This window comes from Dromiciops gliroides, chromosome 5, assembly GCF_019393635.1.
Source record: "Dromiciops gliroides isolate mDroGli1 chromosome 5, mDroGli1.pri, whole genome shotgun sequence".
NCBI lineage: Eukaryota > Metazoa > Chordata > Mammalia > Microbiotheria > Microbiotheriidae > Dromiciops > Dromiciops gliroides.
This window is the reverse complement of record NC_057865.1, coordinates 204073699-204217877: the sequence shown is the minus strand read 5'-3', so window position 1 is coordinate 204217877 and position 144179 is coordinate 204073699. Positions and strand designations below refer to the sequence as shown.

The window sequence follows — 144179 nt, the reverse complement described above, 5'->3', positions numbered from 1 at the left end:
ATGTGAAAAAGGTTCTTGACTACTTAAATTATCCCATTAATTGTTATTTGAATGAACTATTTTTGTTGTATTTCTAGGGTTTTCTAATTAAACCATCATATAACCTATGCACAGTGATTTTTTTATATCCTCTTGAATAATGCTTAATCCATTAATTTCCTTTATTTGTATAGTTATTGGTAACATTTCTAGTACAACCAGTAAGAGACTTCTTTCTAAATGTACCGTAAGGAAACAGAGGTGAAAATAGAAGTCAATTGGAGGGCTGGGGCAGAACCTGGAAACACTCTGGTTCCAGATAAATCTATGTATTTTTTGATGGAATTATATTACACAAAGAAAGAATTTAGAATGAACTGTTTACATTTTAATGGAGGAAGAGAATGGAAAAAGGGTTGTTTGTTTTTAAAGACTCAATATTAAAAGGGCTCAAAGAAGTAGTCAAATGAGACAAAAGCACTATAATTAGTTTTCTTATGTCTTGAATACCCTGTAAGAACAAAGAAAAGAGAAGGTGGGGAAAGGATACACTAGGGGAAATATGAGATGAAGAACTGGGGAACTTATTTCATATAATCAGGGTGTAAAAGTAGAAGAATATTCAAACATGGAAAAACTGGAGGAGACTAAGAATCACTTAAATTTCACTTCTTAAAAATATTCTTCTAAACTGATCAAAAGAAGGCAGAACATAATACACACAAAGTTTGGTGTAGGAATACATTTAACTCAGTAGTGGTACAGAAAGGAACAGGAAGAAGGTGAAAAGGAGTATAAGACAGAAAGCAGATTCAGAGAGGGATTAGTCATAAGCAAAACAAATCTTAAGCTTGGAAAGGGGATAGTGAAGAAGTTAAAAGAAAAATGGTGTATGAAATGTGTAATAAGGGAGTAAGAAGAAAAATTATAAGAGAATAGGAAAAACAGAAATATAATATCATATATCATAATTGTGAATGTGCATGTCCATAAAATGGAAGTAGATGGTTAAATTAGAAAGCAAAATCCAACATTATGTTATTTACAAGAACTACATTTGAATCAAAGACTCAGAGTTAAAATAAGATGTTGGAACAAAATCTATTGTGCCTGGGGAAGCTAGGTGGCACAGTGGATAAAGTACTGGCACTGGATTCAGGAGGACCTGAGTTCAAATCTGGCCCCAGACACTTGACACTTACTAGCTGTGTGACCCTGGGCAGGTCACTTAACCCTCATTGCCCCACAAGAAAAAAATAAAATAAAATAAAAATCTATTATGCCTTAGCTGAAGATAGCAGTGGTAGCAATTAAAATTTCAGTCAAGGTAATTAGCAAAGTTAGACTTAATTAAGTTCAGTACATAACATATCAGAACCAAATGGCATTGAACCTAATATATAAAGGAAAATCTAAATGAATTACAATGTTCAATAGACAGTAAAACTATAAGTGGGGAACCTAAAGGTACACTTTTCAGCCCTAGATAAATCTAGCCTCCTCCCAAAAATAAGAAAAAAAATTAAGGACCTGAATAAAATTTTTTTAAAGTTAGATATGAGAGATATGTGGTGATTATTGAATGAGAATAAAATGGAGTACACGTTTCTCAGTTACCCATCCTTAAAAACTAGTTCATAGAATGTTAAGATATAGGACAGAGACTAACCTCATTCTCAGCTGTGTGTGAAACCTTTACAAAAATTAATCATGTATTAGGAGATAAAAACTTCATAAACAAATGCAGAAATAATCATAACCAATAATAGCTAACATTTTGTTAAGGCTAAAATTCTAGCTAAACTGTCTAAAATATCTAATGAGTGGTCGCCAATAAATTATAAGCTTTAGCAAGAGTTAGACTTTTAGGCATTTATTAAGGAGAATAAGAATTTGGTAAAGAGAGAAAAAGGCCTAGATTCCTATCTATTAAAGGGAGAGCGCATTTCTAGCTCCGATCTCCACCAGCGTCCAAAGGCAAGAGCATAAGACCGAGCGCCAGTCTCTTCCTTCCTCCTCCCACTCGCCCAAGTCATTTCCTGACGCCAAAGAAAAGACTCCTGGTCTTGCCCTCAAAAACCTTCGCTTCATGGGTGGAACTCTTCTACAGTAAGTCTCCAGCAGGTGGCGTCATTCCAATCGTTACAATTTATATAGCACTATGTGCCAAGCACTGTGCTAAGTACATCGCAATTATTTTCACATTCAATTGTCACAACAACCTCAGAAGGCAAGTGCTATTATCATCTTCTCAGCAGCTAAGTGACACAGTGGATAGAGTGCCAGGCCTGGAGTCAGAAGACTCATCTTCCTGAGTTCAAATCTAGGCTCAGACTTTTACTCACTATGTAACCCTGGTTAAGTCACTTTTACCCTTTTACCTCAGTTCCTTTTGTGTTAAATTTTAGTGGAATGCCAGGACCCCAAGAAACCTGGAGACCCTAACCTCTAAGGAATTCTTAAACTTTGGACATTAAAACTAAAGAGTCTAGAGTGAAAAACAGCTCTGCCTCCACTTCAGGAATGTGGTATGATATAAACACTGATAAGCATACCTAGGTCTTCAAGGAACAAAGATGATATATGGTGGTATTCACTTGTGAATCCATCTGGTCCTGGGGATTTTTTCTTAGGGAGCTCATTGATGACTTGTTCAATTTCTTTTTTTTAAGATAGGTAACATGGGGCTTAGGATAAATCAGAAGTTTCTTCAGTGAGAAGCAAAATCAAAGATGGCCAGATAACAGGACAGAGATATAGAGGAATGGAGAGACCATTAAAGTTTAGATTGACCAACTATATATCAGGACAGACACACCTAAGTAGTAAGGGGAGATAAAATTCTATAGGAGGAAAGCCAATTGGGTGTGGCTACCACCTGACCAGAGCTAGGAGACAGAGATAACCCCAAAGGTCAGGACCATCATTTCAAAAAAATCGCCCTCCACTTTCAGGAATATGACAAGCATCCAAACTTTCCCCACCCCACCCCAAATAGGAACTTTCTATTTTCAGGTGGACACCCCATTTGGCCTCTATAAAAGTTTTTGCCTTCCTTCTATTCTGGGAGGAGGTTTCTAAGCCCTTCTCCCCAGGGAGGGTGTGTGTGTGAAGTCTTTGACTTCCCACTCAGTCACTTTCTCTAACGCCAGATAAAAGACCACTTTAATTCTAATTGGACTGTTTGAGGAATACCTAAGGACCCCTACCTTTCCCCCATGACACCAAGAAAAGATCACAAGCAAGGGAAAAGATAACATTTTTATTACACAAAATTTAAAAAGATTTTGTACCAATATAAAACATAAAATATAATATATAATATAAAATTTTGCATAATATAAAACAGATTAAAAGGGAAAGTTTTATAGCAAGTTTCTCTAATTAAGATCTCATTTCCTATCTATAGAAGGAACTGATTCAAATTTATATGAATATAACATATTCCCCAATTGTTAAATGGTATAAAGATATAAAAAATAAGTTTTGGGGGGGAGAAGCTCTGACAATTTATAGCCATATGAACAAATGCTCCAAATAACTAGAGAATAATATTAATAATTCAAGAAATGTAAATTAGAGAAATTCTGAGTTTCCACCTTACTCTCATCAGATTTGCAAAAATGATTGCCAAAAAAGACAAATGTTGGAGGGGCTAGATACAACTATCCTTGAAAACAATTTGGAATTATAGAGAAAGGTTACTAAATAGTGCATGCCCTTTGACACAGATATTCCACTGATAGGCCTATATCTCAAAGAGATCAAAGAAAGAGGAAAAGATCCTACATGTACAAAAATATTTTTATCCTTTTTGTGGTGATCAAAATCTTGAAACTAAGGAGATACCTATTGTAGAATGGCTGAAATAAGGAAACAGATGATTTTAGAGACATGAAAAAACTTGCATGAACTTATACAGAGTTAGCAGTACCAAAAGAATATTTTGTACTATAACATGCATGGTATGAAAAAAAATTTTTTGAATTCGTGCATAAACTAATGGAAAGAGGAATAAAGAGAACTAGCTGAACAATCTATACAATTACAACTGTGTAAAAGTAAAAAATTTTGAAAGCTGTAAGCACTTTAAATCAATGTATTGACCATCTATCCTATATATTTATGCACCTACCCTATACATCCTATACACCAATGCATCTGTCCTAGGGGACAGATTCTATTCACCTCTGGATAGAAAGGTAATGGATTGGTAGTACAGAATGAGATATATATGTGTATGTGTATGTTTATATGAATATGTGTGTATGTATGTATTTTAATATGATGAGTGAAGGAATTTGTTTATCTGAATAGCATATTTGTTACAAAGAGTTTCTTTTTCTTCAGCCCCTCCAAACAATAGGGTGGAGGTGAGGACAGGAAGAAGAGAAAATAGATTTATGTACATTAAAAAAGTTTTGAAATTTTATAGTAAAATCATTTTTCTAAACCTCCAGTTAGGGAAATTCCAAAATTTAGGAAGCCATTTGGTCCTCAGACCTAATTTATCTTTATATCGATCTCCAGTTAATTCATGACCTCTTTATAGTTTAGGCAAGAATTGGGTTACCAAAAACATCTAGGTAATGAAGCAGTTGATGATACTATAGTGTCTGTAAGCACTGAAAAGAGAAGTTGGAGAAGGAGCAGATCTTTTCTTGGAATCTCCCTCAATTCTTTAATTTGGGGGGGGGGGCAGGGCAATGAGGGTTAAGTGACTTGCCCAGGGTCACACAGCTAGTAAGCGTCAAATGTCTGAGGCTGGATTTGAACTCAGGTCCTCCTGAATCCAGGGTCAGTGCTTTATCCACTGTGCCGCCTAGCTGTCCCCTCCCTCAATTCTTTAGTAGAACATTATAACTGATGGCATCAGCATAAGTATTCTATTCCAAAATGTCTACTGGGCTAATGACTCTCCTCGATACCTCTCTTCCCTGCAACAGTTCAGTTACCCGGAGCTTAAATTCTCTTTCTTCTTTTTGCTGGTGTTCTAGGGTCTGCAGGTACTTTCTGGCCCAGCTCTGTAAGACCCACTCCATGCTTTCCTCCTCCAGACTCTTAGAAATTCTAGCTGGTTCTGAAAGAGCTCCCTTTTTATATGACTCCCTCAGATTTGGTCTTGATTCACCAATTGAGTTCCTCCTTATGGTCAAGCAACATGTGCAGAGATTGATACAGGTAGGTTCTGTGGATAGTGAGGGTGCAGGAAAAATTATGTAGCAGAGATTGTCCCAGGGTTTGGTACGTGATCCTCATGCAGCCAATGTCATCAGCTCTCTGCAGATAAAGAAACCACTAACAACAATGGCCATAGTGGTCAGTGTCCCCGCCTGTCACACAGGAGGCTGGGGTTCGATTCCCGACGGGGAGCACTATACTTGGGGCAACTAGGTGGTGCAGAGCACCCGGCCCTGGAGTCAGGAGTACCTGAGTTCAAATTCAGCCTCAGACACTTAACACTTACTAGCTGTGTGACCCCTGGGCAAGTCACTTAAGCCCAATTGCCTCACAAAAAAAAACAAAACAAACAAACAAAAAAGAACAACAATGACCAGGTGAAGTCAGTACTGCTGATCTTCAAGGGTCAAGATAATCCATAAAGCTTCAGCTTCAGCAGGGTCCAGGCTGCCTCCCAGCAAAGCAAGACAATAGCACCACCAGTGCTGAGTTGCAGGACACAGGATCAAAGATATAATTGGTGAAAAATGGAATATTTCACGTTCTTTTCCCTTGGTAGAGATCAAGGGAATGGAAGGCATGAACACCTGCCATAAAAAACACCTCTTTCTGTATCTGAGTAACACATACACTTTTTGTTATAATTGTGGATGAGAAGGCCATGTTCATGGTGGATGTGCTACCAAAGAGAATGTAGCTTTAATCATGAAGAAACTAAAATCTTCTGATTCAGCTTTGGGAAACCAGAGAAGGGTCAGGGAAGGAGGTCATCCTGCACCCCGCCATAGATGGTCACGCTGATCATCATTCCTTCTAGGTCTATTTCATCTGGACTTATATGATGTTGTGCATAGGTGATAGGAAAAACTGAGAACACAGACTGCAATGCAGTCTTGGACAGTGGATCATCATCCATGTTACCATCATTTTTCCAATCTTTTCATGACAGATATTGAGTAAAATACCTTTCAGCCTATAAAAAGGGCTGAGACTTGGTGACTGGAGAAATAAAGACTAGCCATACCTGGGATATAGCAAGGTGAGCTTGAAATTTCCAAGGAAGTTACTAATGTCAACAGAAAAGCAGGCCTGTCTGGGCCCTCCAACCCTCACTGAAATGTCAGTACTATTTGGAGTGAATTCAAAATGTTTTCATAATTCTAGTGGGATATTTTAAAAGTTGGGACCCATACCTAACTCACATTGGCCACCCTGTGCAGACTGTGGAAGCTAACAAGAGGATGAGGGAAGATAAGAAGCTCCAATGACCATCATAGGAGTCCTACCTGTTGAGCTTCTTAGCAGGAAATCTTCCTTTCCTGGGCGCCAGGACCCAAGCTTCACTACCTACACTTAGAACCAAAAAAGATCAAAAACCCCAAGATCTAAAGAGTAAAAAATCATTTAAGTAGACTTTACTATTTGCTAGGCATGTGCTAGACACTTTATTTATTTATTTATTACAAATGTTATCTCATTTGATCCTCATAGCAACTCTTCAAGGTACATGCTGTTATTATCCCCCATTTCACCATTGAGACAAACAGAAGTTAAATGACTTACCCAGGCCACACAGCTAGTAAGTATCTGAGGCCTGAATTTGAACTCAAGTCTTTCTGAGTGGAGCCCAATGTTCCATCTACTGCACCATCAGCTACTTAGTTGCTTCCCCTTATTCCCAAATCAGTGCATGGTGCCTAAGCTTCAAAGACCTTTGCGCCTACTAAATACCAACAGTGTTTGGGGGGAGAGGAGAGGGATGAATGGATGGGACAGAGGAAGAGAGGATGAGGAGGAGAAGGAGAGGAAGAGAAGGAAGAAGAGGAGGGAGAAGAGGAAGGAGAAGAAAAGAAAAGAAGAGGTGCTGCTGCCCCTGAGGTGGAATGTGTTCTCCAGAGGTACATCTCTAGCACAACGAAGGCCTGTTACACTTTTTAAATGAGGTAGAATAATCATTGGAGCCCCATCTTTACATCTATACTACTGAGTCATCCGCATCTTTGTGCCACATGATCTAAAAAGTCATTTGCTCTCTTGCTTTGGCTCTCTAATGGACTTCTTTTGTCCCTTGCTTCTTGCCTTCCCACTTAAATCACAAGCTCCTCAAAAGTAGGAGTAATGGTCTTCTACTTCTTTTGTATCACCAATAACACCAAGCACAATGCCAGGCCACATGGCAAGCACTCAAAAAATTTGCTGCCATAAAGCCCAAAATTATGACTTATGGTTTCTGAGTTTCTAGGTCTTCTAAGTAACTCTCAAAATTGGAATATTTAAAAATAAAACACCGCCTTACTTTTCCTTTTTGTTTTTCCTTTAATTTTTTTGGAAATATCATGGAATTAAAGTCATCATTATCGTCATTTCATGCAACCTGTATCAGGAAGCTCATTGTCCACTTTGAAGCTTTGTCTACTAAAGGTTCAAATAGACATCTTGGCAAGAAATCACTGTGTAGATAGCTAAGTCACTCTGGTTCCAGAAAGGCTCGCGTTGTTATAATACCAAGAAAGGGAATTGCATTGAGGACTAGACTGGTACTTAGCTGCTAACAAGCATATCACCACTCTGTGTGAACTTGGTACAGTGACTCAAGAGTGAAAATGAGATTTCCTTACACCAATATCAGCCTTTCCTGTCTGGCCCTTCTGTCCTGGGTCAATTATAGCCATCAAAACACAATTGCTAAAGTCAGTCCATGCTTTGACTCAAAGTAGCTATGTGAACTTTGATAAAGCCAACCTCTCTGGAACTCACTTAACTTATTTGTAAAAAGAAGGGAGTTAGACCTAGGTGAACTCTAAAGTCTTTCCTGAATCAATGGTATAGAATTACCAAGGTGATTTCACCACGGGAGTCAACAGTGGGATCACCTGGGAAATCAGGTTCCAGTTTCTTTTTCTTTTCTTTTCTTTTCTCTTCTCTTCTTTTTTTTTTTTAGGTTCTGAGTTTTTAAGAAACAGAGGGAATTAGAAAGTTAAATAATCTTGTACATAAATGTTTTCAAATCTGCCAGTCCCAGACAGATGGTTTTGTTTTTTAATACCAGAAACAGGGTTGGGGAAAGCTTGACAGAACAAATCCAAACAAATGCTCATCTGTCTAGGCCATTAGGCAGAGTTTCTGGGGCAGCAAATTATAGCAGTTTCCTCCCCACATTGATCCTGGAAAAACATAAAAGGTGCAGCTGATCCAAAGATCATTAGGCAGAGGCCCAGTTGGCCCCAGAAGTCATCCAGCTCTGACTCTTAGGCAACACAGCAGTGGTGCCATTGGAAGTGTGTGGAATCTGAAGCCAGAAGATTTAAATCTACTGCTGCCCCTCTAGTACAGACCCTCATCACTTCATGCCTGGATTATTGTGACAGCCTGCAGGTGGGTCCGCCTTCTCAAGTTGTTCCCCACTCAATCTATCCTCATTCAGACACTAAGCGATTTCCTCAAAACACAAGTTTGATCACGTCACCAGCCTACTCAATAAACTCCAATGGCTTCTGTTGCTCTAGGATCAAATACAAATCCTCTGTTTGGCATTCAAAGCCCTTCATAACTTGGGCCTCTCCTACATGTCTAGTCTCCAGACACATACTTTTCAATCCAGTGACGCTTGGCTTCCTGATTGTTCCACAAATAAGTCACTCCATTTCTCGGCTCTGGGCATTTTCTGTGGTTGTTCTCTATGCCCAGAATGCTATTCCTCCTCTTCTTTGACTACTGATATCCCTGACCCTCCTTTAAGTTCCAACTAAAATCTCGCCTTCTATAGGAAGCCTTTCCTAACCTCTCTTAATTCTAGTGCCTTCAAAAAAATAAAAAATAAAAATAATAAAAGGGGGCAGCTAGGTGGCGCAGTGGATAGAGCTTTGGACCTGGAGTCAGGAGCTCCTGAGTTCAAAATCCAGCCTCAGACACTTTACATTTACTAGCTGTGTGACCTTGGGCAAGTCACTTAACCTTCATTGCCCAACCAAAAAAAAAAAAATTCTAGTGCCTTCCTCTTTTAATTATTTACGATTTATCCTCCACGGGCAGACTAGGTGTTATACTGGATAAAATACTGGAAGTCAGGAAGACTCATTTTCCTGAGTTCAAATCTGGCCTCAGACACTTACTAGCTGTGTAATGCTGGGCAAATCACTTAACTCTGCCTCAGCTCCTCATTTGTAAAATGAACTGGAGAAGGAAATGGCAAAGTTCTTCAATCTCTGCCAAGAAACCCCCAAATGAATTATGCCCAAAGGGTTATTTGGACTGTGTGTACCCTTTGACCCAGTAATACCACTACTAGGTCTGTATCCTGAAGAGAGCATAAAAAAGGAAAAAGGATCCACATATACAAAAATATTTATAGCAGCTGTTTTTGTGGTGGCAAAGAAGTGGGAAATCAAGGGAATGCCCATCAAACTGGAGAAATACTGACAACGTTGTGGTATATGAATGTAATGGAATACTATTGTACTATAAGAAATTATGAGCAGGCAGATTTCAGAACAACCTGGGAAAGACTTAGTGGACTGATGCTGAGTAAGTGAGCAGAACCAGGAGAACATTGTACACAGTAACAACAACATTGTGTTATGATCCTCCTACACTCCTCATTCTTATCTTTTTAATGTTGAAGCTGCCAGGTCCTGTGTAATCCTGACTGTGGCTTGTGTAATTTAAGATTCTAAATGTGGATTCTAATGTGTTTCCCCCAGTTTGGGGGAAACTGACCTAAAAACTCACTGCTAAAACGAGTTTAGGTTTTTAAGGGTTTATGGAAAATAGAAAGAAAAAGATTGAGAACGAATTCTAACAGTCTGGCATTCCTATCTTCCTCAATCTCCTGTGAAGTCCTCTGCCGCCACCACCCTCAAGTCCGGAAGCCAAACAGGCCCCGCGTCTCTGCGCAGGCTCCCTTTCCTCCTTCCTGTCTCCTCCAGACCATAGGAGGCTCCTCCAGTTGATTGGCTGGTAGACTTGATAGACAGCACCCATGAGCAAGCGTCTTTTCCTGATGTCCAAGGAAAAGCCACAATGCCTCTGAGGCATTTTCCTCATGGTGGAGCTCTCCACAGCAAGTCTCCAGTAGGTGGCGTCATTCAATCATTACAGTCCTCCCTGTTGTTCCTCAAGAAACAAACATGTTTCCTTGACGGAACAGTAAAAAGAATATAATAACTATTGCTAACTAATAATATGTGAACATAATATAGAAAAGGAAGAGAGAAAGTTTTGTCCAGAGGGGCGATTTTTTTTTTTTTCCTCATGAACCGACGCTTTGACATTAGTCTTGCAAAGGGAGGGCCTCTGCAGAGGGTACATGTTACAGATGATGTATATTATAACAGAAAGGAGATAGTAAAAACTAACAAAGCAAAACAGTTCATATAAGTCTTTGAGTTCTCTTGTCTTCTTGAAGTGGTAAGATGTCATCAGGAGGAAACTGGACTTGGTCTGGAAAGCTGGATTCTCTTCTTTAACTGTTTGAATTGCTGTATTTTTTACTAAACCTTAGCATAGCATTGTCAATGATCAAATTAATAAATTCCATTACATTCCTTCCTTTATATGGTTAGACTTGTATAGAGGGTTGAGGTAGTTATGCAATGTGTAACACTTTTTACCACCATGTGTCTGGATCAAAGCCAAATTTAGTATGTGTCATGACACCTGAAAATGTTATGGAAAGGTTATCATACCATATCTCATGGTTCCGAGACAGCCAGTGATTGTGCTAGGCCACATGTGAGTTTCAACTGAGTGAGATAAAAAGATAATTAAGTTCAGTTAAATTAGGTTAATTAGGAGGGAGAGAGATGAATACTGGACTGTGCTAGTAATTGTGCTCTACATAGTCACCATCCTAAGCAAACCATGGACTTACATATACCTGTCTCTCCTTTTGTTGCACATATATTCTCTACAGGGCCTGCATCAGAGTTCACAGCAAATTAGTCTCTGAAATGATAAGTTTCCATACTTCCAAAATCTCATTAATTTCACCAAAGACAGTATGATGGTAAAATGCGTGCTATGCTGCATACTGAGAATATATTAGTGATATATACAATAATTCCAAACCATACCCAGAGTATGATGACATATAAATAATAAATGAATGTAAATAGCTGATTACATTAGACATTATCACATAATCTTCTTTTAGCTAGTAAACCACATCATCTTATACATGAATTCTCTAGTATAAACAGTAGCAGGATACTTAAAGTGGTGATTAATTTTTCAAAAAGAAATAAGATTTCAAGATTCAATGTTTTCAGTGAGGTATCAAGCAATAGGGTTCAATAACCCTTTCTGGTCTTTTTTAGTTAAACAGAACAACATAAAAGAGAAGAAAAAATAAATAATAAAACAAAACTCTTAGAACTCATGTTCTCTCAAAAAGAAAGAGTAAAAAAAAAAGAATTCTGGTAGCTTCTGAGGCCCGATAGCCTCACCCACAGCATATACTTAAAATGTCTTTGAATAATCACTTAGTTTATAAAATTTAGTTTAAGAAAAGCAAAGAAACAAAAGTCAAGAACAAAGCAAAACCAAAAATAAAAATAAAAAACAAAGATTCGCTAAGCACCCTTTTGTGCTTTTAAGAACTTAAAGAGTGTGTGAATTCCAGGTTTTTTTAGTGCCTTTCAAAAGTCAAAACAAAAGAATTTTTAAAAATAGTTGAGGTGGGCAGAAAACTAGGCCATGTGCTTCAGTGCTTTGGCCTGTAGAAGGAAATGCTTGTTAAAATTATAAGGTATTTAAGCTGCTAGAGTTTGGGGTAATGCCACATTGTTTTAACTGGATCCCAATTCTCTGCAAGCCAAAGTGGCAGGGGTTTCTGAATTGTCATTGATCTTTCTAATGCTGTCATAATGTTCTTTATGGTAGAAAACTGTGGGTTCTCTAGCATCATTTTTGTCTGTGCCACTGATTTTCAATAAAGGCTGATTTAATTGGATGAACCACAACATTCAAGCTGATGCTGCTTAGCAATGCTACAATTGTATCATTTCCTCCCCACTTTCCAAATTTCTTAATTCATCAACATATTCTTCAAAAGGGGAGTCATTTACTATAAAAGGACTCAAACTCTTGTCTATGGTTAATCATATAAGAAGCAGCTTCTTGTCTGTGTCTGAGATGATTTCTACAGTGACCTTCTAGCTGGTCTGCTAAAGCCCTAAAAAGGCAATTTCCGTCTCCTGATACTTTACGAAGACTGAGTCCCAAAGCATTTAACTGATCAGTGGGATTATCAAATGGGAACTGCCTATTTCCTCTGAACTCTCTTTGCTCTTTAACGTTTTCTTTATCAGTTTGTTTATTTAGCTTTTTGGTTTTTAGCTTTTAGCTCTACCTCAGGTCTATCTGAAATCTCTTCACCTATGAATGGTGCAGGCTTTATATGAGAGCAATGAATCCATGAGTCTTTTTCACCAATTTTAATGGCAGTAGGAGTTGTCAATAATACCTGAAAAGGTCCTTCCCAGGCAGGTTGGGTTCCACTGGTTCTCTGAAAATTCTTTACATATATTTTATCTCCTGGGTTGAAGTTATGCAATGAAAAGTCTAATGGGCCTGCCTGGACCACAGCTCCTGCCTCATGGAGTTCACGTAGCCTGGTCTGTAATTCTGTATATAGGAGGCAACAGAAGTATCACCCTACCCCACCAGTGATGTATAAACTGGGGAAAAGTTTTAGCTTGGATAGGAGGGTGACCAAAAAGCATTTCATAAGGAGATATATGAAGTTCTCCCCTTGTCTACTTCGTAGTAGAATAATGCCAATGGTAGAACATCAGGCCTTTCAAATGGGTTTCGTACATAACTTTGCCAATCATGCTCTTAAGCTCTTTATTCATACGTTCAACTTGGCACTGAACATTGTGGATGGATAGGGCGTGTGGAATTTTGGAGTCACTCCCAAGAAAGAGTAGATTTGGGATAAAATCGAATCAGTGAATGTGTGCCTTTGTCAGAATCGATGCGGGCTGGTGGGCCAAAACGAGGTTACTATCTCTTTAGAAGAATTTTGGCAACAAAGGCAGCTGTGGCTCGGGGGCTGGACTGGAAAGGCCTCCACCCACCGAGTGAGCTGATCAACTATAACAAGGCAAAATTTATAATGTCCTGCTTTTGGCATAGTAATATAATCAATTTGTAAGTGCTCAAAGGTGTATATGCTAGAGGACGCCCTCCATAAGCTTTGGCCCTTAAAAGCATACTGATTATAAGACTGACATGTGGACAGCCCGAGCAGATTCGAGATGCTGAATTAGTTACACCTGGTGCTATCCCAGGTTCTCTTAATAGAGTCTACAATGCCTTGTGTACCAAAATGGCCTTTTCTGTGACAGAGAGGCATACCTGGTGGTAGAATTTCCGGGGAAGAAATGGCTTACCTTCCGGAGACACCCAGATGCCATGATCTGTTTCGCCTTAAATTTCTTTTTCCACTTTTCTACTTCAGAATCGTCATAGGTTAGGTTGGAAGGAATATCCTCAGAAGGTGAAGGTTAAATACTGTTCAGGAGCTTTAATGCAGCAAGCTTGGCTGCAGAATCGGCTCGTGCATTTCCCTTTGAAACAGGATCACTATTCCCTGTGTGGGCAGGGCAATGTACAACAGCTAGGGAAAGAAGGCAGTTTCAGGGCATCTAAGAGGTCCTTGATAAGGTCCCCATTGGCAATAGCCTCTGCCCGAGGAATGTTAGAAAGCCTCGTTGACGCCAAAATCATACCAATAAAGTGGCATATGCCAAAGTCATATTTCGAGTCAGTAAAACATAGTGGCACTCTTACCTTTGGGCTATATTACAGGCCTGTGTAAGAGCCACAAGTTCAGCAGCCTGTGCACTAAATGGCAAGGCAGAGAAGCTGCCCAGAGGGTGTCATAATCAGAAACTACAGCAGCTCCAGTAAAAACGGGTTCCCTCTCTCATAAATGAGGAAACCATCTGTAATAGAGGCCAAGATCAGGATTTTCTAAAGGTGTATCAAAAAGATCATCACGGGGTTTTTCAGCCATATCAACTAAAGAAGCACAGTCATGCAACGGTTCCCCCGAGAATGGTAAATTAGGGAGTAGTGTGCTGGATTAAGAACTGTGCAGCGTTTTAAAGTGATATTCTCATTACCTAACAGGGTTATTTCATACTTAGCCAGCCTTTGATCTGAAAAGGCTTGTGTCCTGTGACGTAGTAAGAGAGCCTCCACTTCATGGAGGGCATTGCACAGTTAGAGGGTTACCTAGGACCAAATCAGAGGCCTTTTTCTACCAAAAGGGCTGTGGCCGCCACTGCTCCTAAGGCAAGGTGGCACTCCAGCCGCTACAGGGTCCAGCTGAATTGAATAGTAGGCTATAGGGCGTTGGTAGGCCCCAGTGACTGAGTCAGGACTCCAGAAGCCACCCCCCTTTGTTCATGCACAAAGAGAGTGAAAGGCTTACTATAATCTGGTAGTCCCAGGGCAGGTGCTGATAACAAGGCCCGTTTTAAATTCTTTTATGCTGAGAGATGCTGGGGATCAAATGACCCATATTTGGGCCATTCTTCCTGTAATTCCTCATGCCACATAAAACACAGTCTGATAAGCTCTCCTCTGGTCATGGTTGTATTTAGTCTAAGTTTTCCCTCATTCCAATCCATAAGTAGCTTTCCTAATGGGGAATCCAGGGATCATCTTTATTCTAACATTATCTAGGACATGCAAATTCTCCATACCACACCAAAAGCCCCACAAAACCACAAAGAGTAATAAAAATATATTTCAAGTTCAAGCTGGCCAACATCTTTGATTAGTGAAGGTTAAAGCTAGAAAGAGGTACTTAGGGTGTTTAAAGATCCATTTGAAATTTAAATAGCCTATACTTGGTAGTTCTTTCCAATTTTAGGGACAAGGGAGGGGAAATCTTACCAATCAGAAGATCAGAAGATGAACGTTCGGTTTTCCTCTTCGTGGTCAGCCAAACTGTGTAATTTAAGATTCTAAATGTGGATTCTAATGTGTTCCCCAGTTTGGGGGAAACTGACTAAAAATCACTGATAAAACGAGTTTAGGTTTTTAAGGGTTTATTGGAAAATAGAAGAAAAAGATTGAGAACAGAATTCTAACAGTCTGGCATTCCTATCTTTCCTCAAATCTCCTGTGAAGTCCTCTGCCGCCACCACCATCAAGTCCGGAAGCCAAAAAGGCCCGCGCTCTCTGCGCAGGCTCCCTTTCCTCCTTCCTGTCTCCTCCCAGACCATAGGAGGCTCCTCCAGTTGATTGGCTGGTAGACTTGATAGACAGCACCCATGAGCAAGCGTCATTTCCTGACGCCAAGGAAAAGCCACAATGCCTCTGAGGCATTTTCCTCATGGTGGAGCTCTCCACAGCAAGTCTCCAGTAGGTGGCGTCATTCCAATCATTACAGGCTCCATAATATTTAAATATTTGGGGGTGGGGGGGTTTGGCTTCTTGGAGTATTTTCTCCTTCATCTGATAATTCTGGAATTTGGCTACAATATTCCTTGGAGTTTTCCTTTTGGGGTCTCTTTCAGGAGGTAATTGATGGATTCTTTCAATGATGATTGTATCCTCTGATTCTACAATATCAGGGCAGTTCTCCTTGATAATTTCCTGGAACGTGGTGTCTAGACTCTTTCAGGTGGTCCAATAAATCTTAGATTATCTCTCCTGGATCTATTTTCCAGGTCAGTTGTTTTTCCAATGAGGTATTTCACATTGTCTTCTATTTTTTCAGTCTTTTGATTCTGCTAGACAGATTCTTGGTGTCTCATGGAATCACTAGCTTCCATCTGCCCAGTTTTAATTTTTAAGGTATTATTTTCCTCAGTAAGCTTTTGCATCTCCTTTTCCATTTGGCCAATTTTTTTATCCCATTTGGCCAATTGTATTTTTTAAGGAATTGTTTTCTTCAGTCAATTTTTGTGTTTCTTTTTCCAGTGTAACTCTCATTTCTTTTTCCATTTTTTCTTTTACCTCTCTCATTTGATTTTTGAAAGCCTTTTTGAGCTCTTCAAAGAAGGCTTTTTGTTCTTGAGACAAGATCATCTTCCCACTTGAGTTTGACTAACTCATCTGAGTTTATGTGTTGGTCTTCCCTTTCACCATAGAAGCTATCAATGGTAAGGGTCCTTTTTTGTTTCTTACTCATATTGTAGCCTATTTTTAAACTTATAAAGTTGAAGTCTGCTCTTGGGGGACAGGGGTCACTGTTGCAAGCTTCTTACCGCTCTCAGCTGTGCCACTCTCAGCTCTGCTGAGCTGCAGCTGTGCCAAGCTATGCTGAGCCGCCCTTTCCTTTCACCCAAGTGAGACTTTCCTGAAGTCTTCTAAATTATCTCAAGTAAGAACATTGTGTCTCTCTGTCTTTTTGTAGGTTCTGTAGTTCCAGAATCCATTTAGAGGCTTGATTTAATGTTTTTGAGGGAAACACGGGAGAGCTCAGGCAACTTCCTGGCTTCTCTCCACCATCTTTCCTCACTCTTTCTTGCTGCTCAAATCCAATCTATTACCATTGATTCATTTTCATAACATCTCTCAAAATTCCCCCTTCTCTCTTCTGACATGGCAACCACTCTGGTGCAGGACCTCATCCTCTCATTCCTGGACTATTGCAACTGCCTGTTGGTTGATCTTCCTGCCTTGAGCCTCTGCCAGATCTAGTCTGTCTTCTACTGAGCTGCTAAAGTGATTTTCCTAAATGACAGCCCTGATCATGTCACCTCCCTACTCAATAAACTCTAATGTCTCTCTTTTTGATCCAGGATCAAATATAAAATCCTCTGTTTGAGGTTCAAAGTCTTTCATAATCTCCCCTTGCTTTTCCAGTCTTTACCCCACCTTACACCCCACCAACTCTCCAAGTGTTCAATCAAATGTGACTCTTTGTGGCTCCATTTGGAGTTTTCTTGGTGAAGATACTAGTCTAGTTTGTTGTTTCCTTCTCCAGCTCATTTTACAAACGAGGAAACTGAGGCAAACAGGTAGTCTACTACTGGAAAAAACATGAAGCTGAGAATCTGAACTAGCTAATTCCTAGGCAGCTTGGTGACACTGGAATGTGGGGTCAAGATAACCCGAGTTCCAATCCTGACTCAAACGATTACTAGCTGTGTGATTTTGGGAAAGTCACTTAGTCTCTTCAGCCTTGGTTTCTTTATCTATAACAGTGGCATATAAGAGTAGCACTTAGCTCACTGGGTTGTCATGATACTGTAACGACTGGAATGATGCCACCTGCTGGAGACTTACTGTAGGAAAGCTCCACCATAAGGAGAAGGCCTCTGAGGGCAAGGCCATGCGGCTTTTCTTTGGCATCAGGAAGTGACATTTGCTTGTGGAAGGGGGTGAGGTTGACACTCTCTCTCTTTCCTGTGGACTCTGGCAGAGAGCAGAGCTAGAAACATGCTCTCCCTTTGATAGATAGATAAATCTAGGCCTTTCTCTCTCTCTTTACCAAATTCTTATTCTCCTTAATAAATGCTTAAAAGTCTAACTCTTGCTAAAGCTTATAATTTATTGGTGACCACTCATTAGATATTTTAGACAGACTAGCTAGAAGTTTAGCCCCTTACAATGCGCAAATAAGATAATATAATAAGCAAATCCCTTTGCAAAATTTTCAGTACTATATAAATGCCAGTTGTTATTATTATTGTTATTAATTCCCACTGCCAAAATTTCAAAGTGAAAATAGGCTAGCAGAAATAGAAGACAGGTGAGGACAAATTTGAACTGATCCTTTCCAAAAACTAGCTGTCATGATATAGAAATTCCACTTCTGAATAAAATAACAGAATGATTATGAAATGGGATAGGCTTAAGTTTCAACTAATTTAATATCAAACCTATTTTTATTTTATCTTAAGTAAAAGGCTTGATGATATAAAAATTCAAGTAGATTTAAAGTGTCAGACACACGTGCTTTCCTTTTGCCATACATGTAGAAATGTAGAACTCTAGTTTACATATGGTGTGAGGTTAGGACAGTCTCCCTTTCTGCTGCTTAGTTTCTTCATTTGTAAAGGAATCTAATTTTCAGTCTATACATCCCCCCTGGCAAGACAATTCTGTTTGTGATCATGTCAGACAAGTATTCTGAGGGAAAATGTTTCTGTCTAAATTCAGGGAAGATCTTAATGTCACAGGTTGACTTGCATGAAATTACTAGACCTACAGCTCTCAAATGGCCCCTGAATTCCAATTTCACAAATTGTTAGTGATTATAGTCATAACCAATCCTTCCTGCTCCCACAAATGCTCTGGAAAGCACTTTATTTCACCAATAATGACAAATAATGAGAAATTGCCTCCTCGCCAGAAACTTAGAAAGAGTATTAGATTTAGTCCCAGACTTCACTACTTACTAACCAAGTGACTTACTGTAAGTCCCTTCAGTTTCCCTATCTGTAAAATAGGGGAGTAGATTTTTCATTTCCCTGACTAGGCTGTAAGATTTGTAAAGACAACGGATCTTTTATTCCACCACTGTACATAAACCATCCAGCACTGTCTGCATTACTTAAAATCAGATCATGTTGTTCTTTATCTCTAAAATGAGAGGACTAATCTTCTCAATGTTTAAGCACACTTTTAGGTAGGACATTCAATTGACTCTATAAATGAAATAATTCTGATGGCATTATCTGCATTTTTAGTATAAAGGAAGAAGATGAGGCTGATGTTGTATTATATTATACATCTCTACATATCCTCGGCTGTTTGCTCATCAAATGTCTCTGTGTCCCTGACCCATATGAATTATCTTCTGTTCGGTCAACTTAATGGAGAATTGGATTTAAGTGAGGATGATTTTCTCTGAAATCTAATTCCAGGAGACTTAGCAATCGGGGCTATCAAAAGAAAAACACCTTAATGTTTGTTTTGAATATTTTGCAATTTTCTATAGCAAATGAATGTTTCCAAGTTGATTGTTACATTCAGAGGATAAAAATTACATTTGGGGTATTTTTTTTAAAAAGCTTTTGTATTTCATTTAAAGAAGAAAAATCAATAATCCCCTGAGTAAGAGATAATTCTTTTAAAACCATAGAATACCAAGCTTAGTTCTTCCACTATGTAACTCTGAACAAGTAATTCTTTATTTCTTCATTTTCTCATCTGTAAAATTATGTCTACATTGTACTATAAAGACAGAAATGTGATGCAGTAGAAAGAGTACTGTCTATGAAGTCATAATCTTTAGGTTCAAATCCTGACTATGCTAACTAATAACTGTGTGACTTTGTACAAGTCATTTATCCTCTCTGAGCCTCTGTAAAATGAATGGTTTAGATGATATGACCTCTGAAGTGGGTGGAAGTAGTTTCTTCTTTCTTCTTCTTCCTTTCCCAGGTTCATACAGCTAGTATGAGGTTGGATTTGAACTCAGGTCCTCCTGACTCCAGTGTCAGTGCTCTATATACTGTACCACCTAGCTTTACAACATACCTTCCCCTATTATGATGAAGAGTACCACTGTCATCTTTGAGTCTTCACTTTCTATTACTCCCTATGTCCAATTTCTAGTCAATCCTGTCAATTCTATCTTCACAATATCTCTCTTCTGCAGTGGTGCAGGCCCTCATCAATTCCTATCTGGACTATTCTAATAGCCTATTAGTTGGTCTCCTTGTATCAAGCTTCTCCCCATTCCCTAACAGTCACTATTAGCATGATCTTCCCAAACCATGGCCTCTTACCACCACAGACATACCAACATTTTTCTGTTTGGGTTTTAAAGCCCTTTATAAGCCAGCCCCCCTCCTCCTATTCTAGTCTTTTTCCTCTTTTTTAGGTAACTCAATGATCCAGTGACACTTGGCTCCTTGCTTTTCTTCAAATAGGGTACTCCATCTCCCAACTCTGTATTTCCATTAGTTGTCTAGAATTCTCTCCTTTTTTATCTCTTTTTTATCTCTTGATTTCAGTAGCTTCCTTCAAATCTCCACTAAAATCACAACTTCTATAAAAAACTTTTCCCCAACTGTAGCTACACTTCATTCTCTGGTCATTTTCATAAACAAAATGTATGCTCTTTGCATCCCTGACTGCCTCCCCCAACTATCTAGTTCGGAAACCATAATCAAATCAAGTCAGTCACTGATCCTGAAAAGGGTTTGTATGTCTATTATACTATAATTTTGCTCATCATCCTTGTAACTTTGGGCGGGGCAGGGCAATGAGGGTTAAGTGACTTGCCCAGGGTCACACAGCTAGTAAGTGTTAGGTGTCTGAGGCCAGATTTGAACCAAGGTCCTCCTGAATCCAGGGACAGCGCTTTATCCACTGTGCCACCTAACTGCCCCATTCTTGTAACTTTTAAAACCAAAATACTCCTCCTTGGCTAGCATTCCTTTATTTGTTATTTCTTCCTATTAAAATATAAGCTTCTTGAAATTAGGCACTATCTTTGCATCTATGTTTGACACATAGTAATCATTTAATAGATCCCTATTCATTCATTCAATATCACCAATACAAATGGGGGGGAGTGTTGTTCTAGAAAGAAAAATAGACTTTAAGGTACAGTAATAATATAATTTATTAAATATTTAAGAATAAAAATTTTAACACCTTATGGGAGTTATACAAAGTCAACTATAAGGAAATTTTTACAAAAAATAAAGCTATTTGGGTTGTGTTAGACCAAGTTAATATAGCAATGATGACATGACTTCCAACTTAATCTATAGATTTAACATACTACTAGTCAAAATACTAGCATTCCTCATCAAATTAGGTAAAATAGTAAACAAACTTCATATGGAGGCACAAAAGATAAAAATATAGTGAAAATTAAGGAAAAGATAATATACATGCCCATCTTTAAAAAAAACTAGAGAAAAATTAATTACTAGACTAATTTGACTTTTGTCCAATAAGAAGGAACAGGGGGCGAGCTAGATGGCACAGTAGATAGAGCACCGGCCCTGGAATCAGGAGGACCTGAGTTCAAATCAGCCTCAGACACTTGACACTTACTAGCTTGTGACCCTGGGCAAGTCACTTAACCCCAACTGACTCACCAAAAAAATAAAAATGAGAACCAATAAGAAGAGACAAAACAAAGCTTGGAGAAAAATGTATCAAACACTTTGAAGAAAAACATCATGTACAAAATTTATAAGATACTGTTAAAACGCGTATAAGATAAGAATAAATTTACTAAAATTTTCAAAGGACATAAATAAGAAGTTCCAGAAGGAGGAAACACAAATTATAAATGACCACATAAAAGTGTTCAAAATGTCCAATCAGAAGCATACAGATTAAAACTTTATATTATACCTTGTACCCATTGAAATACAACAAAATTCAATGCTGGTAAGGCCATGGTAACAATAAGATAGGGCTGTTGTGTTGTTGTGTTGTTGTGTTGGAGTTGTGAATTAATCCGAACTTTTTGGAGAGGATTATGCAATTATACAATAAGAATTACAAAAATGTTCACACTCTGCTACTGGGACTACAAGAAGATTTATGAAAGAAAAAAACCCTATCTGTAAAGAAATATTAGTCAGTACTATTTTAAATAGGAAACACTGAAAACAGAATACATTTCCAGTGATTGAGAAATGGCTGAACAAATTGTGATATCTGAGTGTAATGTAATATTATTGTGACATAAGAAATGACATAGGATGAACATAAAGATGGCAAGTTTATCTGAATGATGCAGAGAGAGGAAAATAGAGCTCCCAAAATACTATAATGTAGTATTACAATTACTTAAAATAAACAATAACACTAATTTCTTGGTATAAATAGAATAAGAAAAAAGATGAGATTATTGCAATATGTTAAAGACAATATACATGCTTTTAAGGTTGGAGTTAAGAAATAGGGACTAATAGAAACATATGAAATCATTTACAATTTCCTTAATTGTTTCATAGTCATGTTCTGTATTCTATACTATTCTTATGCTCTTGCATATGGTCATGGAAATCAAGATAAACAGAGTCAAATAAATAACAGAGATAAACTGGAGAAGATTTAGAGAATGGCAAACTGAGATGGTGTATGGTCTCCAGATCATGCCATTTAAAGGCTTGTGGAAGAGGAATTAGGGGGATGCTTAACCTTGAGAAGAGAAGATGTAGAAGGGATTTTGAAAAGCTGTCTTCAAGTATTTGAAGCCTATGGAATGGGGTTCCCCCCACCTTTCTTGTTCCCATATACAAAAACTAGAAAGCAATGGGTAAAAATATCATAAAGGAAGGAGTTGTTTTGGTTTTTTTTACATAGTAAATATTTAGTATTTTGTCTTAATCAGGCCAGACAAAAGTAGAACTGGTGCAGAATTAAAAGAGTTATTCAAGAGGGGGAGTGAGGAGTAGGTTGTCTTATTTAGGTCTTCAAGGTAGAGGAGAGATTCTGGGATTATATGGGGATTGTACTAGATGACCTTGGAGTTAGCTTCTGGCTCCTAAGATTCTATTGTTCTGTGATACCATGTTAGTATGAGAGCTTAATACTTGAGTGCAATATCCTTCTTTCTCACTCAACCCAACCTTGACATTCCTTTGTCAGTTATTCTTTGTACTATGTCCATGCTCAGGATAACTGAATGCTTAAATTTTGCTCTTCTATGATGTGCAACGGCCCTTGAAGCTGAGTTGATAGACCCAGGTGATGTACTAAACAGTTATAAGTATATTAGTATTTGAATGGACATATTAAGAAATAGTTCAATGGACCATGGGATTTATGAAGCTCATCTGTTCTGCCTGAGCTAATGCCAAAGAAGAATATTAAACAATCCATCTTTGCTTGAGCTAACTCAATGAGAATCAGGATGTTTGTAGTAAAGTCTTTCAAAGTTCTGTTCAGAAACAGAGTACAGTTATCCCTTCCACATCACACTAACCCCATTCATGGTTTAAATATATAGCAGTCAACATTAGGGAATTAAATGGGAATATGGGGGGAGTTTTGCAGAAGCCACAGAAGAACATGCAAAGACTAGCAGATGACATAGAAAAAGTTTAGAAATTCAGAAATGCATAAAATAAATGTATAGTGTTGTATAATATCAACATATTTATCTTTTAATAATAATTCAGACTTCTCTGGTATGAAAGAGAAGTCAAAAATTTTAATGTGGACTTTCAAATCTATGACAGGGGGCTATGATGTGGAAGGGATAACTGTACTCTAAAGGAGGCCCAAAGTTGAAGGGTCTTCTCTGATTTGTTTGTGTCCTATCCTATTTCTTTACTTCCATTATTTGAATGACTGAAAAAGGAGAACAGGAGAGTGGGAGAGATTAAAAAAATGCATGTTTGTTCATAGAACTACTAATAAACCAAATAAGTAAGTGAATGAATAAATAAATAAATACATAAATAAATGAACAAATAGACAAACAAATAGATGAGTGATAAACAAGTGAATAAATAAATGAGTGGATGGATGGATGAATAGATAGATAAGTAAATAGGGTGGTCAAATGAATAAATAAATACATAGATGGAAGCATAAATTATTAAATAAATAGTTAAATAAATAAATAGAATGCCTTCCATCATCCTGTTTACTCTACTCAGGATGTTTTGTAATTTGTCATATCCTTCCTACATTACCCAAATGATCCATTTTCTCACGTATACAACAAATTTTAAGTGTTACAATATAAATATGCATTACACTATCATTAATAATGAGAATAGATTACTATAATGATGCTAGGAAAATCCATTCCATTTTATATTTATCTGTTGCCCTTCAGTTTAATCTAGGAATATTCTCAGGATGATGTGGTTTGGTTGGCCCTCTTTACACCCAAGGCTTTTTGTAGGTACCTCACACCCTATACCCTGTTTTTAATTACAGTGAGGTGGGGCAAGTAAATAGTGTATTAGAGTTGAGTCAAGAAAACCCTTACTTCAAATTGACCTCAGACACTTCGGGCAGCCTGATTTCCTCATCTGCAAAAATAGGGATAATAATAACACTCTGGAAAAAAAATTTCTCTGTATCAAGTTTTCTCTGATAAAGGTCTGATTTCAAAGATATATTAGAAAAATGAATCAAATTTATAAGAATAAGCCCTTCCCAGTTGATAGTCAAAGGCTATGAATAGGCCAATTTTCAAAAGAAGAAATCCAACCTATCAATAGTTGTGTAAAATCCTGTAAATCACTAATAATTAGAGAAATACAAATTAAAATATCTCTGAGTGACCAGCTCAAGCCCATCAAATTGGCTAAGATGACAAAAAAAGAGGAAAATGACAAATATGTTGAAGGAGCTATGGGAAAACGGGTACTTTAATGCACTGTTGGTGGGCCTATGAACTAATCCAACCATTCCAGAAAACAATTTAGAACTAAGCCCCCCAAACTACTAAACATACAGCTGCGGAGGCCCCTCCAACCTCTCAAATTCTCCAATTCTCTTCATATAGACTGAGGTAGAACAATCAGAAAGTAATGAAGTGGCAAGATATGAAAAGCAGGGAAGGACCTGTAACAGTTCAAGGCCAATGCAAGGGTGAGTAAAATTAGGGACCAGGCATGTCAAACAAGGAGGCAAGTTTAGACCAAAAGCCTTTTGCAATCTATTATAGTCAGAGTCCACAGATGACTGAATAAAATCATCCTCTTTAAGCCTGGAAGAAAAGAAAAGGGCACATTTAGATAAAGGATCCATACTTAGGAATTTTTTCCTATAGGAGCTAACATGCCACTAAACCAGCCCTCATATTTATCCAGGCACTGATTAGCCAGCGCTCCTCTGTCTGAAATTAATGGGATGATATTTTCAGTACAAACCTTCTTACCACAGGAGACTGTGCAATGATTCTAATTGCTCCAATTTTTAAAGGCACGAAAGCCACCAAGGTCTTGCCCTAGAGCAAGCTACCGGTTTCCTGTGTGCTCTGACCAATCAGCAGCTCATTCACATCAGAGTCAGGGTCTTACTGCCTCTTATCCAGCAAGTCATTAGAGGCATGTGAGTAGGGAATGAGTTTTAGAAATGGTTTCAGGGTCCAGAAAGGACCCTCTTATACCTTTCTTTTATGTACCTTCATCTTTTAGATGCTTGAGCATACAGTTAAGTTTGGTCCTACTACCACCTGTGTCAATGCAGAAAGATGCACCATCTTGGTGTGTCAGAAACATGGATTCTAGTTCCATCTGATGCACCATCTAGATATAAGAAAATAATTTATGCTCTAAGCCTCAATTTTCCCAATTATACAATATGGTTGATAGGTTAGGAAAGTGAGGCTTAGGTAAAATGAATGACCTATTTAACACAGGTATATTAAGTGTGTTGTTTAAAAATCTAAATGTGGGTTCTAATCTGTTCCCCCAGTTTTGGGGAAAACTGGCTAAAATCACTGATAAATTCACCAAGAGGTTTAGGCTTTTAAGGGTTTTAAAGATATAAGATAATAAAGAGAAGAAAGATTGAAAGCAGATTCCTTATAGCATGGAAATCCTAGCCTTCCTAACCACCCACATGAAATTCTGCCACCCACACCAAAAAGAGAGAGATTCTGTCCGCCAGCGTCTGCTTCCGCTTCCTGTCCTCCTCCCAGAAATGGGAGGTTCTTCAAGTTGATTGACTGAGAGTGGTCTCAGGTTGATGCAGCAGTCAGTCAAGTCAGCAGGCACCCATGGGCATCTAACCAATTCCATTATCTTAACATATAGCATCTGAGGAAATATGTGAACACAGGAGGTCGGAATGAGAATATTGGAGCTGTTTGGAACTAACAGAGGTGATCATAATCACTTCACAAAAACTACAGATGAGGAAACTGAGGCCAGAGAGGTAAGTTTATTTCGTCCAAAATCACTTAACTAGAAAGTGACAGAGCCAGAACTCAATTCATACCATCTGACTCTAAGTCCAGCTCCCCCCTCCTCCACACTGTGCCTCTCTTCTCTCTGACCCTGCCTCCGATTACATGTACTAGACTTGGAGTGAGAAAGAGTTGGGTTGTGGAAACCCAGCTTCGCAGGGGGCTTTTTATGAGGAATCAAAGTGAATTATGTGTGCAAAGCATTTCCGCAAACCTCAAAAGTGGCACCTTGCTTTAGATGATACTATTTTATTTCAACCAACAAATATTGGAAAGGAGTCTGTTCCCTTTCCCCTCCTCCCTTTTGTCACACTAGTCCTCTTGCTTTAAGTGCCCTTCTCCCTTCTCACAGTTTTCAATCTTGCCCATCTTTCATCAAGCTTTACACCATCCTTACGCATTTCCTGATTCATAACATTAGCATCACAGATCTAGAACTAGAAGGAACCTTTAAAAGGTAGCTTGTCCAAGATTGGATGGGTAGTAAAAGGCAGAGAAAAGATCTGAACTTGGACCCTCTGACTCCAAATCCAGCATACAGTGTCTTCTGGTTATAATGTTTGAAGGTTGTAGTCTAAAATTGAATTTAAAAGGACAGCCATGGAAATAATCCAGATTACTTAGTGCTTTAGGCTCCCCATTGCTGCTTCTATGGTGCTATGTAACACCAGCCAGGAAGGGGGGGAAAATTGAAGACTATGGGTAACTAAATGGGAAAGTGGATAGAGAATACTGGCCCTGTAATCAGGAGGACCTGAATTCACAACTGGCCCAAGTCACAACTCCAATTACTTGAAAAAAGAAAGAAAAAAGTAAGCTAGAATCTCAGAACTAGAAGGAGCTTTAGTTTAATATTGTTTTCTTTTTACAGATGAAGAAACTTAAGATCCACAGAGGTAAACTAATTTCAGTCAATCAATCAATCAATATTTATTAAGCATCCTATGTGTCAGGCATTTCCCTAAGTGCACAAGTTCACACATAGAGTCTGTGGCAGAGCTAAAACTTGAACCCAGTATCTCCTAAATTCCCCAGTAGCATTATCCTGCTATTTTTTTTTTTTGGTGAGACAATGAGGGTTAAGTGACTTGCCTAGGGTCACACAGCTAGTAAGTGTCAAATGTCTGAAGTCAGATTTGAACTCAGGTCCTCCTGAATCCAGGGCAAGTGTGCTCTATCCACTGCGCCACCAGCTGCCCCCTATCCTGGTAATTTTTTATTTTTTATTTTTTTTAGTGAGGCAATTGGGGTTAAGTGACTTGCCCAGAGTCACACAGCTAGTAAGTGTTAAGTGTCTGATGCCGGATTTGAACTCAGGTACTCCTGACTCCAGGGCCGGTGCTCTATCCACTGCGCCACCTAGCTGCCCCGCCTGGTAATTTTTAATAACAGATATGACTTTTGCAGAGACCCTTCTTCCCAGAGTTAGAAACACTTCCCAGTCCTGATTCCTGAAAGACAAAAACACAAACAAATTTTAAAAACCAGTCCACCCAGATGCTCAAAGAGAAAGGCTATGTGCCTAGAAAATGGAATCAGCAGACAAATTCTAAGTTGTTTAAAAGGAAGGATTGTTATAAAAAGTACATGTGATATTCAGTCATAATGTGATACTTAACCCTCATTGCCCTGCAAAAAAACAAAACAAACAAAAAAGTACATGTGATATTCAGTCAGTAAGATGGGTGCTAACACAGATGGGCAAAATGTCTTAGACATTTGATGATCAAAGTGTATTATAAGCACAAAATTACCATAGATTAGAACAAATCTATTCAGTGACTCAGGTGAATCATCAGAAGGGCCTAAATAAACATGAATAAACGAAGGAACAATTTAAATTAAAATCCTACAAACTAATGAGCAACCAGAGGAACTTAGGTTCCTAGGGCAGTCCCTAAATAGTCGCCATTAAGAATGGAAGCCAGTGGTATAATGCAGAGTTGCTTGGCACTGGAAGTATGTTCTAGGAGGGTTTATTGTAGTAATTAAAGGTTATGAAAGTAATTAAGGGAAAAGGAAGCTAAGAAGGGTCAAACTATATTCTGGCACAATGTAGCATTCAGAGAATATGAGTGAAGCTCAATTAATTTCCTAATATTCCTGATGCCGTATCACTCCTCTGAGCAATAACCTAAGGATTTCTTATGTCTTTTGGAGAAGCATTAGTGTCGAGTGAAAGAGTCCTGGCTGACATGGGGTTTTGCCTCTGTTCTTCAACTAATTAGTTATGTGACCTTATTACCTCTACTCTTTCTACTTGTGTACTGATATTTTGAGGCCATCAGTCTGCTGCCTTTTGAATGAATAAATGAAAAAGCATCCATACTTTGTACTTGACTTTGTGTCAAGTTCTATGCTGAGTGCTAGGTATACAAAGGGATAAAATAACAGGAATATAATACAAAAGTGAAGACAATCTTTGCCCTGAAGGAGCTTATAGTCCATTACTTATAAGGGACCACTAGCCTAGGGAGAAGTATTTTAGTTTAGAAAGTTCAGTGGGAAAATGAGTAAATTGTCACACTTTTTTTTTTCGAGACTGGGTATCCTGAAACTTTCATCTATTCTCTTTTCAAACTCGGACAGGTAGTCCAGTGCTCCACTAAGCTACTCCCTGACCCTTTGCTCCTAAGAGCTCAAAAGCACCATACTGGTGTCTGACTTTGTGTGCAGACCTGATCAACGTTAGCTCTCTTGCTGCCTTACTTTTAGGGCATAACTGCATACCTCAAGAGAGCAGCCTCCCCAGATTACAGGCATGAGCCATCCTGCCCAGAGACTCACTCTTTGCAGTAGCATTGATTTAATGATGGTCTCAGAACTGCAAGGGGACAAGAGGATTGCTAGCAAGAAGATGGCAGAGAATAAAGGAAACCTAGATCTATGGGACATGTGACATACTTACCCACAAACCCAGGCCTAGGAATTCCAAAGCTAAATATTAACCTTCTGTGAATTATTTTACTTTTTTTTTTTTTTTTTTTGGTGAGGCAATTGGAGTTAAGTGACTTGCCCAGGGTCACACAGCTACTAAGTGTCAAGTGTCTGAGGCCAGATTTGAACTCAGGTCCTCCTGATTCCAGGGCCAGTGCTCTATCCACTGTGCCACCTAGCTGCCCCAACCTTCTGTGAATTATTAATCCTTTCTACAAATACTCTTTTCCCTCTCTTCATTCCTGCTATTTTCTGAGACATTAAACATTAGACAGTCAGCTCCTTGAGATCAGGGACCCTTTTTTCAATAATAAACATTTTTATTTAAAGTTTTGAGTTCCAAATTCTATCCCTCCTTCCCTCACTCCCCTCCCCTCTGCCTCAATTGGTAAGCAATCAGATATAGGTTATACATGTGCAATTATGTAAAACATTATCATATTAGTCATTTTGTGCAAGAAAACTTAAATAAAAGAAATGTAAAAGAAAGTAAAAAATAGCATGCTTCAGTCTGTGCTCAATCGATATCAGTTCTTTCTTTGGAGGTGGGTAACTTGCGAAATCATTAGTCCTTTGGATTGTCTTGGATCATTGCATTGCTAAAAATAGTTAAGTTCATTCACAGTTCTTCATCAAACAATATTGCTGTCACTAAGTACAATGTTCTCTTTGTTCCACTCACGTCACTATACATCAGTTTATATGAGTCTTTCCAGACCTTTCTGAAATCATCCTGTTTGTCATTTCTATAGAACAATATAGTATATTCCATTACGATCATATACCACAGCTAGTTTAGCCCTCTCCCCAATCAATGGGCACTCCTTTCATTTCCAATTCTTAGCCAACACAAAAAGAGCTGCTATAAGTATTTGTGTACAAATAGGGTCTTTTCCTCTTTTTTGGGATGTCTTTGGGATATAAACCTAGCAGTGGTATTGCTGGATCAAAGGGTATGCACAGTTTTATAGCCTTTTGGAGATCAGGGACTTTTAAGAACATTGATAAGATGGAGATTGTCCCGATGATGGCTTTGAATTGGTGTCATATTAGTATTAGTTCTTGTTGTTCATTCATTTCAGTCATGTCTGATTCTTTGAGCTTCTATTTGGCTTGTTTGGGTTTTGTTTTTTGCAAAGATACTGGAGTGATTTGCCATTTCCTTTTCCAGTGAGGAACTAAGGCAAACAAGATCAATCGACTTACCCAGGGGTCACATAGCTAGTAAATGTGTGAGGGCCAGCTTTGAACTCACAAAGAGAGTCCTTCCTGACTCTAAGCCCCACAGCCTATCTACCATTGCCACCTAGCTGTCCAATATTGTTTGTAGGAACTGGTGATTTTAGTTTGGAGAAAAAGAGAAAACTCAGGAGGGGAGGGAAAACCTGATAGTATTATAGAATAGCTGAAGCTGCAAAGGGGAAATTTAGGCTTGATGTAAGGGAAAAACATTCCTAATGGTTGGAGCTCTCCAACAGTAGAAATTGCTGCTTCGTTAGATTGTCCAAAGAGAAAGGATCATTTGTTGAGTTTATTGTAGTGTAGAGACTGACATCTTAAGCCTCATCAGAATAGAAAATATTTTTGTATTTCATATTTCATCTCAGTTCTGAACACTGTCCTATTATGTAGCCAAGCTACAGCTCCACTTGACAGGTCTCCCAGGACTTCCGGACTTTGGGGAATGTCTACTCATTCATCTAACATCATAAGAGGACAAATACCAGAGGTGTAGAGGTGGTCATGTGCATGGGAGACAAAGCAATGGTTCAGTTCCCTACCCATTTCTCAGATTCAGCTTGAAAAGTCCCTCATCTCCAAAACCAGATAGGAAGAAAATGAGAGAGAGCAAATTGTTTCAATAAACTGGGATGGAGTTCAGAGAGGATGGATTGATTTATTAGAGATTCGACAATTGTAATAATTTACAAGAAGTATAAAAACCATACCCCTTGATTGCTTTTGTCCCCAATAATAGAGAATGAATAAGATAATGATCAAACAGTAGGCTTGAATATAAAAAGAACATTATAAAAGTTGCTTGGAAGGACCTGAAAAAAGCTAGAGAAATGTAAAGTAATAATTAGCAGATCAGAGAAACAATTCAACTGGTATTTTGTGAATTACCAGATGTGGTTAGTCATTCGAAAATTCCTGTGACACAGTGTCAGTAGGGGGTAATATCTGAAAATTGATCTCCGCCCTCTGAAAAGGAGAAGTTATTTTTTAAATCCTGAAGATTGTATGAGACAAGAGGGTTTCCAGAAGAAAAAACTTAGAGCCATATTTCAATAAAGAAAGCTTCCTACTAATACACACACTAATCCTAGATTAAGGCAAGTCTGAGCTTTGGATATGGAAATAAATAAGAGCCCTTAGCAGAAGTGGAAAATAAGAAGAAAGGAAGGCAACTCAAGATTTGGTCTAGGCCTGAAATCTATAACTGCACAGGCTAACTTGTAAAGATTACTTTTTCTCTTCAGGGATTTCTAGTCTCACTTCCTCCTCTGGTAGAGCGTGGCCAGGAGGTAAGTACTTCAATTGTATTATATCTGACAGGATGATCTCTACTCTCTATCTTTAGATATAAAATGGAAGTCGAATCAATCCCAGCAGAACAGAGAAATTCATTAAGTCACAGATCCCAATGTTCATTTCCATCATTGTCACAGAAGAAGGAAATAGCATTATAGTGAACTTGAAGGAGGATCCATTTGAATGCTTATAGGAGGGTTTTTAATTGGAAGCTGTCATGGTGAAGATGGAATCCCCTCTCTCCAAAAGTCCCTGAAAATGTACTGGCAAGTTGTGAAGACAGATTCAACCCTGCCAATTTGCCTCTGTCCCTTACTTTTAATCCTACTCTTGTCCTTACACCCCTCATTCCTATACCCATTCTTTCTTTCAATGTCCCTGGCTATTGCCTCTCTCAAATCAACATTATCATTGGTTTTGTTTGGTTTTTTGTTTGGTTGGGTTTTTGCAGGGAAATTAGGGTTAAGTGGTCACATAGCTAATGTGTCAAGTGTCTGGGGCCAGATTTGAACTCAGGTCCTCCTGAAATCCAGGGCTGGTGCTTTATCCACTGTGCCACTTAACTGCCCCCATTGTTTTTAATTAGGTATCAATTCCCACTAAAACAACAATAGTATAAGTTGCTCCCCCTCCCAACCATATGAGGAATGCAAAGAAGAGTATGAGTGTAATATGACTGCCAACAATGCTTGGGTTGCATTGAGAGAGTCATTGAGCCTGGAATAAGGGAGGTGATAGTCCTGCTATCCATTGCCCCTGTAGATTCTCGGAAGGTTGATTGTGTTTAAATCGGAGTGTGACATTTTAGAAAGACAAGGTGAAGAATATCTAAATACTAGAGGGTAGAGGCAGGCAATCAATATGAGGAAGAGACTTGACATCATCCCATGTGAGGATTACTTGAAGGAAGTGGGGGTTTTTAGACTAAAGAAGAGCAAATAAGGGGATATAACAGCTAAGTATTTGAAGGGCTGTCAGTTAGCTAGCATTTATTAAGTGCTTACTATGTGACAGGCACTGTATTTAGTGCCAGTTAGAAAGAAAGACAATATAAGTTCCTGCTCTTGAAGAGCTCACAGTCTAATGAATGAGAAAACATGCAAATAACTATGAACAAACAAGCTACAAGATAGGATAAATAGGAAATAATCACAGAGGGAAGGGATGAGAAAGGCTTCCTTTAGAAAGTGAGATTTTATTTGGGACTTGAAGGAAGCCAAGAAAGCCAAAAGGTGGAGATGAGGAAGGAGGCATGGGAGACAGTCAGAGAAAATGCCAAGGAATTGGAAGATGAAGTAAATTATTTAAGGAACAGCCAGAAGGCTAGTGTCATGACCAGGATAAAAGAGCATTCTTATAAAGGTGTAAGAAGACTGGGGGGGGTGGGGCAACGCCACCTAGCTGCCCCTACACAAGTTCTAATCAACAGTTTATTTCTAATTTGTTTATCACTTAATTTGGTTCATAGTTATTATATAAACTATCAATAATGATGTTTACTTTTTCATTGGTTGTTGGTCCTATCTGAGGGTTCACACATTTATCAGTTATTTATGAACACATATATGATGGTTTACAAAATATACTACAAAAGTGTTTGTCTTATTATTGAAAACCAACTTAATCTTATCTAAATAATCTAATAGGAAAATAACTTAGCTACAAAATGGAGGTTGAAAAGAAGAAGAGGAAGAGGGGGCCTAAGTTATGGAGGACTTTGGTTTTTTTTGTTTTTTGTTTTTGTTTTTGCAGGGCAATTGGGGTTAAGTGACTTGTCCAGGGTCACACAGCTAGTAAGTGTTAAGTGTCTGAGGCCAGATTTGAACTCAGGTACTCCTGAATCCAAGGCCAGTGCTCTATTCCACTGTGCCACCTAGCTGCCCCCCCGAGGACTTGAATATCAAACAGAGGATTTGGTCCTGTCATGTGGAAGAGAGATTCAACTATTTTGGGGGGGGGGGGGGGCGGCAATGAGGGTTAAGTGACTTGCCCAGGGTCACACAGCTAGTAAGTGTCAACTGGAGATTCAACTATTCTTGCTTGGGCCTTCAGGACAGAATCTGAGCAAATGGAAGAAGCTGCAAATAGATAGATTTGGCCTGGATGCAAGAGGAGAATCTTTCTAATGATTTGAGCTTTTCATGGGTGGATTGTTATTATTAATGCCCTGGGTCAATGTCCAGATGCTCAGAAGGAGCTTGCTGGTGATCCATCTAGGAAAGTGCTACAGATGAATGGTTAAGAAGCCAGGAGACAGGAAAAAGTCAGTGTCAGAGAAGTATCAGTGCAAATAATTGTGTTGGAACGAGAAGGGAGGCTCAGTAGGATTGCCTGGTAGCAATGAGAGCCTAGTTGAGATTGTATAACATAAATTTGACCTAGTCAGAATGGTTATATGATTTTCTCTATCTTCATTCAGTAGCATGTATTTAGGGTTGAAGGCAGCAAATGGTGAGAGTGATCTGGGAGCAATTGTCGATATGATAAGGGGGCCAGGGATTCAAAGAGAGGAGGACAGTGTAGAGCTGAATTAGTCCTTGTCTCATGGCTCCTAGCTCAGGAGGAATCAGAATTTTCCATCAGGGACCAAAGAGTGGTTTGGGCCCCTCAGTTCCCAGCCCCATCAGGAGAGCTCCCTTCAATTTTGAGCCCACTTCATTTTGCTGTTGGAGAGATTATCCAAGCTGCCTTTGGACATGTCATTTTTCTATGACCCCAGAGTGCTTTGTGAATTTGAGTCCTGAAATGGAGGAGGCCTGCAACGGAGTCCTTAGTATATGATCTCTCCTCAGGCTTAGCTATTGAGGGGACCCCGGCAGAGGCCTAAGCCTGGTCCATCTCATCCATGAGTTCCAGAGAATCTTGAAAAAGTTTCTTCCCTTCTACCCCCACTTCAAGCACCTGCTGCAGCAGCTTCTGAAGCCACAGTTGGCTCAATCTGTCAGAGCTAAGAGTGGAGCTGAGTGTGTCTCAAGGTATGTCCACCAGTACTGAGTGGCTGGCCAAACTTCACCACTGACACACTTCTGCCTCCTTCATACTACCTTCACACCACATAATCCAGAAAAGTTGCTGAGTTTAAATTAGGTATATTCAGATGTTTCCATATCCCATACAAATAAGGCAACATTTGCTTGTTTGTTCAAGTCATTCACAAATTACTTAGTTTTATTCTGCATTTTTTCATATTTATCTTCATAATTTTTTGTGTCCTTTGGGGTCCTCAAAGCACAGGCCAGGACATGGACCACTTGCTTGGGGTCCCTTCCAGCTCTAAGATTCTATGAAGTTTTTGATGCTAAAAAGGGAAGAATCAGACATGGTGACAGGCAGAGCTGTTAATCACCTCTTAGCTTGGTAAAGGGAAGATCTCATTCTTTCCCCCTTTTCATGGAGGCATGTCTTTCTCAACAGCCTACTTCCCACTCCTTCTTGGGGTTTGAAATTTACCTTTCAATCTCAGAATGCTAAATCGTTGTTCTTTCTATACCAGCTTGCTTTACTATCTCTGGGATCTGTACCAGCTTGCATTATTATCTACAGGATCAGTACCAGCTTGCTTTACTATCTCTGGGAGAATATCTTTCTCCTACTGGGTCACATCTCAGGTACTTATGGTCCCCCAAATGGTTCTCTTCTCCCCACCCCCATGCATTTTAATCTCAGTTTAATGCTCAGTCAATTTGCACTTTGAAAATCTAAATGGTGTATCTGAAATCTTAATAATTTAAATCTGCATTCTTTCTGACTTTTCCCTCCCTACTGAATTTCACTGCTTACATTTAAATAAGCAAACTTGGTTCAGACTCAAATAATTATCCAACTTTTTAACAGAATATCAATTGCATACCAAGAAAACTTAAAACATATTATTAAAGAGGTAATAGTTTTTAAATAAAGCCACATAGTTTTCGGCCATGGGGATGGGAAAGGAGAAGAAACAGAATGACTAGCTTCTCTTTCCTCCCTCTTTCCATTGGGGAATGGATAAAGCAAAGAAGAGAAGGACTCCTCCCCTTCTTTTCAGAGAGAAGGTGGGACTGGGGGGGGGGTGGGGATAATACCCTAGTCAATTGCACAAATTTTTAAAAAATGCCCACATATAAAACTGTGTACTGTATATTACTGAACTGTCCCTGTTTCATCTTATCTCAAGCTATAGAATTCCTCCTCTGTGCCTTCATCATGGGGAGCTTTCAACCAACTAGCACTGGCAACTAGCAACTAGCTTGACCTACAGTGGAAATGGTCAGCATAAGGGCCCAGCTGGGATGCTCAAGGTCTCTGCTATCCTCCACCACCCTCAAGGTTAAGCATCTGGTTTTTCTTCTCATGCCCCCAGGTGTAGAATTTTATGTTTCCCAAAGCAAGTGTATACCTGGTATCCAGAGATTAAATTCCTGCATTTATTTGTCTCCCAGCTCTAATATTCTTATGGTATTCAGGAGAGGAACTACATATATAAATATATACTTATTGTCTATTAGATAATAAATTACTTGTATACTCTTATCTGCATATTTTAAATAGTTATCTACATATTTAAAATATGCTATCTATATATTTTAAATGTCTGCATTTTTGGAGTGCCAGATAAATACTGACCTGAATCAAGGGCTTCAGGGGTCTTTGAGCTCAACTTCTTTCTTCTTTCTTTCTTTTTTTTTGTGTGTGAGCAATTGGGGGTTAAGTGACTGACCAGGGTCACACAGCTAGTAATTGTTAAGTGTCTGAGGCCAGATTTGAACTCAGGTCCTTCTGAATCCAGGGCCAATGCTCTATCCACTCTACCACCTAGCTGCCCCTGAGCTCAACTTCTAACAACACTAGTTCGAGCCATCTATTCTGATAATCACATTCTATGGGATCATACTCTTTTTTTTTTACACCGTGACATTGAATCATTAACAGTAGTTTCAAAGTGTCTGGAAGATGGTTAGCACAATGATAGGGATCCCTTCCTATTGCGCATTGTAAGTAAGCATTTAGTAGTTGCCTGATGAAATGTTCTTTGCCTTGACCCCATGGTGGCCATTAATGGGAGACTTACAGGAAGGTACTGAAACTGAGTCAAGCATTCTTGGGATATGTTGTATCTCTCTGTGGTCAACAGAATTCCAACTCAATCGTTACTCTTGATACTTCTCTGATCCTGGTTTTTTCTGTATCCTGGCCTTCTCAACTATTCATCTACAGCACTTTTCCTAAATGGATCACCAGCAAATTCTTTTGATCATCTAGACACTGACCAGGGAATTTATAATAACAATCCCCATTTGAAAAGCATCGTAGAGTGTACAAATTTTGCCAACATGACTAGTTTTCTATAAATACTACATCTTGTGAGAATAACCTGCATATTGCATTGAGGCATATTGAGAAGAGAAGACAAGGGAAAAAAAAGAAGTCAAATGAAAATGATGGTGGAGAAAGGCTTGAAACATCATAGACTAAATCACAAACAACCCTTCCGACAGATAAGTCAGTGGTTTTGTTGGACTAAGGTACAATATTGGGAGGACACATGAAAGGGAGGAGGAGAGGAAGAAGATAAAGGGGAATATACAATGTATACTAATTAAGTTAAAGGCTTACAGTGAAGGGAAAATAAATGCTGTAGTCTCTCAAGAGAAGATATTCTACAGGAGAATAGGAAAGGAGGCAAAAAGAGTTTTAGAATGGGGTATAGGGGCCAAAATTTAATATATGGAGCATTGATTGGGTGACTCTGAAATTTGGGGGTCCCGGAAATAATGAGGGACCTCTAGGTCAAAGTTCCCTCCCCCGCTGAACTTGCCCTTTTAGATATTTCTCCCAGGCCAATAAGAAAAGGAGCCTTACAGTTTCTTTTCTACAAAAGGATCAGATTTTATTACTTGGGAATTAATTAACAACAAAGGTGAAATTAATAAAAAAATAAAATAAGGAAATAGGGAAAAAGAAATACAGATAAATCCTCCTAATTCTAACCTAAGTCGATACCAATCCCCAGATTGCTTCCAATTAAGCGAATTCCAAAGGAATGAAGGGGTTTTTTTGTGTTCCTCACTCACACTGGAAAGTCTGCTAGCTTTCTCGCATCACCAGGGAAACTGAGAAGAGAGAGCGGGTGAGCATGAGTGTTCTTGAAGCAACTACTAGCCTCCCCTCAACGAACATTCAATCTCCCTCCCCCAAAAGGGGAGGGTCCTTCGAAACCTGCCTATGGAGAGTTCTCCTTCTGACTCTGTAGCATATGTAACTTCAGGGTGGCCGAATGCCTGAAAATACAGTGTGAAGGTGAGCCAAATGAGTCAGCTAAATTCAATAATTTTTGCACATTGCCCCCTTTGCACATGTGGTTTGCTCAATGAAACATCAAAAATAACAATATAATACCCTATGCTAGCAAACAATATGTTAATAACAATATAGAAAAGGAGAAAGGGGAAATTTTGTCCAGAGGGGCGGTCCCTCATGAACCAGTGCTTATACACACTTCAGGTGGGCCAGATGTGGCCCCTCCCAAATGAGTCAGCTAAATTCCAATAGTTTTTACCATAGGGGGTGGGATTGATATGGGGGGGGGGAAGGGTTAACAGAAAAACTAATACCCAGCTTTAAATCAGATAATAGCTCTAAAAGGGAGTCAGACCCCTGTTAATGCATAACTTACAAGTCAGGATGCTAGGTTCTCTTACCCACAGAAATCAGTGCCCATAACGAGAACAGAGGGAGAGAGCCCATGAAGACCTGAAACTATAACAATAAAAGAAATGACAGGCTATAGAAACTTAGACTATAAATAAATGATAAATGAAGATATTTTGAGACTAGTCATGGGAATCAGAAAGAGACATGCACAGAAAAGGCAAAATTTGTCCCCAGATTCACTTTATGACATGTAAACCCCCAAAACACACCTCCACAGAAAAAGGTACCTGGCTTGGGGGTTGGCTTAGGACCCCAAGAACTCCAAATTAGGATAGGCCCTCCCCTGAAACACCCCAAGGTGGAGAATATTATAATGAGAAGGACAGACCCTCCCCTGCACCTCCCTAAAGTAGAGATTATTATAATGATACTGATAATCAATTTATCCATACTATAAATATCACTTTCTTTTCTTTCACTATTGGAGAGATGCCTTTCCACTATTCTGGTTCTCTCCCTGTGGTCACTCACAGCACTACAATAAAACTTGGGAAACTGAGTCACTGAGTCTTGTAATTCTTTTGGGACGACTCACTATCAATTTGACCCTTAATTCCATCCCACATCAGGATAAGGAGGAGGAAATCTTGTTTCAATGGTAGGAGTGGTGCCACTGATGAATGTTCATGTCAGGGAAGAGAGATATCCTATAATATGAAATGGGGACCATTTCAGTATCATCTGCAGAGATTCGGTGCTCAGAGAGCACTCACCCTGCTTCAGGAGAAGGGGAATCAGAACATCTGGAGGCAACTGACACCTATCAGAGTGGGAAGGCATAGACCCAGAGAAGAGATTTTGAGGAAAATGACCAAGGGGAAGGAAAAGTTCAATAAAGAACTGCACAACTGGGGACGTAGGAATATTCCTACCATGGAGTAATATCTACTTTTTTAATCACCTGTAGGAACTGGCATTTCTAAGAGTGAGACAGTACAGAAAAAAAAGCAGCCAGGGGGTTAGACCTACAAGGCAATAACAGACACTGTTTAGAATGGGGAACCCCAAATAGGTAGCTCCAAAATTTTAATTCCAGGAGGAATATAGAGAAGAAAGAAGGACTCAATATAGAGAAAAAAAGAAGGACTAAATAAGGAGAAGTGCCATGAATCACACCCTGGCCATGAATACAGACCATGCAGAGGCTCACTAAAAGATAGAGACAAGAGGTTCCCATGAACATCACAGGAGTCCCAACTATTCATCCTCTAAACTGGTTCTTTAGGTATTTTACTTCGGGAACTCCCCAGCACCATAAGAATGGAACTCAGCAAGGGGACAGGTGTGTTTTCTTTTCTTTTTTTAATTAGAAACATTTTTATTTAAAATTTTGAGTTCCAAAATCTATCCCTCTTTCCCTCTTTCCCCTCCCCCACCCCCAAGGCAGTAAGCAATCAGATCTAAATTATACATGTGCAATTACATAAAACATAACTTTATTAGTCATCTTGAATAAGAAGACTCAAATAAAAGGGAAAAAAGGAAAAGGAAAAAATAGCATGCTTCAGGTGTGTCTTCAATGTGTGAATGGAATGTGGGCTATGTTCAATTTCTAACCCACCAAATTCAGTTCACTGATTCCTGACCATTCAAAGAAAGATCTAGGGAGATTCCTCTGTCTATTATGGAAGATCTCAGAAACCATCTCAAAAGAAATGCTAGTGTAATGGCATCTTCACTGAATCTGGCAGTCAATATGTATCACCCTAGCTGTGGTGCCTAAGGGAACTTACTACTGGAACTTTGAGCAGAAAGACTAAAATGGACTGGGCCCATTATGCACAGATTCAAGATACCCCAGGTTGTCTGCTAGGCAGCCAAGTGTTTTCAGTCTTGGACTCAGCAGATGCTACCAGATTCCTATGTGTGAGCAAGACAAAGTAAAGACAGTTTCAGCTCTCCAGGAACTGACTGACTTCCAGTTTGACTGTTTGGAAAGCTAACCCAATAAAAGCAATTAAGAGACTGACCTATCAAGACTAGTTTACCACAGCTACCATTGGCCCATAGGAGAGTTCATTGAACTTTCTATGAGCCAGTGGAGAGAACTGATGAACACTCACCATAGGTAAATGCTGAGGAAACGATTACCATCCACCAGCTGACTGAGATACAAGCTCTGAAAGTGATGAATCCAGTGAAGAAAACTGTGTATTATTAGAGGGCAGGAGAACTGAACCCAGAAGCAACTCCATTCATGCCCAGATCTATTACAAAGTTTCCTAGGGTATAGATTCAACCCACATAGCTTGAGAATACTGATAGCCAACCTGGACTGGTCCTTAGCCCAAGTGTAGAGACACAAGTCTATCATGATGCTCATTGTTAAACCTACTAGATCTAGCATAGGAGTGGAAAGATCAGTCAGTGACCAGAGAACTATGAGATTGGTTACTAAGCTAAGTTATGATGTTACAGGTAAATCTGAGGATATAATTAAACATATCTCCAGGCAGCAATGGTAGAGACCATCCATGTAAAAAGCACCTTGCATGTAACTGCTTATGTTTACTGCTGTACATATACATTAATACATGTTTAAGTGTATGCTTGTTTTATCTTACTGTTAGGGTTATTTGATTCTTTTGTGTTATGTTCATGCTATCGTAATAGCTGTTCATTGTTTTGCATATATGGTATGCTTATAATTAAGTTGTATTTTACATATAGACCTAGTTGATGTGTTATTGTGCTAGCTACCTTTGCTTTGCTAGTTAGCCATGCTTATTGCTTTTGATTGATACAAGAGGGCAGGAGTTGGTGAAAGTGAGAGAGCTCTAACCTTTTTCAGTCTTCTTGGGAATCTTCAAGTTTTAAATTGCTTTAGGCACTTCTGGCTTCCAGCTTTGGAAGGAAAATGGAAAAGGCCAACCCTACATCAGGTTGTTAAAGGAAAGGACTCTGGGAAGACATAAAAGGGACTTGTAGTCTCCATTGTCTCCCTAACCTCGCTTGCCACATCGAGACTTTTAGAGAGTCTCCCCTTGGTGAGATTAAGCATTCTTTCTTAATTGAGCTGAATTATCTCAATCCCAATGAAAGATCACCTTCACACTGTATTTTCAGGCAATATGGTCTCCTATATATACTTCTCTGATTTCTGTTTTGCTACAATTTGGATAAATGGATTACTTTGCTATTTGCTATGTATACTCATTATGGAGCAGGGGCAGCTCGATGGTGCAGTAGACCAGTGAGACTGGCCCTGAAGTCAGAAGGAACTGAGTTCAGATCAGGTCTCAAAGACATGATACTTACTAACTGTGTGACCCCGGGCAAATAACTTAACGCTGATTGCCTCAAACATTTGAGACCATATCCAGTCATCCTGATGTATATCTTGCCACTGGACCCAGGTGGCTCTGGAGGAGAGAGTCAGGCTGGTGACTGCACAGCCCTCCCTCACTCAAATCCAATTCACTGCAAAGTCATGGCATCACCTCTCAAAGTCATGGTCCTCTTTGAAAACAAAGGACAAACAATGACAACATTATGGAACTGGTATTTGGTGGGAATGGGATCAAGTTTTGCCTAGAGCTGGGGGTCCCACTTCCTCCAATTATGACAGAGCAATCAGAAGTTAGATTGAACCTGATCATATCCTCCAGACGAACCATATTTAAGGGAGCAGATGAATATAATCCTAAGTGGGCATCCCTTCTCTCTGAGGAGAGCAAAATGGCCTTCAGCTCCTATCTCCTGCTTTCTCTTCTGCTTGGAATTAGAGTCTCCCTTGTAGAAGGATCAAAGGAGAAGAGGCTAGCCCTTTGAGCCACATAGCAATACTCCATGCAGGGAGCTGCCCTCATCACACATGAGGCTTCCTCTATAGGTAATTTCAGCAAGGGAGTTCATGTGGTTCTTTCCTATGCTTGTGAACTCTACCGGGGAGATGAGAATCTCTATCTTAAAAGACCCCTAGAATTGCCATGCTCTTCTTTAATTACTCATTCTACTGTACAAATTATTCATAACAAATCTTTCAATTCATGGTAGATTTTCTTGGAGAAAAAAATTATTTGAAACTGACCTGCTCCTTGACATGACTGACCTCAGACTTTTTAGTCTAGGGCTAAATGCCATACAGTATCATTATTTAGGATTATAAATTTAAACTTGAAAAGATACCTTAGGGGTCATCTAATGCAACTCTCATTTTGTAAAGGAGGAAACTGCCTTCTGGTCATGACTGAATCAGAGACGGTAAAGAAATATAAGGGCCAATAATGATTTTGTCTTATCATTTGTCTCAATATTCTCTGGTTCCTGAATGGTTTTAACTTGAAATAAAGGATTGGTTCTCTCCTATGAAAACTCCTCTGTTCCACATAGGAAAAATATCTAAGCAAGGGAAAAATCCATCTCTGGCTATCTCGAGAGCTGTCTTCTCTCCCCAAACTCAATCTAAACAAGACACTTTGTACTTTGGATTTGGTGTTCCTGTAATGCTGCAGGCTGCTCAGAATGGAGGAGCAGAGAGCAGAGAAAAAACGAGTGGAAGACTAAACCAAGTTCATGGCACCATAGAATCTCAGAGGTAAAAGGGACCTTGGTGGCTATTTTCTCCAACCTATCCCTGCAAAGGAATGCCCACCTTCATGACCTAAGATGTTGTCCTCTGGTTTCTCCTTTGGAAGCCCATAAGGGCTGCATCAGCGTTGTTAACTTCACGACTGCTCATGGCTCAGTCTCTGAGACTAACAGACAAGTCTACTCCCTTTTCTATGTGGATAGGTCTTTCAGATCCTGTAAGACAGTTATCATGACTCCCTGGAGACTTCTCCTCTTCAAGCTAATTAGTCCCAGTTTTCTTCAACCAGACTTTATGGGACATGGCCTCAAGGAAAGAGCAGTGGAAAGAATATTGGCTTAAAGACAGAGGACCTAGTACTCTAACTATGTCTCTGTTACTTATTACCTGTGTGATCTTAGGCAAGTCATTTAAGTTCAGGGTTGCAGAGATAAATCAATGATTTTTGATTCTATAATCATTCCAATTTTTCTCCTTTGGACACTTCTCATCTGCCTTTCTGGAAATTAGCCTTCCCTTCATGAAGCTAAAGATAAGATCAGATAGACCACTGAAGTGGGAGTAAGAAAGACTAGGTCCTGAATTCTGCTTTGTATACTAACTAGTTATGTCACTTAACCTCTGCTTATCTCAATTTTCTTCTCTGTAAAATGGGAGTGATAATAATAATAATAACACTTACCTTCCAGTACTATTGCAAGGATCAAATTAGATGGCATATACAAAATGCTTTGAAAACCTTAAAAATACTCCATAAAAGGGCAGCTAGGTGGCACAGTGGATAGAGCACCGGCCCTGGATTCAGGAGTACCTGAGTTCAAAACCGGCCTCAGACACTTAACACTTACTAGCTGTGTGACCCTGGGCAAGTCACTTAACCCCAATTGCCTCACTAAAAAAAAACAAACAAAAAAAACCTCCATAAAAACTAGCTATTCTTAATAAGCATTTTTGACAGTTACATCACAATGATGACTCTTTTCAAGTTTACAATACACCAAAACCTTTATACCTTCAACTAATGAAGTTTATTTTTTTTAATTAATGAACATTTTTTATTAGAATTTTGGGTTCCAATTTTTATCCCTCCTTCCCTATCTCCCTTTCTCTCCCTGAGGCAATTAGATATGGGTTATACATGTATGATTATGTAAAACATCACCATATTTGTCATTTTGTTCAAGAAAACTAGATTAAAAGGAAAAAATGAAAGAAAGTGAAAAATAGCATGCTTCAGTTATTCCATCAATATCAGTTTCTTTCTTTGGAGTTGGATAGTATGTTAATGAAGTTGATTTTTTTTAAAAAGAAAAACAAGTTAATACCTTGTACTTATCACTACTGAATTTCACCATATTAGGTTCAATCCAGTGCTGGAGCCTTCCAAGGTCTTTGATACTGGAGTGGATGGAAGAGAGTTTTTGTGACATATACTATTAAAGATTTGATGTTAAATGAATGACAACATGTCCAAAAGAGGGGTAACCAGATGGCAAGATGACTCAAAACTATATTATGTGATTGATCATTTGAAGAATGGGTATTCATATAGCCTGGAGAAAAGAAGACTGTCGGAGGAAATGATAGCTGATCCTCAAATATTGAAGGATTGTCATGGGAACAGATTTAGACATGTTCTTTTTGTCCCCAGAGTGAAGAACTAAAAACAGTGACCAGAAGTTGCCCAGGCAAATTACCCCTAATTTTACAGATAGGTGAAATAATAGCAACAACACCTAGCATTTCTATAGCACATTAAGGTTTGCTACGTGTTTTTCCAAATGTAACTGAACGTACTAAGTAGTAAAGTGACTCACCAAGATCAAAAGAGACAGGAGAGCTGGAGGAGCATCCGTGTTATTTTCATCTGGTTTATTTATTTCTTGTGAGGGAATGACAGCTTTCAAGAGTGTTCTCCTTTTCTTTCTCTTTAGACCTTCTGTGATCGAGGAGTGGCTTCTTCCTTTAGAAAGATACACCTTTTTTGAGCTCTCATCATTTTATAGGTACAGTCTGTGGGACCCCTTCCTCAGCAGGTGAAGGTCACTACTTCCTCATCTACCACGGCATTCTTCTCAACACAATAGAAAGATTAATTATTATTGTGTCTAATTACTCTCAGATGTCTTGCTTAGTTAAAGACAGTTGTGGGTTGGTTGGTGGTTAGCATAAGAGATGAATTTTGTGCAAATTTTTACTTTGACCTACATCCCCCTTGCCCTTTATTATGACAGATCACAGCTGCTCCTTCATTACCACAAAATCTGGGGGCAGAAGCATCCTATGCTCAGATGGTCATTAGCATATTTATTTTAAAGACCCTTTTGAGTGATGAGTTTGGCACATTCAAAGATTCCCTAAGTGATCTCTTCAAAAGAGGTTTTCAAGCACAGGAAATCCTTTGTGACACTTTCTAGCTATTTGTCCATGAAGTCTCAGTTTTCCTCCCTCTTTCGAAAAGGACTAATGTATAGACTTGCCTTTTTTTTTTTGGTTGTTTTAAAGAATCATATAAATAAAGGTAATATATCTTAAAGTACTTTGCAAATCTTAAAGCACTGCATGCTGGTTGTTATTATCATTATTATTTTGTAATGCATGAAGGGAAGAAGAAATGTACGTTATTATTTCTCTTTGGCTTTGTAATATAGTCTAAGATACAGAGTCTCTTGGGAAACGAGATTTTCAAATATACAACATTATCAACAGAGTCAGTGACTGATATAGAAGAAGAACATCTGGCTCTGTTGAGCCATTTAGGTGGGATTAATTGGAAATAGAGTCAGGGACAAGAAAAGGGAACACTCAGGAATTAGGGTTAGGTTACCAGGCTGAGTCCTGAGATAGCAGCTTGGGTCAAGCTAAGGCAGCAGATTTGAAACAAGGGCAGTAGTACAGGACATCATTCACTAGAAAAATGTTATTCAGTACCTAAAGGGGATACCAAGATGATAAAACATTGTGCCTGACCTGAAGTTACTCAAGTTCAGAATCTTGGAGTTATCCGCTACTCCACACTGTCTGTCATTCATATACTCAATCAAAGACCTTCAGGGCAGCTAGGTGGCACAGTGGATAAAGCACTGGCCCTGGATTCAGGAGGACCTGAGTTTAAATCCAGTCCCAGACATTTGACACTTACTAGCTGTGTGACCCTGGGCAAGTCACTTAACCCTCATTGCCCAGAAAAAAAAAAAAGTCCTTCACAACTAGCTTCAACCTACCTCTCCAGTTTTATTGTACCTCCATGTACCCAATGATCCAGTCAAACTGGCCTTCTTACTGTTCCTCATATATGGTGCTGCATCTTCCATATACATTTCTTTGCCCTGGCTGTCCTCTATGCCTGAAATGCACTCCTTACTCATCTCTGTCCCTTAAAATCCTTAATTTCCTTCAAGGCTTAGCTCAAGTACCACCTCCTCCATAAAGACTTTCCAAATCTCCTATCCCCATATTGGTACCTTTGTAGAATTATCTTGTCTGTATTTTGTATACATCTACATGCACTCATATTGTCTCCCCTTCCTAGATTTTGAACTCCTTGAGAACAGGGACTCTTTCACTTTTGTCTTTCTATCTCCAGAGCCTGATACATATTAGGAGCTAAATGAGTGCTTGTTGGTTATTTGATTGACTGATAGAGCAAATGCAGATAAGGCATTTATATAAGTAATCAAAATCTGTATAGATCTGAATCAGTTTACTCATTGAAGTCCACCAGTACCAGAGATTAGCATCCTGAGAACTAAAGAAAGGAGGCATGTCCCTCAGACTTATAGAAGGGAATTACCAAAGATAGACAGAAAGGTCCCAAACACACCAAAATACTTATTGCAATGCTTTTTAAAAAGTTGTTGTTTATCCTTTTTTCTTGAAGAGGACCATGATGATGTCATGACTTGTAGTGAATTGGATTTAGGTGAGGAAGGGCTAATGATAAGTATAGTACTTGCCTTTTTTGGTTGTTTTAAGAATCAAATGAGATAATATATCTTAAAGCACTTTGAAAATCTTAAAGCACTACATGCAGGTTGTTATTATCATTATGATTTTGCAATACATGAAGTCCTCACTCTCTCCTCCAGAGTCATCTGGCTCCAGTGGCAAGATATACATTAGGACAAACTGAGGTGACCTGGGATGTTTAAGGCAATCGAGGTTAAGCAGCTTGCCCAGAGTCACTTTTAACTCAGGTCCTCCCAACTTCAGGGCCAGTGTTCTATCCACTATGCCACCTAGCTGCCCACTACTTTTTTGTAGTAACAAATAATCAGAAACAAAGTAGATCTACATCACTTGTGGAACAAATCATGGTACGTGAATGTAATGGAATATTAATGTGCTGTAAGAAACAATGAATACTGTATTCTACACAGAAGCAAGGGAAAGCCAAAGTGAAGTATACAGAACCAAGAAAACAATGTGTACAATGACTGTGATGATATAAATGGAAAGGGGAATAAGAGATAGGAAAATGAATGCTGCATAATTATAATTACCCAGCTTGACCCTAATGAGATAAGAAAACATACCTCCCTCCTTTATTGACAGATTTTAAATGTGGAATACTACATGTATCTTGTCAAGCTTAGCTGATGTGTTCATTAGTTTTGCTGAAGTGAATTTTTTTCTCTCTTTTTCATTCTTTGTTACAAAAGCTGGCTCTCTGGGGGAGGAGAAAAAGAGGAATATTTGGGAGGAAAAGATGATATAGAAGCAAAAGAGAACCTTTTTTTCCCCAAAGAATAATGGAACAAAATGGGTTTGAAAAAGCAGATCATTCGTAGGAAGGAGTATTCCTTGCTTTGCCTGGTAGTGTCTCAGGTCTGAATTCTGCTTGGGACACTAACATATTATATGACCTTGGAAAAGTCACTTAAACCTCTGCTTGTCTCAACTTTCTCATCTGTAAGATAGGAGTGATAATAATTACAATAAACACTTACCTTCCAGTACTATTGCAAGGATCAAATTAGATGGCATATGCAAAGTGCTTTGCAAACCTTAAAATGCTCCTCATCCTTGATGGTTGATTGAACCCAGTTATTTTCAGCTAGGTGGGTACAGAGCAATAGACTTGGAGTCAGGAAGATGTGAGGCCAAATCTGAGCTCAGACATTTACTAGCTGTGTGACCCCGGCAAGTCAGTTAACCCTGTTTTGCCTCAATTTCCTCATTTGCAAAATGAGCTTGAAAAGGAAATGGCAAATCATTCCTGTATTTTTACCAAGCAAACCCCAGTTGGGGTCATGGAGAGCAGACACAACCTGAAATGGACTAAACAATGACATTTCATCACCCTTATGACTCTCTGCTGAGTTTTAAATTGTCAAATATTTAAGTACAATATAAACCCACCAGCATCTCTCTCCAGTTACTATAAAGAAACCAAAAATGTAGCACCTACCTCTGAACAAGACTGACTGGAAGATTCAGGCCTTTAGTTTCCTGTGTAAACAACACACTAAACAAAAGCCCAGTAATCATCTATAATGCTGTCATCCCTTTGCTAATGAATTACCACAGAAATAGAGAATAAATTATTGGGGTGAAAAGTAACTGAGGGGCTTAACTCTACTCTTGACATGTAGCAGATACCTTTTCCCCCTTAATAACTGTCATATTTTCCATTTTAGTACTGCTTGCTCGGTAAATTAATTGTACTTCATTCCAATTTGTAATGGATTCACCAACAGAATAAGTATAACCATTTGTCTGGGATAGAGAAGTTGGAGCTGTTAAACTGTTAGTACCAGTTAGGAAGAGATAAGAAACTGTTATTGTCTGCCTTCTACTTTACTGAAAAAAGAGAAGCTGTTCACCTTAAGCTCCTCTTCTCCCCTCCTCTCTAATTCATAACACCTTAGCCTCAGCCCCTGGGGCAGCTAGGTGCCTCAGTGAATAAAGCACTGACCTTAGAATCAGGAGAACATGAGTTCAAATCTCACCTCAGACACTAGCTATGTGACCCCCAGCAAGTCACTTAACCCCAGTTGCCTTAACAGATGGGGCTTCTCAGTTGTCATGATATATATCTTGCCACTGGACCCAGATTGGCTCCCTGGAAGAGAGAGTGAGGCTGGGGAAAAGTGAACCAAAATAAATAAGTGTCATGAAAACCCAAAGAGGAGAGAGTATTTAGGAGGAGAGAATGTCAGGTCTTGCACAGCCCTTCCTCACTGAAATCCAATTAAGTACAAGTCATGACATTACCCCAATGTCATAGTCCTCTTCAAGAATGAAGGACAAACACACACACACACACACACACACACACACACACACACACACACACACATATATATACATACACAGCTTCATCCCCCACTCCCACTTCTTTACTCCAATAATCTGATGAAGAGATGGCCATTTCCATGGTTCCTGATCTAATTTCCTTTCATTTCCTCATTCCCTCCTTCATGTCTCCTCCAACAGGAATACTTTCTCAATCATCTCTATTATATCTCTACTGTTCAGTCACTCATTATTTACTGGTTCCTTCCATGCTGCTTACAAGCATACCCAACTCTCTTCCATCTTTAAAAAACCTTCACTAGAAATTCATGTCCTCAACCTATCATCTTATAATTAATTCTCTTCCCTTCTTCAGCCAAACTCCTAAGGTGGGGGGAGGGAGGGGGAAACATATACTTAGTGTCAGTTATACTGATAAAACCATCTGTGCTTCTGATGTTGAACCATTTGACAGTGCTATGGAGTTTTGGTGTCAAGAACTTTCTTTTCCAAGTCTTCAGTAGTTGAGGAGTTAAGGACCACAGCACCTATAGAAGCATTTGCCAGATGGTATCCTGAGCTTGCTGTCCTGGATAACGGCTGACACAGCAAGACCAGTGATATGAGGAATATCACTGTTCCAAGGGATCTTGGGATCAGGAGACCAGGTTGTTTCCAGAGGAGATGGTTGGTAGAGGAGGTAGTTTGATCTGACTTGCACTTGTTGCTTCTTGTCTCTTGCTCAGGGTACCTTGCTGTTTCATCACTTGACTGAATAATCAATCTCTCTCCAAATTTTCCATTGTTCTTTTAATTGTCAAATATGATGGTCTTCTTTCAAACTTTATTGTTCTTGATCTTTCTGCAGAAATTTGACTCAGCCCGACATTCCTCCTTTAAATACTTTTTCCTCTTTGGGTTTTCATAACACATTTCTTTTGGTTCACTCTACCAATCTTAGTTTCTTTTTCTTTTCTGGTCCATCATCCATGCTCTCCCATACACACCCCTCGTTCTGGTCACTTCTCACTCTATACTCTCATTTGGTGACCTCATCAGCTTCCATGGTTTTTAATGTTCTATCTAAATCTATATGTCTATAATGATCATACTCCAGATCTATATATCTAGCCCTAGTCTTTCAGAACTTCACGTCACATCACCAATTGCCTATTAGACATTTCAAAATGTATATCCTATAGGCATCTCAAACTCAATATGTACCAAAACAAAAATATCATAATTTTTCCCCTCAAATCCATAACATTTCTAAACTTCCCTATTTCCTGTTAAGTATACAACCATTTTTTTTCAGCCTCTTTAGGTTCACAACCTCAGAATCTTCTTGACTCTTCACTTTCCCACCCACTGCATATTTAATACTTGCCAAATCTTGTCATATCTACCTATTGTAACAATTGGAATGATGCCACCTGCTGGGGGAGTTACTGTAGGAAGCTCCACCATGAGAAGGCATTGAGGGCAAGCCATGCGGCTTTCCTTGGCGTCAGGAAGTGACGTTGCTGGTGTGGTACTGTCAATCAAGGCTACCAGCCAATTAGCTAGGAGATGTGTGTGCATGTGGATGGGATGTTGCAGTTTCTACAGGAGGCTTGTGGGATGTAGGAGGTGTGGCTCACTCTCTTTTGTGAGAACTCTCATGGAGAGTGTAGCTAAATGCCACTCTCCCTTTGATAGATAGATGAATCTAGGCCTTTCTCTCTTCACCAAATTCTTATTCTCCTTAATAAATTCTTAAAAGTCTAAACTCTTGCTAAAGCTTATAATTCATTGGCAACCACTCATTAGATATTTTAGACAGACTAGCTAGAATTTTAGCCCCTTACACTATTCAACATCTCCCCTTCTCACAAAGCCACACAACCACTTAGGTCAGGCCCTCATCACCTCCAACTGGATCTTTTGCAGTGGCCTCCTAATTGCTCCAAGTCTTCTTCCCCACTCCAGTCTATCTTCCACGTAGCTGCCAAAGAGACTTTCTTTAAGCATAGATCTGAACTGACCAGTCACACCCCTGCTCAATAGACTTTAGGTGGTTTCCTATAGTCCCTGGGAAAATTGTACTCATACACACACATTCCTGTTTGACTTTTAAAAACCCTTCACCACCTGCCATCCAGATTACCTACCCAGCTCATTGAACAGCAGCTCTTCTCTCAGCACTCTAGGGTTCCATCCACCCCTCTCAGGACCTTCACATTGGCTATCCCCAATGCCTGGATTTACTCCCATCCCACCTTGGGCTTTGTAGAATCCCTTACTCCCTTTAAGACTGAGTTCAAACATCACCTATCTATTGATGCCTTTCCTGAAACCACTAAATGCTAGTTCCTACCCTACCTTGAATTTATTTTTCATTTATTGGATATATTTATGTATATGTGCATTCTGTCTCCAATAGAATGCAAACTCCCTGAAAACAGGGATTATTCTATTTACCTGGTATATGGTAGGCACTTTAGGAGACAGAGTTTTCTGAAGAGTGGGTATGGAAAGAACTCTAAATAAAGAGACTCTCAGTTTCAGTTGTAATCATTACCACTGGATGACACAACCCCTCCCCCACTACCCAGCAAAAGGAATTATATGCAATACTTGTCTGGCCAGGTAGTAGAATAAATCTATCCTGGTGAATTCCCTTATCCGCAACAGCCTAGGGACCTATATAAGTCTCTAGATTGCATACTCAGGGAAAGCTTGCATTGAAGAGATCACCTAATTATTGAAGCCTCAAGGTTCCCCTTCAGGCAACCAGTTTGTGGGGTCTTTATATCAACTCAATGAAAAGTTATTTTTGCTGCCACATTATTGTTCTTATTGTCCTAGTGCTCCTACAATTAGAACCCAGTTCTTTTGGCTACAGGTGCTTAATAAGTGCTTTTTAGATGATTGATTTATTGCTTATATATTCCCATTTTCCAGGGCCCAACTCTGAGTATGGCTTTACCGTTGCTCCCAGAAAGTCAGACTGAAAGATTTTAATGGACATATACCTGGATGCTCAATTTTCCCCATATTAAAATGGTTTTGTAATTTCTTGGTCACTCTGACCCTCTCGATGAAGGAGTCACAATTACTATTGTTTTCTCAATTTCCTTTGTTATAACAGAAAAAGGAGTATTTTGGAAATAGTCTAGCTTTAATCCATTGCTCTTCAGCTTCAGACCAGCTTTAAGACTCCACTTGAAGACTTCCAAGGAGAGGATAATTCACCACCTCTTAAACCAGCCTATTCCACTTTCGGAGAATTCTAACAGTACGTTTACCTTGCCTTCAGGCCAAAATCTGTCACATTGCAACCTGTTGCTCCCATTTCAGCCTTTGGGGAACAAACAGAGAAAGTCTAACACCTTTAAAAAGTCTGTGTTCCCTGAGTCCTCTCTTTTTCAGGCTAAAGAAGCTAAATGTCTTCAACCACATTCAAATGTCATGGTTAAAGTTCTTCATTACCCTCCTCTAAAGAGAAGTCAGATGTAGACGTCTGGGTTGTTGAAGTCCACTAAATCATGACTATGCCAAGATTGCGATGTTTCCCAAACTCCTCATCTATTTGTCCTTTTTGTCTAGGTGGTCTATTGTACACTTCAATGACATCACTATGGTTTCTCTCTTTGATGTTTACCTTAATACTTTCTGTCATGCTTCCCCCGGTACTTGGATTTTCTTAGACAAATATTACTTCTTAATATACCATACCACCTTCTCTCTTGACCTATATTGTTTGTTTGATGTTTATTTATTTATTTATTTTTCTTTCATTCATTCTTTCTTTTTGCAGGGCAATGAGGGTTAAGTGACCTTGCCCAAGGTCACATAGCTAGTAAGTATCAAGTGTCTGAGGCAGGATTTGAGCTCAGGTTCTCTTGAATCTAGGGCTGGTGCTTTATCTACTACTCACCTAGCTACCCAGTATATTGTTTCTTTAGAATAAGGTATATCCATCCAGAGCCTTGGTCTAGTCCTAAATTTTGTTTGGAAGATTAATAGCATCTCCTCAAGGGAATGTAGGAGGTAATTTCTTGCTTTGGTGCCAAATGACCCACTAACATTTCATTTAAGGTGTTCGATTGAGTTATATTAGTTGTAAACTGAACAATACTCTTAGACCCCAGCCTATAAAAGGGGAACAAATAGATCTTATATAGACAGAGGACCAGAGGTGATCCCAGAGCCGAGTGATGAAAAAAGAATTATTACAGAAAGGAGTCACATTCCTGAGGGGTACAGCCTATTACATGTACACAGTCCCCCAGGGAAGCCCAGGAGTGGAATAGTGATATAGAGGACAGAGACCAAGGTGAGAATTGGAAGAGAAGTTTTATGTCCTCGGAACAGAATTGTTCCTCCCTCCAGGACCTCCAAGACCATTGCCATAGCCTCTCCCTGTCTTCTGTCCCCAGACCTGATGTGTTTCTCTGAGGTGCTAGTGATGTTGCATCATAAACTTCTTCCCACATGGAATCCAATGTCCCCTGTGTAGTCCTTCTTAAGCTCTCTCTTCGCTCTGGCCTCTGGCTCAGCTCTAAGGTACATCCTGTCTTCTCCCTTTTGTAGACCTGAGTCCAAAGAACAGCTAAGAGCTACAATAGATATGGCCCAATCAAAAATCTCCCCTGGGGTATCAATGAGTGACAAAGGTAGCAAGAACAAGGGACAATCTTTTGCTCTATACTGGTTTTCTTCTCAGATACAAAATGCACAGCTCACACTCATCCTTGAAACATCTTCATTTGATCCTTTAAACTATCATAGTACATTTCTTTTCCCTTTCTCAGCCAACACTCCTAGAAAAGCTAACTATATTCTTGCTTCCACTTTCTCAATCTCATTCATTTATCAAACCCTGTGCAATTGGCCCTTCAACTTACCACTAGACCAAGGCTCTCTGTGGTCATAAATGATCCTCAATGGCCAGGCCTCATCCCTTCTTGATTCCTCTACAACATTTGAAACTGTTGAGCACATTCTCTTCTGGAGGACTCTCACCTCTCTGGGCTTTTCCACCCTTCCTGTATGGTCATTCTTTTTCAATCTCTTTGCTGGATCAAACATCTATGTCCCCACCCCCAAACTGTGGTTATACCACAAGGCCCTGTCCTCTGGACATCTTCTCTCTGTGTGTTTTCCATCAGAGGTTTCCTCAGCTTCATAAATTCTATTTCCTCATCTCTATAAAGATAACTCCTATATCTATTTGTTCAGGCTGAGTCTCTCCCCTAAGCCATATTGCCAACTCTTTATTTCATAGGCAATTTCAAACTTAAAAATTCAAAACTGTACTCAAGATTCCCCCAAACTCCCCTCTGTAGAGAGGAAGGTATAGGGTTTGTCTTGGAGATATCTCTGATGACTCCATCATATCACTCTACTCCTAACATTAAATGTATTTATCTGGCTCCAATTGAAACAGCAACCACCAATGATCAAGCTTGGCTCAAGTACAAGTGATCTTTCAAAAACTCTTCATGAAACATGGTTTCCCTAACTTAATAAGAACCCTTACCTAATGCAAGCTGCTCCCTCAGGGTCCAGTCTATGTGTGTGCATCTCCATGGGACTATGGGATACCTGTGAAAGTACACATCATTTAGCGACTGAGGCTACTGTGAGTATCTCTGTGTGAGCATCCTTATTTCTATAATGTATCCTTTGATTTGCTCTTATTGCAGAGCAAAAAGTATCATGTCTGCCTCATTATCGCCCAAGGAGTCCTAGCCTCCCTATTTTCTGTCAAGGTCAAGGACGTTCTAGTCACCCAGTTTCACAATCTGTGCTCAACTAGTTCCTTAATCTGTGCCCCTGCCGTACCTTCTCTCTGATTATTATTATTATTATTACACTGAGTCTAGAATGGTTATGATGGTAATGATTTAACAAGGCAAGTGGTAACATAATTTATTACTCTATTAAGGAGAATCCAAAACACAAGATGGTGTTCTCCAAATACACAATATTTGAAGACAGATGGAAGAGATCTAGCACAGTAAAGGCAGGTCCAGAGTGACAGGAATGGACAGTTAATGAAAATCCCCATTAATTAGTGACTTAGAGGGAAAAAATGGCTCTCATTCCCCTGTACTTCCCTGATTCTTCTTTTTTATAGTTCCAAGATTGAAAGTTGGGGTTCTGGAAATACACACTTCTTTCCTTTTTCCTGCTCCATAATCTGTGAGTGGATATATTTCAAAAACCTTCTCAATGCACCCAAAGAATGGCTGGGTAATTGTGAAGAGGGCTTCTCATTTATTTGTGCTGAACAATTTTCTTTAATTTTTGTTTTTTCTAATGTAACTGGCCTTTTGAGTACCCAGTTTGGCTAATAGGAAGGGGCCCTTGCATCTCCTACCATATGGGTAGGGTAGCTTCCTTTGATTGGCTGCCTGAGTCTTTAAAATTTGTGAGACCAAGATGGTCCCTCTCTTTCCATCTTTTTTTTTTTTTTTGGCCAGACTCTTTTTCTGTAACCATGTAACTATTACTTGCTGTGCTCAGTATGAAAACAATGTACTGAACTGGTGAGAGGGGAGAGGACTTGCCTTCCTTTCCACTGCTTGCCTACTCCAGTCTCCAAGAAATGTCTCTGAAGGAATTTGTTTCTGTTCTGAATTATTTGTTCCCAGTTTCAGGTACTGGGATGTAACTGGACCTAGGAATTTTGGGTCATTATGACCTTGGAAGATTTCAGGTAGACAGGTATCTACCTGAAGATCTCTCTCAAGAGACCATCTTGGTCTTACTACTTTTTAAAGATGCAGGTGACAATCAAAAGGGGCTACCCTACCCATCTGTTAGGACAAACTGGGCAGACTCAAAAGGCCAGGTTATACTGTTTTTAAAAAATAGAGGCCTCAGAAAACATAAGTACCTTTATCACTACTATGTAATTTTTATCCTTAGGTTATTTTCATGGTGGCTGTGTTCAGATAACCCTTCTATGCATCATTCCCAGGGAAACAGATCTTTCACTTCTCTTGTGACCCCCATTGCTTCATCAATCAAGTCACCTGGAAAGGATTCTCATTTAATTCAGTCTGTTAAATCATCTGCTTTGAAGGATAGTTTGAGTAAAAATGGATATGAAAAGATCTAACCTGTCCCAGAAGCAGAAACTCAGAGCAGCTTTCTGGTTCTCTATTTTCCCACCAAACTCCTTTCTCTGCCCTGCAGATATAGGAATATCTTTTAATGGCAGTTTTCTCCCCAAAATGTTTTTTTTGAAGGGCTCTGGTGGTTTTCTAGGTCATGGGCCAATAGCTCTATTTGTTAACAGCCCCTCAGAGAGCTGTGATAATGCCTCATGATGATCTGGAAATTTCTTCCAGGGCCTTTTTTTTTCTTTTCAAATTGATTTTCTTTAAAATAAACAGTAGGGGGCAGCTAGGTGGCACAGTAGATGGAGCAAGAAGGCCCTGGAGTCAGGAGGACCTGAGTTCAAATTGGCCTTAGACCCTTGACACTTCTAGCTGTGTGACCCTGGGCAAGTCACTTAACCCAAATTGCCTCACTAAAAAAACAAACAAAACATAAACAGTTGGCAAAACAGGCACGGGCACAACAGTTTGTTTTTAAATGTGACTGGGGTATGTTGATTACCTGTTGTCTATGAATGTAGAGGGATGTTTTAGCAGGGAGCAGACAGGGAATACTTGTACCATCTCCTACTTTAATTTCAGAACCTGGTCAGCATGGATTTTTAACTACTCAACAATCTGGATCTGTGGCTTGAGTGGGCTGCCACCTGGTGGACACATTTGATATCTCAATCTCTTGTAGAAGAATTATTACTGTGCCATAATACTTTTCCTTAATTTAAGAAAAGCAACCAATAAACTTTACCAATAACAACCCAAAAGCAACCAATAACTGGTAAGATTGTTTGCTTTTCAGAGAACACAACACAGTTTTCCAAGTGTCACACATAGTCCAAATAACTGTCAGAGTCATTTGACTCTTCACTGTTACTTACATCTCATATCAATCAGTTAAGGAGGAAAAAAAATAGGAGTCAGATCCTGAAAGAAAATAAATTCAATTGTCATCTTTCAAAAAAATATTATGAAGAGAATTCTTAAGAGCCTTTGTCTACCATTTTAAGAGAATTAAATGGTAGAACTGTATTTCCAAAACTGAGCCATGTTGGTTAGAAGTGATTCTCTGGGGCAACTAGGTGGTGCAGTGGATAGAGCACCGGCCCTAGAGTCAGGAGGGCCTGAGTTCAAGTCTGGCCTCAGACACTTGACACTTACTAGCTGTGTGACCCTAGGCAAGTCACTTAACCCCAATTGCCTCACCAAAAAAACCAAAAAGACGTGATTTTCTACTCATAACTGCTGCATTATAAATAATTGTTTGTTTGTTACATTTTTGATAATTTATAAAGCCAATAATCTCTATGTTTATGTGAGCACAGGAGATTAGGGAGTTCAATATAAATATAGAGATGAACAACAGCTTATGGTGGAAAAATGTCTCCAATTTATTTAATAAATAATATTTCATAAACTGGGGAGGGTGCACAGAGATTATTGATTAAATAATCAAAGGGATGTTATGATTTAGGAGGAAATGTCAGTGTATACTTCTTCATTGCCTTGAAACCTAGGATGAGGTAGGAAGTCAGAGCGGGACCCTTCTCCCACTGGTGAGTTCTTCCCAGAACTTCCATTTTGAAGGATCAGATTTCATTCTCTGGACTTAACCACCAGGCCCTCATGCAGGTACCTCCTTCCCTCCTCTCACTCCTCTTTTATGTGTTGTCTTCCTCCATGAGAATGTTAACTCTTGACAGAGAAGCTTACTTTTTTGCTTGTATTTGTATGTCTGGCACTGAGCACAGAACCTGGCAAATTGTAAGCTTTTAATAAATGCTTTTTGACTGACAGGAGATTTGGTATGGTTGTTGATCAGATCAATGTATAAGATAAGTGCTTTGGGTTTTCCCACCAAATTATATAACCATTTCTCTAATTTGGTTATTTGCATTAAGATAAAGATTTTTTTTAATTGTATTCATAGCAAAATCATAAACAGCCATATACTGGCACAGCCTTCTGGGACACAGCTTTCTCTGTGTCTATAACTTGGTCATCCCCAGACTCTATTTGCTACCTGTTTAAACTGAGCAAAGTCAGTCCTCACCCTTGGGACTTAAATCTGTAAAATGAAATGTGGTGCTCCGGTATGTATATCCATTTTCTTAAATTTTGTTTGAGTTTGTCATCTGTGGACCTGGATCTGGAGTTCAAATTCTAACTGGAGCTAGAACCATTCTGGATTTGAATGCTGAAGTTTCCATATTTGCAAAGTATTAACAGCAGGAATTAAAGGAATCTGCTGAAAGTCCACTGGTTCGCTCTCTCTCTCTCTCTCTCTCTCTCTCTCTCTCTCTCTCTCTCTCTCTCTCTCTCTCTCTCTCTCTGGGTTTCTCTCTATCTCCCTCTGTCCCTTCCCATCCCCCTCCCCTTTCCTCTCTCCTCTTTTGTTTGTTCTCTGGCTCTCTCTTACCTCTCCCATTTGAGTCTTCCACAATCTTTTTTCCTAAGGGGTTAATGGCGGGGCTCTCACCAGATGTACTGCAAATGGCCCTTTTCCAACCAGAGTCCACACATCATCCTCTGTGCCCTAAACAGACTTTTTCTTTTTTTTTTAATAATTAACTTTTTATTTGTAGTTTGGGGTTCCAATTTTTGTCCCTCTTTCCCTCCTCCACTCCTCCCTCCCTGAGGCAGCAAACAATCAGATATGGGTTATACATGTATGATTATTTAAAACATGACCATATTTTGTCATTTTGTACAGCAAAACTTGATTTAAAAGAGAAAAAATGAAAGAAAGTGAGAAAATATAGCATGTTTCAGTCTGTTCCATCAATATCAGTTCTTCATTTGGAGTTGGATAGTATGTTTCACCCAATAGTCCTTTGAGGGATTGTCTTGGATCATTGTATTGTTTGAGAATACTAAAGTGTCAGCTAGATGGAGCCAATGGATATAAAACACCGGCCCTGGATTCAGGAGGACCTGCAGTTCAAATCCAGCCTCAGACAACTTGACACTTATTAGCTGAGTGACCCCTGGGCAAGTCACTTAACCCTCATTGCCCTGCCTCCCAAGAAAAAAAAGAAAAGAAGAAGAAGGATAATACTAAACAGACTTTTCAAGGATAAAATTGATTGAAGAGAACATGTTGTCCTCACAAGAGGTTGAACTAGCATGATATTTAAAATTTCTTGTAACAATAATCAGCTGATAAGCCTATTTTCCAGTCTCCTAGTTCTTTAAGCCTCATGAGTTTTTCCTCTCTTCTCTACCTCTACTGTGTGGAGGATCTAGGTCATTTAATGAATTGTGCCCAGGGGAAGGAGATAAGGAATAAGGATAATAAAAATCATCAATGACAGAAGAAGAAGAAAAATGTCATGTTAAAAACTTTTGGAAAATAGATTAGATATTAAATGCAAAACATGTCAATTGCATGCTTTTTCAAGATTCAAGATGCAGGCTTGTTTCCTACATCTCGACTCTCCTTGGGATGCTTTGTACACACCTGAATGTGACCTTAGGGAAATATGAATGGAAACCAGTGTTCAGATAATCTTTGTTCTGTGATCGCATTAGGGGAAGTGTGCACCTTGCTCATGATTACTGAACAATTCTTTCAGGGTATGTTTTTTCTTGCCATAATCAGGAAAAGCATGGTAGCTTAGCTGTTGGGGAGCATGATGGACAACACTTATTACCAAAGGGTGTACAATGGGCATCAATGTCACTCCCATCCAAGGCTGCCAGTGGGAAGCATATAAAGACAAGGAATGTTTCAGGTCTCTTAAGTTAATGCCTCTTAAACTGACCCTTATAGTGTAGCCATTGAGTAGGGTGTGTGAAAAGGAAGGAGAAAAAAAAACAATAAGAACTCTTTGTGGTTGTTTACCTGGGCTGTTTGCCATATAGCTGTGGTTGTGTTCCTCTGAATTGTGTGCCTGAATATAAGCTGGTGTGGCAACTTGTCTTGTGAAGTATTGGGCAAAAAATGTTCTTGACAAAACCTTCTAAGCCTCTTTCTTTTGGACTTCCTGTTTCAGAAATCATGGGACCCTGTCAGTCCCTGATAGTTTAAAGGAAACAGCTGGTGAGAGGAAAGGGCCAGATTACCAAGAAGTCAAAGTGGTTTTTTTCTCCAACCTGCACCAAATCCAGGTTAGGAAAATACACAATTCCTCCCCTCCCTCCTCCCCCACCCCCCATCAAGGATCCCTTTACTATCCAATTAGCAGAGTCCTGAACATCAGCATTAGGACCAGCTTTATGAATAGATGGTATATAACAAATCAGCTGCACAGTATAATTTGAAAGACACACAAAAGGACTTCCGGCCACAATTTAGATTGATTTTGAAATATATTAAATGATTCAATACATTTGCCTCCTTAAATTATATTAAGATAATAAATTGTCCAAATTAATTGACATTTACTGACTGCAGAGCCACAGAATCAGAGTATTAGAGCTGGATATAACCTTAGATACCATCTAGTCAAATCCTGTCATTTTTTTTAAATTGAGGAAATTGAGAGATGAAGGGACTTGTTCATAGCCAGTTAGTAATAGAGCTAGAACTTAGACCCTATGACCTATGTCTTCTGAATGGCTTGCCACTGAGCCATACTCAAAGGATTCCCAGAGCAAAGCAATGACCATGCTACTGACAAGAGCAAGAAAGTGATTGGTTGTTTTTTTTTTTGGGGGGGGGGGCAGGGCAATGAAGGTTAAGTGACTTGCCCAGGGTGACACAGTTAATAAGTGTCAAGTGTCTGAGGCCGGATTTGAACTCAGGTCCTCCTGAATCCAGAGGCCCATTGTTTTAATCCAACTGCCCCACTAGTTGCCCCCCAGAAAGTGAATTGAAGAGCAGTTGAGGTTACCTGGATTATTAGAGGTCGGGGGAAAAGGATAAGAATAAGATAAACATGAATTGCCTTGCCTACTAGTTTTATACAAGCCAGTGGAGAGAAAATCAGATCCAAACTACTTCCAATCTATTGTTGACACGTATACCCAAGCTAAGTGACATTCCTGGTTCATGGGTAACTTCCTAATGTCATTGGGTCATTGGAAACTCCTCCATTTTCATAGAATTTGAAATGCTAACCCATTTCATTATTTTCCCCAGCAGCTAAATTAGAACCATTCATTAGATCTCTATGAACTCCTATATTGTGTGGCAAAGACTGCTACTATGAGTGATGGGAGATGGGAAAGGAGAAAACTGGCACACAAGACTTATGTGTCCAAAAGAGATTTGTACAAGAGTAATCAGAGGTGGGACTGGGATTTTCCAGTCTTCCCAATCTGCAGCTAGATTGGGATAATGTAGCAGTTCCAAAGGTGGCATCCCACCTTTATATTCTCGAACAGGGAAAGTATCATCTCTAACATGTGTTGGGGATGCTCCTTCCTTTTCAGACATTCCAACATGGTGATTGGTGGAAAATAAGTGGCTCTTCTTCTCAAACAATGCTTTGAGAGTTCTGAGTACAGTTGGAGGAGTGGGACTAGTGTTAAAATATGGGAATAGAATGTTTCCTAATTTACTCAATGTTGTCTAACAAATGGGATATGGAGGATCTTAGGTATCATTCCAGGTGTTATGAGGATTTTTAAGCCTAAGTAGACACTTTTCTATTAATGTCATAATTGGAGAAACAGATGGAAAACTTCTGTACTGGTTTCAAGAGTGTAAACAAAAGAAAGCAATAAACAATTAAAACTACATAGAGAGGAAAAAAAGAAAAGGAAAGGAGAGGGCTTTGTTTTTCTCTGTAAAATGAGAAGGCTTGGACTAGGAGGTCTCAAAAAAATCTCTTTCTCAGCTCAAACATTCTATGATATTCTTTCCTTTCCAAAGTATAGTACCTCTCATCCTTCTAGTAATGACCCCTAATTTTTTAAATTTGAGAATTAATTTAATTTTTTCTCATTTTATTTTATTTTTTATGTAATAAACATTTTTATTTATAGTTTTGAGTTCCAATTTTTATTCCTCCTTCCATCTCTTCCCTTCCCTCCTCCCTCCCTGAGGCAGTAAGCAATCTGATATGGGTTATACATGTACAATTATATAAAACATTACCACATTAGTCATTTTGTACAAGAAAACTTGAATAAAAGAAAAAATGAAAGAAAGTAAAAAATAGCATGCTTCAGTCTGTGTTCCATCAATATCACTTCTTTCTTTGGAAGTGGATAGTATATTTCATCAATAGTCCTTGGAGATTGCGTTGGGGTCATTGTATTGTTGAGAATAGTTGTCATTCACAGTTCTTCATTAAACAGTATTGCTGTCTCTGTGCACAATGTTCTTTTGGTTCTGCTCACTTCACTATACATCAGTTCATACAAGGCTTTCCAGGCCTTTCTGAAATCATCCTGCTCGTCATTTCTTATAGCCCCATAATATTCCATAACCATCATTTACCACATCTTGTTTAGCCATTCCCCAACTGATGGACATTCCTTTAATTTCCAATTCTTAGCTACCACCAAAAAAAAAGCTGATATAAATATTTTTGTACAAATAGGTCTTTTTCTCTTTTTTGGGATGTCTTTGGGATATAAACCTAGCAGGATCTAAGGGTATGCTGTTCTATAGCCCTTTGGACATAGTTCCAAATTGCTTTCCAGGATGACAACCCTTCATTTTTAAGGGATCAATAAGCCTGTCAGATGAGAAACCTCAAATTTTATGGTCCTGATAATGGCTTTGAAATTTTGTGATATAGCCCCATTACACTCCAAATCACCCTATTCACAAAGACTCTGTAGCAGAACAGGTGAGGGACAGTTGCAAGATAAAGTTTATCTAGTCATAAAATTCATGAAGTTTAACTGGTCAGCAGGTTGATCTTCTAGCCAAGGTTGTATTAAGTTCTTTCCTAAGCCCTAGATGTACAGTCAAGACTTGTTTCCTTGGGCAGCATTAGCTGCCCAGTTACTACCATTGGCACTTATGACTTTCCACCCAAATAATTACTACTTTATCCCCCAACACTTAGCAAATAATCGAATTATATTTACTTTGCAAAGCTGCTATGTTTGCTTTTGGGTTAATGATTACAACTGTAAGGTTGCTGAGGCAAAATGAGGAAGTGATTTAAAAGCAAGAGAAAGAGAAACATTAGATTACCTCAGAAACCACTGCTTATGTGAAACATTAGTCTCCAAACCTTTTGGTTGTTTGTTTGTTTTTTTTAAAGACATGATCTCCAAACTTTTTTTTTAAGAGAAGTCATAGTGGTTGAATTTATTTACTGGCTTCTTATAAGTTCTCTGGGAAACATGAAGTCATTGAGGGGTCCTTGCCCCATTCTCCCAACATCTGCTCTAAGGGCATAGAGCCTAAGTGATGAGGGAGAAATTCTAGAAAGATCCTCAAGGACACTGAGAAAAGGGCTAGAGGGCAGACAGGGAGCTAAGGAAAGGTACTTCAATCTGGAGGTTGGAAAGCCTTCAGTTTCAGTATGGGGTTGGGGATGAATGGTAGGAGATCAACCTCTTTCCCTAGGATTTGGAAAGGAAAATAGGAAGAAAGGGGTCTATTATTCAGGACAGACCCAATATTTTGATTCCTCCCCCAGGGTCTCAATCCCCTCTCTAGATTGAATTGAAGGGCCCTTGGGGGAGTAGAATCCTGGATTAAGTGATACTAAATCTTGAGTCTTTGTGTGGGCCCCAAACCAGGGAACCATGTGCCATATCTTGAGAACCACAGGGAGGGAAGCTTAGAATCTAGAAAACAGAGCTTAGAATTCAGGAGAGAGAGACTTTGGGGTGGGGAGCATCTAGGAGGCTCAAGTTTCAAGGGGAGGATTCTCAAGTTGGAATAAGTGTGGAAACCTCAAGTTCAGGAGTGGAACTTGGAATGGGGGATGGGTTGGGAAGGGGCTTCGACGGGGCTTTGGAGTCTAGGGACAATAGTTTCATCCCAGAGATTAGATTTCACTCTGCAGCAGCATCCTGGGCCCCAGCAAGTAACCGAAGCTTTCTTTGAAGCTGGGCACAGAGATCAGATAAAAAATTATTGGATTACCTGAAATCCATGATAGAAAAATTAAAAAGATCATGTCCCCAGAGGAAAGATTGCTAAAAGCCAGGTTAGGGTTCTTCCATCTACACAGAGAATCAATACTTTTTGTTATTTCCAGGAGCCAGGATGATGGTGGAAAAGCAGAAAATTGCCTGAATTCTCCCATATTCACCTCCAAGCATCTATAAAATAACACCTCAAAGTTAATTCTGGAACAGCAGAATCAACAAAAAGATGGGGTGAAACAATTTTCTAGCCCAAGACAACTTGGAAGGTTGGCAGAAAATGTCTGTCTCACTTGGGGTAAAAGGGGAGCACAATCCAGGGCAGCCGATATCCTGGCAAGCCAGCAGCAAGCCCTGCCTCAGCAAGCCAGGGAGAGGTCCTGAGGCCCCATCCCAGCATGAACACCAGGTGAGCCACTAGACCCATGTAGGCACTGCACAGCACCAGCCAACCCCCACTTACTCCCCACCCTCAGCACAGCATCAGGTGAGTTTCCACATCCCTACATCCCTAGTGAAGCACAATGATCCCCCAAGTGCTTCCGTGCAGCACTAGGCAAACAGACAGATGCCAGCACCAAGCCACCCCACATGCCTCAGCACAGCAACAGGTGAATTGCAAGATCCCCACAGCCCCTGTGCAGCTTGAGGACCCCCCCCCCAGGGACCTCAGGGCAGCACCATGCAAATAACCAATGCTACAGCCTCCAACATAAGAAGCTTGGGACAATGCCCCTTCCACCACCTCAGGAGCAGAGCTCAACTTTAAAAGTAATGAAATAGGCTTGAAAAGATGAGCAGCAAAAAAAAAAGAAAGAAAGAAAAAAGAAAAGAAAAAAGAACAAAAAAAAGAATCTGACCGTAGAATGTTATGTATGATGACAAGGAAAATCAAGACACAAACTCAGAAGAGAACAGCAATGTCAAAATGCCTATATTGAGAGCCTCAAAGAAAAATATGAATTGGTCTCAAGCCCAAAAATAATTCCAGGAAGAGCTTAAAAAAGGAATTTAAAAATCAAAGAAGAAAAAATTTGGAAAATAAATGAGAGGGGGGCAGCTAGTGGCATAGTAGTTTAAAAAGCATCAGCCCTGGAATAAGGAGAACCTGAGTTTAAAATCTGGCCTCAGAGACTAGCTGTGTGACCCCGGGGCAAGTCACTTACCCTGATTGCCTCCAAAAATATACTCAGGAGTCAATCTAAACAACTAGCTCATGGGAAAGCCAAGCCAATATAAATAAAACGACAATTTCTGCCTAAATTAATTTACTTATTCAGTGAACACCATACCAAACTACCACCCTTTCCAATACTGACTGCACCTTCACTCATTCTCTTCAACTCACTAGTTCAAGGTGAGGAGTTGGAATACTCCCTTCCCCCACTGCCACTTCTAGGTTCTCCCCTTTCTCGATCACTCAGTAACTTCTCATCCTTTGAGATTGATGCTATTCATATATCTACCACCCAAATGAAATCCTGGTCTACAGACCCTCATGTTACTCCCTTTCTTTCCTCAATGAGTTTAATACCCAGCTTACAATGTTTCTCTCCTCCCCCAATTCCTGCCTATATAGCAGGGGACTTTACCATACAATTTGATTGTCCCTTGAATCCCTAACTACTCAGTTCCTCAACCTGCTTGCCTTCCATAAGCTATTCCTCTACTTTACCCCAGTCACACACAAAGATGGTCATAACCTAGATCTAGCCATCACTCATAAATGTGTACCATCTCCATGGTCTGAATTTCTCTTTCACTGACAACAATCAATTGGTCTTTCATCTCTCCTTCTGCCTGCCTTATATAACCCTACTCTTCATCCTCACATTGACCCCTCAATCCCAGACCCCTCTAGTCTCCCACAGGCCATCTGCCCTGCACTATTCCCTTTCTCTTCTCATCTGGACTCCTTGGTGAAGGAATTTAACTGAACACAGTCCTCCTCTCTTGAATCCCCACCCACCCCTCTTATCATATCACCATTACTTATATTCAGCCACACTTCAGCCTTGGATCACTCTCAACATTCTTTACCTTTGCTCCTACACACACACTGCTAAACAAAGTTAGAGGAAATTACAAATATTCTCAGCAGATCTCCACATAACCTCAATTGCACCCTCACTGATTCCAGGCAATCTTTACTCTCTTATTATCCCTCCTCAAATTTCCCAAGGCTCCCCTCCCCCGACTCTCTGGTCTGAGAACCTTGCCTCATATATATTTTTTTTTTTTTGGTGAGGCAATTGGGGTCACACAGCTAGTAAGTGTGTAAAGTGTCTGAGGCCAGATTTGAACTCAGGTCCTCCTGAATCCAGGGCTGGTGCTCTATCCACTGTGCCACCTAGCTGCCCCCACCTTGCCTCATATTTTACAGAAAAAAATTGAGGTCATTTGTCCACAACCTCTGTCTTCTCTCCTCTCCCTCATTTCCTGTTGACGTTCTCTTCCTTCACCCCTGCCTTACATAATGAAGTGCCTTATTCTTTACCAAGGTTAACCTATCTACTTGTTCAAATGATCCCAATCTATCCAGTCTCCTCCAAAAGAGATTGCCCCCGTCTGCCATCCCTATCCTTTCACTTATTTCATTCTCTCTCTCTCTACTGGTTTATTTCCCTATTGTCTACAAACCTGCCCATGTCTACCTATGCTGAATAAATCTTCACTTGATCTTTCATCTCCATTATCATCTTATATCTCTTCTGCCTTTTTTAGCTAAATTCATCAAAAAAGCAGTTTAGGATAGGTACCTTCACTTTCTTTCCTCTCACTCTCTACTTAACCCCTTACAATGTATTTTTTAATATCTTAAAATATTAAATTAAATTATGATTAAATTAAATCAAATATGATTAAAATCATAAAAATATCTTATTATTTTCCAGTTACATGTAAAGATAGTTTTCAACATTTGTTTTTATAAAAATTTTGAGTTCCCAGAAGGGGTGGAGCCAAGATGGCAGAATAAAACCAGGAAGTTGTCTGAGATCTCCCAAATTTCCCTTAAATTAAACATTAAAATAACATTAAATAAATAAAACAACATTAAAATAAGCCTCTCAACAGATTCTAGAGCTGCAAAACCTGCAAAAAAATTGAGTGAAACAATCTTCTGACTTAAGATAACCTAAAAGATATTTAGGAAAGGTCTGTTTCTTCTGGGTAAAAGGGGAGCACAGCTCAACACAGAGGATGTCTGGGCAAGCCAGGCAAAAGGCTCTTAGCCACAGCACAGATCAGCCTGAGGGCCCAAGGTCACAAGCTAGTGGCGCAGCAGGCCAGTTGTGAGGTCTCCAGCCACAAGGGCAGAAGACAATCTGTCAGCTGAGGTATCTGCTACCAACAGACCTAACTGACTGACTACTCCAGTGCAGTTGAGCAAGCTGCAAACTGCTGACACCTCAGAGCAGAAAGCTGGTGACCTTGTCCCTGGCCTCCAGCAAAACAAATTTTGAACAGTACAAGGCTGTATACCTGGAGCAGAACTCAACCTTAAAAGGCACAAAAGAGGGCCAGGCTAGGTGGTGCAGTGGATAGAGCACTGGCCCTAGATTTAGAAGGGACCTTGAGTTCAAATACAGCCTCAGACCCTTGACACTTACTAGCTGTGTGACCCTGGCAAAGTCACTTGAACCCCAATTGCCTCACCAAAATATAAATCTTTAAAAAAGGCACAAAAGAGGTTAAATATTAATTTTTTATAATTCCTCACCATTAGACAATTACTATGGTGACAGGGAGGATCAAAACATAAACTCAGAGGAGAAGAACAATGATAAAAGACCTACATGGGAAGCCTTAAAGGGGAAGAAGAATTGGTCTTGAGACCAAAAAGCCCTCTTGGAAGAGTTCAAAAAGGATTTGATAAACCAAATAAGAGAGGTAGAAGAAAAAATAGAAAAAGAAATGGGGATTATGCAAGAGTCAATAGCTTGGAAAAAAGGACAAAAACTGACTGAGGAAAACAACTCATTAAAAAATGCAATTGGCCAAATGGAAAAGGAGGTGCAAAAGCTGACTGGGGAAAATAATTCCTTAAGAATCAGAATTGGACAGATAGAAGCTAATGACTCAATGAGACAATGGGAATAAATGAAGCAGAATCAAAAGAATAGAAAAGTAGAAGGAAAAACGTTATAAAATAACCTCTTAGAAAAACAAACAGACCTGGAAATAGATCCAGGAGGGACAAGCTACCAAATATTTGGACTACCTGAGGAACCAACAATCAGAATTACATAGGACCTGGAAGTTTCAACATCAAAGGATCAGAGGGTTTAGAAACTTATATTCCAGAGGGCGAAGATCTGGATTACAACAAAGAATGTACTGTCCAGAGAAATTAATCATATCCTTTCAGGGAAAAGATGGGTATTCAATGAAATAGAGGACTTTAAACTTTCCTTTTTGGTGGGGGCAATGAAGATTAAGTGACTTGCCCAGGAAGGGAAGGGAGGGAAGGGATGGAAAATACTATGTCCTAATGATGCAGATTGCAGGAAAACCTGGAAAGACTTACCTGAACTGAGGCTGAGTGAGGTGAGCAGAACAAGGAAAAACACTAGAGAGCATAGGAATAAATGGAACTTTCCTTAAGATGATAAACAGCATCTATCTTAAACCATCAGCAAGCATTATATGCAATGGGAAAAGTTAGAAGCATTCCAGTAAGATCAGAGTAAAATTAAGGATGTTCCATTATCACCACTATTATTCAATATTGTACTAGAAATGTTAGCCTTAGCAATAAGAGAAGAAAAAGAAATTGAAGGAATTAGAATAGGTAAGGAAAGAAACAAAACTGTCACTCTTTGCAGATGATATGTGTACTTAGAGAATCCTAAAGAATAAACTAAAAAACTACTTGAAACAATGACATTAGCAAAGTTGCAGGATATAAAATAAACCCACACAAATCATCAGCAATTTTATATCTGATCAACAAAGTCTAGCAACAAGAGGTAGAAAGAAAAATTCCATTTAAAATAACTGTAGGGGGCAGCTAGGTGGTGCAGTGGATAGAGCACCGGCCCTGGATTCAGGAGCATCCGACTTCAAATCCGGCCTCAGACACTTGACACTTACTAGCTGTGTGACCTTGGGCAAGTCATTTAACCTCAATTGCCTCACCAAAAACAAAAATAAAATAAAATAACTGTAGGAACAGCTAGATGGTGCAATGGATAAAGCACCAGCCCTGGATTCAGGAGGACCTGAATTCAAATCCAGCCTCAGACACTTGACACTTACTAGCTGTGTGATCCTAGGGAAGTCACTTGACCCTCATTGCCCTGCCAAAAAATAAAATAAAATAACTGTAGATAATATAAAATATTTGGGAGTCTACCTGCCTAGGCAAACCCAGGAACTCTATGAACCTAATTACAAAACACTTTTCACACAAATAAAATCAGATCTAAACAAATGGAAAAATATAAATTGCTCATGGGTAGGCCATGCTAATATAATAAAAATGACAATTCTACCTAAATTAATTTACTTATTCAGTGTCGTACCAATCAAACTTCCAAAAAATTACATCATAGAGCTAGAAAAAATAATAACAAAATTCATATGGAAGAACAAAAGGTCAAGAATATCAAGGGAATTAATAAAAAAAAATACAAAGGATGGTCGTTTAGCTGAACGAGATCTGAAACTATATTAGAAAAGAATCAATCATCAAAACTATTGGTACTGGCTAAGAAATAGAGAGGTGGATCAGTGGAATAAGTTAGGCACACAAAAACACAGCAGTAAATTAATGTAGCAATCTTTGGGTTTGATAAACCCAAATAAATTAATGTAGCAATCTTTGGGTTTGATAAACCCAAAGACTCTAGCCTCCAAGATAAAACCTCACTATTTGACAACAACTGCTGGGAAAACTGGAAAATAGTATGGCAGAAACTAGGCATAGACCAACACCTTACGCCATACACCAAAGTCAAGTCAAAATGGATACAAGATGTAGACATAAAAGGTGATACCATAGGCAAAATAGAAAATGAAGGAATAGTTTACATGTCAGATCTATGGAGAATGGAATAATTTATTACCAAAGATGAGATAGAGAACATTATGAAATGCAGAGTGGATCATTTTGACTACATTAAATTATAAAGTTTCTGCATAAACAAAACCAACTCAAGCAACATTAGAAGGAAGGCAAAAAAGCTGGGAAACAATTTTTACAGACAGTGTTTCTGATAAAGGCCTCATTTCTAAAATATGTAGAGAACTGAATCAAATATATAAAATGTTGATCTATGCCTAGTTTCTACCATATTATCTTCCAGTTTTCCCAGCAGTTTTTGTCAAATAGTGAGTTCTTTTCCCAGAACCTGGAGTCTTTGGGTTTATCAAACAGTAGATATTTAGTTATTTACTACTGTGTCTCCTGTGTCTCCACTGACCCACCACTCTGTTTCTTAGCCAGTACCAAATAGTTTTGATGACTGCCCCTTTATAGTATAGCTTTAGATTTGGTATGGCTAGCCCACCTTCCTGTGCATTTTTTTTCATTAGTTCCCTTGATATTCTTGACCTTTTGTTCTTCCTGATGAATTTTGTTATTATTTTTTCTAGCTGATTGTTATGTTACTGAATAAGAAATTAATTTAGGTAGAATTTTCATTTTTATTATATTAGCTCAGCCTATCCATGAGCAAATGATATTTTTCCAATTATTTAGATCTGATTTTATTTGTGTGAAAAGTATTTTGTAATTGTGTTCATAGAGTTCCTGTGTTTGTCTTGGCAGGTAGACTCCCACATTGCATTTTCCAACCTTACCATTCCACCAAAACTGTTCTCTGAAAAGTTACTAATAATCTCTTAATTGCCAAATGCAATGACCTTTGTTCAACCCCCATTCTCATTGACCTTTCTTCAGCTTTTGACATTATTTATCACTCCTCCTTGACACTCCCTTTTCTCTAAGTTTTCAGGATACCATTCATTCTCTACTTATTTTCCTCTTACCTGACTACTTCTCTGTGTCCTTTGCTGTATCCTTATTCAGATCATGCCCTCTAAAGATGTTCCTCAAGATTCTGTCCTAGACCCCTTTCTCTTCTACCCCTCTGTAGTATTTTACTTGGTGATCTCATCAGCTCCCATGGATATGCTGATGATTCTCAAATCTACCTATCCTGCCCCAGTCATTCTGCTGACCACCAATCTCGCATTTCCTTCCGGCTTTCAGATATCTGAAACTGCATGTCCAGTGGCCATCTTAAATTCAATAAGTCTAAAACAGAATTCCTTATCATTCCCTCTAAAATCTACCCCCCCTTCCCTATTACTGTAGAGGGCAGCACCATCCTCTCAGTCTTTTAAGCTCATAAAGCCATTCTGGCTTTTTCTCTATCTCTCCACCCTGTATATACCCAAGCTGTTGCTAATGCCTGACAATTTCACTTTTGTAACATCTCCCAAATATGCCCCTTCTCTCTTTTGACACTGTCAATCCTCTAGTGTAGACCCTCATCACCTCATGCCTTGATTATTGTAATAGCTTCCTCATGGTTCAACCTGCATCAAGTTTCTCTCCACTTCAATCCATTAGCCATTCAGACACTAAAGTGATTTTCCTAAAACTCAAGTCTGATAATGTTGTCACTCTCCCACACTTGATAAACTCCAGCGGCTCCCTATTACCTCCAAAATCTTGACATTCAAAGCCTTTCATAACCTATCCCCCTCCTACCTTTCCAGTCTTCTTATACTTTACACCCCAACACATACTCCTTGATCCATTGACACTGGCCTCTTGGCTACTCTAAGACTAAGATACTCCATCTCTCAGCTCTAGTATTCTCTCTTGCTGCACCCATGCCTGGAATGCTCTCCCTCCTCTTGTTCCAAATACTGACTTCCCGGGCTTCCTTTAATTACCAACTAATTTGGGATTTTCAAATGAACTGGGAATAGCCTACACAAAATAAACCTGTGACAACACTAGGGTTTGCCCCATCAAAGTCTGCTTACATGTTGATACATGTTATTGCTTCGCAGGATAATTACTGCAGATTGAGTTATGCTTCCATTTTGTGATGATGCTGATGATGCTTATTTGCTTCTGTATTTCTGTGTTATGCTTCTATAGTATAACAACATCTGTCAGCTACACGATGTTCTCTTTACTCTTTATTTGCATATAAGCTACTGATTACATTATAATTTTTTATGGGTCTATTGATAGTCTTGTAGCTAGCTAGGTCTTTTTTGGCTATTAGTGGTTTTTTTCTATGTTCAATGAATATGCATGAGCCCTTGACATTCTTTTTTTTTTTTTTTTGCAGGGCAATGAGAGTTAAGTGATTTGCCCAGGGTCACACAGCTAGTAAGTGTCAAGGGTCTGAGGCCAGATAGGACTCAGGTCCCCCTGAATTCAAGGCCGGTGCTTTATCCGTCTGCACCACCTAGCTGCCCCAGAGCCCTTGACATTTAAACATTTAATTTTCTGAAATACTCTGTCAAGAGATACTTATTATAGTGCACATATTGTTCACATGCCATACTGACTCATCCTCTTTCCTCTTTGAAAGCATGAGCAGCTAGATGATGGAGCTCTTTCTCTCTCACTAGTGAAGATCTGAGCTATGGGGTTTTCCATTCTTTCAGAGACATGTGCTCCTCTCTCTCTTACTAACTTTTTTTTGTTTGTTTCTTTGTTTGGTTTTTTTAGTGAGGCAAATGGGGTTAATTGACTTGCCCAGGGTCACACAGCTAGTAAGTGAAGGGTGGTTAAGGTGTCCTGAGGCCCGATTTGAACTCAGGGTATCCTGACTCCAGGGCTGGTGCTCTATCCCACTGCGCCACCTAGCTGCCCCTTTACTAACTTTTAATATACTTTTTTTTTTTTTGGCAGGGCAATGAGGGTTAAGTGACTTGCCCAGGGTCACACAGCTAGTATGTATCAAGTGTTTGAAGCTGGATTTGAACTCAGGTCCTCCTGAATCCAGGGCTGGTGCTTTATCCACCGTTCCACCTAGCTGCCCCCTTGTAATTATCTTTAATGAAGGGAAGAGAAGGAGAAATAAGTATTTATATAGTACCTACTATGTGCCAGGAACTACAGTATGTGTTTTACAAACATCTCAGTTGATCCAAACAACCCTGCAAGGGGGTTAAGGCAAACTTAAGTTACATGACTTTACCCAGGATTACACAGCTATTAAGTGTCTAAGGCCGGATTTGAACTCAGGTCCCCCTGAATCCAGGGCCAGTGCTTTATCCACTGTATCACCTAGCTGCCCCCTACCACTGTAAGTCTTTCGAATGGAGCTAATTTAAAGCAGTGGGTCTTAGATCATTTGTGATTGTAAATTCTGATGTGACTTGATTAAGTTTGTCTTAAAACTGAATTATAATGTGGTCAGTTTAAAGTGAAATAATCCTAATGATCATAGGTAAACCATGCCTTAATGAAAAAAAATTCGACATTTGGCATTAAGGTGATATGCTTAGAAAATGCATAAATAAGAATCAAGTGTAATTACTCTATACTACTCTTTTGAATGTGGTTAGTATGAAATACAAAACTGATATTTGACTGGAAATACATTTTGCATTATGTTCTAAAAATCCATAATATTGCTTGTATTATTGTTAGGCTTACACTTCTATTTTTTATATTATAAAGAATGATTTTTATTTGATAGATTTGATTTGATAGATTTTTATTTGATAGATTGGTTGGCAAATAATTATTGAAGTTATAAAAGTACACCTAGAATATTGAAGTTACATCTTCTTTATTATAGACAGATTCTAGATTTATAGATTTTTGCCTTAGGGATAACCTCAGATATGAATATTTGTCAATCTCAAGGCTTACAGTGGCTAGTGTTCTTCTGGGTTTTGAGTGAACTATCAACAGAACAGCTATTCCTTTTGAGAGAAAATGCAATGCCTCAGGGCCACAAAATCTTCTGAGTCAGAACTTCAATATTCATCATTAAAAGGATAGCTGGCGCAATCCTTGAATCTGAAAAGAGAAAAACATACAAGTCCTATGTATTAAAGAAATATCTCGGGGGCGGCTAGGTGGCGCAGTGGATAAAGCACCGGCCCTGGATTCAGGAGTTCCTGAGTTCAAATCCGGCCTCAGACACTTGACACTTACTAGCTGTGTGACCGTGGGCAAGTCACTTAACCCCCACTGCCCCGCAAAGAAATATCTCCCAATACACCAGCTCCAACAACCTCCCAACCTCCTCAAACACACCCTTTCTCAGACTGATTATGAAATATAATATTCGAAGTGGTTTGTTTCCTTTGGCCCATGCATCTAAACACTAGGTGAGGGCTTAGTTACAGATCCCTCTGGCCTTGGATGCATACGCATGCTTTGTTCATTTTCCTTAAACAAGAAAGCGGTTCCTCAGATACAAAGCTAAAAAAGGGTGGCATAATAGACCTGGCGAAGAAAATGGCAAAAAACACTTCAGTATCTTTGCCAAGAAAACCCCAAATGGGCGTTTTCCTAACAAAGAATAAGGCCATGACTGAAAAAAAACAATCATTTTGTAAAAGCAACATCTACTATTAAGTAGTTAAGTGAAACTGAGGGTTTCTCACTGGCCCCTTAACAAAGAGGGAAGTTTAACCAGTGAGGGCAATGTTATAATAAATGACACAGAACAACAAACATAACTCCCAGCCCTGGGATCAGAAAACTTAGATTCAAGTTTTAGCTCTCTCGTTTACTGGCTGTATGACATGGGTAAATTGCCACAATGTCTCAAAAGATCATTTCTATCTTTAAAATGGGGAATAATATTTTTGGACTACTGCTTTTACAAGGTTTATTGCTAGGTTCACTTGATTGCTCTGCAATCATAAATCACTATGTAAATGTCAACTATTGTGATATAAGAAGGGGCATTTAGAAAGGTCTGACTTTAAAGATCATAGATTTAGGAAACTGACACCAACAGAGGGGAAGTGACCTTCCCCAAGTGAAATGGCAGAGAGAGGAAAAAAATCTAGAACTTAAGACTTTAAATTCAGTGCTTTTCCCATGACAATCATCACACTGGCTCCCTACACCATGCAAAACACACTTGGCTCCCATAACATAGAGGGAATTTAAGGCAGTTAAAGTGTTGTGGTAGACTTGGGCCAGACTCTACTATAAACCCTATTTAAATTATAATTGTATAGAATCAGAATGAGGAAATATTCCAAGGGCAATCATTAACATAGATATTCCACTATGCAGTAAGTCAGTCAATCAATAAACGTGTACTGTTTACCATTTGTGAGCACTGTGCTAAGCAATGAGAGTACAAAGAAAAGCAAAGGACAATCTCTGACCTTGAAGGGCACATAATCCAATGGGGGATACCACAAGGAAATAGTCAAAAGAGGGAAGAATTAAAAATTAAGACGTGTTGGGAACGACTTCCTGTAGAAGGTAAAATTTTAGTTGAGACTTGAAGCCAGTGAAGCCAGAAGACAGAGGTGAGGGGAAGAGTATTCCAAGCATGGGGGAGAGCCAGAGAAAACATTCAGAGATGGCATGCCTTGTTCACAAAAAAAAAGCAAGGACATCGTTGTTACTGATAGAAGATAGAAAAGAACATGGCAGGGAGTAAAAAAGTGTGAGAAGACTGGAAAGGTAGAGGAGGGGGAGTAGGTTATGAAGGACTCTAGATGCCAAACACAGATTTTTGCATTTGCTTCTAGAGATGATAGGGAGCCATGAGGAATTTTAGGTGGTATGTTCAGATCTATACTTTAGAAAAATCACTCTGGTGGCTTAATGGAGAACGAACTAGAATAGAGAGAGGTTAAAGGCAAGCAGATTTATGAAAAGCCTATTGCAATAGTTCAGGTATGAGGTGAGGAAGGCCTGCACCATGGTGGTGGCAATATCCAAGGAGAGAAGGTAGTATATTCAAAAGATGTTGCAAAGGTGAAGCTGACTGGCCTTGACAATAGATTGAATATGAGAAGGGGTGGGGTAAGAGACAGTGAGGAGTCAAGGATGACAAGAAGGTTGTGAGCCTGGGGTCTGGGAGGATAGAAAGTTTAGAGGCAGGTAATGTATGGGGGAAAGATAATGAGTTCAATCTTAGACATGAAAAGCAAGGTTGCAAAGTTAAAAGAAAGAAAATCCAAAGATAATGGACAGGTGGTACCATGCTTTACTTATGTAAACATGATCATGTTTTTATAATTTCCCAATATCCCTAGTCTAACATGGGACCAGTCACCTAATGAGAAAAGCAGTCATGGGAAAAGGTGTGTGGCTTCTCTGAACCTTGCTTGTTGAGGAATGACAGGAGTACAAGAATCATTATAGGACATGGGTTTGGGGGAAGCCACAGTCAGTTTTCTTCATCTATCTTTGGTAATATTAGAGTGTTGCTCTAGTACTTATCTTCACAGAATCTAGGCCCTGGGCACCCTTCAGGCCCAATTTGGAGACCTTCAAGATCATCTAATCCAAGTCCTTTTCCCAGATTTTCTAAGAAACTGAGATTCAGAGAGGTTGAGGAACTTGTTCATTGTCTCATAACTAGTTAGCATCAGAGACATAATTAGGGCATAAGTTTCTGATGTTGCTCCTTTTGTATGAGAGAAGTTTGGTTACTGAAAGTGCACCAAAAATAATAAAATCTATGTATGAAAAATATAATTTTTATATTAAACTATAAAGACAGAGAAAGGAGAACTACACAGAGAAACTGAACAGTCATGTTTAAGGGCAGAGAAATGACTGAAGTTGCAAATACCCATTTCTGAAATGGCTTTCTTTAGTCCTGACCCAGAATAAATGCATAGGAGAGGCCCAGAGTGCTGAATTAGAGGAAGAGATCTGATGACTATTACAAAACATTATCTTTTGTAGACTTATAACTTTTCCATGAAGGATTTGAAAAAAAGACTCCTTCCCTTAAAGTGCTTCTTATGTCACCGAAGTCATAGACCTTTAAGATAAAAAGTAAAATGCTAAGAGCAAAAACTCACTGAGAAAGGGTCAGGTAGCGAAAGTTTTTGTTAAGGCCATCAATGGCTTTCATGTCTTCTGGAGTCAACTGGAAATCAAACACCTGCCAGGAAAGAGAGAATATTATAATAAGTAGGATCAGCTGATAGAACCTCAGAAAAGAATAGGCAACTTGACTGATTGAATCAGTCACACTGCGCACTGAGACTCTTAGTAACTGTCAGGTGTTGGAGGTGTTTGGGCTGGCTGAAAACTAGCTACTTCCACTTGGATTGGCCTCATCTTTTTGTAGGTAGTCATCATTTTCTAATACCTCCTTTTAGAGTTGTAGACTTTCCCTTAATCTAGAAGTTTCCATTTAACTGATCATGAACCCCTTGCTTGGTTTTTTTTATTCTGCTTTAAGTAGCAAATAATTGCCCAAAATTGTTGCAAATATTTTCCCCTGTGACAAGTATGTGTGTGTGTGTATATACACATACATATGTATGTATGTATATATACATATTTGTACATATACATGTACATATTTGTTTCTGAAAAATTCAAAACCATCATACACAAAATTATTTGTGTCTATGTAGCTGTTACAGCAAACTTACCTCTTATGACTTAGTACAACAAGTTCTTGAAGTTGATCAACATGTTCTTGAACTTGTTTACATATGATTATTATATTAGGTTAAACATATTACAGGTTGTAACTTATTTCATTATGTTATTCATATTCAACAAGGTTGGTAAATAAATTTAATCTGAAGTCTTATTGGAATACTTCTAAAAATTCTTAGCAAGTGTCCTATATAATATTCATAGTTATAATTAATTATTTTGTATTTAGTTTTCATAATTATTGATAGAATAGGATTTATGTTTTATAATTACATAATGTAAATTTTAATTTGGAGTTTTTGTGCAACATTTATCACTGTTATTTTAAGTACTTAATATTATGAATAGGATATTAAATTTCTCTGCTTATTCACAACACATTTTATGTTGTTGTTGAAATGGGTTTGGGGACCAAAAAAGTTGGGAACCGCTGCCTTAGTCAACACTTCCACAATGTAAGAAGTAAATGTGCCTGGTGCACCCTTATACTTATTCTCTTTTCTTTTGTTCTGATTTTGAGGGTGTTAGGAGGGTGGAACATGACATCTGAATTTATGTGGGTTGTCCCCCCATCTTGAGAAATTTACAAATTTTTTAAGAAATATTAGTTATTATTCTTATCCTTCTTTTTAAAAAAAAGAATAAACATTTTTATTTATAGTGTGAGAATTGGAATTATGTCCCCTGCTGAAGAGATACTGTAGGAAAGCTCCACCATGAGGAGAAGGCATCTGAGGACAAGCCATGTGGCTTAGAAGGTCAGTTCTTTGGAGTCAGGAAGTGACATTTGCTCATGGGTACTGTCAATCAAAGCTACCAGACAATTAGCTTGGAGCTATGTGTGTGTGGCTGGGATGTTTCCGGTTTTCATAGGAGGCTTGTGGGATGAAGAAGGGGCAAGGCTCTCTCTCTCTTTTCACCAGGGACCTCAGGTGGAATGAAACTGGAGACACTGGCTCGCTTAGATAGATAGATGAATCTAGGCCTCTTTCTCTCTCCTCACCAAATTCTTATGCTCCTTAATAAATGCTTAAGGCTCTAAACTCTTGCTAAAGCTTCTAATTTATTGGTGACTGCTCATTAGATTTTTAGACAGTCTAGCTATAATCTTAGCCACCTTACAGACAGCAACTATTCAATAGTTTTAAGTTCCACATTTTATCCCTCCTTCCCTCCTTCCTCTTTTCCCTCCCTGAGGGAGTAAGCAATCAGATATGGGTCATACATGTGCAATTATGTAAAACATTAGCATATTGGTCATTTTGTAAAAGAAAACTTGAATAAAAGAAAAAAATGAAAAAATAGCATGCTTCAGTCTGCTTTTAGTCAATAGTAGTTCTTTCTTTGGAGGTGGTTAGTCCTTTGGGATTGTATTGGATCATTGGTGAGAATAGTTAAGTCATTCACAGTTTTTCATTCTCGGTTCTGCTCACTTCACTATAAATCAGTTCATACAAGTCTTTCCAGGCCTTTCTGAAATCATCCTGTTTGTCATTTCTTATAGCACAATACAAAATATTCTTAAGATCATTAAGGTTTCCTCTCATATAGCTACCATTCCCCCAACCAGATCCCTCTAGTAAAATTCAGGCTGAAAGGTTCTATGCCCTCTGTCCAGTACTCTTCTTCATCAAGTACCAATGTCAACGCCCTGTTCCTCTTCTTTGCACTCCCTAGAGACAAATGATTCAGCAAAGAACCAATAACATTTAGGATCTATCACTTTATTAGTTAGCTCTAGTACTAATTAAAACAGAAGATGGCAAAGTAAGTCAGGAACTCACCTCAACTCTCCCAAATTCACCTCCAAGAAACTATAAAATAATGCCTCAAAATGAATTTTAGAGCATCAGGACTAAAGAAAGGATGGGTTGACCTTTTTTTCTAGCCCAAGACAACTTAGAAAGTTGATAGGAAAGGTCTGTCTCTCTCAGGTAAAAGGGGAACACAGTCCAGTGCAGGTGGCATCCAGTCAAGCCAATAGCATGGTGCCACCCAGCAATATAGCAGTAAGGCCTCAAAAGCCCAGGTGCTGGTCAGTGGCCATGGCACAGCAGGGCTGAGGCCAAGTCTCATGGCCCTTGAGAAGCAGACCAACTGAGAAACCCCACTCCCCCAGGGCAGACCAGTGGTGAGGCCCATCTCTCCCAGCAAAAGAAGCTTGGGACAGTGCCTCCTCCAGCCTAGCAACAGAACCCAACTTTAAATCATGAAATAGACTGGGAAAATGTGCAAAAACAAAAGAACCTGACCATAGAAATTTACTATGGTGATAGGGAAGATTAAAACACAAACTCAGAAAAAGACAATGTCAAAACATCTACATGCAAGGCCTCAAAAGTGTGATCTGGTCTTAGGCCCAACTCCTGGAAGAGCTCAAAAAGGATTTTAAAAATTAAATAAGAGGAGAAGAAAAATTGGGAAAAGAAATAAATGATGCAAAAGAATCATGAAAAAAATCAAGAGATTGGTAAAGGAAGCTAAGAAAATTTGAAAAAAAAAAGATATAAAAAATTCACTAAGGGGGCAAGCTAGGTGGTACAATGGATAAAGCACTGGTCTTGGATTCAGGAGGACCTGAGTTCAAATCCAGCATCAGACACTTGACACTTTCTAGCTGTGTGACCTCAGGCAAGTCACTTAACCCCCATTACCCTGCAAAAACCAAACAAACAAAAAACAAAAATTCACTGAATAAAAAAAAAAAAACCTTAATGGGGGCAGCTAGGTGGCACAGTAGATAAAGCACCGGCCCTGGATTCAGGAGGACCTGAGTTCATATCTGCCCTCAGACACTCGACACTTACTAGCTGTGTGACCCTGGGCAAGTCATTCAACCCTCATTGCCCAGACCAACAACAGTAACAAAACCCTTAAAAAAGAATTGACCAGGGGCAGCTAGATGGCGCAGTGGATAGAGCACCGGCCCTGGATTCAGAAGTACCTGAGTTCAAATCCGGCCTCAGACACTTAACACTTACTAGCTGTGTGACCCTGGGCAAGTCACTTAACCCCAATTGCCCCTAAAAAAAAAAAAAAAAAGAATTGACCAAATGAAAAAGGAGGTATAAAAACTCACTAAAGAAAATAATTCCTTTTGGGCAAGTGAAAGCTAATGATTCCATGAGACATCAAGGATCAAACAAAATAAGAAGAGTGAGAAAAAAATAGAACAAAATGTGAAATGTCTTATTGAAAAAACAACTGACCTGGAAAATAGATTCAGTTGGGACAATTTAAGAATTATGGGACTACCTGAAAACTATGATTGTTTAAAAAAAAGCCTATAGGGACAACTAGGTAGTGCAGTAGATACAGCACCAGCCCTGGATTCAGGAGGACCTAAATTCAAATACGGCCTCAGACACTTGACACTTATTAGCTGTGTGACCCTGAGCAAGTCACTTAACCCTCACTGCCCCGCAAAACAAAAACAAAAACAAAGAGCCTGTACATCAACAAATTATCAAAGAAAACTGCCCTGATATCCCAGAAACCGAAGGTAAAACAGAAATTGAAAGAACCCACCAATCACCTCCTGAAAGAGATCCCCAAATGAAAACTCCCAGGAATAGTATAGCCAGACTCCAGAACTCCCAAGTCAAGAAGATAATACTTCAAACAGCCAGAAAGAAATAATCCAAATAGTGGAAACAGTCAGGGTTATTCAGGATTTAGCAACTTCTACATTAAAGGATTGGAGGGCTTGGAATAATATTCCAGAAAGCAAAGGAGCTAGGATCACAATTGAGAATCACATACCTAGCAAAACTGAATATATAACCCCCAAAGGGAAAAATGGAAATTTAATGAAATAGAGGACTTTCAAAGCACTCCTGATGAAAAGACCAGAGCTGAACAGAAAATGTAGTTTTCAAGAGAAGCATAAAACAGAAAACAAAAAAGAGAAAAAATAAGGGATTCAATAAGGTTAAACTGTTTTCATCCCTACATGGGAAGTTGATACTTGTAATTCTTAAGAACTGTATCACTATTAGTGCAGTTAAGAGGAGTATACATAGATAGAGGGTACAGACATAAGTTGATTTTGATGAGATGATTTCAAAAAACAAAAATCCCAAAAAGCAAAATCAAGGGTTGAAGATGGGAGAGAGGTAGAATGGGGTAAATTATCTCACATGAAAAGGCATGGAGAGAACTATTACAGTGGAGAAAGTTGTGATGGGGAAGGGTATGAGGGAGAATCACTTGAACTTCTCTCTCATTGGAATTGGCTTAAAGAGGGAATAACATACTCTCTTTATGATATATGTGCATTATAGAAAGGGAATGAATACAAAGCCGTTATTCCAAAATAGGTTACATAAACCACACACACTGTCTCCTCAGAAAATTGAAGTGAATAAGTAGTTTCTTGGAAATCTCTTGAGAATAGCAGAGAATGTGGGTGAATTCACATTTCTATCCACCAGACTGAATCACTGAAATCCACTAGACTCTTCAGGAGTCACCTTCTTAACGACCTGCTTTCAGACTTCTCTATTTTTCATTATTTTCTCCAATATTCCATTCACCAACACTAGTGTTTGTGCAGATGCTTAAACCAACTCTGCCCATGCCTCTTTACCTGAAAGTTCTCTTTGATCCGCTTTTCATTGAAGCTCTTTGCCAAGACTACCACACCTCGCTGAATCTGGTATCGGAGAGCAACCTGGGCTGGGGTCCTATTGTGCTTCTTGGCAATGTCTCCCAATATTGGGTCATCTAGGAGAACGGGACTCTTTTCATCTAGCCTGTAAGGGAAGACAAACATTGTGAAATCTATGGTCAGGAAAATGGACAGTCTAATGCCGTGTAGATAGTAATCATTCTGTATATTACTCTAGCTTTTTATATTTTTCAAAGCATTTCCATAGACATCTTATTTGAACCTCATAATAATACCATGAGGTGGGCAAATGTTATTATCTTCTTGTTACATATAATGAAATGGGGTTTAGAAAGGTTAAATTATTTCTTCAGGATCATGCAACCAGTAAAATGCTTGAGCTGGAAGTCAAACCCAGTTAATTATAATCCCACAATCAATGCTGTTTCCATTACTCAATGTTGCTTCATTTTTGTTTTGTTTTGTTTGGGGGGGGGGTTGTTTTTTTTAAGTGAGGCAATTGGGGTTAAGTGACTTGCCCAGGGTCACACAGCTAGTACGTGTTAAATGTCTGAGGCCAGATTTGAACTCAGGTACTCCTGACTCCAGGGCCAGTGCTCTATCCACTGCGCCACCTAGCTGCTCCAAAAGTGTTTATTATTTTTTTTTTTTTGGCAAGACAGTGGGGGTTAAGTGACTTGCCCAGGGTCACACAGCTAGTAAGTGTCAAGTGTCTGAGGCCGGATTTGAACTCAGGTCCTCCTGAATCCAGGGCCAGTACTTTATCCACTGTACCACCTAGCTGCCCCCGCTTCATTTTTAAGCATGCAAAAATTTGGGGAGACAACTTTATTAGTGATTAAGGAATACATTCCAGAACCCCTTTCTTACCACATAGGCTCTCTATGGGATCCCAAAGCACTGTATGCTACCAGTATGATATCATTTGACTTGCAGAACTCTAACAGTTTCTTCTGGGTCAGGTAAGGGTGGCATTCAACCTACAGTATAATAAATACTGAAGTTTTAGCTTATAAAAATAAGATGCATGCATGAGGCCTAAAAGGACAATACTAAGCATTTTAATAATTAAAGGACTTGAGAATTACCTAGTTACACGCCAAATCACAGAATGATGATAGCATAATATATGTCCATTTAAGGCCCTTTTCACATATAGAAGTTAGTGCTTAAAGGGGCAGAAAAAGTAGTTCTGTGTTAAGGAAAAGACTTAAAATCAATTTATAAAGGATGTAAGTTCCAGCTACTGCCATTGATGAATAGTTTGATGCCTGAAAGAAGTAGGAAAAGAACTTTGATTTAATAAAAACTATTTAAATGTGTTTAAAGAAACATAGCTCTCAGGTATTATTTGAGCAGTTTTGAATAGAAAATCAGCTGTGTAATAAAAATAGACTCAAATAACCTTATAGATTATATAGGATGAAACCCTGCATGTCTGAAAAGTTTTGTAGTTTAACAGACCAAAAAAACTAAGTTTTATTTATAAAAAACTGGGAAAATGTAGAGAGAAAGAAATCGTTTCATGAACAAAAAAATGAGATATAGGATCATGGTAAAGATAGGAATTTCAGGAAGCTATGGTCTTTCATTTCATTTGTAAGGAATGGGAATAGGAAAGAAACTGCACTAGAAAAAGAATTGTTTCACCTGGTTGCAGACAGGTTTATATTTAAGACCAGGTTTATTCAGGATCATCTCCAATTGCTTGCGGTTGAAGTTGGACACTCCAATGGACTTCACAAGGCCTGCATCCTTACATTTCTCCATGGCCTGAGTAGAAAAGAATTGTGAACCATTATGGAACCTTGGAGGACATGTTGAGTAAGAATACTTCCCCAACTCATATCATCTAACCTTGGCTTTTTCACTTCCTCTCCTCTGATTTGAAAAGAAGAACCTTGGGAAAGAGCATCTCATAGAATTCAAACCTGGAAGGGTTTTTTGAGTTGTTTTTTTGGGCCAAAGAAACCAGGATCTAGAGAAGTTATCACCAAATGCTTTAGAGGTATTAAGTAATCAAACCATGACTTGAGTTCAGGTCTTCTGACTTTTTTACTATGCTGGTTCAGAGGACAGCTCTTCACCAGGCATATTTCTAGCTTTAAATGAAACATCTTAACTGGACTTCATTTACATGACGCTGAATCCCCATATACCTTTTCAATCAAAATGTGAAAATTTAGAAGTTAGGTGACTTAAAATCAGAAATATCAAACTAGCCTTACATTCTTTGAAATGAGTGACAAAATCCACAATGCCAAGAAACAAAAACAGTAATGACCACCAGAAAAACAAAACCCTGAGCTGCTGCTATCTACTTTTTGTTATTTTCTAGCAAACCAAATACTCTCTCCCCTAATATTCCCATTCAACTTGTCCTGTGTTCTTTTCCCTTTATCTGAATCTGACAAGATGTCTAAAATTTCTTACAGTTTGGAAGAAATCCTGGGAATGTAATTCTTCTCTTGTCCTCCCCATTCTATAAAACCCACCTTGGGGGACCCCAAGATCCCATTGTCACCAACAGAGACTGCTTCAACAAGATCTTGAAGTACATAATTCCCTGGATTTTATGATTAGCCTGTCAGTCCTTATTTAATCCACACATATACTTTTGTATTAATATAGAATAATAAAGTAAACCATTAGAGTCAAGAGACTTCCCTATCTTTTAATCCAGTTGCCCTCATTCTTTAAAAGAGAACTGAGATGACTCAGCATCCCGGCTGAGTGTCAGAGCTAATATTAAAAGTTTAGCAAGTTGCCTTGTATCTTTTTTTTTTATAAAATTCACTTCCAACTATCTGAGGGTCTCTCTTTCCAATCACAATCACTTTTAAGCAGGGCTAACTTTACCTCAAAGCCACAGCATGTTTTTGTTGTCTGCTTCCACAAGTCACCTACCTCCCAAGTGCTCCGCAAATCCACAGACTCAAAGAGAATCTTGTGATTTTCATCCATTGGTAACTTATCTTTGCTAGGCTGTAATTAGAAATGGGAAACTTGTCTTTTTGAGACACTCCAATGATTACATTCAGTTCAACCAACATTTATTAAGTACCTACTGTGTGGGTATTTAATTTGTGCCAAATGCTACAAATAAAACATGAAATGGGGATATAGTTTTTACCTTGTGGGAGCTTACCTTCTACTAGTAAGTAGGGAATCAAGTACATAGTTAATTTATAGTACAAGTCCAGAGGATAAGAGCTATAAACCTGGGAAAAAATCTTAGAGATCTAATTTTTTAGATTATTTTTATGATATATTTAAAACATTATTGGTAACGTATAACAAAACATTTCTCAGCAAATACCAAATTAAACCCCACAAAGAAGCATACTTCCTGAAACAATTAAGCAAAACTGCCCAATTTAATTACATGGTTCTGACTGAGGACATATGGACTACTTCTTAACTTAGTAGTCTATTGATATTTTTTTTGTTTTGTTTTTTTTTAGGCAACGGGGGTTAAGTGACTTGCCCACGGTCACACAGCTAGTAAATGTCAAGTGTCTGAGGCCGGATTTGAACTCAGGTACTCCTGAGTCCAGGGCCGGTGCTTTAACCACTGCGCCATCTAGCTGCCCCCAGTCTATTGATATTTAAAAAGAAAGGATGTAGGGGCAGCGAGATGGCACAGTGGATAGAGCACCAGCCCTGGAGTCAGGAGTACCTGAGTTCAAATCCGGCCTCGGACACTTGACACTTACTAGCTGTGTGACCCTAGGCAAGTCACTTGACCCCAATTGCCTCACTAAAACAAACAAAAAAATTTTTTAAAGAAAGGATGTGTCCTTTAATTTGAATAGTCTTTTTATAATAGTATAATATAATAATATTTTTTATCATTTTGGAGTCATTCACTCACTCATAAAGTATTTTTTAAGCACCCATGATTTGTGAGGCCTTGGGACAGCTCTGGGTAACAAAAGGTAACAATTCACAGGGGCAGCTAGGTGGTACAGTGGATAAAGCACCAGCCCTGGATTTAGGAGGACTTGAGTTCAAATCCAGCCTCAGACTTTTGACACTTACTAGCTGTGTGACCCTGGGCAAGTCACTTGACCCTCATTGCTCTGCCCCCCCCCCAAAAATCACTACTAGACAGTTGTAGAAATTCCTGGGGGTTTTTTTTGTTTGTTTGTTTGTTTTTTGTTTTTTGGCGGGGCAATGGGGGTTAATTGACTTGCCCAGGGTTACACAGAGAAATTCCTGTTTTGTTAACCTTGGCCCAGAATCAAACTGCTAAGTCCTTGATTCATTTTTATTTATTTGCTGGTTTATCAGCCTTGCATAGTTGTAATTTATTCAGCTTAAAAAAAATCTCCCCTCCCCTCATAATTCATTCCTCTTCCCTCTCTGACTCCCCTCTTATCCCTTCTCAGTCCAGTCAAGTCTCCTATTCATTTTATCCCTTTTTTTATTTTATACATTTGTGGGAGCCTATGAAGGTCTTCCTTTCTTGTTTTTTTTTATTTTTAATTTTAATTTTATTTTTTTATTTTATTTTGCAGAGCAATGAGGGTTAAGTGACTTGCCCAAGGTCACACAGCTATTAAGTGTCAAGTGTTTGATGCCGGGTTTGAACTCAGGTCCCAGTGTTCTATCCACTGTGCCACCTAGCTGCCCCTATTCCCTTTTCTTATACTTCCCTTTCCCAGCACAGATGATAGTATGGTTCATGAACCCCTTCATTCATTCCCCAATCCCCTCTCTTTTAGGCATCTCTTTTAAACACCCATACTCACATTTTCTCTTTGTTCCTCACTGACCAATAGAGAAATTGGGGTTCTCTTTTTTAGTGTGCAAACACTGGACCATCACCCAGACTTTTAAGACTACTTAGACTTGTTGACATTTCTCACATTTCTTTTATCCCTTGCACTTTGACGGAAAGCGATGGGTTTATATGATTTGCCCAGGGTCACAGAGCTGGTAAGGGTCTGAGTCTGGATTTGAACTCAGGTCCTCCTGACTTCGGGGCTGATACACTCTCCACTGCATCACCTAGCTGCCCCTGTCCCTTGCATTTCAAAGACTATTCAAGAATATGGCCTCCTGAAGTAGAGGCAGGAAGCCCAGCTCCAGCATACCGACTCTAGCAGAACTGAACTTCATGTCATGCTGAATTATGATCAAGAAGTCAATGAGAAACTATAGTAAGTGAAATCTTACACTCCAGAACTGCACAGTCACCCAGAAGCCCAGAGACAAGAAAAGCACCCCCCCTCCCTGCTGGGAAAATAGGAGAGTAGTATGGAAGAAATTAGATTTAGATCAACACTTCATACCTTATGCAAAGAAAAGCTCCAAGTGTGTGTGTAGCCTACACATGAAAGGCTACAGCTATAACCAAATTAAAGAATCTTGCTATTTCTAATCTAGGCAGGCTTGTTCCTCCCAAGGCAATCTGTAGGGTTCACGAGATCTTGTTGGCCATGGCGGTAGCACCATGATAGCTCAGAACTCTCAAACTCAAGCAATCCACCAGCCTTAGCCTTCTCAGGAGCAGGTGTGGAAGAAAAAATAGGCACCACAAATATTATGTGACATCTTCATCGTAAAAATCCCCAAACCTCCTGGTGGTCTAATATTAGAAAGTCCCTAACCCCTATGCAATGGCAGAGTATGCTCTTGAGGATGATATTCCACTGATGGAACTTCTTCCTGTCCTGGGTGGGATAAGAGATACTGAAGCAGGGCAGCTAGGTGGCACAGTGGATAGAGTACCAGCCCTGGATTCAGGAGGACCTGAGATCAAATCCAGCCTCAGACACTTAAACACTTACTAGCTGTGTGACCCTGGGCAAGTCACTTAGCCCCAATTGCCCCGCAAAAAAAAAGAGAGAGAGAGAGAGAGAGAGAGACACTGAAGCTTTTTTCTAAAAGAACTGCTTTTACAATTGTCAAAGACTAATTGTAAAACTTCATTCTCTTCCCCTGATACCCTGCTCTTGAACACTTTTTTATTCTGATAATAAATCCTCCCTCTTGAATTCCAAATACTCCTTTTCTTGCCTTTGGCTGATATCCCAATGCTCTTCTGTGAAATGTTTTTTTCTTTTCTTTCCTAAGATACAATGTTGCTGATTGGTCGTGTACTCTAAGCACCCTGAAGGTTATAAAACCAAATCTGTACTAAATCAAAGGAATATGAATCAGCAAAAGCAGATTCTTTAGCACTCTTATAAATCTCTAAGGTTTTTTCCTCCTAGTTTTGACACACAGTCATTGGACCCTGCTGACAGGTATGGCTGTCCTAAAAAGTCAAGAGAATTCCCCAAAGCAAGGACTATAGGCATTCATCACCACGACCAGCCTCATCTCTTAAGGTTAAATCAGGACATCCTTAGGAAAATGTTTACTTGTGGACATCTAGTTTAGATATTAGAACACTGCCACCCAATCCTATCAACAATGGCTTTTCTTTCCCTGTAGGAACAGTAATCTGCAGTTCTCTAGACCCTAGCATCTTAAACTGTGGGTCATAACCCCATATGGAGTCATGTAACTGAATGTGGCGGTCATATATACCTATTTTATATATCTATATACCAGGATCATGTAAAAATGTCTCAGGTGGAAAAATTTTAAGAAGCCCTGTTGGAGATAAAGCATAAGGACAAAATATTCCTTCTCATAAAAGCAGGGCTGAAAAATGCTAAAGTCTTTGTATACCTAGAAGGGGTTTCTAATACTTACTTTAAGAGAGACGGGCCAATGTATAATATAGAGGTCAAGGTAATCAAGTTGAAGACTCTTCAGGGTCTCTTCCAAGCTAGTCCTGACCAATTCAGGGCGGTGGTGCGTACTCCAAAGCTAGAAGGATTGAAGGAGTGTTCAAAATAATATTGTGTATTCTTTAGTCAAGCAAATTGTGTCAATACAGAAAAATTGTGAAGTAGCTGAAGTTTGTCCTTGTCTCTTAATCTCTCTACGCCTGTTTGTTTGTAAGAGGAGGGATAATAAATAAATTCTACCCCCAAGAGATGTCAAAAGAGATGTCACATGCTTTGTAAACTAACTTCAAAAAGGGGATAGAGAAATTCACCCAGTAGAGTGAGGGTCCTGAACTGCCAGTTAAAGGATGTTGTGAGTGTATCCCTAGTATGGGGATGTCTCTGAATCAAAGGGTTTTGAGATACATCTTCCCAACATTATCTGTTGGGTAAGTGGCTAATTTACATTGTTTCCTAAGATTGAACATAAAGGTGACTTAATGGCACACACACCACAGAGAACAAGCTAGACCTGCAACTTTCTATGCCTCTAGTTTGGAAGGAGGTTTTAGTAAACAGTAAACAATGTTGTTATTACCTTAATCCCTTATTATTTACTTTCCTTTCTTTCTATTTCATTTTAGAAAACTTTAATACATTTAATTAACTGGAACAAGGGGTTTGGATTATTCTAATCCAAAACCCTGCTCCAAATAAATTAGTGTAACAACTAACATCTGCAAATTTCAAGGACAAAGTGCTAAAAAACAGCTACCATTGGGGATCAAAGGAAAAGAATAAGAATAAGCTAAGAAAAAGTATATTTTAATCCTTTTCTTGTCTAAATCCAGTTAAATATGGATAGCAAGACAAGACTATTAGAAAACCTTTAAATTAAGCATGAGACTTTTAAATCACATAATAGTTGGTTGAATTTCTACCGAATTTCAGCAGTTAAGCCCTTGGTACCTTCCTTTAAAAGAATTTACAGGGGCAGCTAGACAGAGCAGTGGATGGAGCACCGGCCCTGGACTCAGGAGTACCTGAGTTCAAATCCGGCCTCAGACACTTGACACTTACTAGCTGTGTGACCCTGGGCAAGTCACTTAACCCCAACTGCCTCACTTAAAAAAAAAAAGAAAAGAAAAAAAGAATTTACAGCCTACTCAGTTTTTGTCTTGACTTCAAGACATTGTTCTTTGTTTTACCAAAGGTGCTTTTAAAGAATGACTGGTAATCAACTACATATTTTTTATTTGTATCCTTTGTATTAAATCTGGAATTTAATTTCCTGTTAGACATTTTATTTCTAATTTAGGGAAAAAAATACAGGTTTGTCAAACACTAAATTCCACAGTAAGAAAATTATTTCCCTACAAATTAACTTCACTTTTGATCCATTAGTTTAAAAAAAAATCTACTAACTGATCATCCTGTACATTCTTCTCACAGTTTAGTCAAGGAACTTACATCCTGACTGAAAGTAGGAATAATTTAGATTTTGGTCTTAAAGACTACATTTAAACTGCTAGCACAATTATGAAACTGCCCATTTAGAATCATGAGTCCACTGAATAAGAAAAAATGACATTTGGCATGTCATGATAATAGGAATAATCTCACAGCTGCTCATTCAAAAAATAAGGTCACTGTACCTACTTAATGGTTTTTTTCCCCTTTCTCTCACTGTACTTGAGGTGATTTCTTAATTATTTATTTGGGAAAATTAAATGTTTAGCTATTTTGCACTACCTTATAGGAATGTACGGTCCTGAAGAGCAAAGACAGTGTCTGTTCTTTAATGAATATCCCTGTGCAAGTGTGTATCTTATTAACTGAGTGGTCACTCCACTTTGGAAGAAATTGATTGATTATTTCTCATCAACACTAGCTAGCCTTCATTCCATTGTTTCTCATCAACACTAGCTAGTCTTCTTTTCCCTCCTGCAGCATAATTCATTTCTGTTTATTTTTAGATTGCCTTGCTTGAGAAGATTCCTCTTTGTTCCACATAAGATAATTGTTTATAGCTCATCATATTTTTTGTACCATGAAAAAAACCACCCACAAAACTCAACCACTGATTTCCTTCCAACAGTACCTTCCCTGTGTAGAATATGTCCTCTCTGGTCACGGTCCCATCTGCAATCTTTGCTCGGATTCCCCGACCAACTTCTTTTTCATTTTCATATAGGAAAGCCCCATCAATATGGCGGAAGCCCACTTCAATAGCCACCTTTATGGCCATCTCACTTTCTCTTTGGGCAACCTAGAAATTCAAAAGGAGAGAATTTGAGGGGGGGGCTGGGCAATGAGGGTTAAATGACTTGCACAGGATCACACAGCTAGTAAGTGTCAAGTGTCTATGGTCAGATTTGAACTCAGGTCCTCCTGAATCCAGGGCCTGTGCTCTATCCACTGTACCACCTAACTGCCCAAAAGGAGAGAATTTCAACCTGAATAAAGATCTTAGCCCAGTAGACTGACCTCCCTCCCTAAACATGGCCCTCCTTTCCTCTATTCTTTCTCTCCACTCCCATTTTCTCCCTTGCTTGTCTTTTTCTTGATGAAGTATTACTCAAGTTCTTCCATGCACAGCTGAATTTTGTAATTTGTCTTTTTTGGATCCTGGTGATGGTTTATTTTTCCTTTTGGTATTTTTAAGCATGGGGCTGTTGGGCAAGAGGGAAAATTGGACATTTTGCCAGATTTAGACATCTGCCCAGAATTCTTTGGCTTAAACTTTAGTCTTAAGAATTTAGTTTTAGGATCTGCCACTACATTCCATGTGGTGCTGGAGAAACCTCGAGAGTCCTTTGGACTGCAAAGAGATCAAATCAGTCAGTACTTAAAGAAATTAAGTCAGGTTATTCCCTGGAAGGTCAAATACTGAAGCTGACACAATGGAAAAAATCTTAATGTTGGGAAAGATCCAAGGCAAAAGGAAAAGGGGATGGCAGAGGAAGAGATGGATAGATAATATCATGGAAACAATAAACATGAACTTGGACAGACTTTGAGAGAAAGTGAAGGACAGAAGGGCCTGGCCACAGGGTCATGAAGAGTCAAGCATGACTAAACAAAAACAAACGTGTAACATCAGGGTGGACATTAAATATCCCAAAATGATTTTCAGGAAATAAAATTACAGGTTGCAGGAAGGAACATAGCACCAGGTTCAGCAGCTTTTCCCACTGATTATAGGTATTATTATTATATTTTAAAGAGAGAATAGGAAAGGACATTAACTTCTCTCCTTCTTAAGGAAAAGTCTTCAAACAAGGTTTCTTGCATCAGAGGAGGGCATATGAATTAAAGAAAAAGCCTCCCCTTCCTCTCTCCTCAAAGGAAAAGCTATTAACTAAAACTGACTCCAAGAGAGAACTTTGAAGTCCATGGTGAAGAAAAAGGCTTAAAGAAGTAAAGGTACTCAACTTGATCTGATCCCCATAGTAGGAGACCTAGAACTCAACCCCCAAGCAACAAAAATGAATTAAACAAAATTTTTAAAAAGGACTTTTATGAAGACAGGGATAACAAAGAAATGAAACAGAAAAGAATAATGCAAAAACTTCTGTAATCAAAACACACAAGGAAAAAAAAAATCTTGCCCACAAGAAAAATTCTAGGGTTTTTGTTTGTTTGTTTGTTTTAATGATACAAGAGTTTTTAAAAGGTAAATAAGAAATCAGAGCTTTGAAGGAGAGAATTGGACTAAGAGGCAATAGCTTAACAGAAGAGATACAAAACTTGAGTAACCAACTCTCTAAAAATCAGAATGAACCAAATGATTCTAGAAGACAACAATCATTCTTAAAGTCAAGAGAAATGTCAAAATGAGAAAACATTGTGAATATGAATGGGATGAATTCATCCATAAAACAGAAGTTGGAATGGATTTAGAAAACAAAATTCCTACAATAAATTGTTTACAAGAAACACACTTGAAATAAAGAAATGTAATATGAAGTTTTACAAATAACAAGAATATGAAGTCTTGCTGGATAATTTCTTACCAAACATCCTACATAAAATATTAAATATTAATAAGTATTTTGTAATTAGAGTTTTATTCTTTTACACTTTGAGTTTTCATAAGTATAGATAGAATTTGCTCTGACTATAAAATGTAAATTGTGTTTGAGGTTTGAGGAGACAAAAATTATTATTATATAGATTTAAAGAAGAAACCCAAAAGAACATTATGAATACAATATTAAATTGCCCTGATATAAACACAATGCATTTTTTTGTTTGTTAAAGCACAGAGAACCTCTGGCTTGATGCTGTTTGTACTCCTTAGCAGAAAATACTTCACCTGGTCATCAACCTTCTGGTGAGGTCTCCAGGATAACAGACTCAAAACTTGTCACCAGACCCGCGGAAAAATCATGAGGACTGCCCCATGATTAGTCCTTTCCCACATTTTGATCTGTTCTAAGGACCTATGAAGACAAGTGCTATTAATAATACCGCTTTATCGTTGAGGAAAACATTAAATGACTGGCCCAAGGTCACACAGCTAGTTAGTGTTTGAAGCCAGATTTGTGACTCCATGCTCAATCCACTGAGCCATCTAGCTACCCCAGGAGAAAGGGTGCAAGAAGAATTATACACAAGAGCAGTGCAGAACAGCCAGCATTCCTAACAGCTCAATTTAACTATCACTTTGTCCAGCAAGCTTTCCCTTATCCCATCTCCCCTTCACCCACTAGGTCTACTTCAAACCTCTCATTATTCATTGCGGTATACTTTTCTAATGCAATTATCATATCACGTATATTTATAATTTTCTATTTGTGTCTTATTTCTCTTTTAGGTTGTGAACTTCTTGAAATTCGGGGCAGTGTCTCAGCTAACATACCAGAGAGTATTAAAGTGTGTACTTGAAAGTCCCCCAAAGCCACGTTTTCTTGTTAGTGTTCCCCCTCCCCAGCTATTCAATCAATAAGACCGTCATGCTATGTAACAACCAATCATAAAACTGTGGCTAGATAACTGCAACCTACAACAATTCTCTTTCCCATCTCCCCCTTTCCCGTCCTCCCAAAAGCCCCGGTTTCACTCAGAACTTAAAAGGAAGAAGCCGACAAAGAATGTCTGACAGAGAGACAGAGACACCCAGGGGTAGAATAACTAATTGCAAGGACGTAGCTGTTGGGCTCTCCTCAGCTGAGCAATTTCTCCACAAACTCCAAACTGTTCCAAGATCCTAAACGAATAATGAACTGCCTGCTTCCCGGAGACCACCACGTGGACACAGAGAGTGGGGATGGGACTGGAGAAAACCCGTTTCTCTCGGCAGGTTCCCATCTGCGCTCAAATGGTATGCAAAGCGCACCCATCACTATTACCTCTCAGTCTCTTCTTTCCCCTTTGTTCACACTGCCGCATAGATGCTACCTGAAATCAGCTTGGTTGGTCGTGCACTCTTTTGTTTCCAATGCTCATCCTCCTTCAATATCCAGGAGCCCTCGAGCTCGCCCTGCATTTCCTGCACCTGTGTTTGCAATAACGGCTGTCCTTTCTCACCGCCAGGAAATCAGGGGAATCCATCTAACCCATCTTCCAACATCCACGTTCCCCTGAGGTGCACAGGTTCAGTAAGTAGTCGATGTCCACAGAGTACAACCGGTTACTCTTATAAATCCCTTGTCTGTGGTACAGATTTGACTCAAATATGGTGCACGGTAATTTTATGATTGGAAGTGTAATTAGAAAATGGCTTGTGTGTATGCCCACAGAGCAAAAAGAGCTTCTTATCTTGGGCAAAGCCCCTCTCTCATGTGTTTCTCTTTTTGTCCTCATGCCACAATCAAAAGAATATGGGCAAAGTTAAGGACCAAGTCGATCACCGGTGAAAAATAATATTTTAAAATAATACAATTAAATTATATATCATTATGTTTACATAATTTATAAATTAAATTAAAATAAAATAGTAAATCTGGCAAATATTCTTTAATATAATTGAAAAAACCACTACTGGGGGAAGTAAGGCAGGGGACAGGACCAAGACCTCATCTGTTTTTCTCTTACCGCTCTGTCTCCTGGATCAACCGCCCATAATACATAGCCCCACATCTCTCCTCTCATTCATTTAAATAGCATTTCTGTTATGGGCCTGGTACCCCATTTGAATGGCCCTGGATACCCCAGAAGTTTCGTGGGGTAAATCAAAAGAACCTTCTCCTTGAGAAATGAAATCAAAGGACAGATACCCCTAAAGAGATAAGCGGCACAGGATCGGGACTGAGTTTAGCATGGGAAAAGCAGAAAAAGCAAACACTGTCTGCCCATCTCCTTCCCTCACTCACTCCCAAGCCATTTTTCAAATTCTGGGCTTAGTGAAAAACTTTCCTCCCTCCCATCTGAAGGCTGATCGCACTTTAGCTTTCTTTTCCCAGCCTGGGAAGAACTCCAACTCCCAGGGTGTCTGTGGCGGATAGTTGCTAAATTCGAGATATGATTATTACCGCAGTATCAGGTTCATACAGAAATTCACTATACTGCATTTGACATGTATTTGTGTATTTCTACCCCAAAGAATCTCCAGTTCCATACTGAATGGCATGGGATGAGAAGGGAATTAGGATAACACACTTCATCTACCCTCCCTGCGTTCTATTCATTCTCATCCACCGACTTCAATCCTCTCTATACTTACATCTTTAGGTGCATAAGTACCAAGTCCCAGCACCGGGATGGTATTCCCATCATTCATTGTCAACCTGTTCTGAAATCTGGAAAGAGCCATTTCTTTTCACCGCACAGGTCAGGTCAATTCAGTTCAGAGTCTGAAAACTTCCACTGGACTGCAAAAACTGATTGACTGAAGTCCTTATATTTATTACTCCTTTGCCCAATGAAACTTAGTGGGAGTGGCATGGGGGAGGAGAGGAGGGAACAACAAATCGTGAACCAGCTCGATATGGCTTCCCCAGAAACGTAGCTGCTCGGAAATGTTAAAGTAAGCAAATAAAGTAAGTATTTGACTTAACTGTGATTGTACTATCCACTTTTTCTGTAGTTATTCTTAAAGAATGGTGGATTAAGGGTAGAAGGATGAGGGAGAGAAGGGGGAGGGCTCAAAGAGGGTAAGAAAGTGGGGAGTGACTACAGAGAGGGAGGAGAGTGATTGCTAGGAGTGCAAAGTGAGCTATTTGACCCTCCTCATCCCCTCATCCCCTCACCCCCAGGCAATAAACGCCGGGTTTGAAAAGAAGCAGCGCCTCCAAAGGAAAGCTGAAACTGCCTAGGAAAAGAATGAGTTCACCAGGTATTTGTATTGATAGCTTGATCTACTTTGCTTGCTAGAATCACCTTGTGGTGATTAATTTTTTCCTATTATTATTTTTTTTTTGGCAAGGCAATGAAGGGTTAAGTGACTTGCCCAGGGTCACACAGCCTGTAAGTGTCAAGTGTCCGAGGCCAGATTTGAACTCATGTACTCCTGAATTCAGGGCTGGTGCTTTATCCACTGTACCACCTAGCTGCCCCCTATTATTATTTTTTTGTTGTTGGTGAGGCAATTGGGGTTAAGTGACTTGCCCAGGGTCACACAGCTAGTAAGTGTCAAGGATCTGAGATCGGATTTGAACTCAGGTCCTCCTGAATCCAGGGCCAGTGCTCTATCCACTGCGCCACGTAGCTGCCCCTCAGCATTTCTTAATGTTTTTGGAAGATTTTCTTCACTTTTTATAATGCTTGATATATATTTCTAAAACTGCTGGTTTTACAACTTGATCTTTTAAAATCTAGTTTCTAATTTCATTTCCAATGAGTATTTTCTTCAATCAGGTTGATTTACAGCATTCGTATCACAAATGGATTTTTTAAAAGTTTTTTGAAGTTCAATGGCTCCTAAAATGCCACAAATGGATATTCTCATGATATTGGTTTGGGTGCCATATTGTTGAGTGGTTTCAGTCCTGTCTCTGTGACCCCATTCCAGGTTTTCTTGGCAGTGGTTGACTGACAGAGACCCAAAGCGTGTCCTGGCTTGCCAGGAGATGGGACCTTGATGGAACTGTTCAGAGAACTGAGACAAGAAGTGGAATGGCTCTATCCACTGTTATCTCTTGGGTGCTATGCTTAATTATATAATCAGTTGTAGGCATATGCATGTAGTTGTATGTTGCTACTAAATGCATAGCTGTTTGATTCTTTAAGTATTCATTGTATATTTCATTGCTTTACTATGTTAGTGCATATTACACTGAATGTTTAACATGAAATAATAAATCATTTCTGGCCTGGGGGACTCTGGGTGACCTTCCCTCACTAAGGGTTCCCTCTACTCCAGGCTTATGTGGGCTGGGTTGGGCCTTGAGGGTGTTGGGTACATCTCTAAAGAAGTGAGGGTCAGCACATGTACAAAAATATTTACAACTGCTCTTTTTGTGGTGGCAAAGAATTGGAAATTGAGGGGATGCCCATCAATTGGGGAATGGCTAAATAAGTTGTGGTATATGAATGTAATGGAATATTATTGTGCTGTAAGAAACAATGAGCAGGCAGATTTCATAGAAACCTGGAAGGACTTACATGAACTCATGCTGAGTGAGATGAGCAGAACCAGGAGAACACTTTACACAGTAACAGCAAACTGTGATAGACTTAGCTCTTCTCAGCAGTACAATGATCTAAGACAATTCCAAAGACTCATGATGAAAAATGTTCTCCACATCAAGAAAAAAAGAACTGTGGAATCTGAATGCAGATTGAACCATACTATTTCTACTTGGGGGTGGGGGTGGGGGGTTGTTTCCCTTTTTTGAGGTTTTTTCCTTGTGTTCTGATTCTTCTTTCACAACATGACTAATGAAGAAATGTTTACTATGATTGTATATATGTAACATATCAGATTGCTTCCTGTCTTGGGGAAAGGGGAGGGAAGGGAGAGAGGGAGAAAAATTTGGAACTCAAAATATTATAAAAACAAATGTTGAAAACTATTTTTACATGTAACTGGAAAAAACATACTATTAATATTGAAAAAACTGATATAAGAATAATTGAGTATGGATGCAATAGTGTTGGGGAACAAATTGTTATTTTATTAACTATTAAAACTAAATCAACAAAAACTGCTGGGAAAACTGGAAGATAGTATGGCAGAAATTAGGCATAGACCAACATCTTACACCTTATACTAAAATAAGGTCAAAATGGATACATGATTTAGACATAAGAGGTGATACCATAGGTAAATTAGGAGAGAAAGGAATAGTCTACCTTTCAGATCTTTGGAAAGGAAAACAGTTTTTGACCAAACAAGAGATAGAGTATTTTATAAAATGCAAAATGGATGATTTTGATTATATTAAATTAAAAAATTTTTGTACAAACAGAAGCAATGCATCCAAAATTGGAAGGGAGGCAGAAAGCTGGGAAACAATTTTTGAGGCCAGTGCTTCTGATAAAGGCCTCATCTCTAAAATATATAGGGAATTAAATCAAATTTATAAGAATCCAAGTCATTCCCCAATTGAGAAATGGTCAAAGGATATGAACAGGCAGTTTTCTGATGAAGAAACCAAAGCTATCTATTCCCATATGAAAAAATGCTCTAAATCTCTAATGATTAGAGAGATGCAAATTAAAACAACTCTGAGGTACCACCTGACACCTATCAGATTGGCTAAAATGACAAAAAAGGAAGATAATAAATGTTGGAGAGGCTGTGGGAAAATTGGAACACTAATGCATTGTTGGTGGAGCTGTGAGCTGATCCAACCATTCTGGAGAGCAGTTTGGAATTATGCCCAAAGGGCGATAAAGCTGTGCATACCCTTTGACCCAGCAATCCCACTTTTAGGTCTTTTGCCCAAAGAAATCATGGAAGGGGGAAAGGGACCCACATGTACAAAAATATTTATAGCTGCTCTTTACGTGGTAGCAAGGAATTGGAAGATGAGGGGGTGCCCATCAATTGGGGAATGGCTGGACAAGTTGTGGTATATGAATACAATGGAATACTATTGTGCTGTAAGAAATGATGAGCAGGAAGAGTTCAGAGAAACCTGGAGGGTCTTACGTGAGCTGATGATGAGTGAGATGAGCAGAACCAGAAGAACATTGTACACAGTATCATCAACATTGAGTGTTGACCTACTGTGATGGACTATATTCTTCTCACCAATGCAATGGTACAGAAGAGTTCCAGGGAACTCATGATAGAAGAGGATCTCCAAATCCAAGAAAAAAAAAAAGAAAGAAAGAACTGTGGAGTATAGATGCTGATTGAACTATATTATTTCTTTTGTTTTGGGTGCTGTTGGTTTTTTTTTTTCTTTCTATTTTGAGGTTTTGCATCACTGCTCTGATTCTTTCTCTTGTAACAGGATTAATGCAGAAATAGGATTAATGTTATTATGTGTATATATATATGTGTGTGTATATATATATATATCTATATGTATATGTATAGAGATATATAGATATAACCTATATCAGATTACCTGCTGTCTAGGGGAGGGGGGAGGGAGGGGTGGGAGGGAGAAAAATCTGAAATTGTAAAGCATGTATAAACAAAAGTTGAGAACTATCCTTACATGTAATGGAAAAAATAAAATACCTCATACATTAAAAAAAAAAAACTAAATCAGAGGGGGCAGCTAGGTGACGAAGTGGATAAAGCACTGGCCTTGGATTCAGGAGGACCTGAGTTCAAATCCAACCTCAGACACTTGACACTTAACTAGCTGTGTGACCCTGGGCAAGTCATTTAACCCTCATTGCCCTGCCGCCACCCCCCCCAAAAAAAGAAAACCTGAATCAGAAATATCTTAAGTTAGTTTTGAAGAAAATAATTTTAATGCAATCAGGTTTTTTTTAGGGAAGGTAACTTGTGGAATATTTTGTATTGCATCAATGGAAAAGCCAGTTTTATTTGAGTTCCTATATGAAAAGCAAGTCCTATAGTACAAACATGTTTTGTTGTAAACAATTTATTTGATATGCACTGTTTTGAAATTAATGATTATGGGGCAGCTAGGTGGCGCAGTGGATAAAGCACTGGCCCTGGATTCAGGAGTACTTGAGTTCAAATCTGGCCTCAGACACTTGACACTTACTAGCTGTGTGACCCTGGGCAAGTCACTTAACCCCCATTGCCCCACAAAAAAAAAAAAAATTAATGATTTAAGTGTTATCCTAAGTCCTTTGCCAAGAAAACCCCAAATGGGGTCATGAAGAGTCAGACACGACTAATCAACCAAACAACAACAAAAATTACTTGCTGAACTGCCATTTCACCTCTGTCTTAACTCTCTGGCCAACTCCATCAAGGTCAAAAGTTTTTTCAGCATCTATTGATATGATCATGTGATTTTAAAATCATTGTTGCTATTAATATGATCTATTCTATTCTTAGTTTTCTTAAAATCAAACCATCCCTACATTCATGATATAAGTCCAATCTGGTCATGGTGTATAATACTTTTCATATGTTATAGATTTTTTGCTAATATTTTATTTGAAATTATTGCATCAATGTTATTGTTTTATCATTTTTTTCCTGTTTATATTTTCCCTAAATCAAGTATGAAAAACAAAAACAAAAACCCAAACCTTTCCATTTCAATAACTCAATCTCTCCCAACTGTCTTAAAGGCAAACAGTGCTTTAAAAAAAAAAAAATGAACTTTGGGGTGGCTAGGTGGCACAGTGGATAAAGCACCATCCCTGGATTCAGGAGGACCTGAGTTCAAATATGGCCTCAGACACTTGACACTTACTAGCTGTGTGACCCTGGGCAAGTCACTTAATCCCAATTGCCTCATAAAAAACAATTAAATAATTTTTTTAAAAAGTGAATTTAAAACACACAAAAAAAGAAAGACCATTTCCAAACAGTGGATGGATAAAGCTCTGGGCCTGAAGTCAGGAAGACCAGAGTTCAAATCCAGCCTCAGATGCTTAATAGCTGCATGACTCTGGCCAAGTCAATTAACCTCTCTGTGTCTCAGTTTCCTCTATTATAAAATGGGGATAGGGAGCAGCTAGATGGCACAATGGTTAAAGCACCGGCCCTGGATTCAGGAGTACCTGAGTTCAAATCTGGCCTCAGACACTTGACACTAGCTGTGTGACCCTGGGAAAGTCACTTAACCCCCATTGCCTGCAAAAATAAATAAATAAATAAATAAAATGGGGATAAATAATAACAACCTTGCAGGTTGTTGTGAACATCAAATGACATAGTATTTATCACAGTGACTGGCACATAGTGGGCACTTAATAAATGCTTCTTTCCTTCCTTTTACATTGCAGAAAACAAAAGGACTTCTATATGAAACCATGAATCTCCATTTCATACAACTTTTTAAACTCATATAATAAATTCTACACAATACTTTCAAAACCACCCTGCTTGTCTACACTAAACTTTCTTCTGTGCATTTGAAACTGTTACAAGGACTCTGTGTGTGTGTGTGTGTGTGTGTGTGTGTGTGTGTATGTGTGAATTGGGGTTAAGTGACTTGCCCAGGGTCACACAGCTAGTAAGTGTTAAGGGTCTGAGGCCGGATTTGAACTTAGGTCCTCCTGACTCCAGGGCCGGTGCTCTATCCATCGCACCACCTAGCTGCCCCACAAAGACTCTTTTTTTTTATATCGTTAACGCTAACCTCTTTCCCTCCCTTCCATTTTCCTTCCCCCAATTAAAAAAAGAGAGGAGGAAAAAAAATCTTGTAAAAAATAAGCTTCATGGAGCAAAATGAATACCCATATTGGCCATGTACAAAAGTGTGTCTCCCAGCTCAGTTCACTCTCTGGATTTAACAGTCTCCCCTGCTGAGCAGAGTTGCACAACCTAAGGTACCTCCACCCTAGGGCCTGCTCTCCTGATTAGTGAGTCCCAATCTGGGATCACTGTGTCAAGTGAGACTACAAACCTTGCCCTCTTCCTAACTTCCCTGTAACTGTCAAGTGTATCACCATCCTTCCAATTACCAAGGCTTGCAACTTAGGTGTCATGCTTGATTCCTCACCTTCTCACTTCTCATAAAAATCTATTGCCAAGGCCTGTCAATTTTACTTTCTTAACATATAGTATATTCTTAACTATATGCTTCCTTCTCACCTCTGACCCTGCCACCACCTAGTGCAAGCCCTTATCATCTCATGCCTGGACAATTGCAATACCTTCTGGTTTACCATCCTGCCTCAATCCATTTTCTACAGAGGGATCAAAATGATTTTCCTAACATGCAGATCCCACCTTATCACTCCTATCAACTCCAGTAGCTCCCTGTCACCTCTAGTATCAAATATAAAATCCAAACCCTTTATAACCTGGCCCCTTTCTACCTTTCTTGGACCTTACTCCTCCCTCCACCCCTACCCACCTCCTCTGCAATCCAAAGACACTGGTCTTTCTATTCCTTACATACAACATTCCATTTCCTAACTCCTTTGGGGCATTTTCACTAGCTTTCACCCCACTCCTAGACTTCTCTCCCTTCCTATCTCCTGGCTTCCTGGGCTTTAAGTTTCAACTAAAGTCCTTCCTTCTATAAAAAGCCTCACCCAATCCTTGATTTTAGTGCCTTATATTTGAAATTATCTCCAATTTCTATTATATATACATACATGTGTATGTATGTATGTAGTTTGTAGTTATTTGCATGTTGTCTTCCCTTTTTAGCTTTTTGAGGGTTTGGGGGTTTGGCATTTGTTTGGTTTTTTGCCTTCCTTTGTATCCTCAGCTCTTAGTACACAAGAGGAGCTTAATAATGCTTGCTGACTGAATGACTGACCTCAGCCAGGCTCACTCCACTCCCAGCTCCACTCACTCTTTGGACCACTCCACCTCTTAACCTTGCCTATCTCTAGACCCTTCTCTCCTAGGTCTTCTTCCCTGAACTTCTTCACTCCCTGGACTGGATTGCTATTTCATGAGAGACCCTAAGCATATTTATTCTTCCTCTATTAGAAGCTGAGGGACTTAGGGCAGCTAGGTGGCATAGTGGATAGAGCACCTGCCCTGGAGCCAGGAGGACCTGAGTTCAAGTCCGGCCTCAGACACTTGACAACTTACTAGCTATGTGACCCTGGGCAAGTCACTTAACCCCAATTGCCTCAAAAAAAAAAAAAAAGCTGAGGGACTTGATCAGGAATGAGCTTTTGTTATTTCATTAAGGTTCTTAGCCTCTTAGCCTGTGCAGACAGCCATAATCACTTCAGCTCTTGTACATAATTCTTATTTGGAGTTGTAAGGAATGGAGAAAATGTTTAGTCTTCTATCTTGTTTATAGTGCAATCCAAAGTCCGTTTCATCATTATCTTACCACTTTCTCTTTAAACTACTAATATTTCTTTGGAGATTTTTTTTCCCTTTTTATCTCTTGCTTTATATATCCTAAGTATTCATGCAGTCCTTATGGAAAATCCTTTGTATCTTATAGTTGTTATTCCTCTTTTGAATTTCTAGGTTTACAATAGTGGTTAATAATACTCCATGTTTTCTTTAACTTACTCATCTTTTCATATCAAGTTCCTTAAAGGTTGCTTTGTGCTTTACTCCCTGCTGCCCTTTTGGGTAAAGTGCTTTTTACCCTGATTGGTCTCACCTTTGGTCTCCTGGATTTTTCCATTGTCTTTCCACTCTTGGGGTTATGCCCCACTGAATCTCTGAGGCATTTTTAGGTAGCCCCCCCTGCTTTTTGGGGGCATCTCAGGATAGAGTGTTGGGGACCTCAAAGTCTTCTATTGCTCCCGTCTGACCACTGTGGCACCACACTGCCTGTTGTCTTGTGCCCATTGCTGCTCCCCCAGGCTTCTAAGATCCTCACCTTGTGGCTTTTTTTTTTTCATTTAAAGATGCTGGAACTTCCTGAATGCTTATATTCAAATAAAAAGCTGTTGAAGAAAGGATTGAAAAATCAAGTGGAAACTAAATAATTTAATCTTAAGGAACTGGTTAGTCAAGAATAAAGCACAGAAATACTAGAGACTTTCATCCCAAAAAATGAGGAGATAACATAGCAACAATTTTGGTATGCATGCAAAACAGACCTTGGGAGAAAAACATATCTTTTATCAACAAAAGAGAGAAAGAACAGTTTAATAAATTTGGCAGGAAAAACAACTAGAAATGCCACAGATTTTAAAACTCCAATTACATGCCAAAATAGAAAAACCAAAGAATCAACTGACAAAATTGGAAGCAGAAATCACTGAATTAACAAATAAAACAAGGAGCAGATTTTTAAAAACCTCAATAAAAGAGAAGAACCATTAGGAGTCTGATTAGAAAACAAGAAAGAGGAAAACCAAATTGCCAGTACCAAAACAAAAAGGAGGAAATTTATAAAAAATGAAGAAGAAATAAAGGTTATTATTAAAAGTCAATTTGACTAATTATATGCCATTAAAATGTACACACTTAAACAAAATGGATGAATATATACAAGAATACAAAATTTTCAGATTAACAGAACAAGAAATACATTATTTAAACAATTCCAAACTTAGAAAAATGTTCAATGAACAGGCCAAAAATGAAGACCAAAAGGAGGGAGGGAAGAAAGAAAGAAAAGAAAGAAAGAAAGAAGGGAGGGAGGAAGGGAGGGGAAAAAAGAAAACCAGGAACAAATGAATTCTATAAAAAGAAAATTATTACATAAACTGCTAACAAAAATAGGAAATATGTCAGAGGTATGGCTGAAATGCCAGCACCCTCTTAATTCTGGTTCCATATTGGAACAAAATGCCTTATATGGACCAGCCTTCCTTCAGAAGGCCAAATTTTAAGTCTTTTCCTGGTCTATGTGGTAGGTGATGCCAAATCTTTGCAATTCATGGTAGGTCTCTGAATGCAAGATGGTGATGATGAACTGAGGTGATGATACCTCCACTATAGTCCCAGAACCACAAACCAGAACTCAAGCATGGATAGCCTGAATGAGCTTCCAATGATGTCTGATTCTTAAAAGTCAGAACAATATCCCCTTGGCTGTGTATGCTAAACCCTGCCCCAATGTATAGCTGCATAACCAGGTACCATTTTCCTGAGGAGGTGAAATTTGCTTCTATCAAGCAGTCTTCCTTGAGGTGCTAATAAATCTCTTTTCTTTTCAGTTTGGTTTACTCCCTTTATTTGATTTCCATTTGGTCTAAAGATCCATGCATGCATGCACGTGTGCGTGCACACGTGGTGGGAAAAATCCTTCATTGTAACACATACATCTGAGTCCAATGAACACAGCACTAAACCAACACAATAAAACTGCATCCTCATTATTTCACTTAACCATTACTTTATTAACATTTCTCCACAGTGAATCAACTGGATAAAGTAAATTGAGGCAGCATAGCACACGGATTGACATTAGTGATTTATGCTTTATTTATTTATTTATGCTATGATTTATAGGTCAGTATGCTAAGATCCCTCAATATGCTGCCTTCAGTCACTTGGATAGTACCAGAGACTTTGAAGAAAATGAAAGGTCTGGCCACGCTCAGACTCTTTATGTTTCCCCCAAAGCTGCTCCTCTCTAAATTTTTTTGATAATCACAAAAACCCACTTTCTGGGGTTGGAGTTTTCTAGGGATTAAGATAGTTGTCTTTGCACTCAGCAGGCAAGGGCAGAGCAAGAACGCCAGTCAAGACCATCCTCAGTATTCGATGTTGAAAGGATAGTCTTTGTGATTTTTAGCACTACAAAGAGAGAAAGAGAGAAAAAAAAATATGCTGGTATAAATTTAACAAATAAGCATTTGAACTGTGTATTGTTTCTTTCTGTTGGTAGAAAATTAGTCTTAACCCCACTTAGTGGAGTTAATAATGCAAGTGTGGCAGGAGGTGGGGAGGAAGGCAGGAAGGATGGGACCAGTGATTTCACTAATAAAGGGAATCAATCCCTAGCTGAGGAAACCCTCTCTACCCAGCACCTTCTCTGTAATTTAGAGTCTTAGAAAGCTGCCTAGCGCAGTGGTCCTCTCCCTGCCTGTTTAAAACAAAACAAAACAAAAAAACAGTTTAAAAATGTAGAAAACATTATTAGTGCAGGCCAAACAAAAATAGATGGGAGGTGGGCTTTGGTCCTCCGGCTCCTGGGTTGCCCCTCCCTCAGCCCTCCCACTCAGCCTCAGCCCCTCAGAAGTTAAGTGACTTGCTCCAGGTCACACAACTAGTATCTGAGCCAGAACTTGAACCCAAGTCTTCCTGACTTTCACATCATCTCTCTATCCACTCCGCTACACTGCCTCTTGAAGCAGTTTAATCAATCCTGATCATTGTATGACAAATATTTTTTGAGGACAAAGCATAGTATAGATGGTTATGTGAACAAAACACTCTTTGGCATGCCTTTTTAGGTTATTTACAAATACTCCCAGCCTAAGAAATGTAGTGTCATTAATTGGTTCTACAAGACCACACTATTGATGATTCTGAGAAAGACTAGTTCCAGATAAACACTGCTATAAAACTGGAAATCAGCTGAATAATCTACAGGGGAGGCTGGTTATAACTTATTAGGAATTATCTTGTGAAACTATTTTACTTCTGTGACAATAAAATTTTACATGGAGTAGGTATGTCTCCAATAGTTAATGTCAATAAGAATAATTTCACCACTAAAAAGTTTTTTCAAAAGTGTTTTTAAAAGTAGAAAAAGCTAACAAAAAAAGACTAAGGGGAAGTATGACATATGACAGGTAAAGTACTGGTTTGGAGTCAGGAAGATATGCAAATCCTACCTCACACACTTACACATTAAGTGACTCAAGCCAAGGGACTTAACCTCTTTAGGCAATTCTTCAATATTCATTTATGTAGTAAGTCAGATCCAAAAAGAGATAGAGGAGATAACAAAAGATCATAGACAATTTTTATTGCATGAAATTCAAAAGTTTTTGGATTAGCAAAATTAAGACAAATAGAATAAGAATGGAAGTGACTAAGAAAAAAAAACTTTATGTGTAGATAACCAAAGACAAAAGCCAATGCCTGCTGGACAAATGGGCAAAGAATATCAGCAAACATTTCCAAAGAGAAGAATTGTAAACTGTGATATTAAAGGACAATCCAAATCATTAATAATAAGCAAAATGAAAACTCTGAGGAGCTAGCTGGGCTGGAGGCAGGTTCAGGTGCCTGGGGCCTTTTTACCCCAGAGATATATACATTGTTTCTAGTTCTATTAATCTCACTTGTGTGATTCAGATATTGTGTTTTAAACTTGTTCCCATTAATAAACCTGTTTTGTTTTTGAAAGAGGCTGTTTCTTTTCTTACCTCAATATTAAGGCAAGCCACCCAATTAACTCTTCTCATACTAAATTTGGCCCTTAAACATGTGTGTTCCAAATAGGTATATGATGTGCCTAAACTGGGTAACATGGAGGGACAAAAACTCCACGAATATCCAGAAAACACAAAATATAGTCTATCATTTTGTGATCAGTTCTTACTTTTATCAATGACTTTTCCTTTCAAATTAAGTTAAGTAAATTTACAGGTGAGTTACATCTCCAAAACTTACTAAATTTGTGCAGGCATTTGACCCAGATTCTTGTCCTTGGTCTTCCTATTTATTCCAGATGTAAATTAAGTTCCTACTTTGGTCCTCAAGTTGTAGATCAAATGTGGTCACTTGTTCCAGCACTACAGCCTCAATTTTACCATTGAGAAAAGGTAAGTGGCCAGAACAACCTTTACCAAGAAGGAGAGTGGTATACACCTATCATTGTATCTGATCCTGACTGATCCAAGGTCACGGCCATCCTCCACTAAAGCATGATTACAGAATCCTGCCTCAGGGCTGGGTTAGGGTGAATCTCATGATTCTTGACTCTGGTTGGAATTGGTAATTGTCCCTGCTGTGACATGTCGTTTCCCCAGAATAGGATATTATGGATTATAAGAAAAGCCAGTCAATGCTATCCCCACCACCACCACCACCCCCAAGACATTTCCAAAACCTCAAAGTAAAACCTGGAGGAATATTACTTTGGACTTGCTCTAAAATATCCTAACTTTTCAAATGGACAAGAATTCATGGTATTTCAACAGCTATAAACACCATTTAACCACATGCCATAGCTACACTAGCAAAATAAAGTATGTTTGCATACCCCCGTTTATATATCTCTGAGATGCATGTTTAGAAGATTAGCAGGAAAATTTCCAACAAATCCACGAATAATTGTTAAGTGTTGACTAGGTGCTAAACACTGTATGAGGTGCTGAGCTTACAAAGACAAAAGGGAGAGAAATTCTGCTCCCACAGAAAAATATAGCACTCTCCACTCTCCTAACTCTGCTAGAGTGGTATAACCTGCACAGAAAGAAGTGCACACCCAACATATACAAAATATAGACATTTGGGGGAGGGGGCATTAGCACCTGGGGGAATTTGAAGGAGGTGGCAATTGAACCAAACCTTGAAGGGATCTAAGACAGTGAGGTGAGGAGAAAAAGCATTCCAGACATCTGGATGGACAGCTTGTGCAATGACAAGGGGGCAAGAGAGAGGCAGATGTTACAGGTGAAGATAACAAAAAGTTCAGATGTTCAGAAAGATCAGAAGAAACTTGCCCTTTATTGGTTAAAATGAAACAGTGCAGGGGGCAGCTAGGTGGCACAGTGGATAAAGCACCTGCCCTGGATTCAGGAGGACCTGAGTTCAAATCCAGCTTCAGACATTTGACATGCACTAGCTGTGTGACCCTGGGCAAGTCACTTAACCCTTATTACCCGCCCCCCCAAAAAAGCAACAGTGCTTTTGTCTTTGTAAAATTAAAAACGTGGGCAGAAAATGCCCCTCGTCTGGTCCCTAGTATTTGCCTCTCTGAAAATGAAAATGAACTTGGAATATGTGCAAAATTCCAATGAATTACCATGTCTGATATCAGGCATTTAGGATCTAGGGTAAGATCCATCATCACATTGAAGCATTTAAAAGCTGATCCTCAATTTAAATTGCTTTTCTTGTGCTAATGAAACTATTAGTATCCCCCTCCCGGTTACCAGGGATCACATCCCATAATTTAGTACTAACAGAACATGCAGTGTTTACAGCAGAAGGAAGGGAAGCTACACTCACTTAGGAAGTGCAGCCAATCGAAGATTCCTATTCAGGCTGAGGAGGGCATCCATGTCTTCTTTTCTGAGTTCAAAATCAAACACCTAGAACCAAAGGATACAAGAAGATTTATTGCTGAAAAGGATTTTATACGTAATCTGTGGAGAGGCAGCATGTATAGTGGATAGACTAGAAGTTAGGAAGACCTAGGTTGGAATCTTGTCCCCCAACACTAGCTGTATAACCTTAGACAAGAAATTCTTAGCCTGTTTTATCATCTATGTAATAGGGAAAATAATAGTTGTCTTTCCACTGGACTGTAGTGACTCTGGAAGCTGTCTATAAGGCTGAAAACTGTGTGGCACTCTGCTTCACTTACATATGATTCATGCTTCAGGTAAGAAGAAATCCCCCATGATGTTAATTGGTCCTCTTTGAAGGAATGACAGTATCTTCCTCAATGAAGATACAATGAGATCATGTATGTAAAGGATTTTGTAAACCTTAAAGCATTAAAGCAATCATCATCATCAAAATCACTGCCACCACTTGCTCCAGACTCATCATTTTGAAAATGAGGTGAGATATAGAGAAACTAAGTGACTTACCAAAGTAAGGTAGTAAGCATCAGAACTAAGACTTGAACCAAAGTGTTCTGACTCCAAATCTTTTTGACTATGCTACATATTGCTAAGAGAGGATTTAAAGCCAGGAAATTAAAAACTGGTTACAAATGTCTATGAGGTTAGATTTTAATGAATACAAACTAATTATATCAGTTCAAAGTACAAAAATCCAGGAAACTGGTTCATCCCCAATCTGATGGCTCCTCTTAAAACCAACTCCAAGATATTACAAAAATTAAACACTTAGGAACTTACTTTAATCCTGTTCTATTACCTTGTAAACTTTTCTGAAAAAAGCTCTATCTGCTCTTAGTTGTAGCAGTTTGTGACAACTTTTGGATAAGAATGATGAATTCTAACTTGACCTGACCCAACTTAATATTCCATGTATGAAAATACAGAATGGAAAAACATTCTGTTGCTAAGAATTAACTTGAACTTTTGTCTTTCACAACAGATGTCACACTGATGGCTGATATTCAAACATCCAACACAAGGAGGGAGTAGTTTCCCCAAAGTAACCATTATATAACCAGTGTCCTAAGATTGTTTTAATATAGCTGCTATTTTGTTTGAGACAGTAAGTCACGTAACAGGCTGGAGCTTGCAGAATTTAGCTGAGACAAGAATCTTTGTTTTGGCTCAGACATCAATTACAGCCTTGGTGCTATGTGGTCAGTTCCTGTTTTGTTTTCAAAATTCAGCATGAGACATTAGCTTTAGTTCCAGGACTTATTTGCTGATCAGTTTGTTAATTTACCTGATGTCTGTCTTCCCCTTTTGCTATCCATTCTTTGATGGATAAATTTTTCTTTCCCTTTATAAAATTCCTAATGGGTCCATCTTGATTTGTCCTTTGTAAGACTTTTAGAAATGTTACTCATTTTTAAATTGGTTTTTGTGTACCATGGGACACTGCTCTGAGCACCTAATAAAAAAGTTATTAAAATGTCTTCATGTTGATGTCATGGGGAAATAGGTGGTGGGGGTCCTTAGGTATTCCTTGGTAAAGAATTACACTTCTCACACCAAGTTCAATTAAAATAAAATGGTCTTTCATTTGGTCACTAGAGAAAGTGACCAAGAGAGAAGTCAAAGACTTCGCCTTAAGGAAAGAAGATGGCTTAAAGACATCTTTCTCTGAGAACAGAAGAAAGGCCAAAGCTGTTATAGAGGATAGATGGGGTGACCACCTGACAATGGAAAGTTCCCTTTGGGGTAGGGTTGGAAAAGTTTGAATGAGGGGTAGGATGGGAAAGGCTTTAATGAGGGGTGGTGGTCCTGACTTCTGGAGCTATTTTAGGTATGTCCTCTCCCCCTCCTTCTTAGGTGTGTCAGTTCTTCAGTTTAGCTTCTCAAGGAGAAAACCTCTGATTTACTCTAGACCCAAACCACTGATAAATGATTGGAAGAAGTACTTATCAATGAATCCCTGGATATTTTTATATCCCCAGTATTTGGATACAATTTCCCATTAAAAAATGAAGAAATCAAAAATGCAAATAAAAGTCTACAAAGTATAGACTGAGAAATTCTGTCTCCAGAACTTGGAGTCTCAGCCAGTTCCACAAAGGTTCCAGGCTTTATTCTGCCTATTGGAGTACTTTTGAGCATCCTAACTATTGTAAAAGCTGGAATATTTTACAGAGATCATGTTGTTACCTTATGAGTCTCTATAATATTCCTTGAATTGGGAGAAGGGGAATGATGGTGTGTGAGAAAATAATGGGTTTTGGAATGCCCAAAGGCCCCTGGCTCAAGGGGATTGACTAGATTGACTGACTTCACTAATTAACTCACTTAAAGTTAATTCAATTAAAACCACACCTGCCTGGCCCTCAAGGGGGTGTGTTCTCAGAGGGTTGCAAACTGACCTCAACAAGGGACCACCCTCAAATCCATTGAACCAATAGATTTGGGTGATGCTAGCCAATTAGCTTGAAGCAATGTGTATGGACTCCCTCTCCTAAGGATGCAGAAAAAGCTTCCACTGGGAGTTTGGCTCCTGAATACAATCATGGTGGAGGACTTAGAGGAAGCAGGACAGGATGGAGCTCTAGACTAGATAGGCCTTTTCTTAACTTTCTGACCCAGGTATTCCCCTTTTACTAACACTTGGTATGCTTTAATAAATGCTTAATGGTCCAAAACTGTTGCTAAAGCTTCTCATTTATAAGTAAAAAATATATTAGAAACCCCAGCTAATTTTCCCTAAACTTGGGACAGAAATAAGGTGAACACACATAATTTTATATGTCAGAGGTGGTAGATTAGTGGAAAGTGATAAATATGAGAGGGGACACTCTGCTGGGATATTCCCAATCAGGACTGTGGGAGGCTGTACTGGGACCCCCAGCCAATGAACCCAGGAGTTGGTACTTCCCTGATTTGGTAATATATTTTCCCTTTAAATATCTACATAGTGGTTGCTTTTGCTTTTATAGTTACATTGTTAGGCTGCTTACTTTATTGCTGCTGCAAAACTATTATCTCTTTTCCTGTACTATATTAATTAAATCTAACTTTCTTCAACTGATGTTGGAGTGTCATTTTGTAGGAGCAAATCCGAACAGGATTCGTTGTACAAAATGCCTCTGTTTAAGAAATATGCTGAAAAAGGAAAAGAAATAATTGGAGTTTGTAGAAAAGGGTGGGCACTTTTGACTGTGTATAGGATAGTTTGTGAGGATAGGAATAAGACGATAGAAGAAAGAGTAGGTTTGAAAAAAGAGGTGGCTGAATTACAGGGAAAATGATTTATGTTACAATGTCAGAATTTTATACTTGGAGATCAAGCTCGGAATTATCAGAGTATAGCTGAGAAAGCTGCTATGAGAATGGCTCAGTATGAATATAAGAAAAGAAAGACGGAAAGTGATGGGACATGGAGGATGACTATTGATTACAGACAATTCTTTCTTTCTTTCTTTCTTTTTTTTTGCAGGGCAATGGGGGTTAAGTGACTTGCCCAGGGTCACACAGCTAGTAAAGTGTCAAGTGTCTGAGGCCGGATTTGAACTCAGGAACTCCTGAATCCAGGGCCGGTGCTTTATCCACTGCACCACCTAGCTGCCCCCAATTACAGACAATTAAACAAGGTAACTCCTCCACTTTATACAGCTGTCCCGGATACAGTGACTTTAATAGAGACTATTCAAACTTACCCTGGGAAGTGGTATGCAGTTATAGATCTTGCAAATGCCTTTTTTACAATACCAGTAGATTCTAGTCAGTGGGACCAGTTTACCTTTACTTGGCAAAGGAAACAATGTGCTTTCATAGGACTTCCTCAAGGATATTCGCATAGCCCTACTATTTGTCATAGAACTGTGGCTGAACACTTGAATGAATTAAAACTTTCTGGAGTACAAACTATTCATTAGATTGATGACATTATGGTTCAAGGAGAGAACAAGGTAATAGTGGAAAAGGTACTACATGCTTTGATCACATGAAGGAGAAGGGGTGGGAGATAAATCCTGCTAATATACAAGGGCCTGCCCAGAATGTAAGATTTTTAGGAATTACGTGGAATGCAGGCCATAGAGAAGTCTTACTGAAAGCCAAACAGAAAATGGCTGACTTTGCTCCTCCTACCTCTAAACAAGAAGTACAGAAATTTGTTGGACTTTTTGGATACTGGAGGAATCACATTCCTCATTTGGGACACATTTTAAGTCCTCTTTATAGAGTAACTGGAAAGAAATATGAATTTGAATGGGGACTCCTTCATCACTTAAAATTGAACATGCTCAAGAAGAAAGTATTATTAAAGTTGTATCATTTAACCCTATTACTAAAGTGGTGTTAAAAACCTCAGGGAAGAGAGGAAGTAGTCAATGGCTGAACTTATGGAAGTATATCAGGCCATTTTTTTTTAAAGGGAACAATGTCATACTTTTATTGATTCATGGGTGTTGGCTAATGGATTAACTACCTGGATGCCAATCTGGCAAACAAAGAATTGGGATATACATGGAAAAACTATTTGGGGGTATGAAATGTGGAAAGATATATGGGAATGGGTTCAATTTACTAATATCTTAGTTTTTCATGTAGATGCCCGTATGGATGTGAATTCAGCAGAACGTGAATATAACACCCATGTGGATGGACTGGCCAAAATAGGGGTAACCCAAATTGAGTCCAGTTTCTCCTGCTGACAATGAGGAACTTTTATCATTGGCAAAGATGACTCTTAACTTACAAACAAGAGCAAGCACTGCTATTAAGCAAGTTCAAATGGTAGGGGGTATAATTGATAGTGATTATAGAGGAGAAATTATGGTTATACTGGAGATTACAAATTATATACTGTACCATTCACACAAACCTTCCTTTCAGAATGACAGTTTCTTCTTATAGTTTCCTAGTTGCTGTTAGAGATTGCTTACTCCTGGACCCCCTGATATCCCGTTGCTAAAGGGAGAAATTCACTTTGGATGGAGAGACTCCACTCAAAACTGCACCCAAGATAATTATATTTGTCTTGCAAATCAAATCTGCCTTTGGGGTAATTTATCCTGGGATGGACAAGCAACCAGCTGGAAGGGGAGTCCCGATATGGACATTTTTTAAAGGGAAACATGACACAAATAATATTTAATAATTTTGTAAACATGACTGGTTGTTTATATAATCAGTCCCTCTTGCTCCCACCTAAACAGTGGATTGCCTCACAAATGAACAGTGTGCCAAAACTTCAGATTATAGAAGGACCAATATTACAATACCTCTTTATAAGGAAATTAAAACTATCTTGTACTAATAGCACACCTATTGTGGGGAGAGGGCCATTTATGAACTATCCTAGAATTTTACACCTGACTAGACAGGAAGACATATGTATACACCTTCCATAGTAAAAATACCCTTCAGTTGTGTTAACGTAACTCAGCAAGTTCTGAAATTTGTATTATATTACAACATTAGCTTTCCAGTAATGAAAACTTGTAATCATTAGGAAAGAGTGTGGTATGATACTTAACTTGGTGGAGCAGGAACTGATTTGGGCTTAATTAATTCAGTAGATCTTGAGTCCCTTTCCAGCAGACTGCACAGTGCTGGACAGGATGTGTCTCAAGCTTTAACTCTTAATGCACAATGGCTGCCCACAATGATCCTGCCTCACCAACATACTTTGAACTATCAAAAGGAAAATGCTCAAAAATTGTTAATGTTAGGTGACTCAACAATGTAAAATGTAATGTTTAAAGCCTATTTAACTAATGATCATTGGATATCAAAAGCTGTACTTAATGCCTATTGCAATAGTCAATACTGTATTGGAACTGTAACTCACTTTAAGATCACCTCTACTACCATCATGTGTAATTTTCTTGTAATCTCATTCATATTACACAACTATTTTGCTTTACCCCAGATTGAAGGGGAGCATATTGATCTGAATAATGTAACATGTTCTTAATGACTGTACTAAATGCTATCAAGGTCTAGTATGTGGGATGGTGACTTGGCAGATGGAACCCTGCTTGTTGAGCCATTCCTTTAACTTGTGTTCTCTTACTCTTTTTCCCCAAGCTAATTTTTCTATGTTATATGAAGTAGTGGCCCCACATAATCCAACTGATCTTGATTCTGTTGAAAAGAAGGTGCCGTTTGCAAGATGTCTAGACAAGGTTTCTTTTCTCCACTGGCAGGGTGATAATTTTTACTTTTCCCCTGACCAGGTGGATGATGTTACTTTTTCTTGGGTACCCAAACCTTTGCTTTTACCCTCAATGAATTATCCCTTGACCCTTTAATGGCCATTTTAAAATCTTCCATAGATTTGAAGACCCTACTGGATAAAAATGAAAGAGCACTCACTCATACCACTAAGAGCACAGAGGCTTTCTGGCCTACCTCAACCTCCCCCACCCCTTCCCTTTTCCCTTACTTATATTAACCCTTGTTCCTTAAAGCCATTCTTTGTTTTGTTTGTTTTTGAAAGGCATTGAAAAGACCTGGAATTCACCACATACTTAAGAGTACTTAGCAAAACTTTTGCTGTTTTTGTTTTTGTTTTTGACTTTTGTTTCGTTTGCTTTCTTTTTTAACTCAATTTTGTAAACTGAATGAATTTCAAAGACATTTCTAGTATATACCATTCAGCTCTGATGACTGCAAAAATCTATTACTTTGACTGGGCTAAGGATATAGGTGGGGCCATTGGGCCTCAGAAGCTGAAGCTATCACAATTTTTTTTGAAAGAACCATGGGTTTAATGAGTTTGTTTATAGGATTATGTTTTTTTTTAAAGGGGGTTATTGAACCCTATTGCTTGGTTTAAGTATTATTGAACCCTACTGCTTAGTCTGTATAGCAACCAATGAACATATTGAGTCTTGTTGATTTAGGTTTTATTTATTGTTGATAAATTGATTATCACTTCAAGTATCTGTTATTATCATACTAGATAGAGAATTCATGTACAAGGTGATGTGGTTTACTTACTCAAAGAAGATTATGTAATAATGTTTAATATTATCAGCCATTTACATTCATTTATCATTTATATGTCATTGTGACTATGTATATACTCTGGGTATGGTTTTGAATTATTGTATGTATTACAAATATGTCCTGAGTTATGCAGCATAACACACATTTTTACCATCATATTGTCTTTGGTGAAATTAATGAGATTTATGAATTATGGAAACTTATCATTTCAGAGACTAATTGCTCTTACAATGAGCTTGATGGAGATGGTTCAACTCCACGATGCAGGCCCTAGAAAGAATATATGTACAATAGGAGGAGAGACAGATACAAGTAAGATGCCCTGATGGAGGCTGAGAGAATAGCCAAATGCATTCAAGAAGTCCATAGTTTGCTTATGATGGCAACTATGTAGACCACAATTGCTGGACATAGTCCAGTTTCATCTTCTCTCCCTCCAAAAATGGCCTAGTGTCATGGAAGCTCCAACACATGCACCTGGTTTAACTTGTTTTCTTTTTCTTTCACTCAGTCTGATGGCATGGTCAGAATTCATCCACCTGGGGCCTAGCACAATTACCGGATGTCTCGGAACCACGAGATGTGGTATGGTAACCTTTCCATAACATTATCAGGTGTCATCACGGACACATTACTAAATTTGGCCTTGATCCAGACACATGGTGGTAAGCAGTGTTATAGATTGCATAACTGTCTCAACTCTGTATTGTATATGGGTATAAGTATTCCCCAAAAGAGGGGAATGTAATATGCCATGTATATCAAGTTTAAATATGAGTTATATTTTGAAGAACTCTCACTGTTTAATTTGATCATTGACAAAGCTATACTAAGGATTAGTGAAAATCCAGCAGTTCAACAGCTAAAGAAGTGAGAGAGTCCAGAGACAACCAGAATCCAGACCAGAGCCCAGTTTTCCTGATGACATCTCAACACTCAAAGAAGACAAGATTTCAAAGACTTTAAATGAACAGTTTTGTTTTTTCCTTCTGTTTTATATACACCATCTGTAGTAAGTATTCTCTGCAGAGGACCTCCCTCTGTAGACATTGTCATAGTGTGAGTTCTTGAGGGACTGCCCCTCTGAACAAAATTTCCCCTTTCTCCCTTTCCTATATTGTTATTAACATATTGTTGGTTAGCATAGGGTATTATATTCTGTTATTTTTTACTGTTTCATCAAGGAAACACTCCATGCTCCTTAACAAAAACAAAATGGGGCGATGTAGAGAACTCAGAGGGCCAGAGGCCTTTTCTGAAGTTCCCCTTCCCGGTGTTATGCCCAAATCTTTAAGCTTGAGGAGGAATGGTTAAAAGTGTTTCAGACAGGGGCAGCTAGGTGGCGCAGTGGATAAAGCACCGGCCCTGGAGTCAGGAGTACCTGAGTTCAAATCCGGCCTCAGACACTTAACACTAGCTGTGTGACCCTGGGCAAGTCACTTAACCCCAATTGCCTCACTAAAAAAAAAAAAAAAGTGTTTCAGACTATAGTCCAAACCTTTAGGAATGTCAAGGATCTGGCAAAGTGTTCTGAGAATCAAGGACAGGAAGTGAGGAAGACAGAATAACAAAATGTTAAGAGGAAAAGTTCTCATGGCCACAAGATTAAATAAGAAGCCAGTTTGGTCTCACTATCTTATAACTGTTCCCGGAAGTATGCTGTAAATATCGATGATAATTTGGTGAACGGTTTTGTTATTCAAAAAATGTTCTCATGAACTCATGCTTTGTTTTACCATAAGAGAATTGCTAGCTGGGAAATAAAGAGTAGAGTAGAGCTTGCTGCAGAAAGAACTGCCTCCTGTCGTTCGTCTCCCCTTTTATCCCTTTTCGTTCCCCAGATCTGAAGCGCTGGCCGTTTCAACAGGGCAGTTACTACCTTATTAAATTTTATATACTTCTTTAGAAGCAAAATATGCAAAAAGTTCAATTTCTTGTTTTTCTTGTTATTGTTCAGTTGCTTCCAACTCTTCATGACTTCATTTGGAGTTTTCTTGGCAAAGATACTAGAGTAGCTTGCCATTTCCTTCTCCAGATCATTTTACAGATGAGGAAACTAAGACAAGTAGGGTTAAGTGACTTGCCCAGGGTCACACGGCTAGTGTCTAGAGGCAGATTTGAATTCAGAAGACTTACTGTCCTGACTCTAGGCCTGTCACTCTATCCACTGTGCCATCTAACTGCCTCCTTATACAAGTCTATCTGTCTGTGAAATGTTTGTTGATGATTATTAAAAAAGAAAATTTAAAAGAGAAGGGGAAAGGGGAGGAATGGGGAAGGAAATAAGCATTTATATAACACCTGGTACTATGCCCATAGTTATTTATAAGCTCTTTGTAAACCTTATTGTCATGGGGCGCAGAGCACCCCAGAATTTCTCTGGGGCACACCGAGGAATCTTCTCCTTGAGAAACTAAACCAGAGGACAGATAACGCCTAGAGGAACCAAATAGGACTAAACTAGCTTGGGATTCCTACCCTTCATTCTGGTCTCCCTTACCCTGGGGAGATAAATTTGGGTGTGGCTTCGGCCTTTGTGTTCTGAAGAGGGATCCGTAGCCACCCCTCACCCAATTCCTCTAGTCACTACTAGTGGGGGATGGTCCTCCACTCCTCACCCAATTCCCCCAGCTATCACCAGTGGGGGATGGTCCACCTTCATTAAAGGAACTTTCCACAGGCAGATGGTCCACCCCCATCAGGCCTCTATAAAAGTACCTTCCAGTCTCCTGTTCGAGGAGATTTGGTACCTCTGAGCCATGTGCTTTATGCCAAATCTCCCCATGAAAAGTCCAAGGATTTCTTTCATGGTTTCCCTCCCCCCACCCTTCCCTTCCCTTGCTCCTAAATAAACTATCACCTTGTTCTAACTAAGTTTTGTGTGCAAGAGGGTGTAATTCTTTAAAGAGGAATTCCCAAGAACCCCAACCCCAACTCATACCCCATTTTCCCACCATATCATCATCATACAGGTGAAAAATCAGGCATGAAGGAGTTAAGTGTCTTGTTCAGGGTCATATAAGTAAGTAGGAAAGCCAGGATTTGAATCCAGGTCTTCTGACTACAAATCTAATGCCTGTCTACTCCATCCTCCTATCTCTAGTTCCCTGTTCCTGAAGAAGTCTAAGGACATTGCAGAAGGACAATTCCCTTCACACTTTTTGGCCTGATGACTGATAAATTGTGGGCCAGTCATCTGCCAGCCTGCAAGACATACCTGGAAGTTCTCTTTTATTCGACTTGGTGTGACAGATTTAGGAATTACCGCCACATTTCTCTGTATCTGAAATCGGATCAAAACCTGTGAAAAAGACCCACATATGAAGATTATGTAGAATCAGCTAATTATTTCTTTTTTCACTACTAAAAGTGTAATTTTGCTTTCTTTAATACCTCTCCAACCACAGGATACTCATTCTAATAGATAGTTTTTATTATATCATCACCAAAGTCTGAAATTAACCGACCAGATTCTGCTACCATGTCACATGAGGAAGGTCAATGAGCCTCAGCATTCTAGTAATTATGACAGTAGAACAAAATTAATTTTAATAATAAATTTTGCCTTGTTAGGTATTCCAAAGAGATTAGTTTGCTGGGGAATGCTACAGATAGTCTGTTCTTATTCTAGTATTTAGGGAAGGGGTTAAACAAAGAAGTACCCCTGGAACTAGAAACACCATAAATTTCATGAATTGTTGAACATTTATGTTCAACCACCACCATCATTGTTACAATCAAGTTTGTTTAATATTTTCCTCATTCTACGGGGAAATGAATGCTCATCTTTTGGAGAAGTTAATATCTAGCAGCAGGGACTACTAGTGTGTACAGGGAACCCAGGATAACTGACTACGGGGCTAGAGAATTGCATGTTTTCCCTCTTCTTAAGGCTAGTTTCAGGCTCAAGGCCAGGGTCTTTCAAGTTCTCTATGACTTGGCTTTCACATACTTCATTCTCCCATCAGACTAGACTAGTTACCATCACATGCAAACATCTCAGGCTTTGCCACCTTTGTGCAACTGTAATTCAAATCATTTCCTACACCTAGAAGGCCACTATTGCAAATATGAATGACTCTTGAAGATTTAGCACAAGGAGCCCTATTTGGATCAGTCAGGGCATGGTACAGAGGGCAATCTGTGGAAGAAAGGGGTATCATGGGCTCAGTATCTGTGAGGCCTTTTGGCAATACCTAGGGTAGGGTCAAAGGGAAATGCTTAGGGTTACTTGAACCATTCCATTTTATAATATTTAATACCCAGAAGGGTGGAAATTATTTCTTCTCTCATTATACCAGATCCCTTTACCACAAGCCTGTGTTACCTATGAGGATGGCAAATGGCTCCTGGCAGCTTAGAGAAGACCACAGGGAATCGGACAAAGTCAACTTCCCATAGCTACAGCTATTCCTGATTCTGTCACTGTTGCAGGACGGTGTGTGATATGGCGCTGTCAATCTGGCCAGTGCTCTTTCATTCCTGTGGCTGAGATTAGTGAGGAACCCTTTGTTTTCACACAGGAAGGAGTCTAATATATCTTCACTGTCTTTCTTCAGGGATAGCTTCATATCATTATTCAATCTATGCTTGACAGGGATCTGAGAGAAGACTCCCTTCCTGTAATGGGACACTCACATACGCCACTACATTATTGGCATCATGTTAACTGGACCAGATAAGGCTATTGTGGTGAAGCCCCTAGATCAGATGGTGGGACAAGGGCAAGAATCTACTTTTTAAAAATCCAGGGTCGGGGCAGCTAGGTGGTGCAATGGATAGAGCACTGGCCCTGGATTCAGGAGGACCTGAGTTCAAATCTAGCCTCAGACACTTGACACTTACTAGCTGTGTGACCTTGGGCAAGTCACTTAACCCCAATTGCCTCACCAAAAAAAAAAAAAAAATTCCAAAAAAAATAAAAATAAAAATAAAAATAAAAATCCAGGGTCCATTTTAGTCAAGTTTTGGAAATACAGTGAGTAAGGAAAGCTCAGAGGGTTACAGGCACTAGTCCAAATAACCTATCACACTGGCTTCCCCACAGTCTAAGAAGGAAGCACAGAGACTTGTTGGATTCTAGCTTTTAAGAGAACCCACATTCCCTCCTGGGTATCCTGATGGCCCCCATTTACTGATTCATCTGCAAGTGAGATCCACAACAGCCTTGAAAGATCTAAAGTAGCCTGTCCAACAGTGTCCTTCCTTAGCCTCCTAGGACCCCGAAAGGCCCATGACTCTGTAAGACTTATCACTCACCACATGAACCCAACACAGTCTTTCTGAAGGGAGAAGGAAAGGCCTAGGATTTCTGGCTTTTATTCTCCTCCACATTTTTGTGGTATTTTGTTTTCCCCTTTCCCCCTTAGTACTGCCTTTACTGTGACTGTCCAGTAAAAGCCCTATAAGCATTAAAATGCTGGAAGGTCTTAGAAGATCCTTAATACCTTGCAACTAATGGGTAGTATGTGATAGAGCCAGCATTTCCCTGATGCAGCATCTTCCCTTCTACTACAACACAGGGAAGGTTTTACCTAAAAGAAAACAAAGCTACCCCAGCGCTTAACTAGTTTTACCTTCCTTGACACAGTTTCCTTCTCTCCTCTCCCCCCACCCCACCCTCACTTCCTTCAGTCAACTTTGGGAAGGCCCAGGACAAAGCAGTCCCAGGACCTGATGGCCCCAAGCTTCCTGATTATTTAGTGGCATAAAAAGCCTCGGTCACATGTAGTCTAAGCGTCTCAGACTTGGTGGGTGTCCAAGACCACACAAGTCACTCTGATGATCTGCCAAGTGGACACAATTCCATAAGAAGACAAGGGGGATCAAGTACCACCGTATACTTGCTGCATATTCTTGCCATTTTAGGACAAAGTAAATATTCTTTCATAAATGTTCAATAACTCATGAGGGATAAATTTCATCCCAAGTGAACCTGAACTAAGAAAGTGCTGATACTGGAGCTCTACCTCCAACACATGTTATCTGTCTTATATCTAACATACTCTTAAGATCCTTGAGAACAAAGACTGGGTCTCATTTATCTCTGACTCTCTCATAGAGTCTAGTATAACATATTTTATGTTGAAGGCACCCGATAAATGTTTGTTAAGTTTGTTGAATATCATCCAGCAAATATGGCAGGACTTTTTCCGCCCCTGTACCTGAGCTTCAGATTTCTTGTATTTTTCTGCAATCTTCTTAATAATGGGTTCATTGAAGACCTCACTAGAGAGAGGGAACAAGAGAGAATTAAACAGAAGAATGATCGTCCCACCCCTTCCCTCCCTTTATCACCACTCCTCTGGGCTCCTGCAGTAGTCTCTTCATAAGTCTCCCTGCATCCACATTCTCCCTTCTGCAATCTATCCAAATGGCTGCCAAGTTAGTATCATTAAAACAAGGGCCTGACATTGTCACTCCCCTACACAAAAAGCTTCAGTAGCCTCAGGATACAAACTTATATTGAAAGTGTCTTATAGGGGCGGCTAGATAGCACAGTGGATAAAGCACCGGCCCTGGATTCAGGAGGACCTGAGTTCAAATCTAGCCTCAGACACTTGGCACTTACTAGCCGTGTGACCCTGGGCAAGTCACTTAACCCCCATTGCCCCGCAAAAAAAAAAAAAAAAGAAAAGAAAAAAAAAGAAAGTGTCTTATATTGAAAGCCTTCCCAGTCAGGCTCCTGCCTTTCAAGCTAACTATTCATTACCCTACTCTACACACTGTACATTCTAACCACACTGGCCTGCCTGTCCTTTGTACACAATATCCCATCTCCCATTTTCTGCACAGCTTATATTCCAAATCTATTCTGTACTCTGTCTCTTCATCTCCATCCACCTTCAAACTTCAGCTCATGTGTTATGTCCTACATAAGGCCCCTCTTGATCATCCTTGTTTTTTGTGCCCCACCCCTGTGGAAATCACTTCGTGTATAATTTGAATTTTCACACGTGTGTACATATCATTTCCCTCAACCCTGATGGTAGAAATGAACCCACAAAGCATCCTTACCTCGTGCCCCCAAGTGGACGATAGGCTGTCACAGAGATACCTTTCGAATGGCAATAGTTGATCAGCTTCTCCTGAGTGAGGAATGGGTGGCTCTCTATCTAGAATCAGATTCACAACATATCAAAAGAGAAGTCACAGAATAATTTTTTTTGGTTGAGTCTGGTTATTTTAAAGAATTATATTTTACTTGTATTTATACCTTTTGGTTGTTTTTTTTTGTTTTTTTTTGTTTTTGCGGAGCAATGGGGGTTAAGTGACTTGACCAGGGTCACACAGCTAGTAAGTGTCAAGTGTCTGAGGCCGGATTTGAACTCAGGTACTCCTGAATACACGGCCGGTGCTTTATCCACTGTGCCACCTAGCTGCCCCTATACCTTTTGTTTTTAACATTGTGTTTATTTCTGAATATGTACCTCCCCCAAAATCCCTTGTAAAAGGTTTCAAAACAAAGTGAGGGAGCAGGGCAAAGGGAAAGTGGCTCAAAAAAACAACCAAACATGTTGACTGTATCTGATAGTAAATATACCCTTAATCTCATAATTCCTCCTGCAATGAAAAGACAGAGGTTTATCTTCTCAAACCATCTCCTTTAAGAGCAGGCTTTGGGGCAGCTAGGTGGCACAGTGGATAGAGCACCAGCCCTGGAGTCAGGAGGACCTGAGTTCAAATCCAGCCTCAGACACATAACACTTACTAGCTGTGTGACCCTGGGCAAGTCACTTAACCCCAATTGCCTCACTAAAAAAAAAAAAAAAAAGCAGGCTTTGCCATTATAATTAAAGAGCATCTAGTTTAATTTTTTTCTTTCTTTTTACATTGTTTCAATTGTATATATCATTTTCTCATTTCTACTTACTTCACTCTATTTCAGTACATACAAGTCTTACAAGTGTCTCTCAATTTGTTATGTTTATCATTTCTTTTTTTTCATAAAAGTATTTTGTTATTTTCCAGTTACATGTAGAGATAGTTTTCAACATTTGTTTTTATAAGATTTCTAGTTCCAAATTTTTCTCCCTCCCTCCCCAAGACAGCAAGTTATCAGATATAGGTTATGTATGTACAATCACATTAAACATATTTCTGCATTAGTCATGCAAGAAGAATCAGAGCAAAAAGGAAAAATCTCAAAAAAGAAAAACAACAAAAACAATATAAATAGTATGGTTCAATCTGTATCTAGATTCCACAGTTCTTTTTTTTTTTCCTGTATTTGGACAGCATTTTCCATCATGAGTCCTTTGGAACTATCTTGGACCATTGTATTGCTGAAAAGAATCAAGTCTATCACAGTTGATCAACACACAATGTTGTCAACACTGTGTGTACAATGTTCTCCTGGTTCTGCTCATCTCACTCAGCATCAGTTCATGCAAGTCCTTCCAGGTTTCTCTGAAATCTGCCTGCACATCGTTTCTTTCAGCACAATAGTATTCCATTACATTCATATACTACAACTTGTTTAGCCACTCCCCAGTTGATGGGCAACCCCTCAATTTCCAATTCCTTGCCACCACAAAAAATCAGCTATAAATATTTTTGTACATGTGGGTCCCTTTCCCCCTTCCATGATTTCTTTGGGAAAAAGACCCAAAAGTGGTATTGCTGGGTCAAAGGGTATGCACAGCTTTATCACCCTTTGGGCATAATTCCAAATTGCTCTCCAGAATGGTTGGATCAGTTCACAGCTCCACCAACAATGCATTAGTGTTCCAATTTTTCCACAGCTTCTCCAACATTTATTATTTTCCTTTTTCGTCATATTAGCCAATCTGATAGGTATCAGGTGGTACCTCAGAGTTGTAGAATTAGTTGTAGATTAGAGAAATTTGCATTTCTCTAATCATATGGCAATAAGTAGCTTTGATTTCTTCATTAGAAAACTGCCTGTTCATATCCTTTGACTATTTCTCAATTGGGGAATGACTTGGATTCTTATAAATTTGATTTAGTTCCCTATATATTTTAGAAATGAGGCCTTTATCAGAAATACTGGCTATAAAAATTGTTTCTCAGCTTTCTGTCTCCCTTCTAATTTTGGATGCACTCCTTCTGTTTATACAAAACTTTTTAATTTAATGTAATCAAAATCATCCATTTTGCATTTCGTAATATTCTCTATCTCTTCTTTGGTCATAAACTGTTCTCCTTTCCAAAGATCTGAAAGGTAGACTATTCCTTCCTCTCCTAATTTACCTATGGTATCACATTTTACGTCTAAATCATTTACCCATTTTGACCTTATTTTAGTATATGGTGTAGATGTTTGGTCTATGCCTAGTTTCTGACATACTATCTTCCAGTTTTCCCAGCAGTTTTTGTCAAATACTGAGTTCCTATCCCAGAAGTTGGAGTCTTTGGGTTTATCAAATAGTACATCACTACAGTCATTTACCTACTGAGTCTCCTGTGCCTAACCTATTCCATTGATCCTCCACTCTATTTCTTAGCCAGTACCAAATAGTTTTGATGACTTGCCATTTTATAGTAAAGCTTCAGATTTGGTACAGCTAGCCCTGGATATTCTTGACCTTCTGTTTTTCCAGATGAATTCTGTTATTATTTTTTCTAGCCCTATAAATAATTTTTAGGGAGTCTGATTGGTATGGCAACTGAATAAGTAAATTAATTTAGCTGGAATTGTCATTTTTATTATATTAGCTCAGCCTATCCATGAACAATTGATATTTTTCCAATTATTTAGATATGATTTGATTTGTGTGAAAAGTGCTTTGTATTGTGTTTATAGAGTTCCTGGGTTTGTCTTGGCAGGTAGACTCCCAAGTATTTTATATTGTCTGCTGTTGCTTTTAATGGAATTTCTCTTTTCTCTCTCTTGCTGCTGGACTATGTTGGTCATGTTTATCATTTCTTTCAATGCGACAAACATTTTATTTTTTTCCAGCTACATGTGAGGGTACTTTTCAACATTAATTTTCATAGATTTAGAGTTCCAAATTTTTCTCCCTCCCTCCCTTTTCTTCCCCCCTCCACAAGACATCAACCAGGTTATATATGTACAATCCACAAGTGCTCTTTTTATCAGTTCTTTCTATGGGGGTGGATAATATGCTTCATCATCAGTCCCTTGGGATTATCTTAGATCATTGTATTGCTGAGAGTAGTTAAGTCATTCACAATTGCTCACAGAACAATACTGCTGTCACTATGCACAATGTCCTCTCTGTTCTGCTCACTTCACTATACGTCAGTTCATATGAGTCTTTTCCAGGTTTTTCTGGGGATGTCATTTTTTTCTGTTTGTCATTTCCTATAGCACAATACTATTCCACTACAATCATTTACCACAGCTTCTTCAGTCATTCCTCAATTGATGGATATTCCCTTTATTCCTAATTCTTAGCCACCATAAAGAGTTACTATATTTTTGTTTTGTTTTGTTTTGTTTTTAGTGAGGCAATTGGGGTTAAGTGACTTGCCCAGGGTCACACAGCTAGTAAGTGTTAAGTGTCTGAGGCCGGATTTGAACTCAGGTACTCCTGACTCCAGGGCTGGTGCTCTATCCACTGTGCCATCTAGCTGCCCCTACTATATTTTTTGTACAATTCCCCCCCTTTTCTCTTTTTCATGATTACTATTGTTAACTGTTTCCCTCCATCCTATTCCCTTCCCCATGATATTTACTCTATTATCTATCTTCTTTCACCCTATCCCTCTTTGAAAGGGATTTGCTTCTGTCAGTCCCCCTCCTCCAATCTGCCCTCCCTTCTTTTGCCCCTCTCTCTTTATCCCCTTCCCCCTCCTATTTTCCGCAGGGTTAGAGAAGTTACTCCACCCAATTGAGTGTGTATGTGATTCCCTCCTTGATCCAATCTGATGAGTGTTAGGCTCATTTACTGCCCAATTAAATATATTACTCCCCATTGGGTGTACGTTATTCCCTCCTTGAGGCCAACTCATGATGAGATTAAGGTCTTGAGCCTATTCTGATGAGTATAAGTTCATTTACTACCCTGCTCCTCCCCCATCTCTTCCCCAACTCCATAAACCCTTTCCTGTTTCTTTCATGTGGGATTTCACCCCATGCTACCTCCGCCCTTCCCCCTTCCCCAGTGCATTCCCCTCACCCTCAATTTACCCTAATGATGTCATCATGGGGCAGCTGGGTGACACAGTAGAATATGATATTCCAGAGGGCAACGGAATTGGGATTACAACCAAGAATCATGTATCCAGCGAAACTGAAACATAATCTTTCAGAGGAAAAAAATGGGACTGTCTTGTGTCTGAGGCCAGGTTTTGGCTGGGATCCCTCTGGGTCCAGGGTGGATGCTTTGTCCACTGTCGGTTTCAGTCATGTCTGACTCTTTATGACCCCATCTGTGTTTTCCTGGCAAGGTTTACTCTACCTGGGCTCATTCCCAAATGGTTAGCACACCTGATACTGAACACTGCTTACCAAAAGAACAAATTCTCCCTGCCCCCCCTCCAAACCCTGCCAACTGCTGTTCCAGCTGCCCTCTCCCTCTTTCCCATTTGCCATAATCCAGCTCCTGAATAAGTCCCACTGCAGATCCACTATCCCCTTCCATTGTAGCCACCCAAAAGGAAAACTCCCAGGAAATATTAGGCTCAGAGGCATTTCAAACTCAAACACATCTAAACCAAAACTCCCTCCTAAACACATCTCTTCTGAACTCTTCCATCTATTGAGGGTACTACATCCTTCTAGTCACCCAGGTTTGCAACTTCAGTATCATCCTCAATCTGCTCGTTTCTCCTCACCTACATATATGTCATATAGACTGAGGAGAGTTTGGGTGGATGACACACAGTCCCCTTCATGCCTTATTCCATAGAGCAGCATGCAAAGTGGTGGTCAGAATGTACAATGGGATATGCATTAACTACATAGAAGACACATAGCTGCTAATGTTCCTAGTTGACACAGATTTTCAGACAAAGAGACTGCTGTGGGAGCTTTCATGTCGCTAACGGGGTGATGACCAGTAGCAAAACAGATTTCAAAAATTAACAATAAAAAAGTCTATTCAAAATGAGAGAGGTGGAATTATAATTGTGATTCATTAGCAAACTAGAGGGAGTCCTTTCAGCAGCCAGTTCTAATTAGAACTGGGTACAATAAAGCCTTAAGCATAATGGCATTGCTAACAGGAGCCAGGCCAGGCAGAGTGGGGTCACTGACTTCTCTGGTTATTCAATATCTAATCTGTTGACAACAATTTGACATTTCTGTTCTCCACAACATCTCTCCTATATGTTCCCTTCTCTCCACTTGCACTCATACAGTCACCACTCCAGTTTAGGCCCTCACTACTTTTGGCTGGACTATTGCAGTAACCTTACTAATTAGACTCCCTGCGTCATCTCTCCCTACTCCAATCTCTCTCCCATACTGCTGCCAAAGTGATTTTCTTAAAGTACAATGTGACCCCATCATTCCTGTATTAACTAACTCCTGTAGCTCCCTATTACCTCTAAGATCAAATCTCTGCCTGGCATTTAAAGCTCAGTCCCCCTCGCTAGGTTTTTGCATGGCTGTTCTCCATGGCTGGATTAGGTGGAATATAATTCCTCACCAGTAGGGATAATTTCATTCACTGTATTTGTATCCCAAGCACATGCCTGGTCTGTGGTAGGTGCTTCACAAATACTTCTTGATGACTAATAATCCTATGAGGTTACCCTTGTAAAATACAGACTACAGCTCACAACCAAACAATCAGAGAATTTTTCTGTTCCATGGGAATATGATGTCATAGGATGTATATAGCAAGAGGAAGTCTCACCTGACTTCAGGTAAGCTAACCTTGGGAAACAGGCTCTCATCTACCTGCCTGCTAGTGTAACCAACAATTTATCATGGGCAACCAGAGAAGGTTAATTCTGATGGAGGATTAAAATGAAAAAGACATTTTCATCTATTGGCAAATTCTCTAAGTCCTTTTACAAACTCACCTGGTTGGTTATTGGCTTGTATCGTAAACCAGGCTTGTTCAAAAGTCTCTCAATTTGTTCGTGGTTGAAGTTGGAAACCCCTATAGCTTTCACCAGTCCCTCACTCAACAGATCCTCCATGGCCTACAGAAAACAGAGTACATTTATCAAATAGGAGAAAGGAAGGGAGGGAGTGGGGGAGGAAGGGACGGAGGAGAAGGGAAAGGAAAGGAAGGAAAGGGAAGGAAGGAGAGAGGGAAGATTCATTAAGTGCTTACTATGTGTCAAGCGCTATACTAAGCACTTTACAAATTATTCCCATTTGATCCCACATCAAACCAGAAAGTAGATGCTAAATCCAGAACCTTATAAGGTTGCCTCTGTGCCTCATTCTCCCTATCAAGAATGCACTTACCAGAGCAAACCTCTAAAATCCATGCATCCCTGGGGAGAAGAGGATTAGTTAATCCACTCCATTTTGGATAGCTAATGCATTACCTACTATAAATATCATGATCCTTTCCCATGCTTCATAATCCATCCACCCCAGATATCTTGCCATCTGCCCTGCTACAGAGCAATACTCTTCCCACTCAAGACCTAGATCTTCCATTGTGTGGCATGGACAAATCACTCTATATCTCCAGGTTTTGGTTCCCCCGTCTGTAAATGAAGGGCTTAAATTATACCATTAGTAAGGATCTTTAGAGAGATAATGTTCTGTAACATCCATAGAAAAGGCTTGGCTCATTGTATAAAGGAGCCATTCTTAAATTAGGGTCCACAGACCCTTAGGGGTTCCCAAGACCTTTCTTAGGAGATCCAAGATATCAAAAACTATTTTCATAAAAATACCAAGACGTTACTTGCTATTAGATTCTTCCTTGCATTTCCGAATATATATCTTTGTGAGGCTGGATTTTCTTCATACGTTTCTAACCAAAAACCATATCATGCAATAGATTGAATGCAGAAGCAGATTATAAGCCATACAGCTAGCTTGTATTAAGTCAAACTTTTACAGAGATTTGCAAAAATATGTAAAATAATGCCATTCTTTTTACCATTTTTTTGTTTTTGAATATAGTTATTTTTCATAAAAATATGCTATTTAACCTTTAATAGCTTTATTCTTATTGTTTTTAATGAATTACCAAGTACATTTTAATTTCTAATATGGATAGATATAATTCAGTAAATGAAAGTTCTTCAGGTCCTCAATAATTTTTAGAATGTGTAATAGTCTTAAGTCCCAAAGAATGTGGAGAACACTAAAACCAAGAGATCTTGATTAACTAGTCATCTAATTTACCTTTCCTTGAAGTGATGGCATACAACAGTTGAGGGGTGGAGCATAGAGGAAGCAAGGGACAAGATGGGAGGAAATGTTACTATCTCAAAAGCTAATGCTGTAGATTGGGGGAGAATTCAGTGTCCTTTCTAAATAGCAATAAGGAGATTTCCAAAGATCCTGGATTTCTCAGCTAAACATTCTTTATAATTCAAATGGCAAAGTTCTTATTTCAAGCTGACAACTCCAATTTGTGAAAAGGTGAATACCCTACAACTTCCTAAACCAAAGACAGGATGCCAGCAGTCTTCATCTGTGAGAGTTTTGGCTTACCTCCCATGTGTTCAAGTAGTCAGTTTCACTGGCAATGATCATCCCATTCTGGTCCGTTGGTAAGTCATTCATCTCCTGCCTGTAAAGATAAGGAAATCAGTTTAATGCCGCTCTCTTTTTGTTCTCCTTATCAGGTAGAATAAGAGTTCTCTCTCCACTTTCTACATCAAATCAGTTGCCAAGGCCCATAAATTCTCCTCCTGTAATCTTGTTCTCCATCAATTTTCTTTCTTTCTATTCCTACAGCCAAAACCATAGCTATGAATTTGTTACTTCATACCCTTAGCGAGGTCTTCTTCCTCGATGCTTTCACCCTCCAATCTATCACTTTTTTAAATTACAGCTATTTTGTTTATACATCAATATAACTATTGAATAACCTCCCCAATAAAATCCTCTCTTAGAATAAAAGAACAACAGCCACAAAAGCTGCAGCAGATAATGTACACACTATTCTTTGCACTGTGGACAAAGGCAGTAAGAGCGCATCATTATCAGTCCTCCAGAGTCAGTCAATCCACTGGCAAATTAATTTTCTTTATGCCTAGAGGCTCGTCATCAAGTTGGCTCCAGAGTGATGAAATTTTTTCTTATGATAGTTCTGCAAGATAAATTTTATAGGCAGAAGGTGATGTATGTCTGTGGTGGAACAGTCCCACTGATAAATTTTTTTCCCCTTATATCAATCTAAAATGTTCCTTTCTGCAGCTTCCATACATTTCTTATAGTTGTCCTGTGAAGCCAACAGAACAAGCTGATGAAGTCACCAACTGAGAAGAGCTTTGAGGTAACTTAGTTAGGGGACATGATATATATGATGATCTACAAAGAAGACTGAGAAGAAATGGTCAGAAAGATGGAAGGCAAATAAGGAAAACCCTTATATGAAAATCTAGCACAGAGCTAGTTTGGCTGAGAAGGGGAGTAGAATACAGGGCAAAAGTTAGATGTGAGGGTAGGATCTAGTTAAAGTTTTCTAAAGATGGTGAGACCTGGACATGTTGGTAGGCAGCAAGGTGGAAACTACTAAGTAGAGAGAGATTGAAGATGAGAGCAATAGGGGATGACTGAGAAGGAAATGAGCCAGAAGACAAGAGGACACACAAGATTAGAATTACGGACGCCTGTAAAGCAGATGTCTTTGGTCAAGAGAAAAGTCATGTCAACTTTGGAGACTGGAGTAAAGGAGGAAAGAGTGGGAGATGATCCCAAGGGAGATGAGGCAAGGTCCTTAACTGAGATCATAGGCAATGGGGGGGAATCTAAGTAGTCAGAGGAGAGAATAAATGGTCTAGAATAACCTCAGTGGGACGTGGAGAAAAGAATAAATTAGGGAGGAATAAAGATTGTCTCATAGTTAGGTTTCAGTCATTTTTCTATTCATATCTGACTCTTTGTGATCCCCAATTGGATTTTCTTGGCCAAGACACGGAATAGTTTTATCATTTCCTTCTCTAGCTCATTTCACCGTAGAGGAACTAATGATCAGAGTCATCTAATATTCTTTTTTTTTTAATTTTAGTGAGGCAATTGGAGTTAAGTGACTTGCCCAGGGTCACACAGCTAGTAAGTGTTAAGTGTCTGAGGCCGGATTTGAACTCAGGTAATCCAGGGCCGGTGCTCTATCCACTGTGCCACCTAGCCTGCCCCGCCATCTAATATTCTGCCCCAACAACCTTAGGACATTTATGAAAGCTGTAGATGGGATAACCATAAAAGAAACAGAGCAAGGGAAGTAAATAAGGAGTTACAGAAATTGGCTACTCCCCGGAGGGATGGTATTTCTATTATCGGTTTCTAACCTTGAAAGCTCTAAGAAGAAACTAAGGTTTAGACAGGCTTCTGATAGGAATGATTATCTTAGCTATGAAAATTACAGAATGTTAGAGGTGGAGAGATCTCTGAGATCATCTCACCTAAACCCTGCCTTCCTCACATGAAGAAACTGGAGAATAAAAGATTTGTAGGAGGGCACGTAGCTAACTGGTGACAAAAGTGGAAAAAACCTCAGGTATTCCCACATAATTTAGTTCAATTCAACAAATATGTATTTAGTACCTACTACCTACAAGACAGTAATTCTAGGTGCTGGGAATATAAAGACAAAATAATGCCATGGAATGAAAGAACTTCGCTTCTACAAGGTGAATTCAAACAAATAGGAAATAGAAGGTAATTTAAAGATGAGGAAAAACAAAAGAAAGCATTTCACTATCTCCTCTGAAATACACTCCAAGGTTTGCAGGCCTAAATAACACACACCCCCTATTGCTTAGGGTAGAAAAGGGTCAAAGTCTGAATGATGACCTGTACCACATGAATTACCACATTGTACCTTAAAACCCATAGGCCAATGAATAAGGAAAGGTTCCAAGTAGTCCAGCTGTAGATCCTTCAGGCTATTTTGGCAAGCAGTTTCACAAGGTCCTTCTCATGGAAGGTATTCCAGAGCTATAGAGAGGGATAATAAAGAATCACCAGACACAAACACGCTAATATTAATCAGAATATGGGCGCCCCTAGTCAAAGGGGAGGTAGGTTATCTGAGACAACAAGGTCCAAAAGCCTAAGAGATTAATGCAAGTTAATAAGCAAACAGGGGACAAAGATAAAATGTGTACTCAAAATCCAATATGGTGGGGGCAGCTAGTGGCGCAGTGGATAGAGCACCAGCCCTGGATTCAGGAGTACCCGAGTTCAAATCTGACCTCAGACACTTGACACTTACTAGCTGTGGTGACCCTGAGCAAGTCACTTAACCCCCATTACTCCGCAAAAAAAAAAAAAGAATAAAAAAAAAAATCCAATATGGTGATATGTCAGAGCCAATGGACAAAAGAAGCAAGTCTGATCTATATTCATAGAAAAGGGTGTTTAAAACAGGCATATAAAACAAGTCTGATTTTACAAAGAGTTAAATCTCCATTTAACCTTACTCAATGTAGTGGTTCAAATCAGCCAAACAAGCATTGATTAAATGTTCTACTAGGTAGCACCCACTATTAGGGGGCTAGATTCAAAGGAAAAATGAAGTAGTTCATACCCACAAGAAACTTCGATTCTTTTGGTTTTGTTTTATTTTTTTTTTTTGGATGGCAATGAGGGTTTAAGGACTTGCCCAAGGTCACACAGCTAGTAAGTGTCAAGTGTCGGAGGCTGGATTTGAACTCAGGTCCTCCTGACTCCAGGGCCAGTGCTCTATCCACTGCAACACCTACGAGCCCCAAAACATAGATTCTTTTGGAGGAAGTCAATATGAATATGTAGAGATATTAAATATATAGATATATGGTCCACGCATGTGCATACAGTGTATAAATGTGTTATATATTAAATAGATATAATGAACATATATTGGTATGTGTGTGTGTGTGTGTTGTGTGTGTGTGGTGTGTGGTTGTGTGTGTAAAATTGATACTAGACAATTTGCAGGGAGGAAGCACTGGTAGCATAGTGAGGGGAATCAGGAAAGACTTCATGTAAAAAGATGGCTCTTGAGTTGAGTCTTGGGACATTGCAGGCATGGGGAATGGCCAATGCAAAAGCAAGAAGATGCAAAATGGGGCAGGCATGGACAAGGACAGTGTTGAATATGGTGTGTGAGTTGTGTCTGATTCTTCATGACCCTATTGGGCTTTCTTGGTGTAACGATTGGAATGACGCCACCTGCTGGAGACTTACTGTAGAAGAGTTCTGCCCATGAAGCGAAGGTCTTTGAGGGCAAGACCCGGGCGTCAGGAAAGTGACGCGGGCTAGAGGGAGGAGGAAGGAAGAGACTGGCTCTCGGGGTCTCAGGGTCTTTCCTTTGGACTCTGGTGGAGAGCGGAGCTAGAAATGTGCACTCCCTTTAATAGATAGGAATCTAGGCCTTTCTCTCTCTTTACCAAATTCTTGTTTTCCTTAATAAATGCTTAAAAGCCTAACTCTTGCTAAAGCTTATAATTTATTGGCGACCACTCATTAGATATTTTAGGACAGACTAGCTAGAATTTTAGCCCTTAACATTTGGCAAGGATACTGGAGTCATTTGCCATTTCCTTCTCCAGCTCCTTTTTACAGATGAGGAAACTGAGGCAAACAGGGTTAAGTGACTTGACCAAGGTCACACAGCTAGTAAGTGTCTGAGGCCAGATTTGAACCGTGGGATGGTAAGAAGGTCATTTGGTTGTATCACAGAGTGCATGAAGGGAAGTAATGTGTAAAAAAAGATTGGAAGGTAGGTTGAGAACAGGTTGTAAAGAGCTTTCAATAACAAACAGAGGAGATAAAGTCATACTTTCTACAAGAATCCTTTCCCAAGTTTCTCCATCTTAGGCCTTCCCTCTGTACTACTACCAACTTATCTCTATATAGCTTGTTTGTACATAGTTGTTTGTATCATGTCTCCCCCAGTAGAGTTCCTTCCCCCAGCACTTAGCATCTGTAACTGCACTCAGTAAGCAATTAATTAATCAATGCTTGTTGACCAAGTGATTTTTATTGATTCTACAGGTGATAGGGAGCCACTGTAGTTTATTGAATATGGAAGTGACAAGGTTAGACCTGACCTTTAGGAAAATCATGTTTGTTGGTCAGGGACTTCTTTTCTATAGTGTGTTCCACTGGCCCAACACTATGAACAAAGTGCGACATGACCAGGCTTAAGTACTAGGCCAAGACTAATGTAAATTGAGGAAAGCTGCCTAGAAATTTTCATGAAAATTAGAACAATGACTTAGAAATTAGAATAGGGGGCAGCTAGATGGTGCAGTGGTTAAAACACCGGCCCTGGATTCAGGAGTACCTGAGTTCAAATCCAACCTCAGACACTTGACACTTAACTAGCTGTGTGACCGTGGGCAAGTCACTTAACCCCCATTGCCTAAAAAAAAAAAAAAATTAGAAAGAACTATGGATGCGATAGCTGGACTCATCACCCACAACAAGAAGGTCCAATCAAGAAGCATTTACTTTAATTTTATTTTTTTTCCTGTGGGGCAATGAGGGTTAGTTAAGTGACTTGTCCCAGGGTCACACAGCTAGTAAGTATCAAGTATCTGAGACTGGATTTGAATTCAGGTCCTCCTGAATCCAGGGTCGGTGCTTTGTCTACTTTGTCATCTAGCTGCCCCCTCAAGAAGCATTTATTAAGCACCTACTGTATTCTGACCAATGTTTAACAACTGGCTCTACAGGAAAAAAGTCCCCCTGACCAACAAACATGAACCAATGAGTCAATATATCCTTCTGGACTCTAAAAAATCCTCCTGCCAATTCTATCAGCTGTGAGTCCAGAGGTTATTTTCCAAGCTGAGAGGACATACTTTGCTGACGATGAAAAGGTCCTCCCGTTTCACAATGCCTTCTTTGATCTTTTGCTGGATACCTTCTCCCACCTCCGTATCATTGTGGTACAAAAAGGCACAGTCAAAGTGGCGGTAACCCAGGTCTATGGCAACCTTTACAGCTTCAGTCACTTGATTTGGAGAGGACTGCAGCATGAGAAAAACAAAATAATTCCACTGTAGTCATGAGATCCCAACCCTAGTTATGCCCTAGTTGCTTTTGTTCTAGAGGTCAGTGAACAGGTGAAAAATCAAGTCTAAAGATTCATAATAAGACATAATTAAGGAAAATACAGGGGAGACTTCCAGGGCAGAGCCAAGATGGCAAAAGAAAGGCAGTGCACTCTCAAACTCATGACACAATCACTCCAAAAACACATCCAAATAATGCCAGAGGACAATTCCTAGAGCAGCAAAAACCCACAGAATAATGTGCTGAGATCATTTTTGAACCAAGGACACCTTGGAAGGTCAGAAGAAGGGAGCTGCTATGCTGAGAAAGGAGTGGAGCCCAATCCCAGAGTCACCCTGACACAGATCCAGTCTCAGGAAGGCCTCGCCAGAGAAGGAGACCCCCAGAGCCTCTGAATCAGCTGAAGTGCCAGTGTCGTCTGGAACTAAGCTCAGAATCTGGTGAGAGGGTTAAGCCCTCAGCAGCAGGAAGACTACAGGGGTCTATGCTGCTGCTGAGGCAGAACTTGGGGTTTTCACCCCTGCTGGGAATCAGGAGGTAGGCTTAAGTAACAGTGGCCCAGGTCGGGGAGGGGCACAGGTTCCTTGGAGCTGACAGCCACAACATACAAAGCTAGTTAATTAGCAAGTTGGTCTGGGGTCATCTACAGACCAGGGAACAGGCCAGGCAAGTGAAGAACCTGCTCCTCCTTAAATCGTACCACCTAGGACCTCGGAAGCTTGGGGATACTGCAGCCTGGAAACAGTGCCCCACTTTAAGGAGCCAAAAGTCAAGTTAAAGAAAGGCATGATGAGCCAGAACAGAGAAAGGTGAGGACCATAGAAAGTTTCTTTGGTGACAAGGAAGATCAAGGTGCACCTCAGAGGAAGATGTCAACATCAGGGCCCCTATATCTAAAACTTCCAAGAAAAATATGAATTGGTCTCAGGCCACAGAGGTGCTCAAAAAGGACTTTGAAGATAAAGTTAGAGAGGTAGAGGGAAAAAATGGAAAGAGAAATCAGGGTGATGTAGGAAAGACATGAGAAAAAAGTCAACAGTTTGAAAAGCCAAATTGGCCAAATGCAAAAGGAGGTACGAAAGCCCTCTGATGAAAATAATTGCCTTAGAATTAGGATTGACAAATGGAAGCTAGTGACTATGAGAAACCAAGACACAATAAAGTAAATCCAAATGAATAAAAAAAATAGAGGGCAATGTGAAATATCTTCTTGAAAAAACTGCTGGACCTGGAAAGTAGGGTCCAGGAGAGATAATTTGAAAATTATTGGTCAACCTGAAAATGATGATCAAGGAAAGAGCTTAGACATCATCTTCCAAGAAATTCTCAGGGAAAATTGCCCTGATATTCTAGAAGCAGAAGGTAAAATAGAAATTGAAAGAATCCACCACTGTGTCACCTAGCTGCCCCATGATGACATCTTTAGGGTTAAATTGAGGGGTGAGGGGAATGCCTGGGGAAGGGGGAAGGGCAGAGGTAGCATGGAGTGAAATCCCACATGAAAGAAACAGGAAAGGGTTCATGGAGTGGGGGAAGAGATGGGGGCGGAGCAGGGCAGTAAATGAACTTTACACTCATTAGAATAGGCTTAATCTCATCAGAGTTGGCTCAGCGGGAGAGATTAACACACACCACCCAAATTGGGGGAGAAATCTTTAATCTGGGCAGTAAATGAGTCATACACTCATCAGAATGGCTCAAAGACCTTAATCTCATCAGAATCGGATCAAGGAGGGATATACCTACACACTCAACTGGGTGGAGTAATCCTATCTAACCCTGCAGGAAAATAGGAGAAGAGGAGAAAGAGAGAGGGGGCAAAAGGAGGAAGGGAAGATGGGGACAGAAGCAAATCCCTTCCCTTTCAAAGAAGATAGATCACAGAGTAAATATCATGGGAAAGGAATCGAATGGAGGGAAACAGATAATAATAGAAAAAGAGAAAAGGGGAAGAATTGTACAAAAAATATATAGCAACTCTTTGTGGTGGCTAAGACTTAGGAATCAAGGGAATGTACATCAATTGAGGAATGACTGAAGAAGCTATGCTATATGAATGTAGTGGAATGGTACTGTGCTATAGGAAATGGCAAACAGGATGATACCAGAAAAACCTGAAAAGACTCATATGAGGGGCAGCTAGGTGGCTCAGTGGATAGAGCACCGGCCCTGGAGTCAGGAGTACCTGAGTTCAAATCTGGCCTCAGACACTTAACACACACTTACTAGCTGTGTGACCCTGGGCAAGTCAACCCCAATTGCCTAACTAAAAAAAAAAAAAAAAAAAAGACTCATATGAACTGATGTAAAGTGAGCAGAAATGGGAGATCATTGTGCATAGTGACAGCAGTATTGTTTGATGAGCAATTGTGAATGACTTAACTGCTTCTCAGCAATACAATAATCCAAGACAATCTCAAGGGACTAATGAACCATACTATCCACCCCATAAAAAGAACTGATAAAAGAGCACTTGTGGGTTGTACATATAAACCTATATCAAATTGGTTGATGTCTTGTGGAGGGGGAAGAAAGGGAGGGAGGGAGAAAAATTTGGAACTCTAAATCTTATGAAAATTAATGTTGAAACATTCTTACATGTAACTGGAAAAATAAAATAAATGTTTGTTGCATTGAAAAGAAAGAAAGAATAAGGAATTTTTTAAAAAAGGAAAATACAAAGAATTAACACCAACAAATATATACTAAATGTGCCATGTACTTTGATATGGCACTGTGGATCCAAGTACAAAGTATAAAACAATCCCTTCCCACAAGGGTTACATATAATGGAGGACACAAGTACATATAAAATACTTATAGCACAAATACAAAGTTATGCATATATGCATACACATACATGGTAGATTTGAGAGGAAGGGGGGCTAAGCATTTGAAGGGACATGGCTTCATGCAAAAGATGGTGCTTGAGCTACATCTTCTAGGAAGAGAGAGACTCTTTGAGGCAGAGAGAAAAGTCAGGGTCCCATCCCTCACAATCTAGTTAGCAAAACAAGGGAAACACAATTACAAACAATAAAAAGCAGTGCAAACTAGGTGAAGTGAATCTCACAGAATCAAATGCACTGGTTGAGAAGAGTGGAGCAGCGAGATGCTTGCCAGAGCGGATGGGAGTGCTGGCATGGAGTCAGGAAGACTCATCATCTTAGCATGTCCCCTGGAAAACATATTGTTTATTCCTACCTCTGCTCCTTCACTCATGCTTTTCCCCACTGCCTGGAATAGCCTTCATCTCGTCTCTGCCTTTGTGAGTTCTGTCCTTCGTTCCAATCCCAGTTTATGACCCACCTCTTCCTTGAAGCTTTCCCTCCCTTAATTGAGGTGTAAAATGGTGATATGTAGGTTTGGCAAGGGGATTCAGCCGCTGAATGGAGGATGACCAACGAAGTCCAATAAAGATTCCCTATAAATGGCAAAGTCTCCAGATGTTCATATTTGTGGATGACATGATGTAGATTATATCAAGACCCCCCAAAACTGCCATGAAATGAAATCCAAAGTCACTTTAATTAGAGTACTATCTAGCCACTCAGGAAAAACCAAGTCAATGAAGAATGCCTATTGTCCGGACCATGACATTTAGTTAGACAGATACCCCACAGATTTAGGTGGATCTATCAGCACACATATCTCGGACTGAACCTGCATGTGGATAATAAACTAGACTCGGGATTGAATAACAGAAAAAAGTATACTAGATTTTGACTTGAAAAAATGTGACAGTTATTAATAACGCCCAAACTCTTTTCGAAAGAGAGGCCCACTCTTTTTTAACACCAATATTCTTTCAATCTCCAAAGAATTAAAGTAATTGGATGTAAAGGATCATTAACTACATAGCATATTACTACTGAGACTTTTACACCATGAAGTGGACAGTTCAGATACCAATCAATAGATGCATACCTGCAAAAGGAGGTGGCAGAGATATAGATGTAAGATGCACCAACTGGCCATCCACATAATGTCCAGTATCTATGGGAAGGCCCCCAGCAATCTGGATAGGCCCCTCATGCAGGATATACAGGAGGATATGAAAATGTAAAAGAGAGGCAATGTAGATGGCTTCCGAAGTGAAAGTATCCATCTTGATGAGTTCACAGATCCATATTAATATGATGGCAAAGGGGTACATAAGGAAACTAGAGAATTGCCATCTGCTTTGGCACAGCTGTGATACTACTCTGAGTCAGCATGAGTAGAAGCATGTGTCTCTAACTCACTTCCCAGGCCTAAAGCTGGAAAAGGTGAGATACAAAGCCAAACTTGGGTCTTTCCATCATAAGGGAATGCTCCCAGGCTCTTTGTACTACTAACATAACCCAGGACAGAGTCAAGACGGCAGAGTGAGAGAAAACATTTTTGTCTAGCTCGCCTAGACTGAGTTCTGATCAGGAGAGCAAAGAAAAAGTCACAGTGAGTTATTTTTCCAGCTGGGAAGCTTAGGGAGACAGAGAGGTCTGTGTACCCTGGGTATGAGGCTCTCCACCAGTGAACTTATGGAGGCAGCAGAGAGGAGCATTCCATCGCTTAGGGATAGAATGGGGTCCAAGACAGGAAGCACCAGGGCTGAAAGAGATCCTAGAGGATACTTGAAACTAGCACTCGGTACAGGAATGGTACCAAGCTGGCAGGTTTGTTGACCATTACCCAGTTTCTGGGTCAAAGATCCAGGGAGGAGAGGTACCCTAGCTGTGTACTGAGCAAGGAATAAATTTTGGAAGCACAACAATAAAAATTACATTCCTTAAAGGGCCTTTGAAGAATAAATTAAAAATAATTAGAAACTAAATATCTTTTTTGTTTTGTTTTTTAGTGAGACAATTGGGGTTAAGTGACTTGCCCAGGGTCACACAGCTAGTAAGTGTTAAGTGTCTGAGGCCAGATTTGAACTCAGGTACTCCTGAATCCAGGGCCAGTGCTCTATCCACTGCACCACCTAGCTGCCCCTCAGAAACTAAATATCTTTATCCTAAAGAAATAAGTGGTCAATGAACAAATCATAGAAACAATCAATAATTTCCTTACAGCTAATGGAAGCAATGATATGACATACAAAAACTGGTGGAATACAGCCAAAGCATTACTTAGGAAAAACTTAGATCTCTAAACATATCAGAAAAAGAGCAAAAGAGAAGATAGATGAATTGGGCATGCAACTAAAAAAAACCTAGAAAACCAACCAATTGATTAACAAAATTGAAAGTTTAGAAAAAAACACTGAACTAATAATAAAAATAGGAGCTGGTTTTTTGAGAGAAAAAAATAAATAGATAAGCCATTATTAATTTGTTTTTAAAAAGAATACCATTATCAAATATAAAAAAGGTAAATTCACAACTAATGAAGATGAAATAAAAGCAATCAAGAGCGATTTCAACCAACATATATGCCAATAAATCTGGCATGTGAAATTTAATAATAAACATATTCATTTAAAGTTTTGAGTTCCAAATTTTATCCCTCTTTCCTCCCTCCCCTCCCCCATCACTGAGACAACAAGCAATCAGATATACATGTGCAATTATGTAAAACATTAACATATTAGTCATTTTGTATATGAAAACTTGAATAAAAAAAATGAAAGAAAGTGAAAAATAGCATGCTTCAGTCTGTGTTCAATCAATAGTTCTTTCTTTGGAGGTAGATAGTATGTTTCATCATTAGTCCTTTGGGACTGACACTTGAAATTAAATGGATGAATATTTACAAAAACATAAATTGCCCAGATTAACAGAATGGGAAGTAGAATATTTAAATAATTCTTAAAAAAGAACTTGAACAAGTCATAATAAACTCCCAAAGGAAAAAAACCCCAGGACTAGATGGATTTACAAATTAATTCTACCAAATACTTAAACAATTAATTCCAATACAACATAAACTGTTTGGAAAAGACACAAATATGGCCTTGGTACTATACCAGGGAGAGTCAAAACAGAGAAAGAAAATTATGGACCAATTTCCCTAAGAAATATTGATACAAAAAATTTTAAATAAAACACTAAGAAGGAAATTACAGCACTATATCACAAGGGTGATATTGCAATAGATGCAGAAAAAGCTTTTGACAAAATACATCACTTCTTGTTAAAAAACCCTAGAAATGGGGCGGCTAGGTGACACAGTGGATAAAGCACCAGCCCTGAAGTCAGGAGTACCTGAGTTCAAATCTGGCCTCAGACACTTAACACTTACTAGCTGTGTGACCTTGGGCAAGTCACTTAACTCCAATTGCCTCACTAAAAAAACCCCACAAAAAAAAAAAAAACCCTAGAAAGCACAGAAATAAATGGAGCTTTTCTTAAAATGATAGGTAATACTGCTAGGTTTATATTCCAAGACATCCCCAAAAAGAGAAAAAGACCTATTTGTACAAAAATATTTATAGCAGCTCTTTTCTGTTGTGGCTAAGAATTGGAAATCAAAGGAATGCCCATCGTTGGAGAATGGCTAAACAAACTGTGGTATATGATGGTGATGGAATATTATTGTGCTAAAAGAAATGACAAGCAGGATGACTTGTTCAGAAAGGTCTTTCTGGAAAGACATGTATAAAATGATGGTATTGTGAAGTGAGCAGAACCAAGAGAGCATTCGTTGTACACAGAGACCAGCAATATTGTTTTGACGAAGAACTGTGAATGACTTGATTTATCACAAAAAAACTGATATTGATGGGACAGGACTGAAGCATAGTATTTTTCACTTTCTTTCATTATTTTTCCTTTTAATCCAGTTTCCTTGTACAGATGACAAATACAGTAATATTTTGCATAATTATTCATGTATTGATTGCCGCCTCAGGGAGGGGGCAGGGGAGAGAGGGAAAGGATAAAAATTGGAACCCAAAACTATAAATAAAAATGTTTATTATTTTAAAAAAATAATAAAAGAGAAAAAAACATTTTTTAAAAGATAGGTAATACCTATCTAAAAACAAAAGCAAGCTATAATAAGAATAAGCTAGAAAACCTTTCCAACAAGATCGGGAATGAAGCAAAGATGTCCATTATCACCATTACTATTCAATATTGACTATAAGACAAGAAAAGGAAATTGAAGGAAATAAAGAAGAAACAAAAGTGTCACTCTATGTATATGATATCTTGATTTACTTAGTGGAGCCGAATCAACTAAAAAGTAATTGAAATAATTAACAACTACGGCAAGTTTTTCAGGACATATAAATAAACCCACACCAATCATCGGCATTCCTATTATCAACAAAATCCATCAGGAAGAGTTAAGAGAAATTCCATTAAAATAACTACGGACAGGATAAAATAACACATACAGCAATAGAAAGTATATAAACAGAATCAGAAAACATTTCACATAAATAAAGACACGGGCAAGTAGGAATCAAAGGGACATTGGAACACAAGTCCTCAGCTGCCTGCACAGGCGGCCAAAGATGAAAAATGACTCTCCAGTAAGGTAAGAGGGAGGGGGGAGGGGAATAACTAGTGTAAGTGACCCGACCTCCCCTTGACAATTTCGGCCGGCCACCCAGTGCAAGAAGCACAGCCAAAACCCAGAAAGCAGGAGCAGAGAGCCGTTTGCTCTGCGGGTCTGGACAACCTGCCCTCTTCCAAAGTAATGAGAGTAACTCTCTACCTTCCAGGTCCAAGACCCAGCATGGGGATTTTCTCCATCCTGCTCCAGGCTCGTCTAGCTGAACACTGAGCGACTCCACCCGGGAACTCTGGACTCAGGAAGAGATTAACTCCTTTTTGATTGGCTGTTTGGAGACAGCTCTGGCTTCGATTAATTTGTTCATTCATGCATTCACTTATTTTACCCTCTTTTTGCTGAGTGGTTTGGTCAGCACCGGACTAAATCAAATCAGTTCCACTTGTTAGTAGGCCACGTTTATTTTGGATGTTTCTAAATTTAGCTGTTTCCAAACGGAAAGAAATCTTGAGTTGGAGATAGGAGATCAGGAGTCAACAGAGTTTGGGGCAGGAGATAGATTTAAGAATCATCTGCATAAT

The 144179-nt window shown here is 39.2% G+C and overlaps 2 protein-coding genes across 2 annotated transcripts; both read right to left on the bottom strand.

Moving 5' to 3' along the window:
• Window positions 1–73768: 73768 nt before the first annotated feature.
• Window positions 73769–95774, bottom strand: LOC122729313 (aldo-keto reductase family 1 member C1-like). Its single transcript, XM_043968109.1, has 9 exons — window positions 95623–95774; window positions 91057–91224; window positions 88939–89055; window positions 85138–85215; window positions 83881–84003; window positions 83101–83210; window positions 82189–82354; window positions 77009–77091; window positions 73769–74018 (listed from the first exon to the last, which is right to left on the bottom strand). Exons 1-9 carry the CDS (start codon window positions 95710–95712, stop codon window positions 73976–73978), a joined length of 978 nt encoding a protein of 325 aa, XP_043824044.1. The 5' UTR covers window positions 95713–95774; the 3' UTR covers window positions 73769–73975.
• A 9429-nt stretch (window positions 95775–105203) lies between these two features.
• Window positions 105204–143953, bottom strand: LOC122729944 (1,5-anhydro-D-fructose reductase-like). Its single transcript, XM_043969093.1, has 10 exons — window positions 143803–143953; window positions 135948–136115; window positions 132980–133095; window positions 130645–130723; window positions 129042–129164; window positions 123102–123199; window positions 122249–122312; window positions 119302–119385; window positions 109015–109097; window positions 105204–105624 (listed from the first exon to the last, which is right to left on the bottom strand). The coding sequence occupies exons 4-10, from the start codon at window positions 130714–130716 to the stop codon at window positions 105582–105584; spliced, it is 567 nt and encodes a 188-aa protein (XP_043825028.1). The 5' UTR covers window positions 130717–130723; window positions 132980–133095; window positions 135948–136115; window positions 143803–143953; the 3' UTR covers window positions 105204–105581.
• Window positions 143954–144179: the final 226 nt, after the last annotated feature.

Bases quoted from the DNA above. Each gene is read 5' to 3' on its own strand.
- LOC122729313 (XM_043968109.1), bottom strand. From the start codon at position 95,712: ATGGCTCTTTCCAGATTTCAGAACAGGTTGACAATGAATGATGGGAAT. The intron at 82,355-83,100 runs GTAAGAAAGGGG...CTTCCCTTACAG, and splicing joins TCCCATAGAGAGCCTATGTG to GCTAGATGAAAAGAGTCCCG. The intron at 77,092-82,188 runs GTAAAGAGGCAT...CTTTCCTGGCAG, and splicing joins GGATCAAAGAGAACTTTCAG to GTGTTTGATTTCCAGTTGAC.
- LOC122729944 (XM_043969093.1), bottom strand. From the start codon at position 130,716: ATGAATGACTTACCAACGGACCAGAATGGGATGATCATTGCCAGTGAA. The intron at 129,165-130,644 runs GTAAGCCAAAAC...TGTTTTCTGTAG, and splicing joins ACTACTTGAACACATGGGAG to GCCATGGAGGATCTGTTGAG. The intron at 105,625-109,014 runs GTGAGTGTAGCT...CTCTCTTTGTAG, and splicing joins CGATTGGCTGCACTTCCTAA to TGCTAAAAATCACAAAGACT.